General features: G+C 32.2%; 10 protein-coding genes and 1 long non-coding RNA gene across 19 annotated transcripts; 4 read left to right on the top strand and 7 right to left on the bottom strand.

The window, feature by feature from the left end:
* Positions 1 to 5,954: 5,954 nt before the first annotated feature.
* Positions 5,955 to 7,636, bottom strand: LOC140954375 (uncharacterized). Its single transcript, XR_012167567.1, has 2 exons — positions 7,142 to 7,636; positions 5,955 to 7,005 (listed from the first exon to the last, which is right to left on the bottom strand). It is a non-coding gene; the product is annotated as an uncharacterized lncRNA (long non-coding RNA).
* Positions 7,637 to 7,913: 277 nt separating this feature from the next.
* Positions 7,914 to 11,003, bottom strand: LOC118044548 (uncharacterized). The gene is made up of 4 exons (XM_035052889.2): positions 10,553 to 11,003; positions 10,078 to 10,158; positions 8,505 to 8,644; positions 7,914 to 8,411 (listed from the first exon to the last, which is right to left on the bottom strand). The coding sequence occupies exons 1-4, from the start codon at positions 10,868 to 10,870 to the stop codon at positions 8,162 to 8,164; spliced, it is 789 nt and encodes a 262-aa protein (XP_034908780.1). The 5' UTR covers positions 10,871 to 11,003; the 3' UTR covers positions 7,914 to 8,161.
* Positions 11,004 to 36,222: 25,219 nt separating this feature from the next.
* Positions 36,223 to 42,843, top strand: LOC118044549 (probable alpha,alpha-trehalose-phosphate synthase [UDP-forming] 9). 4 transcript variants are annotated; one of them, XM_035052894.2, is made up of 6 exons: positions 36,223 to 36,374; positions 37,009 to 37,073; positions 37,884 to 38,303; positions 39,348 to 41,451; positions 41,682 to 41,955; positions 42,045 to 42,843. In XM_035052894.2, the coding sequence occupies exons 4-6, from the start codon at positions 39,473 to 39,475 to the stop codon at positions 42,363 to 42,365; spliced, it is 2,574 nt and encodes an 857-aa protein (XP_034908785.1). In that variant the 5' UTR covers positions 36,223 to 36,374; positions 37,009 to 37,073; positions 37,884 to 38,303; positions 39,348 to 39,472; the 3' UTR covers positions 42,366 to 42,843. The 4 variants fall into 4 exon arrangements, with proteins under 4 accessions (XP_034908785.1, XP_034908783.1, XP_034908784.1 ...); XM_035052893.1 differs by lacking the exon at positions 36,223 to 36,374 and adding an exon at positions 36,381 to 36,773; XM_035052892.2 differs by lacking the exon at positions 37,884 to 38,303.
* Positions 42,844 to 43,375: 532 nt separating this feature from the next.
* LOC118044550 (protein NUCLEAR FUSION DEFECTIVE 2) lies at positions 43,376 to 44,659 on the top strand. Its single transcript, XM_035052896.2, has 3 exons — positions 43,376 to 43,581; positions 43,687 to 43,757; positions 44,023 to 44,659. Exons 1-3 carry the CDS (start codon positions 43,519 to 43,521, stop codon positions 44,426 to 44,428), a joined length of 540 nt encoding a protein of 179 aa, XP_034908787.1. The 5' UTR covers positions 43,376 to 43,518; the 3' UTR covers positions 44,429 to 44,659.
* A 3,671-nt stretch (positions 44,660 to 48,330) lies between these two features.
* LOC118044552 (uncharacterized) lies at positions 48,331 to 49,690 on the top strand. Its single transcript, XM_035052898.2, has one exon. It carries the CDS (start codon positions 48,410 to 48,412, stop codon positions 48,923 to 48,925), a length of 516 nt encoding a protein of 171 aa, XP_034908789.1. The 5' UTR covers positions 48,331 to 48,409; the 3' UTR covers positions 48,926 to 49,690.
* A 6,626-nt stretch (positions 49,691 to 56,316) lies between these two features.
* LOC118044551 (RING-H2 finger protein ATL46) lies at positions 56,317 to 58,142 on the bottom strand. The gene is made up of 2 exons (XM_073412887.1): positions 56,733 to 58,142; positions 56,317 to 56,547 (listed from the first exon to the last, which is right to left on the bottom strand). Exons 1-2 carry the CDS (start codon positions 57,807 to 57,809, stop codon positions 56,536 to 56,538), a joined length of 1,089 nt encoding a protein of 362 aa, XP_073268988.1. The 5' UTR covers positions 57,810 to 58,142; the 3' UTR covers positions 56,317 to 56,535.
* Positions 58,143 to 67,761: 9,619 nt separating this feature from the next.
* On the bottom strand, positions 67,762 to 69,094 carry LOC118044553 (RING-H2 finger protein ATL48). 2 transcript variants are annotated; one of them, XM_073412888.1, is made up of 3 exons: positions 69,008 to 69,094; positions 68,845 to 68,967; positions 67,762 to 68,038 (listed from the first exon to the last, which is right to left on the bottom strand). In XM_073412888.1, the coding sequence occupies exons 2-3, from the start codon at positions 68,927 to 68,929 to the stop codon at positions 67,863 to 67,865; spliced, it is 261 nt and encodes an 86-aa protein (XP_073268989.1). In that variant the 5' UTR covers positions 68,930 to 68,967; positions 69,008 to 69,094; the 3' UTR covers positions 67,762 to 67,862. The 2 variants fall into 2 exon arrangements, with proteins under 2 accessions (XP_073268989.1, XP_073268990.1); XM_073412889.1 differs by having other exon boundaries at positions 68,845 to 68,973; positions 69,008 to 69,022.
* Positions 69,095 to 73,928: 4,834 nt separating this feature from the next.
* Positions 73,929 to 78,596, bottom strand: LOC118044555 (protease Do-like 9). Of its 2 annotated transcripts, XM_035052901.2 has the most exons (10): positions 77,942 to 78,596; positions 77,141 to 77,340; positions 76,874 to 77,054; positions 76,545 to 76,736; positions 76,180 to 76,412; positions 74,850 to 74,951; positions 74,686 to 74,736; positions 74,448 to 74,552; positions 74,172 to 74,288; positions 73,929 to 73,982 (listed from the first exon to the last, which is right to left on the bottom strand). In XM_035052901.2, the coding sequence occupies exons 1-9, from the start codon at positions 78,456 to 78,458 to the stop codon at positions 74,190 to 74,192; spliced, it is 1,680 nt and encodes a 559-aa protein (XP_034908792.1). In that variant the 5' UTR covers positions 78,459 to 78,596; the 3' UTR covers positions 73,929 to 73,982; positions 74,172 to 74,189. The 2 variants fall into 2 exon arrangements, with proteins under 2 accessions (XP_034908792.1, XP_034908793.1); XM_035052902.2 differs by having other exon boundaries at positions 73,929 to 74,288.
* A 7,914-nt stretch (positions 78,597 to 86,510) lies between these two features.
* Positions 86,511 to 93,273, top strand: LOC118044556 (rac-like GTP-binding protein 3). The gene is made up of 8 exons (XM_035052903.2): positions 86,511 to 86,890; positions 87,267 to 87,354; positions 87,488 to 87,597; positions 87,697 to 87,760; positions 90,553 to 90,617; positions 90,708 to 90,773; positions 91,273 to 91,370; positions 92,901 to 93,273. Exons 1-8 carry the CDS (start codon positions 86,786 to 86,788, stop codon positions 92,938 to 92,940), a joined length of 636 nt encoding a protein of 211 aa, XP_034908794.1. The 5' UTR covers positions 86,511 to 86,785; the 3' UTR covers positions 92,941 to 93,273.
* Positions 93,274 to 93,892: 619 nt separating this feature from the next.
* On the bottom strand, positions 93,893 to 101,457 carry LOC118044557 (uncharacterized). 4 transcript variants are annotated; one of them, XR_012167503.1, is made up of 5 exons: positions 100,930 to 101,456; positions 99,684 to 100,055; positions 95,202 to 99,611; positions 94,899 to 94,962; positions 93,893 to 94,216 (listed from the first exon to the last, which is right to left on the bottom strand). XR_012167503.1 is itself a non-coding variant. In XM_035052905.2 (4 exons), exons 1-3 carry the CDS (start codon positions 101,092 to 101,094, stop codon positions 95,235 to 95,237), a joined length of 4,914 nt encoding a protein of 1,637 aa, XP_034908796.1. In that variant the 5' UTR covers positions 101,095 to 101,456; the 3' UTR covers positions 94,328 to 94,962; positions 95,202 to 95,234. The 4 variants fall into 4 exon arrangements, 2 of the variants coding, with proteins under 2 accessions (XP_034908796.1, XP_073259664.1); XR_004686805.2 differs by lacking the exon at positions 93,893 to 94,216 and adding an exon at positions 94,328 to 94,652; XM_035052905.2 differs by lacking the exon at positions 93,893 to 94,216 and having other exon boundaries at positions 94,328 to 94,962.
* Positions 101,458 to 117,900: 16,443 nt separating this feature from the next.
* On the bottom strand, positions 117,901 to 125,911 carry LOC118044558 (uncharacterized). The gene is made up of 4 exons (XM_035052906.2): positions 125,462 to 125,911; positions 123,085 to 123,456; positions 118,571 to 123,006; positions 117,901 to 118,366 (listed from the first exon to the last, which is right to left on the bottom strand). Exons 1-3 carry the CDS (start codon positions 125,579 to 125,581, stop codon positions 118,609 to 118,611), a joined length of 4,890 nt encoding a protein of 1,629 aa, XP_034908797.1. The 5' UTR covers positions 125,582 to 125,911; the 3' UTR covers positions 117,901 to 118,366; positions 118,571 to 118,608.
* Between the last annotated feature and the right edge of the window lie 11,071 nt (positions 125,912 to 136,982).

Here is a 136,982-nt window from a genome sequence, read left to right as displayed (position 1 = left end):
AAAATCAGGATAACACCATAAATTATAAATAAATAAATAAATAACTATAAAACTCAATTTCCAATTAACATAATGATGAATGATAAAAAAAAATCAATTAGAAAAAGCAGCAAATAAATTGACCCGAATCCACCCAAATTAACCTATTAAACCAATAACCTGGGTCATGAGATTATGATAAGTTTATAGAAAAATAATCAAAAAAAATTAATTGAATTGAACGAGGAAAAGCTTGTATGTTCCCCTTCTTATTTTACGCACAAGATTTTATCATCAAATAAAAAAATTAATTTAGAGAATTTATCATAAGTTAGAGAAAATATCGTAATTAAGACAATGATATTGCGAAGTTGTTTATTCACTAGTATACCTCATGGAAATGATTTGTTAGGTAAGCACATGATGTTAGGCATGAGCAACCAAGATTTTTTAGAGTAGTTACCTCATGCAAATTGTTAGCTAAACACATGCAGTTAGCTTTCAAAAAAATAAAAATTATTAGAGTCACCAATTCCATCAGATTCAGAGTCACACAATTCATCTTAAACTGGAAATAGGTAGATGTATCAGTAGATTTGTTATGAGTTTAGTACATGTTTCAATCGAATGAAACACTTTGAAGTTCATTTGTTTTTATATTTTAATTTAATATTATTTTAATGTATTTTTAAATAAAAAATATTTTAAAAAATAACTATTATTATATTTTTAAATACCTTTGCATATACGAGGATACAAAGATTTTCAAAATTCTAGGGTATGATACATGTGGGTATATTTTCTATTCTAATATTCATGTCACATAATCTAAAATATTTATTATTACAAAAAAAAGACACAAGTAATAAATACATGAAGAATTTATAATCAACAATAGGGAGCGCATCTATCAAATAAAAAAGTTTAATGTAAACATCAAATCATCTATATATTAGCTTAAATATTGACATCTAATATATAGATGATGATGATAGGCTATCAACTATTGTTATAACATGTACCATTAGGATTATCATGTTCACATCTCTAAATAATCTTTAAATTAGACGAGAATCCTTTACAAGATCTAATATATATACACACACACGTAAGCACACGTTCATCTCCGAACCCATAAAAAATAAAAAAAAATAAAAAAAATTAGAACAGAGAAGTGAAACGGAAATTGATACAAGGAAGAAAGATAAAGAGGGAAACATGTTATATTTAATTTACTTGGGGGTTGAAGCTCTAACCGTCATCTTAATATGCAAATCTTTATATATATATATATATATATATATAAACATAAACGATCAATCAATAATAAGATAGATAAAGCTAAAGAAGAGTTCTTGATCGAAAAAAGATAAAAACGATCAATCAATAGCATTAAAAGTCGTAATTGATCATGTGGGTTAAAAGTCATGATCAATAAAAATAAATAACTAACTATAAAAATAAGAGTGTATGGCTAACTAGAAAATCAAGTATTATATGGAAGAAGAATCCTTAATGGATTATATTGGAAACTATTAAAATTAGTTAGAGCTCATATAACTCCTGAGAAGGAGACGCATACAAATAAGGATTCAAATTATATTACCTTCACAATCTAAACTCTATATATGCTATAAATAATTTATATAGTATTAGGGTTAAAAGTTTATGTGAAAATCAAATTCTATAACAATATAAAAAAAGTATTCCATTTACTAGAAATGATGGTCAGTCCTATATATACAATTTTATTACAATGAGACCATTGTTAAAGTGTTAAGAAATAAATAATGAAATTCAAAAACATTTTAATGACAATTTTAGTCCTTGAGTTACTGTAATTTTAGGACATCAAACCCAATGGTTTCAAAAATAGAATCATTTCATTCAATTTTTTTATTAAAAATTAAAATGGGTCTCTATGTTAAAATTGGTTTCTATCATGTATTTTCTACTAAATTTGTCCTTCTTTTTTATCTTAACCTTCTTTTCTAGTTTATTACCAATTTATTTTTGATAAAAAAAAAAATTGATGTCAGTCCCTAAAAATAGTAAAAATAGTAGATGTTTCAATTTAGTAATTTGTAAAAGAATTTGGCATTGTTCCTTTAAGGAAGAAAAAAATACTTAAAATAATTTGATATTGATCCTAAAAGAAGAGACTTGTCTAGAAAAAAAAAGGGGGTAAATTAATGTTAAAAAAATTAGTTTATGAATTTATACCTAGAATGTTTTTTTTTTTAAATTAAATTCCTGTTTGCTTAAAATATTGGTAGAAAACAAAAACATTAACCTAACATCCACACCAATTTAAATGAAGTAAATCAACTCAATGGCCTATGAAAGTCCACATGGAGTATTTACAAGCCCACCATGAGTATTTATACCTAATCAAAACTAGAAAGCAACAAAATAAGTGATATTGAAATTGTTTTATCAGATTTTTTTTTTGGGATTGATTCCTTACTCTTATTTATTTAAGTTCAGGTAATTAATTTATATGATTGCGATACTTTAAGAGCTTGTTCTTCCTTAATTTAAGAAAAACACATTGTTTTATGTAAAGCGAAGCAACGTTGTTTTTGTCTTACAATTATAATTAGGTTTCTTAATTGTAATCGTGTCAAACTTCATCTATGTCCTTATATTTTAAAGCCTATTGTTATTTAGTCGTTGGCCTCTAGATTTTCTTAATCTATGTCAATTCAACCTTTTATTACTAAATTTCTTTCAATTTTGCCTTTAAATGAATTACAAGCATGCCCTATGTTTTCTTTATTGCTCTCACATTAGCCCTTGATTTCTCAATTCTTTATTTTTTCAGCTGATTTGACTCTCAATTTCAACATTCATTGATTTTTCAATTTGGATATTTATTTCAAACTCGTCTTTGAACTTTAATTTCTTTCAATATTAACCAATTTAAACCTTTTGCTTCTATTTCTTCTTTAATTCAAACTTCAATTAGTACCTAAAAAAACTCAAAACTCTATTTTATATGTGATACTCAATCATTGGTCCAATTTTCAACCCCAACTATATTTTTTTATTTTTTTATTTTTTGTATTTTTCATTTCTTATGAATTTCAATATTCTTTTTTTTGACACACAAAAATTGAATAAAAATGAAGAAAATAATGAAATGATTAACATTAACTAAAATTACTAAAAATATATAGTTTTATATTTTTTTTCTAATTTTTCAAAAAATTAAAAACAGTAGTAGGTCAAAAATTGATTAATGAAAGTTGCCTCCTATTTACAATGCTTGCAATACAAAGTCTTGTAAAAGGTTTTATATAGTAAGTTTCATAAAGAAACACAATGTTTGAAACAAAAGGGATCCAAAACCTTTAAGTTCAACAGAGATCTAATACCCTAAAAAATCATATAGCTAGAAGGAAAAGAATCTGGCACCTTTAAATTTCAAAAGATTGTCTCATTCTTTTGGGTGACCAATCCAATGTGAACAAAAAATAAAAATGATCTCACTATACCAAGTGACCTATTCAATGTAAAATATTAAAATTTGATCGTTTAGAGAAGTAACCAACCTCAAGGTATAGAAATGACTTGCCTAGCTACAAGACTTCCTAGTGTTTCCTGAGTATAGGGTCAAAATTGTCCTTGGTTTTATGGCTTAAGGATAACTTCTTTGTTTATTTGGATTCATTAAAGCCTTTTTGGATTCCATTGAGGATCTTTTTTGTAATTTTTTTGCAAAAACATTATGCAATGCTTTCAGTTAGATGATATGCATGCATCTTTACCTAGTTTGAAATATTGGTCACCTCTTTTCTTCACCATCTTTGTTGCTTGGTTTGCACTTAACTCTTTATCTCAATCAAGTTTTGCTTGTGTGATTAATATGTTTGACTACTTCTTGGTTATGCAACCTTGACCTTGTGCTATAGGTATTGCTCTCTTGGTGGGCCACATGAGCTTGTCATGCATCAATATCATCTTCGCCAAAGTTAAACTCGATCAATGAACTTTTTAAAAAAAAAAACTATTTTTCTTATCTTGAGAACGTACCATAAATTTGAAATGGTATTTTTTAAAATCTAATTGTTGAAAAGAAATCATCGAGATGTAATTTTGAAAGTATTTTCATGCAAATTAGATTTTTTTTATCGAGAACCCAAAACATATCATTCAATGATAAGATGCACTTTGATATATAGGGCAAATGCTTGTTAGGATTATGAGAAAGAAAGTTACTTCAAAATCTGGCATTGAATGGCTCAAATGAATTTTGCTTGGCAAACTTGGTACAAAAAGATCCCAAAGGTAATTTTGGCTTTCAAAAGGAAAACATCTTGCTTATGTCATATTAAGCCTATCTATTTATTGGTAAGGAATAGATGATTTAATGACATAGAATGACTTGTGGTGCACATTCAGGTCATCATTTTTCTTTTTATGAAGGCTGACACTTTTCAACATAAACAAGTTGTTTTTTATCGTAAAGGACTTCAAAGGCACATGATGTAAGCTATAACTACAAAAGAATGGATAGTCGCAAGGATTAAATGGTGAGCCAAGTAAAAGAATATAGAAAATATCTTCTTTAAAAAATCATTAAGTGTCTCAAATACACAATAGAATTTTTATTTAAAATTATAATATGTATATATATACACACACACACATAATAATTATTTTTATTTAAAACAATAAAAAATTCAGAGTTTTATTGCTAAAAAACTCCAACCTTGATTAGGGCTAAGCATTTTCGGTCTGGTTCGGTCCGTTTTTGGATCAAAATAAATAACCAAATCAAAATTATTTTTTTTCAAAATTTGAACCAAACTGAAAACCGGTTCAAACCAATCAATTTCAGTTCGGTTCGGGTTTTTTCCCTTCTAGACCTGTCGGTTTGGTTTGCTAGCTTTGAAATCTAGGAAATGATGCAGTTTCTGTACAAGCCAAAATAGAGGTTTGCTTTTAGCAACCCAATCCTTATCAAGAATTTGTATGAGCCAAAACAGGGGTTTGAATCCTTATCAAGAATCTATACATCAACCATGGCATAATCTTTTACATGTAGAGGACTACCTCTCTTTTTATCTGTAGCATGAAAGCTTCAATAGCAATTGAAAAAGCTTTCTATAAGTGAGTTATAGCTCGTTTGAGTTGAAAATTTAGTGTGTTCAAGTTCGATGAAGAAGAAGCAAAAGTCGAGAAAGAGTCTGCGAGGTTTATCAAGTAAGTGTTTGTGTATGTGTCTGTATGGGGGTTTGCAAGTTAAGATCTAGAGAAGGAGAGAATTGAGAGATGCAGAAAGCAAAGAGAGGGGAGAGATGCAGAGAGCAAAGCAAAGAGAGGGGAGAGACATAAAGAGCGGCGACTACTTTTGTGTTTAGGAATGCTACTTTAGGTTTAGGGTTAAAAAACATCCTATTTATACTCTCTTTTTTTAAAATGTTGGCCTAGTTGAACTGATTCGGTTTGGTTAGGTTCAATCAATTTCAAACTTTGAAAACCAAAACCACACCGAACCGAACCAGAATTTTTTATGATTTTTTAATCAATTGATTCGGTTTTTTTTCGGTTTGATTTTTTCAGTTATTTTTTTTTCTTGATTTATTGATTTTTTTGCTCACCCCTAATCTTGATGGACAAATAACTAGAACTTTATAAGAATATGAACCAAGTGAAAGAATGTAAAAAACATCTTCTTTAAAGAGTTATTAAGTGACTCAAATACATAACAAAATTTTATTTAAAATTATAATATATATACACACACAAAAATAATTATTTTATTTAGAAGAATAAAAAAATTAAAGTTTTACTCCTTCAAAACTCTATCCTTAATGGAAAAATGACTAAGAGCTTTTATTAAGATATGAGTCTTAACCTATTTATAAATATAAGCATATCATTACCATCAAGGTTGTTAAAATCGTGATTTTAACACGGCACGGAAAGCCTTACACAAACTCGGATCGTAAAAACGGATCGTAAAATCGTAAAAAAATCGGAATTTTAAAATACATTAAAAAAATTCATGTTTCAAATAAAAATTTATACATAGTTCAAGCACCTTAAAAAACATGCTTCAAATAAAAATTTATACATATTTAAGCCTTCAAAACTACAGCTAAAGAAGAAGCAATGAGCCATAAAATGAAGCATAAAGATTCCCCAAGGGCATTACAGGCCTCCAAATCTGCAGATGGATCTTATAGAGTTGGTAACAGAGGAAAGAAAAATGCTCCTCCTGTCGATCTCAAGGAGTCTCTTAAAGTTCTTGCTAAACTTCATGAAGCACCTTGGTATTATAATGAAACTAAAGAGCATCCAAGATCATCATATGAATCAAAAGATGGATCTTGGCATACAATTCCAAAAGATGCTGCTCGGTTTTCCTGTGATGGGTGGGGGATCAATCATTTGTCATTTGAATCTCGAGATACCATCAAGTCCACCCCAAAACTAAAAGAGCTTCCAAGACTTTCACTGGATGGTAGAGTAATTTCAGTGAGTGGATCCAACATTGATTCTAGATCAAATTACCTTTCAAAAGATCTAGAAAGCATCAACAACTCAAATGAAAAGATCTTTACTCTGCAGCAATCACTGAAAACTCAGAAACGGCCTCCCAGTGTGGTAGCCAAGCTAATGGGCTTGGAAGGATTGCCAGATTCTGCGTTCACCAGTCATAGTCAGCCAGGTTTGATCAAGAACTCATTGGTGGAGCATGATGATTCCTTCTCGAAATCATTGAAAACAAACGATCCAAACCGACCAATCCATATTCTGAAGTCTCATAGAAACTCGGTGAAAGATCCAATATCACCCCGGTGGAAGAATCCAGATTTGGTCATGAAACCCATTTCAAGGCTGCCAATTGAACCAGCACCATGGAAGCAGCTGGATGGAAGTCGATATTCTTTGAATCAACCTTTCAAGCCTGAAAAAGTTCCTGGGAAGACACCAAATTTGTTCCCTTCAGTTTATCTGTTCCAAGCAGCTCAAGACCTTCTACATGTGCTGGAGCCAATACGTAGAAAACAAACTCTAACATCATAATAATTATGATCAGGTCACTCAATTGCAATCAGCCTCATCACTCTATCATATGTATAACCACAAAGTAATTTCATTCAAAATTAACAGATAGGTCATCATCGAAACAGATTAGAGAAAAACATACTTGTAAGAAAACTAGGTATCCCAGAAACTGAAACCACATGACTCCTCTTAAATCCTTCCAGCCACAAGGGCACCCTGTTTCTTCCGGCTTTCACAGGTGACTCTGGATCAATGGTCGAGTCAGACATAACATTACATGCATCTGTACCATTAGCCCGGATAGGGATCTTCTCCGCCCTCCTAGAACTGCTACTTCCAATCTGCGACCGTGTAGAGAAGAGAAGAGAAGAGAAGAGAAGAGAGAAGACTGATTTCGGTGAAGAGAAGAGAAGAGAGCCTTCGATCTGTTAGAGCCAATAGGAGGGCGACACGTGGCAGAAACATTGAATTAAAATTTCCTGCGGGCAAACTCGTTCAATCGGTGGTGAAATCGCGATTTTATGCGATTTCATCCGATTTTAACGATTTTAACTATTTAAAACCCGATTTTGCTCATTTTCGAGTTTAATGAACGATTTAGCACGTAAAGTCTATATTAACTCGTAAAAACGTACGATTTTACGATTTGAATCGCGATTTTAACAACCATGATTACCATCAAGTCACTACTTACCAAAAATTAGACCAAGCTAAAAACTCTATCTCTACTTCTCTTCATTATTAAAAAAAAAAAAATTAGTTTTATAAATTTTGCACATAAAGGGTTCTAATTCAAGTTTTTTTTTTTTTTAATCAATTGATTCCGCTATATTTATTAAATGTGAAAAGAATGATAATTAAAGATCTAGAATTACATATTAAACTAAATTAATTTTTAAATAATGACAATCAAGTAACAACAAAAATCAAATTTTATAGATGTGACTATACAGTAAATGACGGTGTGAATATTTGGGCATTAAATCTTTTGGAATAATAATGCCTAACTATCAAGAGAACAGAGCAATGGTCAAGGTAACCAGACTCCATGATTCACATGCCAGGTGGATAAACTAAAATCCTTCATGCTCAGCATCGATCATTGCAACTAAACGTAAGTATATGAACTGGATTTTCTACCATCTTAGCAGTGATAATTCTATCAAACTGGAAGCTGATCCGAGCCATGGTCTTTTGGGTTCATGGACATAATACAAAACCAATGAGGGAGGAAAAAATAGGTGGCTAAAAACACAAGAACTCCGAGATCAGCCTCTTCACCGACTGCTGCCCGACGAGGATTCACCATGTATATCTGGCTTCCGCACCATGCACAATAAAGGCTCGCGATGATCAGGACAAGTTTCAATGACTTGTACGATTGTATTCTAGTTGACTTTGAAGGCTTCACTCTGCAAGTCAAAACATTTTGAGTAATACATGCATGTTAAGGGCAGAACAATTCTTTCATTAAAATCAACATGTAAGGCTCAACATATAAAGACCTGTTAAGATAAATAAAGCCACCAATTAAGCACGTGCACAAGAATCCAACTACAAAAACAGCGTCCGGATTGACAGGTGCTCGATTCTTCCACCAACCAGTGCTCAATATCCAAGTATACACTGATGAATGTCCATTTTCCTGTACATTTTGACAGCCAGATGTGGTCAACTCGTGGCACAAATGATTCTGAAAAAATAAATAAATGTGTGGCACTCAGAGGCATGATGAAGACGAGAGGAAAACAAAAGCAAATTTCAAGAACAGATTGTTATTACTAGGCCTTCCACGAATGGAATAAGCTACTAAAATACCATACACTATCTTTCTGCCATAAAGTTTTCCATATCATGAAACTGAAGTTCTCCTAAGAAAACATGTAAGAAAAAATCTCCAAGTAGAGACTTGAAAGTAAAGTCTAACCACAGCAGTCTTCAAAAATGAAGTCGTCTTTCTGTTCCCAGACTTAACTTCAAAGTTTTTTCTTTTCAGGAACTTTTTATTTAGTGTAAGCATCAACACTAAGTTTAAATGTTTCTGGAGTTGAAATTTGTATGGAGCCATTTTAATGCATGGTAGCCACGGTATGGGACAGATCAGCGAGTTCATACTGTAGATTCACTTCCATTTTATTATCCAGGTTAGATAAAGAAGAGAGAAAATCATGTTTAAGCCAGCAACAGAACTGCATCAAAGACTAGAATGATTACTGCTTTACAATAATGTCAACGAACCCAAATCATGCAGATGTAGGGTCTGTAGCCTACCCAAAGGTCGGGGCATTGCCATACACTAAAATCTTCAGGTCTAAGATGGAAACGCTATATTTATTTACAACATGCTTGGACAATCTAAAATGATACTCTTCCATCAACCTACAACAATGCAAGTAGTAGCAGTAGCATTTTGAAATGCTCTGGAAGTCATTTCCATCAGAAAATTGCTAATTTCACTAGGACACAAGCTACCTTCTGCTGCAAAGATGCACTTATATATCAATATAATATAGCATTCCAAATCATTTGTTTCAATTGTCTTCACATGCTAGCTTTAGAAGACACAGATCATGGCAATCATAAAATGATGTTGGCTACTTCTGTTTAAATAAGGTGCAACTCATTTTACTCGTTGAGATGGCATGTTGTGTAACAAATAAGTGGTATAATCATTTAATTATTTCTTCCCCCCAGAAGTAAATACTCTTAACTTTCTTCTCTAATCAAACCTCCACTCACTTTCCTATCTCCTATTGAAGAAAACATTTACTATAAGCATACCGAAATTGGATTTTATTTCACAAATTAAATCTCTAAGCTGTGCTGAAATGTTTACCACAACCCTTGCTATGTCAAGTTACAACATTAATATATTTCCAGGATTTCAATAAACATTAATATATTTGGCAGTATTTCACGCTATAAGGATCACACAAACTTTCCAATGCATTAAACATACTCGAATCCATTTATCAAAATCTCTAAAATCACCACACCATCACACATGAAGCACAGGGATAATAGAAAGGAAACAAGAATGCTAAGCAGAGAATCATAATATAAACCACTGGATGTTACCTCAAATAAGTGATCTAGGAAAAAGTGTGATAAACTTCCAGCGGACACCAACAAGAAGCATTGCCTCCTTGAAAGGGGCAACTGCAAAAATATAAAAATCAGCAACAGATTACAAATCCAACTGCCAGTAACTTGTTATAAAGCAACATCAATATTAGAAATAGATTGGTGAACCAGAAGCAGTGATTCTTAATGACTACAACAATTTTCCAGACTCAATGGAAACCAAACAACAAAAAGAAATAAGCTTCAAGATTTCATTTACTCCCCCCCCCCCCTAAACAACACCACATCCCTACAGGTTAACCCCATCACACCACATTTTAATTGGTCAATTCTGATCATTAATCAAGACTCTTAAACCAACCCCAATTAAAACAACCTTAAACCAAAACAACCCAAATGATCCAAATTCCTTAATTCAACTAAGGTAACCTTAACAAAAGCTCAAAAATACAACAGTCTATTGTCTTACCCCAGAAACTGAATCAAGAAGCTTCCTTTGAAGCAAAATTTTAGAGACCCAGGCGTACAAAACACACAAAGGAAGACCCAAAATCAAGATATAGTAAAAGGGGTCGTGGATATAGTCAGCTAGTGAAGAGCCTAAAAGCTGCAAGGAAGAACCCAGGATGGAGCCTAGCCACTCGGAGAAGGAGCCGATGTCTGGACCAAAAAAGGCGTTGATGGTGTAAAAGAGGGTGTGGTGAGGGCTGAACCGGCCGCTGGTCAACGTGGTAAGGGCCAGACCCGAAGCCATGGTGTACATCAAGTGCGGTCCGGGGCCTGGCATTGTTGACTACTGAGCGCTGAGTTCGTACGCTATTGCCTCTTGCTTGGTAGGACAGTTTGATGATCAGCATGGCTAGGTAGTGAGCTTTATTTCCTTCTCTTTTTTTTCCTTTTCTTTTTTTAGTTAGCAAGTTGTTAAAACTAACAACACATTAATGATGATTTTTGGATAATTAATGAAGATTTGAAGGTAACTGATAAATATTTTTACCAATGTAAGATGCTGGTTCCAAACTCCGGCGCCTGTTTTTTCCCAAATTAGTGCCCTTTCAAAACTTATTTATCTTGGTTAGTTACTTTTAAACTTAATTTCTTTTTAAACTAAGGTAGTTTTTGACACAAACTATGTATATTAAATTTAGAAGCTTAAGGATTTATTTTTTTCCCTAAAGTTTTGGGATATTTTAGAAAATAATGTAAAAAAATATTCAAGTGTAGCTAAGTTTTCTATAGCAAAAACAATCATGTGGGAATTAACCCAATATAATCTAGTTGACTTAATGGTCCAACAGCCACTAGAACAACTAATAAAAATGAAATCAAGATGAAATTTTTTTTTAATATTGAGACGGCAATATATTAAATCGACCTGAATCAATTTAGATTAACCTGTCAAATTAGCGACCTGTGTCATGAAATCATAATAACCTCGTATAAAACAAATTAAAGCAAATTATAAAACTCAATTCTCAATCAACACAATGGTTAATGATGAAATTGAAAAAAAAAATCAATAAAATAAAAACCTAAGTCAACCAGAAATAACTTGTCAAATACATGATTTGGGTGATAAGATCATGATAATACTATAAAAAGCATATCAAAATAAAGTATAAACCTTAATTTCAATCAACTCAATGTTAAAGAATGAAATTAAAAAAAAAAACATAAGAAATAACTCGATTCAACTTGAGTTAACATGTTAAACCCATAATCTAGATCAAGAGACCGAAATAACCTTATAGAAAGCAAATCGAAAACACAACTCCAGTCAACCCGAGTTATTCTGCCAAACTCGTGACTCGTATCATAAGACTGAATGTAGAGCAAATCAAAATAAGTTATAAAGCATAATTCTCAATCAATTCATTGTAGAAAAATGAAATTGGAAAAAAAAATCCAATCTAAAAAAAGGATACAATATAATAACCCGAGTCAGCCTAGTTTAACCCGCAAAACTTGTAATCCAGGTCATGAGACTTTAATAACTTAATAGAAAGTAAATTGAAATAAATCATAAAGCCTAGTTGAAACCCTAATTGTAACCAAATTAGCTCATAAAAAGAATCATTAAATTCATGCTAAGGCTAAAGGTATAATAATAATAATAATAATAATAATAATAAAATCAAGAAATATATTTTAAGGGTTCTCTTAAGTTAAAATTCTTTAATCTTATTGGGTTTAAAAACAAGGGAAAAGCAGCTACTTACTAATGGAAATGTTTTAAAGATGAGCTATATAAAGCTCTTATATCTTTGTAACTTTAAAGAATAATGATTTATATTATTTATAATTATTTACTTTTATTTACCCATGTCTTCTCTATTATTCTTACATAAATACTACATTTAGTATACACGAGATGGCATGCTCACACGATGTTGCAGGTTTATAAAATAAATGTACTTAATAGTGTTATAATTGTGAACCAGTACTAGATAAGTAATAGAAACTAAAGGTATGATTGAGCCAATATTTCATGACAAAAAAAAAAAAAAAAAGTTGTGTTGGTGATACAAAACTTAGAGACTAAACAAAATAATTTGTAGTAATTCACAGTGTTTTGTAAGGAAAGATACAATGTTTTTCCCATATTATTTAGCTTTTCTGTTAATGAAAAGAAAAAAAAATTATAAAGCTAAATTCTCTACCAACTTAATATTAAAAAAAAATCGACAAACATAATTTTGGAAGGAAAAAAATCTATGATGAAAAACATTGTAGCAATTGACAATGTTTTGTGAGGAAAACTAAACTGCTTTCCCCAATAAAATTGACAAAGACAATTTTAGAAAAAATCATAAAAAAAAAAAAAAAATCATTTAGAGAAATACTATAGCAATCCACAGTGTTTTGTGAGGAAAACTACAACGCTTTCCTCATATGATTTAGCTTTATTTTAATTATAATTCTCAACCAACTCAATATTCAAAAAAATAAAATTGACAAAGATAATTTTAAAAAAAAAAATCATGTGGGAAAAAACTACAGCAATTCACAGTGTTTTAAAGAAAAAAAAATTACAAAGTCAAATTCTCAATCAACTCAATATTAAAAAAATAAAATCAACAAAATAATTTTAGAAAAAAACAATATAACAAAAAAAAAACAAGGAAAAAAAACCATGTTGGCAACACTATAGCAATTATAGTGTTTTATGATGAAAACTACAGTACTTTTCCACATGATTTAGCCTTGTTTGTAATTACTTGTAATTTTAATTCTCAACCAACTCAATATTAAAAAAAATAAAATTGACAAAATCAATTTTGAAAAAATCATAAGGAAAAAAAACATGTGGAGAGACACTATAGCAATCCACAGTGTTTTGTGGGGAAAGCTACAACGCTTTCCCCACATGATTAAGCTTTATTAAAAAGTTAAATTCTAACCAGTTCAGTATTAAAAAAAATAATAAAATCAATAAAGATATTTTAAAAAAAAATATTACAAAAAAAAACACAAAAGAAATTGGAAAAAAACGATGTAAGGAAAAACTTTAGCAATCCATAGTGTTTTGTGAGGAAAGCTACAACGTTTTCCCCACATGATTTAGCATTACTTGTAATTGTAATTCTTAATCAGCTCAATATTTAACAAATAAAACTGATAAAGACAATTTTAGCAAAAAAAAAACATAAAAAAAAAAAAACATGTGAAGAAAAACATTGTAGCAATCCACAGTAATTTGTGAGGAAAGCATGCTTTCCCCACATATTGTAACTATAATTGTTAACCAGCTCAATATTAAAAAAATAAAATTGACAAAGATAATTTTGGAAAAAAACACAAAAACAAAAAAAAAAACCATGTGGAAAAACACTATAACAATCAGCAATGTTTTAAAAAAAAATTACAAAACTAAAATTCCCAATCAGCTCATTATTAAAAAATAAAATCGACAAATATAATTTTGAAAAATAAAAAAAAAATAGAAAAAACATGTAGGAAAACACCGTAACAATCCATAGTATTTTAAACAAAAACAAATTACAAAGCTAAATTGTTAACCAACCCAATATTAAAAAAGTAAAAATTGACAAAGATAATTTTGAGGAAAAAAAAAAGAAAAAAAGGGAAAGTACTGTAGGAAAAACAAAAAAAAAAAAATACTGAAGCGATCCACGTTAACATGTGAGGAAAGCTACAATATTTTTTCCATATGTTTTAGCTTTATGTATAATAAAATAAAAAAAATCATGTGGGAAAACACCATAGCAATCTACAATATTTTAAAGGAAAAAAATTACAAAACTAAAGTTTTTAACCAACTCAATATTAAAAAATAAAATTGATAAAGATAATTTTGGGGAAAAAAAAATATTGTAACAATCCACAATAACATATGAGGAAAACTACAGTATTTTCCCCACATATTTTAACTTTATGTATAATGGTTTTTTCCTTGAAACTATTGTTTTTAACTAGGAAAATTACAGTACTTTTCCCACATATTTTAACTTTATGTATAATGGTTTTTTCCTTGAAACTATTGTTTTTAACTATATAAGATAAATGATAACAAAGTCAAGTTTAATTAAAAAGAAAAAAATCTCACCAAACTTGTAAACCGAAATAATTTGAGTTACCGTAGCAAATAGATAAATCATTTTAACCCTGTAAAAAGACAAAATGCAAAGAAACAAATTACCAAAATTAATTTTCAATTACATCAATATTAAAAAAATAAACAAAAACAAAATTTAAAAAAAGTGAAAAAAAAATGCAATAACAAAAAAAAAAATACTATAAATTACTATTGTATTCACAGTATATTAGTTGTGAATGAAGAGTAAATTATCACATTCTTTAGCTTATTACCTAATAAGATTGTCCATTGCATTTTAGGAAATTCTGAAAATATTTATAGTCAAGATTGCCATTGTCTATTGAAATTTAAACACAAACAAAAATCAACATGTAAAATTTAAACAATACGTGGTCATTGACCTCACCATAACGTGACAAGGAATCAATTATGGTTACTAAGTTTACTTAAAAGTTGATCAAAAGCCAATTATGGTCATTAAGTTTGCTCGAAATTTGCAAAAAATCAATTATGCTAAGTTTTATACAACCACTAACACCCCCATGTTGTTTCCTTGTATCCCTCAAAGTCTTTATTATTAATGATATACTATATATAAGGATAATACTCGTTTTTATATTGGGTCATTTATTAATTAGATGGTAAACACTTTCTTTTAGTATTTTTTATACAACAAATAGACATTTTCAGTTTGGTGACCACTTAAAATAAAAATTATTTTTGTAACACCCGAATATCGCGACAACCGATTAAAAATTATTTATCATAGAAAAAAATAGATATCTGGCATCTTTTTTTTAAAAAAAAAAAAGTCTTGTATAAGAAATCATCACCTAGTATTATGGTCACTAGAAATCGTAACTAGTCAATAGAAATTCTACAATACATTACTAATTACGTGAAAAGAAAGATATTATATCTCATTAAACGTCTTATTTAATGTAAGCTGCATTGCTGGTTGTCTTAAATTGGTAAGAGTTTATCTTTATTTTATTTTTAAGATTATCCTATAATATTCATGACTCTGACGTCAATAAATATTTACTTATGAATATTTTTAACTTTGGTGTTGGTAAATGTTACGCAATCTATAAAGTACGTTATTTTTAATTTTAACACCAATAAATAAATTCATAAAATTTAAATTTAAATAAAAATAATTATTTTTTATTTTTTAAAAAACTGAAACTAGCCCATCATAAAAATTAGGCTTGATCAAGCCAGCCCGGGCTTGGTGATCACTAGGACAGCCCAGTAACCAAATAGTCACTTCACGCGTGCATACAGAAACCAGTGAATTATAGGTTGGCTAAACAGTAAGTAGTGAATTAAATTTGCATATGTACAGTACCCAAGTAATTATAATTGCAAAGGAGTGGGAAACGAAGAGCTTACCTCTGCAGGAAGGCGAAGTCGAAGACGGTGGCTTGCTTTGGATCCCTCTGTTCCTCCTCCTTCCTCTGCTTCTTCTTGTCTTTCACTTTCTTGGGTTGCCTGTTCTCTCTATGTCTGTGTGTATGTTCTTCTTCGTTCACGGTACCCCCCCCCCCCGTGTTGTTCCTCCTGTTCTGTTCTCTGGTTTCCTATGTCCCGTCTCTACTGAGAAGAGAAGGTTGCTACTACTATGGCTGGTGCATGCTCACGGTGCATAGTGGTGGTTTCTGGATGTTGACGGAGCTAGAGGAGGCGCGCAGTGCTAGTTCGCAGCGAGGAAGCTTGCTGCTGGGGAGCAGGAGCGTAGGTTGCTGGTTTGTGCGCTGTTCACAGCGGTTGCAGTCTTGCAGAGAGTGGCTGGTATAAGGAGAAGTTGTCGTTGTGGGGGACAGGGGGGGCTGTCACAGGTTGGTCAAGATGGTGGCAGTATTGGCCGAAGGAAAAAGAAAGGGGAGTGAGGGCTGCTGGTTTTGGCAGCGACCACGGTGGTCGGTGATAGTGAGGATGGAGGGGTCTGCTCTGGTTGAGGAAGATGGCCTTTCTTTTTGTGTTCTGCTCAGTATGGGTTACGGGGATGAGCTGAGGGAGGCCCGCCTTCTGGGGTTCCAAGCCAAGGAAAAATGGTGAAGATGAGGGGAAGAGAACAGTGAAAGTGTGCCCCTTTTTTTTCTTGCAGTGGAGAAAAGAAGTTGGAGGCGTGGTCAGTAGTTTTTTTCGTGGTAAAGAAGAGGTGGCTGGGGTCCGGATGATCATGGTGGTTCCAGACCGGAAGGAAGGGAAAGAGGGACGATAGGGAGACAAAGCTTCTTCTCTGTCCAGGTCCCTGGAGGCTGGGGAGCTGAAAAACTAAGGAACCCGGGGGGGAGGGGGAGCCGCCTAGTCTAGGGTTCGGTCCCCCTCCTTTGTGTTGTGTCCTACTGAATTTATTTTATTTTAATATTCATCACCCTCGTGTTTCTTGTAATGGCCTCCTCTTAAGGTTTCTTTTAATGGTCTTCTTCTTCTTCTTCTTCTTCTTCTTTTTTGCATAAATATGTATTTATAGTGTAAGAATTCTATTGCTGGTAAAAAATAAAGTCTCAATTAAATTTATTCTGCACTTTAAAGTTTGAATTTCATTAAAAATAAAATTTAAAAGTAAATAATTATCATAATATAAAGATAAAATAATAAAAATACATAATAATTTCTAGTTTTCATGAAAGCTGTTAAATCATATTCTTTATTAAAATAAATTTATGACTTTTTAATTTTACATTTTAAACTTCGTTAGATTAAATTAAAAACTAAACGGCAAAATTTAGATTACAACAATTTTAATCATTTTGAAAAATAACCTTCCATACCAAGTCTCTTTCTACAAATAACTTTTCCGAAACTTTCTTGTTTTTAGCTCATTCCACTCTTTTTCTCTTCTTTTTTTTGAGCTAGAAGATGATTTATTGCTTTCATCCTAACCTCATATAAGTCTTCTAAATATTCCAACATAAGTAATTGATAATATACGTTATTTATGTTACACTATTATGCTTTTCTCAATAACTGAACAACCTATATTATATTAGCAACATGGCATCGTGTCCATAGATAAGCGTAAAATGAGAGGTTCCCAAGGTCATCTTCCTTGAAGTTCTATATGTCTAAGATTTTGGATAAAGCTTTGTGAGGTTTTAGGATTTTTTTTTTCCTACTATTTTTTATATATTGAGGTTAACATGTTATTAGTAGTGTCATAACTTAATTTTTTAATTTTCAAAAAAATAAAAAATAATTTGAGAATTAGATCAAGACAACACAAATTAAAAGTGTGAGGATTAATAAGGGTTGAATTATAAATTTGGAAGTTAATTTGGCTAGAAATTGGAAGAATTTATAACTTTAGAAACTTAATTAAACTTTGAATTAGTGTAATTAATGAAGTCAAGGGTTTAATTGAAGAAATATCAAAGTGTTGTGTCAATTCAGGTCAAAATTGCATGAAATTAAAGTCCAATAATCGAAGTTAATAGGCAGTGATACTATAGGGAGGTTAATTGATTTTTTCAAGGGTAATTTTAAAAGAATTAAAAGTAGAGGAGTCAATTAAGGATTGAATTGATTAATTTGGAAACCAAGGACTGTTTTATGAATGGTGTTAAAATCCAAGAGTCCAATTACAATTGATCTAGGGCAAAAAAAAAAATTGCCAGAAATAAGGACCCGATTGCTAAATGGCAGAGCTTCAAGGGGGCAAATTCAAGATGGTCATTTCAATACAAAAAAATGGTGTTGCTTCTAAACCAACTGTTCATCATGTTCATCCTCATCGCAGAAGAGACCGGCTTAGCCAAAACTACACCAAATTTGATCCAAAACATGGATCACATTTATCTTCTAACCAAACCTGCTAGTGGCCTCAGTTTCTCTCACCCACACGTTACTCCTCTGATGTAAGGATGGTTCATCTCCAATAATCCTATAATGGCACAACTGTTGGTGCCTTGTTTTTCTCAAACACAAATGAACGAGCCATGTTTATCTTCATCCATAGGATCATTATCCTGGAAGAGGTAAGATGAGCCGCCAGGGCATTCTCTCGCCTTATAAAAGCTAGAGGAAGAAAAACACATAGAGCGAATGAAAATAGAGAGAGACCAGGACAAGCAAAAAAAACAAAAACTTAGAGAAGCCAGAGAGACTTGTGGCATGTATTCCTCTAGTAAAGGGAACTTCGGTTTTTCCCTCATAGTTGATTGCTAATCCAACCAAAAAAAAAACATAGAGAGGTAAAGGGGAGACTAAAAGGCAGAGAAAACCAAATAGTAAAAAAAATACACCAAAAGACAAAGGGACTGGAACAGAGACCGAAGAGAAAGAAGAAACACAAAATAAAGAAAGAAATGATAGAGGAGAGTCGTTTAGAAAGTTGCTCAGCCATCAGCCACCACTATCGCTCTTAAGCTTCGTCAGTGTGTTTGGTATTATGGTAGCTTTTGTGATTGTGGTTTGAAAAAAATTATTTTATAAAAAGCACTTTTGGTTAATGTTAGTTTAGTATTTATATATATTTGGTTAAAACTGTGGTTGAAATTGAAGTTAAACAAAACGTAGTTTAATGTGTTTTGTTAAAAATGTTTTTCAAATTGAGGTTATAAAATAACTAAAAAAAGATATATATATATATATATATATATATATATATATATATATATATATATATATTGATGGTTTTAATTTAAATATTATAGATTTAACTACTGCTATTATATCATGAAATAAATAATACTTTATATAAAATATTTTTTTATTGTTCCATTAAAATATCTGCAATTCCATCACGTACGAAATCCATCAGACAATGATTGTTGTTTCCATAGTTTCCTGAGTGTGCAACAATATCAGGTAAAATATCATTAGGAACAAAATTGGGATTACGATCAAATTCTGCAAATGCTATGTCATCATGTGGTCTCATTTTAATTTAATTATGTAGTGTCAATGAATAATGATAAACACTAGTTTTTCAAATAAAAAAAAAAGGATTTGTTTTATTTTACTGAGTCAAACCCAGTCCAATACATTTAGGTTTGGGCCGGACTCGGTCCAGCTATAAACAGTGGAGAAGTTCTCCACTATTCAAGTGGAGACGACAAAAGAAGGAGAAGCAGCTTCAACTTGCTTTCGATTACCCTGCGTTTTAAATGTAAATTGTATTGGGTCCATAAACAGTAAATTACAATTAGTAATTAACCAAACAGTTTATTTAGTATGTTTAGAAGAAACGCAAACGTTGCCTCAAATATAAACGGGTAGTTCATCTCCCACGACAACCGAACCAAGTAAGTCTCATGTCCCTTCCCTTGAATTTTAATTACCTTTTTAATGTGCATGCACGCGTGAATTAATTTAAGCATTCCCGCTGAAAATGGTTGTTGGGTCACTGGTCTGGGCTAGTGACTAGGCTGGGCTAATTGGATCAAGCTTAGCCTGTACAACTGGGCTAGATCCTGCTCCAAAAAAAACCATTAAGATCGGGTTGGGCTTGGGCCTCTGGCATAGCAAGCTTAATTTTCTTTGGGCTAAGGATGTTTATAGCAAAACACACTCTTATGTCCTTTCTCTTTGATTTCACTACCTTCTATTTCGATATCTAGTTAAACAGACCTCTTTATATATTAGAAAATTTCAAAAAAAAAATTATGGATCTTTTTGAATTTATTTGTGGGTCCTTGATGCTTTTTTTGTGTGACTTTACTAAGTATTTAGATTGCAGACTTATACTGTGAAATGTGAATCTAGTATGCAATATATATGTCTTTTTATTTTTTTCTAAAAAAAATATAAAAATATTTTTTTGCTTCCAATTCAAATTTTACTAATTTATTCATTGGCGCTAAAGTCAGAATGCCATATATTTTTTTGGTTAAGTAATATTTATCAACGTCGAAGTTGGAAATATTCGTAGTCGAATATTCACTGACGCCAGAATTAGAAATATAATAGGCAAACCATGAAAAGGATAATAAAACAAACTCTAAGCAATTTAAGACAAAACTAGCAATGCATCCTTTCTTAGGTAGAACGCCTAAGGGGTGAAAATATCTTTTATTTTACGTAACTAGTCTTGTACCATAGAATCTTTGTTAACCAATTAAGGTTTCTAGTGACCACAATATTAGATAGCGACTCCTTAAACTGGACATTTTCTCCTCTAAGAACAAGATGCTAGATATCTATTTTTTTTCCATTGAAATTTTTAAAGGTCATCGCAATATTGGGTGCGACAAGTAGTTCCCTACTTTGAACCTAAATTGGTCTATAAAGTTCTTTATTTTTTATCCTATAAAGGTAGTACCTTGATTAGTAGTAATAGATTCTAGAAACTCCAACCTATATATAGTTTTTTTTTTTAATAAACTTTATAGTTGTTTCTCAAGTAATAGTCTTGTAAGCTTTGACCTCTACCTATTTAGCTTTGACATCTACCTATTTAGTGAAGTAATTCATTTCCACCAATATAAAATAGATATTTTTTGTTTTAATAAAATTGACATATCTTTCTAATTATATCCATTTTCCAACCTCTACAAGGCCAAGGCTTGACAATGGCATGGAAATTGGTTGTTAATACATGTTATATTGGTCTATGTCTCTAGCAAGATGGATATTTTTTTTAGCATAAACCATGCAATCTCTTACGATCCCTAGCCATATAAATCATGGTTCATAGCCATCCATCTCATCTTAATGCTAGATTGGTAGGCACCATGTACCTTCTCATGGATTTCAATCATAACCAATAAAGCTTTTTTTTATTTCCCAAACATCTAAGTAGGGTTTTGTTTTTTTGTTTTTTATATAACGCATCAAAATGCAATATATAATTTTATTTTTTACATTTAAAGGATAGAGAAACCTTAATGAAATGATCATTTATATATATCTCATCACTTCAATCCTTCTTCAAGTCCAACAAGCTTTGTAAGGTGCCTGAATTCAACTATAAGGCTTGGTATGAGATTCAAAATGTTGGATCAATGAAGCATTTACATAATCCTTTAATTCTAAAATATTTATTCCTACGGATGAGTACAAATAGGGTTGTTAGCACCTTTATAAGTATTTCACCTTGATCACTAGTTGTTAACTTGTATCTTAAAATATTTTGAGCCAATCTATTGACTTTAGTATTATTTTCTCACTAAAAATAATAAAATTAAATTAATAAACTTATCAATAAGTGTTCAAGCATGACCACAATATTTAAAAAATATAGAGTGTTTATACTTTTATTTTTTTTAAATCTACTTAAAAACAAGTAAACAGACTTCAATCACTTCAACATGCTCCACACCAAAAGACAAGCATTAATTATAAGTTAATTAATCAAGGCCTTATATTTGGCCTAGTTATTACTACATGACAAATCAAGTAAAACTAACATTCATATATCATGACTAGGAGGTGGAAGGATAACAATACTTACTCTAACATCGTGTTAAGTCTTAAAACCATTAAATCATAACCTTTAAGGTGTAATAAAGACAGTGGTAATATATAGTTCTAGTAGGGGATCAATGTGTAGAAAAGGAAGTTCTACTAGAAAATTAAAAAAAAAATGGTCTTTCATTACCTTTTAGAACACATATTGGAGGGCGAACTTAAATAATGCTAACATTCATTTACCTGTTCAACCATGTAAAAAGATCATGAGAGCATTTACTTTACCTAGTTTATTTTTCAAATAATAAAGATACCCACATGATGCAAATACCAATGAAGTTTTATATAATAAGAATGGAGGGAAACACAAAGCTTTTCAATGGTAGTATAACTTATTTCTACATCAATAAGGTTATGCTTAAATAGTACATGGCATGTTCATGTTCTGACTCATTCTCTTATAACGACAAAACTTTGATAGAACATTATGCAATTGATAAATACAATTGTAATGGTTGATTCTTCTTAAGGGGTATAAAGACGAGCGTGAAGCCAAATATTTCTTAATATCACCTAATAGCTTTTGATACCTAGCAGTCCAAACAAACATTTTTTTACTCTCTATGTCTAAATAAAAAAGAAAATGGATGAATTTTTCTAACTATATTAGAGATATATATTTTTTAGGAAGTTAACCTTTCCATAAAAAAAAATAATAAAAAAAAAAACAACAACAACATTAAAGCTCTTTCTTATTGTTTGATGATAGAGCATCAATAATAACTTTTGAGCCTTGTTTTTATTGACCTCAATTCCCTATTGGTGAACTAAAAATCCTATTAAGTTTCCAAATCATATTTTAAAAGCATAATTGAGATGATTCATCTTTAACCTATGAAATCTTATCCACTCAAATGATACTAACAAATCTCTCAGATTGGATTCTTTGGTTCTAGATTTCATGACCATATCATTTAAGGATACCTCTAGAAACTTATTGACTATGTCATAGAATATAAAATACATCATTATTTGGTAAATGGCTTCTATATTTTTAAGATAGAAAGGTATTGCTACCCACTCAAATGTTCTTAATAACCTTGGAAAACCTAGAATTGGTTGTATGCACATCTTTTTTAGTAATAAATATTTGGTTATAACAAAAGTGGTCATCCATAAAACTTAATAAGTTTTTTTTAGCTACCAAATCTACAATCATGTCTACCACTAGCATTGGATATTTATCCTTAGAGGTGTATTCAAGTTTTGAAAATTAATATACATCTTGAGCTTTCCATTCTTTTTTATTATAAGGATGATATCAGACAACCATTTAACATACCTTGTGTTCCTTATGAATTTATCCACAAGCAAAAATTTGATCTCCTTTTTACTCGTATAATAACATATAGACTCATCATCTACATAGGATGCTTAAATGGCTAAAACTTTGATTTAATAGGCAAATGATACTCAACCAATTCTCTTACAAATAATAGGATTTCTATAGTCTCGTGCAAAGCAATCCTTAAATCTATATATTAATTGAATGATGTTTACCTTGTAAACTTGTTCTAGCAACATGCTTATAAATATAAGACATATGTATGCAGTTGATCTTAAGTTAATATCTTTAAGAGGATCATAGAATTTTGTTTCACCATCATCTATTTTTACTAATTTTAGTGATAATTCTTTTAAATTTATGGTGGAGAGCCCTATTCATTTTATTTTTTTTATCTAAATACAACCAAATGAATTTTGTTTCAATTATGTGAAAAATATAGTTTTGGTGATGGTAGTAAAAAAAAAAGTCAATTTTGTATAATCCATTAAACTTAATAAGAATATTTTTGGCCAATGTCTTTAAAAGTTATAGAATCTATCCTAGTTAATTAATGTAACAATTATGTATTATGGATTTGTTTTCATATTATAAAATTCATAGGTATTTTATAAGTGTCTTTTCTACTAAATTGTACTACTATTATCTTCATCATATAGTCAAGCATTTGCTATTAAAGACATTACTATAAAGGTTTGTTATCCTCCTCTACAATCTATATTTAACCATCTTGGTGCCAAAATATCAATTATTGGTGCGAAGAGGATATGATACACATATCATATCTAATCACATTTAAGTAGTGCATTTTAATCAATATTGTTCTGAGATAAATTCAACCTCTAGTAAAATGATTGGCTTTATTTAAAAGTATCAATTGGTTCCTTTTGAGTAAAACTCTAACTAAGTTGGTTGTCAAATATAGAATGGGAAAATTCCATATAGAGTTTTATAGTCTCTAATTAGTAAGAGACGGGGGAATGTAGCTTAGTTGATGGTCTTTGTAGAAACAATTGAAAAGACTATAAAGTCCTTATCGATAATGGTATTGATACATATAAAGGAGTAAATTGAACATAAACACCTTTTATAAAGATAATTGGTGGTAATAATGGGAATATAAAAGGTTTTAGTTCTCTATATTTTTGTTTATATTGATGTTGATTGGTGCATTGGAATAGATTTTATTCTCGAATATAAGATTTATGATAGTTCTACCCATGATATGATTCTTAGGTTTTCACTTATAAGATGACTAGCATCTCTAAAGTTTTTATTTAGTTCTATACTTATGTCCTAAAAGACGTGCTAATTTATTTGTTACAAATTAAATTTATTCTTTTCTTTCAAGGTTAGAAGGAAATACTTAGAACTTAGCCTGTAACGAGACGACAATTATTACATGATCAAACAGGACGTGGATTCTATAATAAACTAGAACCAAATTGGTTCTCATCAAAGCATGGATTAACAATTTATTAAAATTTCAATTAAATGTTCAGATCATGCATGAAATAATTATCTTAATCAAATAATCAGTTGATAATAGTCATTGAACTCTCTCTCTCTCTCTCTCTCTCTCTCTCTCTCTCTATATATATATATATATATATATATATATATATATATATATATATTCACATTAATTATACACCAAATAGACATGCCGGGAAGAAATTATCTATTAGTTCACATAGTAAAAAGTCATAACGTTTTATTACAAGAAACTGTGTAAGTTCACATCTAGCATATTGATATCTAAAACTAAGAACAAATATTAAATTTCTTTGAAAATAAGAACAATAAATAAATTAAAAACATGTAAAGATAAACATATAAATAAAATAGTAAAAATAAATAAATATAGGAATAGTAAGAAAACAATATACACAAGATTTGCTTTGGTCATGCAACTATTCCTATAAAAAAAACTCATTACCATATTTTATCAAAGATAATGATGTAAATGTGTTGGGATATCAAAAGAAAAGGATTTGTTTTGGTCAATTAACTTGGTATAATAACATGGGAATCAATAATATTTTTAATAATTTTAATTTTTTTCTAGCTTGTGTCATATTTATTTTATTTAAGATATGGCGATTACCTCTTTATTATTTGATAAGAATTATTTTATTTTATTTTTTTAGATTAATCTCTAAAGCGTCAAGTGAATATGCATGAATGTTCTCGAACTTCAAGCCCATACCACCCATTGGGCCTTGACCACAAGCTGGATATGCATGAATGTTCATGGACCGTGTCAGAGCACATCCGCTTTGGTTGGGCCTTGGAGCTATAGCCTGCTGTAAATGGATCTTTAGGCTACGGAAATTGCAGCCTTCCATGTATGGGAGCAATGATGAGAAGAAAAAATAAAAAAATAAAAAAATAAAAACTTTTAGAAATTCTGTGGGACCCATGGGTTTCTTCTTTTTCGCTTTTAAAGGATAAGGACCGGAGACCTACGCCTCTCCCCACACGCCTTCAAAATTCTTACGATAGCCCGCCATGAAACACGGTTGCCAGGGGAAGGTGGGTCCATACTTTTTTCGTGATGTAAATGCAAGAAGATGCGTTTTTTTTTTTTTTTTAAAAAAAAATAAAGTTTTACTAAAATGTATTATTAAAATTGATTTTCAAAAAATTGCACGGTCATAATCATTTTTGCTAGTCAACGTGGCCCATTTATGATTCTATTTAGTGATTTTATTGTACTATCATAATCGTATGGTGTGTTATATGTGCATGATTGTATTTATTATAGTTATACGTGTTTGAACATAAATATTAACAGATTTTGTACCTGTAGAAATATTTAACGTAAATTTTATATAATTTTTATAGCATTTTTTTTTTCCAACTTGGTATCGGTTGTTAAATCCTCTTATTGTTTAAAAACTTAATTTAAGAAATTTCTATCTTGAAAATAAAATCAAAAGGTAATAATTTTTTCAAAATTATATAATATTTTTTTATTTTCTTAATGCATATTGAATTTACACTTCTCAATTGTTTTTAAAAAAATATCATTGTACCATATGATTTTATAATTTTATTAAGAAGAAAAACTTAATTAAAAAATAAACTATTAGATTATACATAAGTGAATTATCATAGATTTTATTGAATTTACACTTCTCGATTGTTTTAAAAAAATATTATTGTACCATTTGATTTTATAATTTTATTAAGAAGAAAAAATTAATTAAAAAAATAAATTATTAGATTATACATAAATGAATTATCATAAATTTTTAAAAATCTCTGATTTATCAAGCATAAAAGTTGAGTTTCATAATTTTTTTTTGTTTTTATAGGTTACCAAAAAAATATTCAATATTTATTTATCTTAAATTAAAACTTATGATATGAGTTTTTTTATTGATTTAAGAAAAAGGATTTATTAAAAAATCTATGTCAAGAAATTATGATTCTTGAAAAACTTTTTTATATTTTTTCTAATTTGGAATCAATAATTTGAACTTTCTATTTTTATCTCATAATTCCAGGATGGATCCATTATATGTGTTTAATTTTTTAATAGATGTTAAAGTTTTATTGGTTAAAACTTAAATATATTTACATATAAGCAATTCATGTCTCATAATCATAATCATAACATCAATTGAATTCCATCTATTTTGAGAATCTCAAGCAAAGAAAGAGGGTACAAAATTACATTATATATACTACCAGAAAATCAGCGAAAAACCAACAGAATTATTAATCAAAATTGTTTCGTTAATAATTTTTACCAACAAAAATAATTATTTTCTAATTTTGTTGATATATATCGACGGACATATTTTCATCAACTAAATTTTATATTTAACCGAAAACTCAAATCTTTAAAATCCAAATTTTTTTGTTGGACAATTAAAATTCAAATTTTAAAGTATTTCTTTTTCTCTAATGAAATCCACATCAATTAAAGTATTATGGATTTTTTTTATGTGAATTGCATTTAGAAATTATTTCTCATGTTAACTGGGAAAAAAAATCAAAATACAAAAGAAATTACCCTCTGGGTATTTATCTATTATAAAACAATAAAAGCAGTTTCTTATTTGTAAGACTCACCCTGAAAGTTCCGAAATCTAACCCTCACTTAACATGGTGAATCCATTTGGATTTTTTAATGTTTTACAAATAAAAAAGAAATTACCATTTGGATAAAAATTATTATTAAATATAATTGGTTCAAATAAAAATAAAATTTATGGTACAATACTTTTATATATAGATATAAAATATATTTTTTGTATGAATAATTTGTTTAGAGTTAGATAGATATAAAAACACTTTGATGGATTTTTTAATAAAAGAAATTATAGAGGATTTTTGAAATTATTCCTAAATAATTTTTATCGGTAATCTTTTGGTGAGCTACAATGATATTTTTTTAGTTTTGACATAGTTTTTCCTTTCAATTTTAGATTTAAATGATATTGCCAACTTTTATTTACGTAGAGTAAGCTTTTCTCCTCTTCTATCCATGTAGACCACTATTAGTAAAGTTAGAGGATTCTTGGAAAATTTAATGAACTTACAATACTATCTAAATTTTGAATTCTCAATTATTCATAAGAATGGAGGATGCAAATTATTTATTTTTGTGTTTTAAAAGTATTTTTAAAAGAAAATTGAATTTTTTTTAATTTTTTATTTAATTCAAATTAATATTTTTTTTTAGTTTTTTTTATCATTTTAATGTGTTGATGTCAAAAATATTTTTTAAAAAAATAAAAAAAATATTATTTTAATATATTTTTAAATAAAAAAATATTTTTAAAAATAATCATAACTACATTCTCAAACACATCATTTAAAAAAAGAAATGTGTGGGCATCATGGGCCAATATGCTCAGTGATCTAAAACGTTTTCCTCGTGGTGCACAGGTAAGGTATTTGCCCATATCAGTCAATCCTCTCTCACTATTTGGCAAAGTAGTTTGATTTTTTTTATTTTCCACAAATTTGTCCACAAACAAAGTTGCTTTGCAAATTGCTTTTTTTTCTTTTTGACAAAAAGCTCGGACTTTTTTACACTTCAATAGAAATTATATCTCCTTTCTAAATGATTTTAAAAGCTGATTTTCTTACACCAATCAGACACTAGTTTCAACTTTCCAAGATTTTAACTAAAAAACAAGAAGAATGAAGTAAATATTTTTATCACCGAGCCAGCCTTTTGGATTTTTTGCAAAGTACAAATACAAAATAAATTTTCAAATAGTTATAAATGGGTAACTCTACAAATAAAGTTTGATTTTGTTATATACTTTAATTTTTTTTTTTTGTATGAATGAACTTATTGATTTATGATTTAAAATGAATTTTTTTTGAAATAAATGTGATATTGATTAGCTCACGAACACCAACAAAGATCTATTACATATTTTAAATGGGTCAATTATAAAGTTTAAAATGAAAGCATTGAAAGAAGCATTAAATAGACTAATCTTACAAGTTTCGGCTAAGAAAAAATTAGAGATCCATTAGAGCATCAAAAGTAGGCCTTAGTACATTTGATTCATGTGCAAGAGGAGCTCGATCCAACCTTATTTGGGCCATGAATTTTCGGCAATAAAACATCTATTTTTGCACTAGTTTCTACCAATCTTGTTTTTGTGTTGTGTTCCATGTACTTTGTGAATTCCAAACTAATTGTGGATTTTTTTATTATGTGTAAGAACATTAATTATTTCCTTTATATATTATGATATCTTATTTAATTAATTTACATGTCAAGTGAGGAGAATACACAACAAAAGGAAACAAAGAGTCCAAGCTTGAAAGGAAAACAATGTGGCGTCAAAGTTTCCTATATTTGCAAGGAGAATATTTCAACAACTTTAGTTGTTTTTTCTTGTTTTTCCTAGTGATGGAAGGACAATTAATTGGCACCAAAGAGGAACAATAAAGACAACAACTTTTTTCCTTCCAAAAACATGACAAATACAAGGTTACAATTAAAATCATTTTTTATCTTGGAAATTATAGGGGCGACAATTTCTTCATTGGTTTCTAGGATCATTGGGTGACAATTATAAGCTATAAATAAGTCTTATATCAAACTTGTATTGTTTTCTTTTGTTCCTCTCTTCTTGCAGCAGCGTAAAAAATCAACTTATAAGTTTTATTTTTATTATTTCATCTATAGCCCAAAGCTTGTGTGAGCTTAATTAATACTTTGTTTTCAGTTAAGATTCAAGACTTATTTGGATCAGTGTTTTGGTTATAATATAGGTTTTGAGTCAATTTTGTAAGGGGACCAATTATTTCTTCAATGGTAGATCCATTAAGGTTATTTTCTAAAAGTATTTAAACTCTTTATAAACCTAAAATTAGACGGTCATTGAATAATATCATTTTAAATTTTCAGCTTGTGTGTGAGAATGATTCTTGTATTCTTAGGTTTCTAAAATAACTAAACCAACTTATCAAAAATTAACTGACTTCATAATGTTGTTTGATTTAATTTTAATAGCATTGGTGCCTTGAAACAGGTTTTCATGATGTTAAACTTCTATAAGATCTCTTTCAGTTTTTCAGGATTATTTTAATCTTGATTATGAGTTACATAACTATGTGATCATATTGTCGTGCTATTATGTATGAATATATCTTAGAGGAGGCATTACATATAGGAAACAAGTGTAAAAGCTACATATATTTTTGCTTGTATCCGTAATAAAAGAAATCCTTTGAATGATTTTGTTTTTTAAAAAAGTTAATGTCAGCTTTGTTGATTTGTGTGTTTATATATATATATATATATATATATATATATATATATATATATAGTTTTGTTGATTTTATAATAAAACTGGGAATAATTAGTTTAACATTGATAAATAAGTGTTTATTTGTAATGCCACCAAATAGATATCAGTAATGTTTGTTTTTTGTATCTTAAAATAAATCTTTAAATTTAATTTATTTATTAAGATATATTTCTAACTTATAAAATTTTATAAAATATTTTATTAATATTAATTCACTTATAATAATATCCAACATACACTCTCAATCACCATCACTTTGCCATAAACATTGACACCACCATTATTGTCATTATCATCTATACTCTATCAAGAGTATCTTATCAGGTTAAAATATTTTTTATATCACTATTTATCAAGTATTATAAATTTATTTTGATATAAAATATATTATGAAAAACATTTTACATGTAAAACAAACATCCGTAAAAAGAAAGGCGATTGTCCTCTAATGTAGAAATTGGGAGTTCTTACATCATTTGGAGTACAACCAATCTACAAAAATCATTATTATTTAGTTCCATCTCGTTATAAGATAGTTTATAATCTCAAAATTTAAGAGAATTATTGTTGGTTATGCAAAATATATATATATATATATATATATATATATATATATATATATATATATATATAATTCAATCAAAGATGAAAACTTTATGTTTAGATCAAAAACAATTAATAAAATCTATATAAAAAAAAATAACTCGTTTCTCTGTGAGGAAAATAACTTTATTAGTTGTTGTATTGCCACTAACTTCTACATATTAAGTGCTAATTTGACATTGCAGCAACGACAACGACAAGAAACAAACATTAATTAAAGTGTTTGGTTAATGCTAACCATATTATTTTTACATTGATCTCACTCAAAAACTTAAGTCGAACCTCAGTTTATGAAAAACAACTTTTATCTGCTTCTCCATTTCTTTTTTTATGAAGAGAAAGTGAACTCTCTACTATTCACTTGAATAGTGGAGAATGTCTCCGCTATTTCGGCTGTTCAAAGTTAAATGCATTAAATCAGGTCCAACCTAGTAAAATAAAATAAAATTAAATTTATTTTTTTTATTTTTAATTATGTTTTATTTAAAAAATTAGTGTTTCATATTATTCAATTACACTACATAAATTAAAAGGAAATTGCTTGATGATGTAATATTTGTAGAATTTGATCGCAATCCCATTTTTATTCCTAATGATACTTTACATGATGTTGTTGCATACTTACGAAACCAATGAAACTGTCGTATTTGTCAGATGTATTTCATACGCGATAGAATTGTAGATAATTTAATGGAAATAATAAAAAATATTTTATATTAAATATTATTTATTTCATGATGCAATAATAGTAATTAAATCTACAATATTTAAATTAAAAAATCATTAATATTAACATATTTTTTAAAATTATTTTATAACCTTAATTTGAAAAAGCATTTTTAACTAAATACATTAAACTACTTTTTATTCAACCTCAATTTCAACCACACTTTTAACTAAATATATATAAATATCAAACTCACCTCAATAAAAAAATATTTTTTATAAAATAATTTTTTTAAAACTACAAACACTCAGGTAGCACAATATCATTTGCTGCGTTATTAAATCATTGTCAGATTCCTAAAATAATCTTTTTGCAGAATGTGTCAACTCATAAAGTTTAACTTGGGATTCACCAATATCTTATTGTTGCATCGTTTAAGAACAAACAATCATCACTTTTATGGTTTTTTTTTTCCTTTCAAAATTAACACCTTTTAATTTTCTTCTCGAGAAACTAGTAAAGAAAAAACAAATTTTGAGAATTTTTTTTTTTAAATATTTCCTAAAAACGTTCTAATACATGTGTTAAAAAAGAATAACACCCTGTTTTTCTAGATATTTTCAATATTAATATTAATTAATAATATTAAATACAAATGCTAATTCATCATATATTAATAATATTTTTAAGATTGTAATAGCGGTGATAGTTTATATTATTATTTTTCGTTTAAAAATACATTAAAATAATTTTTTTTTATTTTTTAAAAAAATTTTTATATTTAAAATCATATAATCTTTTTATTTTAAATAAACAAATTAAAATTAAAAAAAAAATGATTTCCATCGTGTTTTGATTATGAATATTTACCATGAAAATAATGAAAAAAAATTGATCAATAAAATTATACCAACAGGATGAACGATTGAGAGGCTTGAATGATAAACCATAGGACACAACAACCTTCACACTGTCTCCAGGTTTATTGTAATTTGACTAAATTCTTTAGTGGGAATTTGACTCCCCAACTTGCCTTCCTAGTCCTAATCAAGACGCTAAGTTATTCCTTAAAAAAATCAAGACTCTAAGTTATTTGTTATATATATATATATATATATATATATATATATATAGGTTTTACGTGGTTTGAGAGAACCAACCACTCTAAATCAAATGTCGTGACATTGGATGTGACTTGTACGAGTTTAATAAACTCAATTAATATAATAACGATAATAAATCAACTGAACTAAATTAAAAAATTGACAATTATTACCTGCACAGAATAAAATATTTATTAATATTTTAAAAATATCTTGTGAATATTTTTAAAATTTATCTTTAATCTTATATGCCACATGGCGAAGGATATGCTATTAAATGGCATGGAATGGATATTTAATTTTAATTGATGTATAAACTAAAATATCCCTTGTGATCTCTCTCCTAGAGGGTGCTATTCCACCCAGGGATGATTTAGCAGGAGACACAAGGGAGTGATGGAGGGTATTGTTGTAATTAAGCGAGAAAGGGTCCGTACGAGGTTGTGGGAATTATAAAAAGAGGATAAGATGAGGAAAATGGAAGGAGTCTGGTGAAAGTGCAGTCGAAAGGATCATTGTCCCCTACATTTTATCCGCATCGTGCTCCGCATTACCAGGAAGGACTTATTGTTCCTCAATATTACAACTCTGCCATCCTAATCCATTGTGCCATGATGTTGCCCATGCAAATCTAACCATGTAATTTCCTTTCCCAATACTATTTACTCTTTTTTTTTTTTTTTTAATGGCGAGTTCTTAGAATTTTGCCATCATTTTTTTTCTTTTGTTGTTGAAGAACTATAACATAAAGAATGTGTTATTGAGAAGACACATTAAGGTTCAATTTCATCTTCCCCTCATTAACTTTCTTACTTTTAAATTTTTAAAAAAATAATTTTATGTAAATATATAATTTGGACGTGAATAAATTAAAGATTGATTTCAAAGTATTTTTTATTTAAAAATATATAGAAATAATATATTTTTTATTTTTTAAAATTTATTTTTAACATTAACATATCAAAACGATCTAAAAACATTAAAAATCAATTTAAAACAATAAAAATATAAAAAATTTATTTATTTTTAAATATTTTTTTAAATATAAAATAATTAGGCTATAATTAGTTTTGAGAATATTATAAAAATAGCCAAACAAAATCCAGTGAGAGGACAGGTTGTGAGGTTGAATTGCTTTTTTTTTTTTTTTTTATTATTATTATTATTTTTTTTTTATAGGAAGGGAGGGGAGAGGGGTGATATGGTAAAAAACAGAAAGTGGGTGGAGACGCGGTAGTAATAAATGGGGAGGAGTCATGTCCAGAATGGATGCCAGGTGGAAAAATGGCGAGGTCGAGCAGCCGCGTGCGTTGTCGGAACGCTCGCATTCTCCCTGTAGCCTGTCCCTATCAATACCTGTTTGTCTAAAAGAAAGAGAAAAAAAAATCAAAATAAACGAGGGCGTCAAAAGTGCTGATCTGGTCTGTTCCATTTTTTCTACTCCAGCTGAGCTGTTAATCATTATACCACAGCTCATCTTGGTTCCTGACTAATAATAATAATAATAATATCTCCTTCTTCTGCTCGCTTTCGCCATCATTCTCATTATGAACCTTAACATTGCTCATCTCCCTCCAAAATGACTTGTGTTTTAAAAAATATTTTTTTAAAAATTATTTTTTTAATTTTAAATTATTTTTTTGATATTTTCAAATATTTTTATATACTGATGTTAAAAATAAATTAAAAAATAATATTTTAATATATTTTCAAACTAAAATACATGATGAAAAAGCAGGATTTTTGAAGAAAAAAATCTACTCATGGATTAGTGTGTTTTGTCAAATCTGATAAGTTGGCTTTGCTAAAATGAACACTCATTCAGCATCAGATTAATTATAGGTTTGAATTCCGTTATTGACTCTTTTGGAGGTTTAATAATTGTATGACAAGAACCATAAAAGATGCAATCTTTTGATGTTAGGTATGTGCTTAGTCTTTTTGTCAATTATAATCTCTAATTTTTCTATCTTATCTATACTGTGAGTAATCGGATTTTATGTTAGCTTTTCCTTTTGTTCTAAAGTTTAGATTTTTCTACATTGTAAATGTTTATTTTTGTTACTTGGTATTGTTTGATTTGTTTTATTATTTTAAAATGTATTTGTTTGAAAAATCAATTTTGAAAAAATAAATTGTGTCGGTGCTTACCAAATAAAAAATTCCCTCCCACTCGGTCCAATCTAATTAAGTTAGAGTTAGAATCAGGTTATAAAAGTGAATTTTCTACGTTGAAATTGACAGAGCAAAATCCGAAAATAATACCATAAATTACCATTTTCAATTAAAACAATCATCTTAATTACCTGAAAACCACCTCCTATACCTGTATTTGATAAGTTTTGAACCAAAATCAAATATTTCTTTTTTATGGTAAAGGTATTGAAGAAAAGCTCGCCAATATATAAAGGTTTTTTTCAGGTAAAAGGAAAAAAATATTGTCGTAATGATAACTCACTGACATTAGATCTTTCATTAACAAAAACTTTCCTCAAGTCAAATTGCTAGTTGAATTCTCTTACAATTGCTAGTGACTTGATTATTTTTATTTTGCATAAGCCGCAACACCTTTTTGGATAGAACATAGAAATTCACAAGAATCCAAATCATTAATCTTTGTTGTTCCAATGGCGATGGCATTTTCCCAATCTGCTAGTATTTTACAAATAACTAAAAGTTGAAGGAGATCACGGGGCCAAGTTTTGAGAAATATGTTTGTTTTTGAGGTAGTTTTTGTAATTGTGATTAAAAAAATATATTTTTAAAAAAATATATTTAGTTAGATTTAGATACGTATTTGATAAAAATTATAGTTGAGGTTCATATGCAGTAAAAAACATATAATAAAATATTTAGTAGTTGTGTGGTTGCGGTTGCAATTGTTTTTCAAAGTGCTTTTTTCTTGAAAATGCATTAAAATAATATAATTTTATTTTTAAAAAAATTATGTTTGATATCAGCATATAAAAAAATTTAAAAAACACTAAAAAATTATTAATTTGAAGAAAAAAAAATTATTAATATTTTTTAAAAGCGCTTTTGAAACACAAAAATAAACAGTATTTTATGAAACTTAGTTAAAAAAACATATAAAAACTACTTTTAAAAACTATAAAACTCAATTTTTTTTATGAATCCTATAATATAAAACACAGTTTTTATAATTACCTAACATCTTCCTATATTTTTTACACCATAAATACAAAAACAGGTGCAAAAGCACATCTGTTTATCCTCAGGCAGGCAAGTGTGTGTGTGTAGAGAGAGAGAGAGAGAGAGAGAGAGAGAGGAGAGGGAGAGGAGAGGGAGAGGGAGAGGGGGTCAACAGTATTATAGTGCAGAAATTTGGAGCTCCATAAAGAGACTACACTCACTGCTGATGGATAATGTTCTTTATTCAAATAATGAAGACGACCTTTTGGTATGGTACCTAAAGACTTAGGTCCTAGGCAACGTGGATTATATTATATACATCATAATACCATTTCACCCCTTCTTATTTTGCCACGTGCGAAGGGGAAACATATCCATAGAGTTAAGGATATTCATAATTCAACCCTATTTTTTTATATATATATATATAATAAACAAAGCATATATTAATAAGTGAAAATCATTGCTGTATTTGTGTTAAGGATCGAATGAGTTATATATATCATAGGCTTTTTTTTTAATTAAATTTTAATAAATATGATTCCCGTGAATCATGTAAAGAACTATCTCAAATTTTATACAAAAAAAGTGTTTCAATGAAATTGTCCATTGATTTATACAGAGGGTGGTAAAAAAGCATGAAAAACAAGGGCAAGGGAGCAAGGGAGAAGGCACAGAGGACTATAACGTAAGAGCAACCAGAGTTGCAATCAAGGTGTGAGATATAAGAACAGAGTCTCTTTCCAATCCAATCCAATCCATTATCCATGTTTCTTTTTTACTTTAATATTCTACGTTTCGATCCATCTCAGCTTCCTTTGTTGAATCGACAAACACCACACACCAAACCAAACCTTAGGAATATTTATATATAAAAAAGCTTCCATCTTTTCTTGTATTTGTTTTTCTTCTCCATTTCTATTCGTTTTGTTCAGAACTTTCTATTTTTTCCTTGCTTCGTCGGTTTCCTAGCCATAAGTAAAACTCTCCCCTCAAAATCTCACCAGTTTTGAACCTAACACCCGCTCCTCTTTCTCTATCACCTTCTTTTACATCTTTGTATTGTAAATGCCCTGTTAATATTCTTTCTCTCACAACATTTACTTCATTTCTTGTAAGTAAACACTTAACATTATCTGTTTGTTTCTGGGTTTCTTTTGTTTTTGATTCTTTAACTTTTGTTGCTTGCTTTCAAAGTGTGAAAGAAATGATGGGTTCTATTAGGTTTGGAGTTTTTCTTTTTGGGCTTTCTTTACCGTGTTGAATTGCTTCTTTGGGTTTTACTTTAGTGTGTATATTGTATTGTTTTGCAGCAACTAACTCTTTGATGCTATTGATTTTGGTGGCAGGGTAACTCTCGGTTCTTAGTGCTGGCAGGAAGCTCTTTTTGTTGAATCAGTTTCCTTGCTTTCAGGTAACCCCTTTTAGATTATGTTTTTAAATGGGAACTGTGAGATCCATAGGTTTTGATGTGGCATTTGAACTCCTTTTTCTAAAATTTAACAGTTACTCTTTCTCAAGAACCACGATCACCTCTCTCCTTTTCTGGGTCTTTTATAATAGGCTTTACTCTTATGTTAAAGATTTCATGACCTTGTTTTTTAAAGAAAGGCCAATGTTCTTATTGTTTCAAAATCTTTTCTATAAACTTTTTTTTTTTTGTCTCCGAGTGTTTCATGTTACAGTTTTTTCTAGATTGTCTCCACTCTTCTCTGCTTTGATGTAGCTATACGGTGTATAAGGGCATTTTGAGTTCTCAAGTTCATATGATAGGGCACAAGGCATGATTTCAAACGGTGTATGTAGGCCACTATTTATGATTGCTATTGTTATCGTACAGTCTCCTTTATTACCATTTTTCAGTATAATTAGTTTCCAATGAAAGAATGGTTAAATTTCAGGACAAGAGATATTTAAATGGTGTGTGCTTGTGTATTTGAAGTCAAGTTGGGGTCCTTGAAGGAAAAATCCTTTTTAGCTGCCGCTGATAATGTCCAGCTGTAGAATCTGGAAAATAAAGTAACATATATCAATTAAATGCAGCTAGAATTGTGTTTCTTCTGTCGTTTCTTATTTTCACTTATTTCAAAGTATTTCACCAAGAAGGTTTTTCCATGAATAGCCGAGCGAATTATTGGTGCTTGTATAAATTAATGAAATTGACAGATTATGGTCTTCAGTAGTCATATTTTGGTTGAAATAATCAGAATATCTAAAATTACAGAACACATTTGTTCCGCGAATCAAGTACGTCCACGTTGCCATTCTTCCTTCTGGTTTTATTTGTCGGCTTGTGCGAAGATTTCGATGCAAGAGGAGATAAGGATGGATTTATTTGGCTAGTCCAACTCATAAAAATGTAATCCCAGTCAGTGATTTTGATTTGGAGGACAGATTGTGTGGTTTAATTGTTTGGCTGGAACTGGGTTTTATAAGGCATGTATAAGAAGACTATATTGCATGGATACAACTCACCGTGATATCCTTTTCATTTCAAAACGTACTCTCCATTCTCACTTCAGCAGCTTCATAAATTTGTGTCCAACCATGAATTCTTATGAAACAATTTCCCTTGAGTTGCATAAGGAATAAGAAAGATCTAGGAAGAAGAATCCGTTGCCTGCATTTTTCCTAGTGAATCTAGGTATGTATATGAATCATTTGGTTGCGTTTATGATTTTTCTGTATGCATCGCTAGATAACTTGTTTATTTCCACTGATCCATAGATTAACATGATGAATGTTGGCTATACTTTAAATCTCTGTGATCGAGTTGGAATGTATGGCCTTACTCCCTTTTTGTGTGTGTAATAAACAAGTAGGTCACCGTTTTCTGGTGACTGACCCTCCGGTTGTTCTCCAATTTATTTCATAGATTTAACAGTTAACATCTTTGTTTTCATTTGCTGACTCATGAGCAGGAATAATAATTGTAATAAGACTAGATAGGCTTTAGCAATTGCAATTTCACTTTCTTTTTAGTATATGATAAAATTGGGCCAATAATAGACAAACATATAAAAAGAAGCAGTTTCTCTGTGACAACTCTATTCCCCTTTCAAGTTCAAACTGGACATATTTTCACTTTACTTTCTCTTTTTATGATGATACACATTTCTTTCTGTTTGTTCACTAGTTCATCTTAATAATGATCTTAGCTCTAATTGTCTATTTGATCATCTGATTATAAGCGTTTATTCTCCATTAAAATTTTCAAGGACCTTGGCCCACATAAAAGAATCAAAGGATATTTCTTGGGACACTGAATATGGTATCACAGTGATATGAACAAACAAGATCTTGAAAGTGTCCTACTAGTGATGAACGAACTTTCTGGAAATTACTATGCCTCCCTTCATTGTTTTCAAATTAACAGAGCCTACATAGTATGCATGGGGCTCTTAAGATGTTCAAAGGACCTAGATATGTCTTCTGACTTCAAGGCTCCAAGCCTTTACTTTTTCCTGATTTTTAACCTGTAATAGTTGTAAGATCCATTGCAAACGGTGAACCTGCATTGCTGGTGACTACACATTGTATTCATGGATATATAGGGCAGCAGAATTGAATGATTTACGTTCTACAGATTTATACTTTATTCCCTTTCTATATTTCTATTTGATTCAAAGATGAACATTGTTCATCACATCACATGGTAGTTAAACATGTTTTCTGCCTTTTCCTGCAGGTCTTTAGTTCTCTAATATTTGCATTACTCCTTCAAGATCTTTTTGGTAGGAAGGTGTTGATTGTGCATTATCTCCTTTCTTCTAACTCCATAGCCAGAAACAAGAATACTACAATCTGACAACAATGGTGTCAAGTTCTTGCATAAGTTTATTGGACTTGGCATCTGGGGACATGATGAATTTCAGTCAGGCTCCTAGAGCTCTTCCAAGAATAATGACTGTTCCGGGAATAATTTCTGACATAGATGGAGATGGAACTAATGATGGCAATTCTGATGCTCCATCAACTGTAAAAAAGATTATAGTGTCAAATTTTCTCCCTCTGAATGCTCAGAAGGATTTAAAATCTGGCAAATGGTCATTCAGTTTCGATGAGGACTCACTTCTGTTACAAATGAAAGATGGCTTCTCAGAAAATACCGAGGTTGTTTATGTGGGATCTCTAAGGGTTGATGTTGATACTAGTGAGCAAGAAGAAGTTTCTCAACAATTGCTGGAGGAATTTAACTGTGTACCCACATTTATTCCTTCTGAAATTTATAAAAACTTTTACCATGGTTTCTGTAAGCATCATCTGTGGCCCCTTTTCCATTACATGCTGCCTATGTGTCCAGATCATGGTAATCGCTTTGATAGATTGCTGTGGCAGTCGTATGTTTCTACTAATAAAATATTTGCAGATAAAGTCATGGAAGTGATTAATTCAGAAGAAGATTATGTTTGGGTCCATGATTATCACCTAATGGTTCTCCCTACTTTTTTGAGGAAACGTTTCAATCGAATTAAGCTTGGCTTCTTCCTGCATAGCCCATTCCCCTCGTCAGAAATTTACCGGACTCTGCCTGTGAGAGATGAAATTCTGAAAGCACTGCTGAATGCAGATTTGATTGGTTTTCATACATTTGATTATGCTCGCCATTTTCTATCCTGTTGCAGCCGGATGTTGGGCCTAAACTACGAATCCAAACGTGGTCATATTGGTCTGGAGTATTTTGGCCGCACAGTGTACATCAAAATTTTGCCTGTGGGGATTCATATGGGTCGAGTTGAATCTGCTTTAAATCACCCCTCTTCTTCCATCAAGGTCAAAGAAATCCAAAAACAGTTTAAGGGGAAAAGGCTTGTTGTTGGAGTCGATGATATGGACATATTCAAGGGCATTAGTCTGAAATTATTAGCTATGGAGCATCTTTTGCAGCAGAATTCAGGGTTGCGGGGAAAAATAGTCTTGGTTCAAATTGTTAATCCTGCTAGGAGCTCAGGGAAAGCTGTACAAGAAGCAAAAATGGAGGCACATACAATTACCAAAAGGATAAATGATACTTTTGGTTTTCCAGGCTATGAACCAGTGGTCCTGATTGATCGTCATGTCCCCTTTTGTGAGAAAACTGCCTACTTTGCATTGGCTGAATGCTGCATTGTAAATGCAGTGAGAGATGGAATGAACCTGATCCCATACAAGTACATTGTGTGCAGGCAGGGTACGCTGAAGATGGACGAAGCTTTAGGAGTTGCCTCTGGGTCGCGTCATACAAGTTCACTTGTTGTATCAGAGTTTACTGGTTGCTCACCATCATTAAGTGGAGCGATAAGAGTGAACCCATGGGACATTGAAGCTGTTGCCAACGCATTGAATGTGGCCATCAACATGCCTGATTTAGAGAAGCAGTTGCGGCATGAAAAGCACTATCGCTTTGTTAGCTCCCATGATGTAGCTTACTGGGCCCGCAGTTTTATGCAGGATTTGACGCGAGCATGTGAAGATCATTATAGTAAACGTTGCTGGGGCATTGGCTTTGGTCTGAATTTCAGAATATTGTCACTCTCTCCTAGCTTTAGGAAGCTTTCCAATGATTACATCATCTCTGCATACAAGAGAACTTCTAAAAGGGCAATATTCTTGGACTATGATGGAACAGTGGTGGCTCAAACTTCCATTCCTAAAACCCCCAGTCCTGAAGTCATCTCTGTTCTAAACAATCTTTGTTCTGATCCCAGGAACAATGTGTTTATAGTTAGTGGCAGAGGAAAAAAGTCTCTGAGTGATTGGTTTGCTCAATGTGAAAATCTGGGCATAGCAGCTGAACATGGATACTTCATGAGGTATGTTAATAGGTATTAATACTGAATTTCTAGCTTAATAATTTTGCTAGCAAGACATTGTTTGTCTATTAAATGGAACACATAAGGTTCAAACACAGCACTCATTTAAGTAAAATGAACTTCTCCGCTGATTAGGTCGTTGCAATTGTGAATGAAGCTAGTGGTTTTCAACTAATTTCATTGTGTAGTATAAGTTCTGTTTTTTAAGGGGTTGCTTTTTCTCGTTGTAGGTGGAGTGGGATGTCTGATTGGGAAACGAGATCCTTGGCTGCTGATTTTGATTGGAAAAACATTGCCGAACCTGTCATGAAATTGTATACAGAGGCCACTGATGGTTCCTATATAGAGACTAAGGAGAGCGCCTTGGTATGGCACCACCAAGATGCTGATCCAGATTTTGGATCTTGCCAGGCAAAGGAACTGTTGGATCATCTGGAAAATGTCCTTGCAAATGATCCGGTAGTTGTTAAGAGGGGCCAGAATATTATTGAAGTAAAACCACAGGTATGCAGGCTTTTTGTTTGTGGCTTGTTCCCATGTTCCTTTTTTTGTTTGTTTGAAATTGGTCTCACATTGAACTTAAAAATGCGCAGGGAGTAACTAAAGGGTTTGTTGCAGAGAAGGTTCTTTCCTCGATGATTGCTAATGGGAAACCCCCAGATTTTGTGTTGTGCATTGGGGATGACAGATCTGATGAAGACATGTTTGAAAGTATGTCAAACACAGCTTATGGTTCGTCACTCCCTTCAGCTCCAGAGATTTTTGCATGCACTGTTGGCCAAAAGCCAAGCAAAGCTAGATACTATCTAGATGATACTGTTGATGTATTAGCTTTGCTCCAATGCTTGGCTGATGCTTCAAATTCAAAGTCAAGTAGCACAGAAACACAAGTTTCTTTCGATAATGTTGTCTGAAAGGAACTGTGATTCTGCCCTTTCTTATATGCAATGAATGACCCAGGTTGAACAAGCACGACAGTGTCAATATGGATTGGTGCAGGAAAGATGCTTGTTCGGATGATCCTTTTCACTTTGATGTAGTAGGTTTCTCCTGAAGCTGGTTTCTGATGTAAACTTATTCGATGCATGCTCTTGCGGTGTTTGACGCTGGCGCTTTGCGTCACGCAAGATGGGACGATGAAGAATTTGTGGCCTCAATCAAACATTTATCTTTCTTTTTTGTTGTTGCTCTAAATTTCAGGGAAATGAGGGCTGGTGTATGTATCTTCTGGTTTAGAGGGGGAATAGATATTATTACCGTGTAGCTCACAGGTTCATATGTTTATCATCATAGGTAGTGTTTACCGATGAAAGAACTCAGTTTTTTGTATACATGCTTTTGCTTATACAAGAAAAGAATTGTTTAGGGCCCAATTCTTTTCTATCTTGTTTTGAGCAATGGAAGTTGATAGGAATTCTATTCTACCATCTTTCGGCATATCTGAATTTTTAAATTCAAATGAAATGAAATTGATATTATATAATACAATGCAATGCATGGCAAAAAAAAAAAAAAAAGTTGACTTAATTATAATCTTTACTCTTCACTTAAATCTTCATTATTCATCTCGAAATTAAGAATAAAATTGCAATTTGATGAGAGAATTCAAAGAAGTCAATTATATCCTTTTGTGTATGAATATAATAATGATTGTTTTTAAAAATATTTTTTATTTATAAATATATTAAAATAATATTTATTTTATTTTTTAAAATTATTTTTAATAGTAACATATTAAAATAATTTAAAAATATTAAAAATTAATTTAAAACAAATAAAAAAAAATCAATTTTTCTTTAATATTTTTAAACTACAAATACAAACTACGTAGAGGAATACCACCTATCCAATATTTTTGCGATCATGGACCCATCCCTTCTGACCAAAACATTCGAAAGCGCCCACTGACCATACATAACCTGACATCTGACATCTGACATCTCAGTTCAACCTTAAAGTCAAGCTACTTCGCATAGAAGGGAAAGTTCCCTGGAACTGAGAAGCATTAGAACGAAATCCTAAGACAAGCAACCTCAATCCTCAAAAGATCGAAAGAGGTGGTGAGAAATGGCTTCTTGTCGTTTCACTGTCTTTGCACTAGTCGTCTTGTCCACGTACTCCCTTGCACAGGTATATTCAGAAACCCTATTTTTAATAGCCCTAAAGTGTTTTGCCTGGTATGCTATTAAAGAGAATCAGAAGATTTCATTTACTCTGCGACTGTGATTTATGCAGTTTGGAGCATCAAGCAAACTCAAATCGTCGCCATTTGAGGCAGCACTTGACACGCTACAGAATCAAATCGAGTAACTTTTCCCCCTTTTCCTTCTCTATCATAAAATTGTATTTTTGTTGCCAAGAAAATCAAATGTAAAACTGGGTTCTTTAAATGAAGTATTATGTTATACATAAAAGATAAAGTTAGAAAAAAAAAAGGGCATAATTTGTGATAAATATTGATCCAGTAGCTATAATCGCTGTAAAGTTTCATTTTTATCCTTTTGATTCTATTTCTTTTATTTCCTGATGGACCAAAAAGAAGTGTCATTGTTGTGCTTCTTCAATTTGCAGCTATACTTTCAAGAACATTGGTTATCTTCGCCGAGCAATGACACACTCGTCATTCTCTCAGGAGAACAATAAGGCATTGAGCATTCTAGGATCAAATGTGATCGACACATCTGTCTCTATGTATTACCTTGGAAAGGACATTGAAATCTCCTCGAAAGACCTTAACCGCTGGATATCAGAAAACGCTAAAGTGGACACTTCGTGTGCTGTTGAAGGTATGAGACTGGGGTTGCATAGGGTAGTTAGAGTTTCTCCCAAGACTAATTCATCTGCTCCCACAGTGGTTTGCGGTGCTTTCAGGGCGATATTTGGGGCTATTGCTATCGATACCAGGAAGGTCGATGATGCTAGCTCTGTGTTTTGGAAGGTTCACTGTAGTGAGCTTGGAAGAGCAGTGGGTATGTGAGCGAGCATTCTGTTTTCCCTGATATTAGAACTTGTGTGCTAAGTTGTGGCATTTGTCCAGGTAGGGGATTCGCTTTAGTGCAAGAACTACTAGTGAGTTGCTTATGGTCTTCCATATATGTTTGACTATTAGTATAGTTATGTAACTAAGATTTGGGTGCCATGATTCTGAATTTGGTAATATATATGTACTCAGAATGCCCTGTAATTTAGTTTTGCATTCTTACTCGCGTGACGTTGTGTATGCTTCGGCAATCTTGTCTGGGCTATATGTTTATTTGACTAGAGCTAGGAAATGTCTGCAACATTGTGCCTTACGAGTGTGAAAGTATACTTTTTAACCAGCAGAGATGTTAATAGTCATGCCCGCTTGTCCTGTCATTCATTTACAATATAAAGCTGAGTGGAAGATGCATGGCTTTTATACACTCACTCTTAACACTGTCTCTTAACATGTCTTTTTTTGGATCCTGACATGCATTCAGAACCATTTTTAAATGTTTACCTAGTTGACGGGCTTCTTGCTAATCTAAGGACGTAATTCCAATTAGGGACTAGCTAGAGCTTTTCAGGGAAAAAACTTGGTTAACTGTTGTGATTTGAGTTACTTGTGTCTTTTACAAATTTGAATGCAGCACCAAGCTTCTGTCATAACGTGACAACTCAAACTGATTTTGGTACTAGTTATTTCCTTGACCTAACCATTTGAAGGATTCAGAAGAGGGGGAAAACAGTACTAGAAGGATACATATGGTTAAGGTTGTTATGAGCAATAATCAGGGATTTTTCTGCATTTTTGGTGGTGGTACTCTCTGTATCCATCACGACAGCACCCTGCATATAAGCACAAGGCAAGGTTTGTTCAACGTAACATACTACGTTGACTCGTCCAGAGTCTGGGTTTGAATTATGATACCATATACCTTCATTAGAGGCAATTCGCGGCCGACTTAGTTCTTTCCCAAATGGTTTTCTACATTTCCTTTTAAGACGCATTTTACATATAAACATAAACTTTGCATTGACTATAAATAAAAAGGTGAGGTAACGAGCACCTACATGAAAATTTAGTAGTATGTGCTCCCTCAACCATTGATCTAACCTTGGAATTCCATAATTTTAACAAAAACATCATTTTCATAATTTCATTAGAACATCAATTTCAATACAGTTTGTCCAATCTTTAATATTTCTATCATTATACATATCACACAACTTCCATAATTTTATTAGGACATAAAAATCTCATTATAATTTATTCAATCTTTTACATTTCTATCATTACACTAAATACACAACTTTCATAACATCCTTAGAGCATAAATTTCAACATAATGTATACAATTTATTGTATTTCCATCATTACATCCATATTATATTAAGTAAACTTCTAATTATCTACCTTACAACATTTGAAATCAATCACAAACATTATCCATATCATTAGAATACCAAAAACAACATGAATTGATCACATTTCTAATTTCCCCAAATTTTCAATTTATGATCAGCCACTAATTCCCTGAAATTGGTTTTCATTTTCTTCTATTTAGTCCCTAGACAAGTTGCATGCATTATATTTACTCACTAATTAACAAAATTTTACATTTCTCTTTTAATTCCACATAAACCTTGAAATTCAAAGATTTGAGGCTTTTTAATTCTAGATGTTGATTAACCAAATTGAACCTTTCCTACGTTATTTTCATAACCCAACACCAATAAAAATCAACCCAATCAACGTTCCAATATAAAATATAATAAACCCGAAAATTTGTAAATTGAGGATTTTGAAACCCAAAATAATCATCCAACTAAGAATTGAAATTAACTGGTTAGGAATCTCTTAACACATCCAAATCATCCAATTGACTGTGTTTCTTGCGAAGATTCCACCGTTTTTCCCTTCCTCTACAAGTTTTTGTACACTTTCCCTCTCTAATTCCCAAGCTTCCAAGTTCCAACCCCTCTCTGTAATTTGGTTTTTTATACTTGATAGAAATCATCTAATCATGCTCCCATGCCCATAAGTAGTTTTGGAGAAGAAAGGAGGAGAAAAATCAAAATTTCTAAGTCTTCATCCATTGCTATGGCTGGTGCGTTTAATAGAGGAAGGAGGAGGAATTTTTCCAAAAAATATGATAATATCACTCATTTTATATCATACATGATATTTTCTTCAAAACTCCAATCACTAATATTTTTTATTGTACAAATTCTTATTTACTTTTTACCCAAGATTTTAACTAATATACTGAGTTTTCTCTCTCCCTCATCATAAAAGTTTTCCTTCAATTTCTTTTTCAGTTGACAATCTCTCTGTTCAAAATGAGTTTACAATCGTAATCATGTCTATTAGTTGGGTCATCGATTTCAAAGATTAACTAGAGTTAGTATAATGTTTCGTCATCTTTTCATTTTACTCATTGATTTTTTTTTTTGTTGCAATTAAATACATTGAGACTTCATTGTTTCCCATTTGAACTAGAGCCAGACAATTGTTAAAATGACAGCTAACTTTACCTTTTTTAGAAAAAAGAATAAAAATGAGTAACTATTTGGCAAGCTGACTAGTTTGTATCTTTGAATCATGATTTTGAAACTAGAGCTGGAATCGCTAAAATTGAATGGAGTTTAAAAAAAATTGATAAGATAAAATTTAGGGTGACCCAATTAGTTGACTAGGCAAGATCCGGTTAAAAATTCGGTTGTAATGAGTTAATTTTTTTTTACTAAAATAATATTATTTTAATTAAAAAAAAATTAATTTAAATAATTTAATTATCAGTCAAAACCTAAAATCCAAACCTTAATTCAAGTTAAGTTTAAAAATTGAAGTGTGAACTGTTAGGTAGACCAAACTTCACTAGATTTTTATTTATTTATGGCATGCATGGAAAAATGGCTACACATGAATTTTGATATGTCCGCAGCAGAGCACGGACCGAACTATAAAAGGATGGAGAGACCAAAATTTCCACAAAAGTGCATTAGACAAAGTTCATAAAGTGGTATCATCCTGCTTTCCTGTCCGTTTGATGATACAGCTGGCTCCGCAATGATAAAATTAAATGGACTCTTGGTGATATTCAATCAATTTTTCTGGTCATGACACCTCATCTGGACCCCACTAAGAAGTCCACCCAACGTCTCTCGAAAAGTACCTGATTACCTCCTCTGTTCATTTCCCCACCCAGGGCCCACAATCACGCTCTAGCAATTAACGGCATAATTAATTATCAGATAATGCTCTTAAACCCACGCTTATCTCTCCATAAAAGCCAAAAATATAGGCTCAGACACCGCCAGCCCATCGATTACACTTCCACTAAAAAGGAAAGCAAAGGCAAGCCTACAATTTAGCCCTCCATTTATACAGCTGAATTGCAACCAGGTCCTCGGAGTTCAAGATTAATTACAAAAGAAAAGGAACCATTAATTAATTATACGTCCTTGCGACAAATAACAAACTTAAATTTTAGAGTCAAAACTCAAAAGACTCAAAACTAGTAAAAAACTTAAGTTTTGCCTTTCATAAAAACTTATTCTAATTTTGATCCCCTAGAAAATTATCCTAACTCTATTTTTTAGGAACTATCCAATTGAGTGAATATAAATTTATGGAATTTTTTTTTTGTTTTAAAGTTTTTTTAAAAAAAAAGTTAATTTTTTTTTATTTTAAATTAATATTTTTAAATTATTTTGATATTTTAATATCAAAAATTATTTTTAAAAAATAAAAAATATTATTTTAATATATTTTAAAATAAATAATACTTTTAAAAACTACCTATTCACTCTCTCAAGTACTAGACACTTGAAGGATTTTTATATTCGTGGTTTCTCCAAAACAAATAATTATAAAAAGTAATATTCAAATCTTCCTTCACTGGCAGCTGTCAGTTCCCGGTATCTTTCCGTTGCGTCTGTCTCGCATTTAAAGATCACTCTCTCGTGAAGAGAGAGAATTCGATCAATCGAAATGGCCTTTAGAGAGGCAGAACCGATCCCAGAAGAAACGACGTCGAATTCTCTCCTAACAAACACACGCTGCGGCTTCCTTTTTCCCTGCTTTTCTTCCCGACGATCCTCCAGCGTTGGATTATGCTTCTGGGAGCGAATCAAATCATCACCTTCAAACGGCGATGACCCTCATCCTAATCAATGGTGGGCCAAGGGGATGAGAGCGTTTAAGAAGATAAGAGAGTGGTCAGAAGTTGTTGCGGGTCCGAAGTGGAAAACCTTCATTCGGAGATTCAATAGGAATAAGAACAGCGGCAGCGGTAACGGAAGGCACCATGGGAAATTCCAGTACGATCCCTTTAGTTATTCGCTGAATTTTGATGAAGGACCAGGAGGACAGAATGGAAATTTCGATGACTTGGATGATTATAATGGTTTTCGCGATTTCTCCTCCCGTTACGCCTCCGTTTCTGCTTCTGGTCGGCCGGTAGCTGTAAATGCGACGAAGAGTAAAGATGTGGCGGTTATGGTTTAAGAGGAGAAGAGAAGAGAAGGGAAGCGAAGTGAAGCGCGCGCGCGCCGTGGATGCTAACATTCGCTGAGGAGGGTCACGGATGGAGTGGAGTGTGTGTTGACTCCGTGACATAGGCGCGGCCATGAAACGCGGCCGTTCAAATGGTATTTTATAAAAATTTATTTTTTTATTGAAAATTTATTTTATATTTTTTATATGCCAATGTTAAAAATATTTTTTAAAAAATAAAAAAAATATATATTATTTTAATATATTAAAAAAAAACAATTACATATTCTCAAACATCTAAAATAGCAGCGTGAACTCTCCTAGTTGTACCCACAATATTGTGGTGGAGGATTTTTCTCAAAAGATATAAAAAAAAAATTAAAAAAGTTTTATTTTTAATTTCAATACATAAAATCTATTTACCATCGTTGTTATCTTCAATCATAGAGTTCTGTGATGCAAAAGGGAGTAATGGATTCTTGTGAAGCCGTGTTGAGTTTTTTTTCCTAAACTTTTTGGTTAATTTATTGAAATAGGATATAGCAAGACGGTGATAAGACAAGGACATGCATGCGTGTTAGGGTTAAAGAGAGAGGGTTTGGTTGGCTTCTTTGCTTTATAAATGTATTTTTTATATATATAAAATGGGTTTCTTGTTCCGACAATATTCTGGTATTGCCTCTCTTGCTTGCTGTGTACGTAACAAAAAAATATTTATGTTGATGTTGTGTTATGCGGATGATGAATGGGTAATTAAAGATTTACTTTTTTACTTTATTTATACTTATTATCAATCGATAAGGAGTTAAATATTCATAGTTTTTTTTAAATAATATTATTTATCACTCAATAAATATAAATGTAAATTAGGTTGAGGCCCTTGAGGGTATTCTTCGGGATAGCATTCATCCACTCAGGATATAAATTGCCATCCGTTTGGGTGTTTTTGTTTCGTAGAAAAATATCTTCTTTAAAAGCAAGATTTACCCCATTCTTTGGTGTTGATAACAACAATAAAATCAAAGAGTAAGAGTTGGAGTGTTATAAATTTCAATATCATTAAAAATTTATCTAATTATTAATTTTAAAATCCTAAAAATTAGTTGAGGTGAATATAAATTGATCCATATATATATATAAAATAATAATAAAATTCGTTAATAAGCATTGAATGATATGATATTTTTGGAAAAGCTATTTTGGAATAAAGTATTTTAACCATCAAAAAATATTTTTTTTTTGTTTTTTTTTAGAATCTTACTAATTATAACATTACCATTTCTCAGCTTTAGCATCTTTAACGCCATTTCTTTATATATATATATATATATATATATATATATATATATATATATATATATATTTACTACGTTTATGGTTATCAATAAAATCTTCTTTTAACATATTTAAATAATGAAAAAGTAACTATTTCTCTTATAAAACATTTTTTTGGTGGAACAAATCCTGAAATTGCGTTTAATCATTTTTAACTACCCTAATTAGAATAATCAATCGGTTAAATCATTAAATGATGGGATATTACTTCTATGGAATAGAATTTGCAAATTTTAAAGTAAATAATGGTGAAGGTCTGCGAAAATGAACCAAGCACTTCCTCTTGGGTCAGATAAGAAAAATAATTGGATCCTTCGGAGATCATGATGAGAGGATAAGGAGGAAATGCTTTATTCCTTTGCTTTAAGACAAGTTGACTCACAACTCACAAATGGGCGTTATGGCCTATCATTAGGACGACAAAAAACATTCCAAATTAACAGTCTTCCTTATTATTATTATTAATATTATTTACGTGGGTGTCCGGGTCAGCTTGCGCGCACCACGACTAATCCCACGGCTCACTGAACATCCTGCAAATTTAGTGAGCATATAAGGCACCGCGGGGATGACAGGTGTATACGGTAAGGTTTGAATTCAGGATACAGAGAAAGACAACCGCTAGAGAAAGAAAACAAGTCTTTTTAACCGCTAGAGAAAAAAAACAAGTCTTTTTAACCGCTGGAACAAGACCTCAAGTGCGAGTCTTCCTTATTATTTCATCAGACATATCTTAGCTTGAAACTTGAAGGTAGATGATGCCATCGGAGATCGAACCACTGACCAAAAGGGGACTAAAAATCCATTGGCTCGATCGAGTACTTTGGTTGATAAGACAAAAGGCTGCAATAAGTTTCTTAATGTTTATCGAAATATCCTGCCTTTGGACGCTACAATTGAGGGCTTGCCCAAATGCCTAGCTGACCTATGCGAGTAGCCCAGCTCTGGTATCTCGGAAATATCAGAGCATCGAATGATATATTCAACATTCAAGTCGAGAAAATAGAGTAATTTTTTTTTCTAATAAATTCAGATAACCCATATGATTGATAATAACTATGGCTATCCCTCAAGGATTCCAAGAAATTCAGCTAACTTTTATGATTGGGAACAACTCTGCCTATCCCTATCCCTTAAAAATATCAATAAATCTAGCTAACTCTTATTTACTAATAATTTTGTGTAACATCACTAACTCTTAAATACATTCGGATCTTTTAATTATCATGGTCAAATTAAAAATTATATATTTTTTAATTAAGTTTCATTTTTATTTCATAGATCTTCACAAAGATTTAGTAGAGTTTTCCTTGTATTAAACATACCAAGTTATCGACATCACAATATATTCACATAATCAATCTCAAGTCACGGTTCAACCATCATGAATCTTTACCAAATAGTAACATAAATTACATTCTCTTCCATAATCCAAATATTTTCCACATTAAAAGTACTTCATCAAATTAAAGGACATAATTAAATTCTAAAGATTAAAATAAGCTAATTACATGTATTTAGCTTTTAACCTAATGAATACAAATAAATATCATATCAAATTCAAACTTAATATATAGAATTCAAAGATCATAAACAATCTTAAATCTAGTTTACTTTATGTTACAAGCACTAGTGACAACTTAATAATACAAAAGAGAATTTAACTAATCCATAATTACATCACTAGAACCTAACAAAAAGAAGTGCTAAGGCTAATCTAATGCTCTAAACTAGATTGAGATATACCTAAAAATTATTATAACATACAGTATAAGTGAGTTAAGGAACTAAATCATGTAATACATAATTAAAACTAATCTTTAATGTCATTGATTCAATTCTAGCCAAAGGTTAACTATTATTGGTTCAATAATTCTACTTATACCATGAAACTTCTTGAAGAAGTAGATTAATTCAGGTATCCTGGTCATCAATCTCGTTGATGCCACCAACACCCTTTAGGATAACTAGTTAATAAAAATACCCAGTTGTTTGGCAAACTAATGTTACTAGCACTACCCAGGGTATTAGTCAAATAAATTTCTCAATCGTTAGAAACTGATATCACTAATACCACTCAAGGTACTAGTCAAAGTCACCAGTTTTACAGTGTTCTTATCACTCTTGATACATGTACATAAATTCATTTATTAGTTTAGAGGACAATACTTGATTGGCTATGTAAGTTGTCCAACATGTGTTATCGTGAAAACATGTAGAATTTATGGGATTACGTGAAAAAAAATGAAAGAATCTATGGGATTGTGTGTGTGTATAGACACACACACACAATGAAAGAAAGAGTTGAGAAAATATGTATAAAAATATCCATAAAAACATGCAAAATAAAATAAAAAATAAACAAAAAGGGTTTAGGACTTTCCCGTAGCCAGGCTGCGGTTGAGGGTGTGCCCAAATGCCTAGTTACGCCCTTGGGATAGCCCAACTTTTCTGGCTTGTCCCAGGCGAGCAGGAGTTATGCTCGCCTGCGCTGAGCCTAGGCAAGCTGAGTTAAGCCTTTTAGCCCTTATCTTTTTCTTGGAACATCAACTATACTAAAAGATTTGGGGTTTGTTATAGAGCTTTATTGTTCAAACGAGAATAGTGAAACTTTTGCCCTTTTATTTTATAATTTTTTTTTTCTCTTAATTAAGTCATTATATGACCTAACTGGATAAAATTGGGATTGAAATTATAGAAGAAATATGAAATTAAAATATAGAGGACGGAAAAGAAAAACAAAAAAGAAAATACATGACTCCCTTGATATTCATAACAATTTTTTATTTTGGTCCAAATATTTATTTTTTAATCATTGAATTTGAGAAAGTAAAGAGAAACTCATTAAAATACAGTGATAAAAAAGAAATTTATTGGTTATCATAGCTGGGAACCAAAATGACCAAGTTTGGTGTTAAGGGGTTTCTTTTGACGAGAGGAGTTTGATGGTGGTAGTTTTTTCTTTTATCTTCATCTTGCTTGAAAAAGTAGAATGGTCTCGAGAGAGAATTATTTCAGTTTGATTTTCTATTTTTTTTTATAGTTTTTTTGGAAGTTTTTTCTTGCTTAAGAAATTGGTTTTAGATGGTTCTAATAGTGTTTATTAGGTGTTTTAAGTGAAAATAAATTAAAAATGTATTTTTTGATAAAAAAAAAAAGCCTCCTTAATTTTCCGATCATCGTATTTCGCATCATTTGCATAATAGATGACACATCATTTATTATCTTTTAAAAATAAAATATATGCCATTTGCCCCTTAACGGGAAAAAAAAAAAAACAAATATTCCCTAAGCACAGGTGCTTAGGCTAGTTGGCTCACGTGATCGGCCAGACACCTAACCTAGCCATTTTTTTGTCATTGTCCCTTGTTTTCCTTTTTTTTTTTTTTTTTTCTAATTTCCTCATCAAAAAATGCTAAAGCCAGAGCGTGATGGCTAAGTTTTTTTTTTTTATTATTTTCTTTTGCCTCCATTTTCATCAATATACATTTAATTGATTTTGAGTTGTTTTTATAATTTGTTTCGGTTTATTTTTTATAAGGTTATTTCATTTTCAAATAAGCACCCTATCATTTGGTTTGCACTTGATTTTACGAGTATATATTTTTATTATTATACAATTAAGTAAAAAATAGTTTTTTAAAAAAACTTATCAAACCTAATAAGTCCATGATCCAAGTCATGAGATTGACAGGTTAAGTTTGATCAATTTAATATGTTACTATCTCAACATTAAAAAAATATCATTTTGAAAATTTTAAAGTTAAATCATGTCTTTTACTTGATATTTAGGTTGTCTTTAAATATATTAAAGTCGATTAAGTTATATCAGGACAAATCTTACACGATTTAGTTTTAAACTCACACTAAACAAGGAGTTAGATCAAAAATTTCAAAATTGACTTAATAGACCAAGTTTAATAACAGCAATAAATAGTTTATTTGCAATCCTAAACTTTTTTTACCACTGAAATAAAGTTTTGATCCGAAATTTAGAGTGTAAAGTAGTGTATAACAAAAAGAACATGTTTGCACATCACCTCCACATCAACATGCTAGTAGCGGCTGCATCTAGACACCAAAATAATGATCGCCTGCTTTTTTGGTCTTTACAGCATGGGAGATCATATATTCCAGAGTTCAGGCCTACTTAGATGATGAAATCTTTCTTCACGAATATAATAAAAGGATTGACTTTGTAGTAAAGATAGAAAAAGGTCAAATAACATGACTTAGATGAAAAGGCTCTCCAAATCCATAGTCAGAATATCACTTTAGAACATATTTTAAAACAATAATTTTAGCATAGTTCACATCAATCACGAGTGTAAGCGCAAATGGAACAACACAAAAAACTCTCTTGCGACAATCTTTGAAGTTACAGTAAGCCATGTGATTTCTAGATAAAGAAAAATGATGGTACTAGCAGGGAGCCATCTGCCAAGGCCACAAATCTGGGCATTCTAGGGAGGTCATCATGTTCTATAGAAGACTGATTACCCCCAGCATGCAGTTTTATTGCATTGACCTGGCCATAATTTTTAGATCTGACTCGGGTTAAGGTCTGGATTTCGAGTTTTAACCGAGTCACCGGATCGTCTGGGGCAATTTAAAAAAAAAAAATTATTTTATAAAAGAAAAATAAAAGTCAACAGGTTGTGACCAGGTTACCGAATCAGTTGGGTTACACCAAGTTTTTTCTTTTCTTATTTTTTCTTCAATTCGGCTCAATTCTAACTTCAGGTCAATTGGATTCTAGGTTAACTTGCCGAGTCAAGCCGAGTTTTAAAACTATGAACATTACATAGTGTTATAAGCTTATCCCATAGCTTTTTTAAGAGGAGTTGAGAGGTGAGATGTCATATTTTCAATCAGCAGAACATTTTTAAATAGTTACTAAAATTTGTATTTCTCTTTGCTGTTCTATAAAATATAAAGCTTGCATACAAATCAACAACCAAAATAAAAATCAACTTATAGTACTTATTAATTGAAAATACTTGAAGAAATAGATTGAAGCAAGGATCAATATTTTTTGCATGCTCTCTGGTTTTAGCAGTGTAATTGTAATATTAAATAGTAAAGTTTGTATGTCACTCTCTGTACAGATTTTGACCAAAGGAATAAAAGAGATGGGTTTTAGATAGACTAAAACTTTCATTCCTTGGACTTCTTTTAGGTTTTTTAGTTTTTTTATTTAATGTTAGGTTTTTTTTTTGTTTTTTTTTAATATTTAATTTTTTTTTTAGTTTTTTATGAAATTATAATCATCTAGAATAATCATCTTGCCATTTTATTTTTGTTTGGTTTTGCAAATATTTGATTTTATTGTTTTTTTTTTCTTGACTTCCAAATAATCTTTGCAATTATCAAGTCAATTTGTTGAGGTCATTTGTTCTCAACAAGTTAACCCCCATATAAATATTTTTTGAACACTCAACTAGGAATGAGTAAAAAAATTAAAAAATCAATTAAATCGAGAAAATAAAAAAATAACCGAAAAAATCTAATCGTGAAAAAAAAACTAATTAAACCGATTAAAATTTTGAAAAAACCGACTGGTTCGATTTGGTTTCGGTTTTATAAGCCTAAAACTGAAAAAACCAAACCGAATCCAAATCGAAAAAAAACAGGGAAAAAACCAAGTCAAACCGAGCCAAAACCAAAACCAAGCCAAATCGGAAAAAACTTAGTTAAACCGGTTTGAACCGGTTTTTGTCTTTAAAAAGCCGAACCGAAATGAAACCATTCTGTTTTATTTCGGTTTTTTATTTGAATTTTTATTTTTAATTTAATTTTTTTTTTAATAAAAACCAAAATTGATTAAAAAATGATCAACCTTACACTCGACCCAGCTTATTAATTTTGAAAGCTGTGGTCCTTGTGAAATTTGCATCAGAGTGGGGGGAAATGCAATTTAGTTTTGTGGGGGTCCTGCTGCTTTCTCATGTCTTTTTTGAACAGTTGCATTCTCACGTCAAATCCAATTTTTCATGCTATTCACTCATTCCAAGGTTCTCAACTTTAGTCAAATAACGTGTTGGTCAGCTAATCCGGATTCTTCAGACTTGAAAATTCCTCATGTTATACAGGATTTAATCAGGTGATCAAACTTGTAGGCAATAAAATTACAGAAATGGGATACTATAACCCTAGCTTGTTTCTATTTTCTGTGAACCAAACCAATTCTGGGTTTCGAGTTTCGAGATATTTAGATCACTTAAGATTATGGATGAGTGATCACAGGCGACCACTCCACATCTCCCATGTAACATTTTCATCTCAACTCAGAAGCACTCCTGCAGTATTTTACATGACAATATTCAATGGGCATCCTCAGCTAATGTAATGAATCAATAGTACATAACATGGAGGCAGATACATACAAATTGATCAATCAAGAAAGGGCAAAATAGTTTAGTGAGTGAATAGTTTATATATCTCTTACAATTTCAGTACTGGTGTCCTTGATTGGTAAACTTACAGCAACAGAAGACGAAGATGACATATCCATATGAATGCTTGAAGAAGTAGGAAATCTGCTCTTCTTAGACCACAGCCAAATCTTGGAAACTGAGAAGCTATCACCTCTTGTCCTACCTCTGATTTTCTTGTCTTCCACATCCTCGTCAGGTGAAGGGCATCCATTATCTCTTCCTCCGTCGTTAAGATTACCTTGAGACAAGGCCACTTGCAAATTGGATTCACCTTCCACATACTGAACTGTCCCCATTGAGTAACATCTCCTAGCATCCAAATTACACCTGCTGGTCTCTCCATGTTGTTTCTCTCCAACACCTTCCCCGTCATTCAAGGTTCTGAACTTGCCAAGTCGCACTGAAAATACCCTCTTTTCACCATCACTTTTGTCCTCCACAATGGTAGCTGATTTTTGACAATTGACAGATCCACACTCTTCTTCACAAGAGAATCCATTTGATAGTTCCCTTGAGAGATCAAAATTGAACAGTGGGTTTTCCATTGGAAGGCTAGAGCCCAAAAGGGTCCCTCTACAAAGAGGGCAAGTTGAGTTTGAGAGAAGCCAGGTATCTATGCAGTTGATGTGAAAAGCATGACTACACAGAGGAAGCAACCTGAGCCTTTCCTGGTCTGAGAATTCACAGAGACAAACTGCACAATCAAATGGCTCCTTTAAACCCATGATGTCTTTGTAATAAAACACAGGTAGAGCATCAATGAAAGCTTGGTCTAGACCCGAATCATGCAAGCGAAAGAGCTGTTGAAGCTGTCTTTGTAGAGAATGAGACCCTGAGGTTTCTGGGTACCTATTGGAATGATAAATTGGGGAAAAAGATGCCCTCTTTAGGAGAAATCTAACAAGTAAATGAAGAAGACCAGAAACAAAGAAAACAACAGCAAAAATTACTATAACCAAAAGAAGCACTGGACTCAATTTGTTAAAAGAAGATGATGGCGGGGTTGATTCTTTCTCATAGTTGAGACTATTGTAAGGAGCTGAGATTGATGGGGGAGGTGGTAGAGGAGTTGGGTTTATTGTAAAACCATCCTTTTGTTTCACATCAAATAGAACTCTACACATTTTAGCAGAGGAGCGCGCTCAAGAACAACACTTTCTCATGAGTAATTCGAGTTCAGTCTGTTCCGACTTCTGACAGCCCTTTAGAACTGAGATTGGTTGCCCTCATATAGACATTCTTGCTTCAATTGAGATTGTAGAGGATAAAAAGGAGTGCACAAACAAGCTAAGAACATATTCTTGAGGAGGAATTGAGTGTGCTGTGAGGAAATTCTTTAGCTCTTAAATGAGGATTATGTGGTAAAAAAACCAGAAAACTGTCTTTTAAGTTTTTAACAGAGTGTGATCGCTGAGGGCTTTTGCTTTTGCTTAATGATAACTTAAAAGAAGGTAAGGTAGGGTTTTCCAAGAACCAGCCTTTTTACACACACACCACCAAAAGTGGGCGCAAGAAATTGTATTTGGTTGGTCCTTTGGTGATGACGGGGCCTTGTCTCGAATTTCTGATTATTATTTTTTTTCAAACCGCCAACCAAGCTTGTGTATCTAGCCAAACCGTCTTCACTATCGCCATAGCTGTCATCACCCACCACCTACACGTCATAAAAATAAGATAAAATATTTGCATTGTCTGTTTAATATTGAGTTTAATTATTAAATTAATAATTTTTCTGTTTTGATTTAATTTAGTATTTGTGTTGTGTTTGATAATTAGATTATTTTAGATTTTAAATGTTGTAATTATATATTGTTAATACAATTGATGTTATTTATGGAATCAATTAGACTTAAATTAGAGAAATTAGAGTTTAAATTGATTATTGGGTTAGTTGTCATATCTAATTATATTATTTGAATTGGTATAAATTTTATTTTAATTGATGCAATAAGATAGGCTTTTAATTAATTAATTTTATTAATAAAGTCATGGTCAAAATCGTAGCAACTAGAGTTTGCGTTGAATTTTTGTATAAATTATCGTAATTGTAGATTCTATTCAGTTGAGATCATTTGCTTTTTAATTAATATTCAGTTGTTGTGATTTAATTTTTAATTTTAAAAAATTTTCAATGGATAAGTTGTAAAAATTATCATAATTAAAATTTTGCAATTAATTATAGTTTTATTTATATTATTAATAGTTCGGGTAGGCACATTGATTATAATTGGATAGTCCACCATCTCCGACATATATCGATGGGGGGTGTACGAAGAAATTTTATTTTTAAAGATATGCATTCTGTAATTTTTGAAGAAAAATACATGGGCTGGTACTTGAATATAATATGTCAAATCATTACACCTAACCCAACGTAAGTTCCTCCACGCGAGGAGATGGAGTATAAGTCACATGCATGTCGGATTCAAAATATTATAAGTATTTGTTACTTTTTATAGGCTTTGACAAAATCTTTTTATTTTATTTATGTATTAATAATTTGATTTGCTTCATATTAGGTTAGAGAATTGTTACATGATAGTCGACATATTGCAACTAATCATCATGATCTCGAGATGATAATGATGGATTTACTTGTTATTATGCATCTTCTTGGTTTGAGACATATCATACAACACTTGACCTATTAGAAGAGATATTGAGCCTAGATGATATTGTCTTAGAGAATGAAACCACATAAACAGGTGAGAGTTGTTATATTGTTGAAGCTGGTTCATTCATTCATCGTTGCAGGAGACATAAATAGCTTCATATGTGTTATTATGTTGTATATAATTATGCTGTGTTATTTTTCCAGTTAAGAGTAATCTTTATTATTACTAGTTTTGTAAAATTAGTTTTGCTAATTGTCATGTTGATTTTAAAGTGGTTTTACATGTTTTGCATTTTCATACTTGGTTTATATAAATATAATTTAATATTGTCAAAAAATAGACAAACATGTGAGGAAGTTATTTAAAATTTCAAATCATTCATTAACAGCTAAAAAAAAGTATAAATAAAAACAATGTTTAAAAACCACACACATTAATTTGGAATTATAATTAATAAATAAAAATAATATTAAAATATTACACTTTGAATCATGGGTTTGAAGTTTGATAATTTAGGTCTTGTTTGACTTTTAGTTGTTGTGGTTTAAACTTAGTTTTGTATGAAAATTGAATTTGAAACACAACCGTTATTCTCATTAGTGGTTACTTAGCGATTCTAAATGACCGCTAATGATAATAGTGATTGTTTAATAAAACACTAATGATAATAATAATTGATATCATTAGCGGTTTTAAACAACCGCTATTATTATTAGTAGTTGTTAATAAAACCATATTTTTTAATAGTAGTTAATTCAAAACTATGTTATTTTCTAAACACTTTTCTTTTTTTTTGTTATATTCCAAAAAAATTTATGAAATTATGTTATTTTGATAAAAGAACCTAATTTCTCTTAGGCAGAATTTTTCACCCAAGGGATTTTTAATTTGTCTGTTATGACTGTTAGATGAGGGAAGAAGGGGGTGGTTACTAGGAGTGGTTGTCGAGGAGGGTGAGCTGTTGGCCCATCTTGATTATGATAATTTGCAAAAGACACTAATAGGGTTACTAGTTTCACATGGAGACTTTGTGATTGTGCACAGGCCCGCTGGTAACTGTTTGAAGCTCATTTGGGATATGGAGACTCTTCTTTAGATCTCCTATTGTCTACTTCATCGAAGTTTTGATGCATGTAGTGGAAGGCTAATAGAAAGACCAGTGTGCCGCAATCAGAAAAGTGTAATGATTGATCGGTCCACCGCCACTCACAGTCTGATTGTCCACAGTAGTCTGTGTGACTTCTGGATCTACAGAAATCATTACCCTTCAATGATGGTTTTTGGTATGATCGCCTGCTAATCATCGGGAAATTCCCATCAATCTTGGCAAGCCTGAAGGTTTTCCAACCATTTTTGAGTCTGAAAATCTCAGATATGTGGAGCAAAACCAAACACAGCCATATATATGAGCACATGTGATCATACAAAGCAATTTCTTCTGATGACTAAGGAAAAGAAAAATGAAAATGCAGACCAAACCTCATGGTAGGTCACATGAGCTCTCAGGACGCATGGCCTTTATAATGACGTTCTTGAAGTTTTATTTATGTATTTTAATCATGCCCACTCGACAAGGTGATAATGACTTGCCATATTTGTAGTGGTTTGACAATTTTATGTGATGTGATGATTGTTGCTGTCCAAGAAATTTTGGTTAATTCTTACCACTTTCTAGGTTCTTGAATCCCGAAATTAGGAGTGAATTTATACATTTTTAAAACATTAAAACATATTCCAAGAAGGAATTATTTTATATACCAGTATGTTTTAAACCAACTCTACGATTTGATGTAGGGTTAATGACCAAATTGTATAATATTTTATTACTAATGCGAACTCGAATTCCATGGCATAGTTTAATCATGGATCTGAAATAATGGATCCCTCTTCATCGGTTCATCCTCTTTGATTGTGTTTATCATAGCTGAAATTTGGTTTGTGCTTGGCCTCTCATTTGGAGACGGGTTTATGCACTTCAATGCTACCTGCAACAGGTTCACCATCCTCTCTTCACCAGCACCTTCTGAGTTGGCTTAAACCACTGAATGCACCCAACTTGCCAAATCAAAGCCATTGTTTTGGACTAGTTTCCCTGTCAAAAGCTCAAGAAGAACCACACCAAAGCCATAAACATCCAACTTGAAGGTGCAATATGCGACGTTTGTACCCAGAGCATCGGTTTTGAAGCTATCAGACTGAGAAAGGAATGATTGGTCTTGGCCTTGAACAACAATAAGACCATACTCACTAATGCAGGGCTCCATTTTATTGTTGAATAAAATGTTGGTGGATTTCAGGTTCCCGAGAGCAATCCCACCTTCTTGAAGCTGCTCGTGCATGTATGCTAAGGACTCTGAAATACTAGCTGCAACATTGAGTCTGCTTCCCCAGTCAAATACCTGACCATTCTGGGATCCTGAATCATCAACAACAGTTCAAAGTTGTTATATTTTCCTGTATTTAAGCTTATATTATTGTTTTATACTTATGAAATTGCTTGGGCGTGAGAGAAGGAAGCCAAAAATGAAAAAACAAATCAAGAATATTCAAATCTGTGGCATGGTCTGGTGTTTTGAGTGAAAGTTTAACTTGAATTCATTTATCAAACAGCCCAGGAAACCCCAATCAGACTGAAATTTACAATTTATCTCGGTTAAATGTTTTTCCTGTGGGGTTTTTCAGCAACTCGTCCTCGTATTTCCTCTGGTAACAAACTCTGTTATTTTTTTTCAGTATTCTTGTTCTTTGAAGGTTTTAACTTGTAACAAATTTTATTATTTATTTCTCCTATAAGCATTAGTTGGTATCAAGCTCATTCCTGATAATTTTGGTTGAAGGACATAGGATTTCTAATAGTTTTGGTTAAAGGACATAGAGGATGTTTGTGAAAGATTACTAATTTTTGGTTGTTAGTTACTGTGTAATGTTGAATAATCATAGTTGAAAGCAATTATGGAATAAGATGTTCTTATATAGAAGAGGATGAGAATGTTTATTCTCATGAAAAAAAAGTCTAGGAACTAGTTTGTTGTTTCAAACTTTATGAATTGTTGTTATTGAAAATATTGGTGATGGATCCATGATGGGATTATCCGTATAAAAATATTGTATTAAAGAGCCACGACATGGCAGCTTATACAAAAATGTTATGTTAGGGATTCATAATAAAATGATTCGTACAAAAATATTAGGGATCTACAAAATATGTTTACGAAGGATGGTTGTTGAGTGAAGTTTGAACTTCAGAAAAAATTCATTTTAAGCAAAGAAGACCCATGCATTAATGTTTATATAAAAAAGAAAATTTTCTATTTTCTATTTTATTTTTATTTATTTTTCTATTTACTATTATTAGGTTTTTCTTGCTTTTTTTAATGCTTTTTTTTTTCTATTCAATATTAATAGAGTTTTTAAAATTTCTTATACAGAGGACAAATGGAGATTTTGGTGAATAAAAATTTGAATATTTTAATTATTTATGTTTTTAGTGACAAACTTTTTTTATCTTTTTTCTTGTCTGCCGTCAAGTACTAACGTTGAAGATGTGGACTTTTCAACAGCCTTATTATTATATTACAGAAGTTTTAATTGAAGTCCTTTGCCATTACAAGAACCCAAAATGTTACTTATGCCGCTGTGCATTTGCCATAAAAAAAAAACAAAAAAAAAAATAAAAGCATTAGATTATGCAATCTGATGCAGGCCTTCCAATATATATATATATATATATATATATATATATATATATATATTAACAATATCTAAATGGTGTGGGGAACAGTGGTTCCCCCACACCTAAATCACTGTGGATTACAACAGTAATCCACAGTGCTTTTCCTTTTCTTTTCTTTTCTTTTTTTTTTTTTTTTGCATTTTGTCATTTTTTTTTTCAACTTTCCCTCTCTTTTTTTTTTCTTTTTTTTTCTCTTTTTTTTTTCGAAATTGCTTTCCTTTTTTTTTTCTTCCAACTTTCCTTTTTTTTTTCCATTTAATTTTTTTTTAAAATGTTTTCTTTATTGATTTTACTTTTTAAATATTGAACTGGTTAAAAATTCTGCTTTGTAATTTTTTTCCTTTAAAATATTGTGGATTGTTACGGTGTTTTTTCAATTAGTTTTTCTATTTTATTTTTCTATTTTTTCAAAATTATATTTGTTGAATTTTTTTATATTGAGCTGATTAATAATTTAGTTTTGTAATTTTTTTTCTTTAAAACATTGTTGATTGCTACAGTGTTTCTCTGCATGGTTTTCTTTGTTTTTGTTTTTGTTTTCTCCAAAATTATCTTTTTTTATTTTTTTTTTTAATATTGAGCTGGTTAAAATGGTGTGGGGAATCACTGTTCCCCCACACCTAAATCACTGTGGATTACAACAGTAATCCACAGTGCTTTTTTTTTTTTTTTTTTTTGCATTTTGCATTTTGCATTTTGTCATTTTTTTTTTTCAACTTTCCCTCTCTTTTTTTTTTCGTTTTTTTTTCTCTTTTTTTTTCGAAATTGCTTTCCTTTTTTTTTTCTTCCAACTTTCCTTTTTTTTTTTTTCCATTTAATTTTTTTTTAAAATGTTTTCTTTATTGATTTTACTTTTTAAATATTGAACTGGTTAAAAATTTTGCTTTGTAATTTTTTTCTTTTAAAATATAGTGGATTGTTACGGTGTTTTTTCAATTAGTTTTTCTATTTTATTTTTCTATTTTTTCAAAATTATATTTGTTAAATTTTTTTATATTGAGCTGATTAATAATTTAGTTTTGTAATTTTTTTTCTTTAAAACATTGTTGATTGCTACAGTGTTTCTCTGCATGGTTTTCTTTCTTTTTGTTTTTGTTTTCTCCAAAATTATTTTTTTTTATTTTTTTTTTAATATTGAGCTGGTTAAAATGGTGTGGGGGAATCACTGTTCCCCCACACCTAAATCACTGTGGATTACAACAGTAATCCACAGTGCTTTTTTATTTTTTTTTTTGCATTTTGCATTTTGTCATTTTTTTTTCCAACTTTCCCTCTCTTTTTTTTTTCGTTTTTTTTTCTCTTTTTTTTTTCGAAATTGCTTTCCTTTTTTTTTTTCTTCCAATTTTCCTTTTTTTTTCCATTTAATTTTTTTTTTAAAATGTTTTCTTTATTGATTTTACTTTTTAAATATTGAACTGGTTAAAAATTCTGCTTTGTAATTTTTTTCCTTTAAAATATAGTGGATTGTTACGGTGTTTTTTCAATTAGTTTTTCTATTTTATTTTTCTATTTTTTCAAAATTATATTTGTTAAATTTTTTTATATTGAGCTGATTAATAATTTAGTTTTGTAATTTTTTTTCTTTAAAACATTGTTGATTGCTACAGTGTTTCTCTGCATGGTTTTCTTTGTTTTTGTTTTTGTTTTCTCCAAAATTATCTTTTTTTTTATTTTTTTTTAAATATTGAGCTGGTTAAAAAATTACAGTTACAATATGTGAGGAAAGCACTATAACTTTCCTTGCAAATTACTGTGGATTGCTATAGTGTTTTTTCTTATGAGGTTTTTTTCTGTTTTGTTATGTTTTTTTTTTTCTAAAATTGTCTTTGTCAATTTTATTCTTTAAATATTAAGCTGTTTAATAATTGCAATTACAAATAAATACAAGTTTTTCCTCACAAAACACTATGGATTGATACAATTTTTCCTTACATGGTTTTTTTTTCCAGTTTCTTTTGTGTTTTTTCTTTTTTGTAATATTTTTTTTAAATTATCTTCGTCGATTTTATTTTTTTTAATATCGAGTTGGTTAGAATTTAACTTTGTAATAAAGCTTAATCATGTGGGGAAAACACTGTAGATTTCCTCACAAAACATTGTTGAAAATTACTATTAAAAGTCATTATAAATAATGTTAAATCATGTGGGGAAGCACTGTAGCTTTCATTACAAAATATCATGAATTGCTACAGTGTTTCCAACATGATTTTTTTTCCTTTTTTTGTGTTTTCTTTTAATATTTTTTTTTCTAAAATTATCTTTGTTGATTTAATATTTTTTTAATATTGAGCCGATTAAGAATTTAGCTTTATAATTTTTTTTCTTTAAAACACTGTGAATTATTGCAGTGTTTTTCCATATGATTTTTTTATTATTTTTTCCAAAATTATCTTTGTTTATTTTTAAAAAATATTAAGTTGGTTAAGAATTATAATTACAATAAAGTTAAATCATATAGGAAAAGCGTTATAGTTTTTCTTACAAAACAATAAGGATTGCTACAGTATTTATCTAAATGGTTTTTTATTTTATTTTATTGGGGAAAGCACTGTAGTTTTCCTCATAAAACATTATCAATTGCTACAATGTTTTTTCTTATAGGTTTTTTTCCTTCCAAAATTATCTTTGTTGGTTTTTTTTAATATTAAGTTGGTAGAAAATTTAGCTTTGTAATTTTATTTTCTTTTTATTAACAGAAAAGCTAAATCATGTGGCGAAAGCAATGTATCTTTCCTCCCAAAACATTATGGATTGCTACAAATCATTTTGTTCAGTCTCTAAGTTTTGATCACCAACACAACTTTTTTTCCCGTCATGAAATATTAGCTTCATCATATTTTTAGTTTCTATTACTTATCTAGCGTTGGTTCACAATTATAACACTATTAAATATATTTATTTTATAAGCCCGCGGCAGCGCGGGGCATGCATCTCGTATATATATAAAAGAAGAAGGAACCGAACCGGTTACCTGAGGCGAATTCTTCCAAATCCTTGGCTGAGAGTCTCTGTTTCAACCGTGTATCTCAACATCCGTTCCACAATTTGGTTAATTTTTTATGTTTTTTTCTTTTTCTAGTTAATGTTATATGCAGGAAATGCCTCTCCTAAAATAAACTTGAACTCAAAGTATCAAATGAAAAGAGTTGCGAAAAAATACAATAAAATGTGAATTTTGTGATGCAACTATTTCGAAAGATTATGTAACAAGCTTTCGAAATATAATAAGGGTTTTAAAGTAAAATGAGCAATCAAAATCTTTCTACTCCTATATGATTTTGATAAAACTATTACAGTTCAAATAAAATAATTAGGTTTCCCCATTTAGCTTTAGAGTAATATATCATTGTGTCACGCTACGCTGCAGATCGGTTTATATTTTATTTTAACATAAAAAATATTACGTAATTTATTTTCATTTGTTTTTTATAAGGTCATCTCAGTTTTATAACCATGGTCGCAAATTTGATAAGTTAATTTGGTTAAATCAGGCAATTTTTTTCCACGAGATTATCTGTCTCATAACCTGAGTTATGAGTTTGACGGATTAACTTGGGTTATTTTTTAAGTTATTTTATTAATTGATTTCTTTTTTTAATGATATCCTTCAATATTTGATTGATTGAGAATTGAATTTTGAATTTTTTTTAATGTTTTTTTATTAGATTATCTCGGTCTTATGATCTGAGTTGCAAATTTAAGAGATTATCTCGGGTCACCTTTTTAATTTATTTATTTTATTGGAAACTAGACTTCATAATTTATTTTAATTTGTTTTTTTATGAGGTTATCATAGTCTCATAACTCGAGACACGGATTTGATATGTTAACCCGGGTTAATCTAAATCAATTTAATATATTTTTATCTTATTAAAAAGAAGATGTCTACTTGAAATTTCTTTGGGTCAAATTATATTTTTATAGATCGTCAGATTATTTTTGAACTCATAAAATTAATTAGATTGCATCAAGATAATCCTCACACAATTTGAATTTTTTTCTACTAAAAAAATATTAGTAATATCTTAACTTTTTTTTACATTTAAGAAAATTTTCACCTGGCCCACACCGTTGCATGATGTTTTCTTCAGAACAGTATTTTGATATTGTATTTATGAGTGATTTTTAAAAATATAATTTACTTAAAAATACATTAAAATATTTTTTTTATTTTTTATATCACGTTCTAGAATCATTAAAAAAAACACTATAAAAATACATTAATTTAATATTTTTCTTAAAAAAACATAACAATAAAAGTTGCAACGCTCCCAATCAGAATAGTCTTTGAAGGAATGGCACCAAGTGCAACGGATGCCAATAAAATGATTGCAGCTGACGATATAGGCATCTCGGGTTTGGTATCATATAACTGAACAAGATAAATTCATTCAGAGACACAATCATGTGTGCCAGTACAACACTACGAGTTCTTCAAAATAGCCATACATTGGTAATTGTTGAAGAAAACAATTGAGCAACGAAAAAACCATTTCCAGACAAACAGTGAAGCAGGACGACATTCTCCATCAATTAGAGTATAACAGGTTGTAAACACACATTGATTATATTTGTAATGTTAAAAAGATTGTTTGTTCAAAGTAAATAAATATCATCCCTTCTTTCAGTTCTGAGACAAATTCTCACTCCATCCATGCTCTACTGATATCAGTTTTACATAATAATAGTAAAAGGAACTGGATCATATGGGAGGACTGCCACCAGCGATGAGAATATATAAATTGTGATTGATTTTATTAAATAAAATCAGAGCATAGAAAAAGAACAGCTTGTGTCACTAACGAGGAACGATACATGCTATAGAAGGTCTAACTTGGTTTTTTCCATGGGTTATCCCCATAGTAGAAAGCAGTGCCAACCATAAGGGCCACAGTAGCCCCTTGGACAACCACTCGAGCTCTCATTAACACCTGCCCCAACTGAGAATTGCCTCGTCTGAAACTCATTAATCCAGCCGTGAGAACTCCTGCCGTCATAAGTGCTCCTGCAATAGTTATAAACAGTCAACAAGGTGATGCTAAATACAGGACTGTCTAAAGATGAATCCCATTTCTTATCATGAGCTAATAATAGCACTACTAATTTGGAATTTCTGACTGCCAATATGCAAGTCAAAAGCTCAAATGTTTGAAGACAAGAAGCCAGCAGTAATATAACGTATAAACGACCGATTTAAACACAAAGTGAGATGCCCAGACCCTTAACAAATTAGGTATCTTCTGAAACATGGGATCTGCTCGAGATAACCGATCAGAAAAATGAAAGATTGTAGTTGTTCAAGGTAATCTAAAATGTATCCACCACCAATGTCCCTCTATTGAGAGTGGGAGGAGAGAATTCTTAAAGGGCATGGTTGTTTTGTGCTAGGATTTGGAATGGAAATGGATCCTCGTTCCATTTCTTTTGCAGTAAAGCTTGATTCGCTAAAAAATGGATTGCCATCACGAAAGAAACGAGCTACAACACCTTTCTTTTGTTAGAATGAGATACCACTCTACTTTATATGAGATAAATTGTTCTATTTATCTGGTGGTATTAAAACAGCTTTAGACGTAAAGTTTAATTTCAGAAGAAAAAAAAATTAAATTATATTCCGAATTAGAATTAGAATTAGAATTCCAATCCCATTTCCAAAACCAACCAAACAGCTATTTCTTTTCTTCAAACCTTAAGACCATGATCAATATAATCATATTCCTAACAAATTCTATGATTCCCAAAAATATTGTCTACGCATAAAATATGTATACATAAATAAAAGGCAATGGGGACGATCAAATTAGTATTTACCGACGGGAACGAGGGGGTTCCGAACGCGCTTCTTCTCCTCGAATAGCTGTTCAAAGTTGGGTTCCGCCGTACCCATCTTCTCCATTAATTTACTCTCTCTCTCTCTCTCTATATATATATATATATATATATAGACACACACACACACACACACACACACACACACACTACTCCACTTTGTTTTACGGCAGGAGAAAGAACAAGTGGATCACGCAGAAGCGCAAATCTGAAATTTAGATGCTGGACGACATTAATAAATTCAACATTGGCAGTCGGTGACTTGGGTCTTGGAATTGTAATCGGGCTTCATCCACGGCTCACAGGACATGGGCCTACTTACGACCCATATATGCACATAAATTCATAAATATTCATAAATATTAAATTTGGCTCAACTTGTTAATCCATGACTAGATTGATGTAGGATCTAATTCAGAATGGGTTTCTCAATAAATATAGGAGAGTTGACGTGGTAGTTATTAATATCTGTATAATAGTTATTATTGACACAAGTACATATAAGTTAAAATAGTTTATATTGTTTAAAATATTTAACAAAATCTAATTTTATATTTAGCTTTTATCTTTGTTATGAAGATCCATTTATGATTTAATAATTTATTTTTGAAAATAAAATCCACTACATATATATAATTACTCATAATAGATTCAGTTTTATTATTGACTATTTCCCTGCAATAAAAAATTTCTGGAAAAGACATTGCCTTTAAGTAGATTCAAGATTTATTTTCTACGAAGTGTGTTAAAAAAGCAAAACCAAATATTTTGGTCATTTTTGTCCCTTTATTATTTCTAAGCTTAACTTCATTGTTTTCTAAATATTTATGATTACTTGAGTTAGCTTCAATTTTTTTAAAAGTGAATAATTTTCTCATACTTCATTCTATAAAAATATACCCTTAAATAAAGTAACATTACTTGATTCCATAAAAGTATTAAGATGAATATCATCAATACTTTATTTGTGTATAAGAGATCGATATGCACTATTATTTTATACATTTACGCAATCCACAATCTTAGATCCTATCTTTAAATTTTTAAGATCAAGTATTGCTACCTTTGCAAGACACCCCTCACACATTAAGGTATTTGTTGAAAGGTCTTCTATCTTTATAGAATTCATATGATGTCTTTTTTAACTTTTTATGAGGTATTTTGTTAAGTATATAACTAGCAATTAGAAGTGTCTCCCCTTACAAGTTATAAAGTGCTATCGAACTTATCAACTTGATATTCATTATTTATTTTAATGTTCAGTTCTTACGTTCCACAATATCATTTTATTTTGGTGAATAAGGAGTAGTAATTTGACAAAAAATACCATTTTAGGAACATAATTCATCAAATGGTGATTCGTATTCTCAACCCCTATCACTTCTTATGACCTTTATCTTTTTGTTAATTTGATTATCAATTTCATTCTTATAATGTTTAAGCAATTCAACAGCTTCATCTTTACTCTTAATCAAATAGGTGTAACAATACCTTATGCAATCATTTATAAAAGTAATATAATATTTTTTTTTCCCACCTTTATATTACATAAACTTTAAATCACCAATATCTGAATGAATTAAATATAAAGGTTCACTATTTTTTCAATTGTTTAAAAAATAAGTTTTTGTAAATCTTGATTCTACACAAATCTCACATTTATAATTTTATTTAAAAAAAAAAAAACATACTTTGTAATAATCCATGGTTTATTAACATTTGTATATAATTATAATTCACATAACCTAACCTGCCACACCACACATCATAAAACTTAAGAAAATAAGGAGAAGAGACAATCTTCTTCTTCTTCTTCTTCTTCTTATTATTATTATTATTATTATTATTACTACTACTACTACAATGGTCATTACATTCATTTTAAAGATGTTATCACAAAGATACTCTTTTTTTTATATAAACATATTATTCTTATATAGTATAAATCTATCACTCTTAAACACCATCTTAAAACTATTTTTACTCAACAATGAGTTAAACACTTAAGTTTTTTCTAATGTCATCAAAATACAATACATTATTAAGGGTGAGAGGCTTTCTAGATGTCATGTTTAATTTGACCTTTCTAACACCTAGTATGTTAGAGGTTGATGAGTTCACCATATATAAGTTTTCTATATCCACTTTTTGTAAGTGGAAAACATCATTTTAGACAAAACTTACTAGATCATACTTATTCATCAAGCTAACTTTATGTATATGTAAACAATAACATATACGTGAATAATATTGTATACATGAACAAATCTAACCAGATAACTTTAATGTTATTTTTAAATTTATAAACTTGTCGACTATGAGCCTTTTTCATAATGACAACTTCAATCTTGAACTTTTAGTTAAAAGCTCATTTACACTTTTAATTGAACTATACACATCATATTGTGTATTGTTTAATCTATTCAAAATATAAATTTTTGTAACACATGAAATCACTATGATCCCATATATCCAAAGCTACCATAATAATGAAATTAAATTTATTATTTGACAACTTTAATATTTTACTTACAAGAAATTAACCAAGTTCAAGGTGGGCATATAAATCAATATTTTATGTCATCACCATTTAAAGTTCAATCCATTAAACTTTCTAGGGTTTTCAATATACACCACAAAAAGTGATGGTGAAATCCTCATACTGAAGTAATACTTACCAAATCATTATTGGTTAAGAAAACCAATTCTCGAGTTAAAAATATGATATAAATTATAAAAATAGTAGCCAATAAAAAAATGTTTATTTTTTATCTTGTATAATTTAAATACTTTTGTTTATCAAGTTGCTTTATTTCAAGTTTTATATTATTTTACTTGTTTGTTGTGGAGCTTATATATATATATATATAAACAAGTAAAATAATATAAAACTTGAAATAAAGCAACTTGATAAACAAAAGTATTTAAATTATACAAGATAAAAAAATAAACATTTTTGTTTATTCTAGTTCAAACTAAACATACATTACGTCAAAACATTACGTTTAAGCAAGAAACATGATCATACCAAAAAGTTTGCAAGTGACATGTATAAACTAAACAAAGATATAAACATTGTTTATAAAAGCTTAGTTCATAAAATATATATCATGCAAAAACTTAAAGAGATTCAAATAAATTGCATGAATTATAATTTTAGAAGATAAATTATAACTTTAAAATAAAGATATATAACAACTTTCTAAAATTAAATTAAAAAAAAAAAACATAAAGCTTTAAGCAAACTAAAAGGTTATAAATTAAAACATATAGTATTTAAATAAATCTATATTTGAGAATATAATAGATTAAAAATAAATAAATTATAACTTAAATTTTAAAGATGCTAAAATCTCTTTAACAATTAATCTATATAATTAATATTTTTTCCCCACATGATAAACTAAGTCTAATATATAGAATAAAGCCTTAAGATTATAAAGTCAAAGTTTATATATATATATATATATATATATATATATATATAGACTAATACACAAATATGTGTAATTCAAAAATAATTAGCATGAATTAAAGGTATGTTAAATAAAAAATGTCCAACAAAAACCCAGAGTTTATACATGTTTAAATTTATAAACTCAAGACAAACATATTTAAATCAACTATACTTAAATTAATACAGAAAGGGTACTTACTTGTTAAATCACTTTAAAGTAATGAATCTTAATTTTATTGTTATTAATGATGAACCATTTGTTTTAAAAGCTTTATTGCTCCTCACTTGTGTAATTAGGATATATACAATATTCCTCCCAAGATTTTCAACAATACCATTTTGGTTTAGATACATATTTAAACCAAGATTTTTTAATCAAAAAATATAAAACTTAAATATCTCTCAATAATATAAACCTAAACTATAGATTTAGGAGGAAAATAAAAACATAAAAATGAATGAAAACACTAAAAATAAGGTGAGAGATGGTATGGAAAAAATCTAAAAAATTTAAGTTTTAAACTCTTCCTTCACCTTTTTCTTACTGAAAAAACCAAAGGTACTTATTAATTTCTCATTAACCAATACCTTTTTTTTTATTATTTAAAACAAATTTCCAACAACAATCACTTAACCAAGTCAAATTGTTTTCTTAATATATTTATTGTTCTTCTTATGTTTTATCCAAATTGTATTTAAAATTATTTCCTCATTTAAATCATTTAATTTCCTCCTCTCTTACAATGATGCTTTTATTAATTCTAATTTCTTAGTAGTTTTTACAAGTTTAAAATTTTGAAATTAATCATCAAATCTATATATACCCAAGATAACTTGTCAAGATTTAGATTTATTTGACTTTAAAAAAAAAAAAAAAAAGAATTCACTTAATTGTATGTTTAAAATACTTGATATAATGTCATAAAAATGAAGGTTTTAAATAATCTTGTTAAAAATGATTTTCGACTTCACCACTAGATGGAGCTACAGTAAATTTTATACGGTACTCATACCATATCATCAACGTATCCTAAAAATCAAAAGTATTGAAACTGTTTTTCCAAACACTACTTTGTAGGATATCCAGTACGGTGTCTATTTTCTTACAAAACACAAAAAGTATAGTATATAGTTTTTCTTCTCTTTTCAAGTACAGGTCTATCAGATCACTTAGTTATTTGATCTTCATAACTTAATAATTTTGCTCAGGCGAAAAAAAGGGAATTGGCAGTATCCAACACGACAGAATGTGCTCCCCATCTCTTGGGTGGATACCGGCCATGCATTCTTGCATTTCTTTCCTGTTAAGATTGGAGGAGGAGGAGGAGGAGCACAAATATAGAAAAAGAGCAAAACTCAAATACTGAGTTATCATCCTGCACCTTATTGTGGAATTTTTATCTGGCACCTCGAACAGGAGAGCATCCAGTGGCTGCTTCTCACAATCACTTGATGGGTTAGTGACGCACTAACCAGAAAAATGAACATATTTCCCACGTGTATAGAGAGAGAGAGAGAGAGAGATCGGCTGTCCAAGAGATATCAGCATTAAAACTACTCATGTAAATAGATGACGCCTGTAAATTTTAAAGGCATACCCCTAACCCAATAAAACGAAGTCCTGGCGCCTGTAAATTTCCATTATTGTGTATCCAATTTCAACCTTGCAATGCAAGCACGAAAGCAATCAGGTAAAGGAAAGAACATTGCCATCAATAATACACGCGGCAAGCTTCCCTCATTGAAAAAATCTACTCCACCCTAGATTTTATAAATTAACAACCCACACCCCCATCTTTAATGAAGGTAATACAGGGGGTAGCAGGGCTCTGACAAGAGTATTGCAACGTACCTAGACAAATACTCAAATTCATGGCTTAAGATCATCAGAAATTGCAGAAGGTATGCCATGAGTGGTAAGAATATCTACAGTAGCTTCCTTGGCAGTCTTTGTCCGGAGAACAACTATCTGCACCAAAGTACAGGTATAGATATAGAAATCAGTACCAGACAGAACTAGTATAAATTGCCGAGATGCAAATGTTGGAACACACAGACCCAAAGACCCTCTGTGTGTGTGTGTGTGTGTGTGTGTGTGTGAGAGAGAGAGAGAGAGAGAGAGAGAGACCTGGTCATATTCCAGATCAAATTTCAGAAACTCATCATCAAAATTCTCAACCATGTTGGCCAAGCTCTTCAAATTCTTCACTGGCTTACCATTGAAAGCAACAACCTGCATAGATACAGAATAAATGACATCCAAAAAGAGATGCAGTTCACCTAAGGAAAAGGGCAAATAATAAACAGGTTATACCAACTCAACAACAGAAATAAAAAGCACTAGTTACAAGACTGTGATTCTTCACCTGGGTGTTAACAATGTCCTCATACCCAATATTAATGTCAGCTACAAGCACCTGCCAGAAATTTTCCAGGAGAAGAAAAGTATAGTGCAAGATCAGTAGAGTAGAATAGTGGCCATAGGAGCTGACATGTGTGCGTGCATGTGAACGTGTGTGTGAGAGAGAACCTGAGAAACCACAACTATCTGCTCATCCGGGGATTGTGGCATTGAATGCAAAAGTTTGTCCAGAAGCTTGACAGGAGCTTCAAATTCATATTCCTTGCCATACTGCACAATTATGCAAAAGAGCAGAGGCAATGTAAAATCAGTTGACCATGAAAGTACTATAATGCTAAGTATTGCATTCAACAGAGAGAGAGAGAGAAATCCATGAGAAAGTTGGCATGAAACTGAAGCTGCAATTGGCAAGGTGTGAAAAATTGGAATAAATAAATGAGGCTAATATACAATTAATTATTTGTCTTCGGTACCCATTAAATTAAGTTGAGAATATAGCAAAATCATAGAGATGGAGAACAATATTGGAATAGATAAACATGTAAATGCAAGCTACAAAAATAAAGGCTCCGCGGGTGAAATAAAATACTTTTGTTGAAAAACTAAACAGGAATCCTCATATTGCAACCCTTAGAACAAGAAAAAAGAACTATGGCTAGCAAAACATAGAAGTATTACTACAACAGAAACTAATTTTAATTACAATCCATATTTCTAATCCTAGTTTACAATGCGAAGTTACAAAAGGACAGTGATAACAGAAAACAAGCTCAGGAAAGTTTGATGGAACTCACTAGTGACCTAATTAGATGAATATCCATTTCAACCCAAGATAAGTTCTGGATTTGGACATTCAGTTACACATTAGCACATTTTCATTAGGTGAACAGGTTCAGTATGTAGGAAATCGGCTTCAATAACAGGGTAATGCCCAGAGTAGTAGTACAATTAGAATTTAGTCCTTGTATTTCTACAATCAACACACTTCCTCTAATGTTTTATGATGTGGTGAAAGTTCAATATCCTATCATCCCCAGATTCAAAAGCCAAGAAAAATCATGGTGTTGATTTATTAAACATAAGTTGATGTACCTACAGGCAAGACAGATAAATGACTCCATGATGATGCACCAATTACAAATTAGATTATGCAGTACTACATAAAACATAACCTCCTTAAGGCATTTGCACCAACAAATACATGCAAACTTGCACAAACATACAAGAAGAAAGTTTAATGGGCCTTGTCTCTAACACATAAAGCATACAAGTTGAAAAATATCACGCAGTAACACCATATTCAAGAAATGTAATAACTATCACACAGCCATAGCTTCATGCACAAAAAGAATTAATCACTCACTTCATAGAGTGTCAATTAAAATAGATGTATTTAAGACCCATCAAGTTTTACTAACTAACTAATACTAAGAGAAGGCAATGGCAGTATCATGAGAAAATATATACAAAAAAGGAAAGCAAAAAGTGAAATACGCACCTCAGAACGGAGATAAGGAACAGAAACTGTCGTGAATACAAATCCTGCAATGATATAATAGGATGGAGGTTTTCCCTTGACATGCGGAGGAATTAGCCTTCTGTGAGTTGAGAGTTTGATGTCAAATTCTAGAGTCTTAGAATTCCGAAGAACTTTGATCATAGCATTATCCCCAGTATACTTTTGGGAGATGAGATAGCTGAAACCAATGCGCTCACCATGCCGAAAGGGAACTGATATGTCAAGAACAAAAGGAGGCAAAAATTTCATGCCACAAAGAATGCCATGTGAATTAACTTTGGAAAATCAGAGTTCCTAACAAAGCTCCAGGTGCTTGTTTTAAGCAAAAAACATTATACACGAACCTGTTCCATCATTAGCAATATCTACCCCATCAAAGCTGAGAATGATGTCAGATGGCTGCAAGACTTCAGATTCTGGAGCAGTGGGGTCAATTCTTCTTATACGAACACCCTTCTGATCAGATTTCATACCCATTGCCACACGCATATCTGGATTTTCCATTTTCTGCCATTCAATCCCAAGAAACGGAAATCCTAGCATGTAAGGGATGATCATTAGACTTTAACCAAGGTCAATGAGCAATGTGATACTACAATAGACACATTGCAATTTAATTACACAGTATACACCTGTATACAAAAGCCAGTACCAAACATGTACAAATACTTACCTGTGTATGCTCCATTCTTCTCATAATCTTGGATGAAGTGCTTGATGACCGGAGTTGGTATAACATACCCTATATTCTCAGCATCTTCATGTTTAAGGGACTGAAACGCAATGCCCACACATTCACCTTTATCATTAAAGGCAGGACCACCAGAATTTCCTGAGTTTATAGCAGCATCTATCTGCAAATGAAACCATGAGAAAGGCATGTGAGGGAAATAGTTCGATAATTACAGATAGCAAAAAGCAAGGGCTTCAACAATATTACTTGCAAACCCAGAAGCTCTGTGGATCCATGGGCATAGGATAGGATCTCTATCCGAGATACGACACCACTTGTCACAGAAATTGTGTCCCCTCCAATTGGGTAACCAACGACAGTTACAGCATCTTGAAGTGAAGGCAATTCTCCAAACTCTACAGGTGACACACCTTCCCAGAACTCATCATCACTGACTGTTAGCAAGGCTGCAAATCACAAAAAGAAATTTTGCTTTCAACAAAATATCTCATCCTTTGCATCCATTGAGGTATATAGAGTTAATAAAGCTCACTCCTTTATAAGAGAACCACACATTTAAATCACATTCTGATTCATCTTAGGTGCAAGATCTACTTCTACAATTTTCTTTTCCAGTACAAGTATCTGTCATCTAGTTTTAATTCATCACACCCATTCCCTTGCCACAGGAAAGCTTTACCACACGTGGGACCATCTCTTATCCTAACATATAACTATCCATATCCCCAATGGACTCCATGAAACTTGTATGAATTTTTCTTGCAAGTCACATTTACTATTTCAAATCTAAATCAAAATTGACTAATTAATCCATTCCAAAAAAAAAAAAAAAGGGAACATACAAGTTATCCTACCCAATAAAAGCTGGTATTTTGCGTTCTATGCCAAGAAAGTAGGGTGCAGAAAATACCAAAAGCATCAAACAACAACATAAAGCTTAAAGTCGACAATAGTAAAAAGTGATTAAGCACGTATCTATCTCAACAATATGCCCTATAATTGATTGAGCTTAAAATCGAATACAACACGAAAAGCTTGAATCTTTACCAACATCACATTCAGTTCCAATAGCAAGAACAGTAGCCAAATACTTAGTATCAGAGCCACGCTTCTTAAGCTTAACCTGTGTATAATGCTCCACAGAATGCGCATTAGTCAAAACCCTCCTTCCACCAATAACAAAACCACTACTACTGGAACTATACTGCCTCTTCCTCTGCCACGGAAGCGATAAATTCGGCTCCGTGTGCACACAAAACACTTTCACCACCGCATCCATCGCCGGAACCACCCTGGTCACGCCCTCCACAGGCGGCGCAACCCCAATTTCTCCATTAATTAATGGCGGGGGTTTCTCGGGCTTCTCTGGTGAGTGCTTGGGTCGTTTCTTAGGACGGCCGCGGCGGTTTTCGTGTTTTTTGGCGCTGGTTGGGGTGGTAGAATTCACGATTTCGACATTGTTAACGGAGAAAACCTCATCGTTTATGGTGGAAGTTGTGGGGTCTAGGGTTGTCTGGGTTTTAGATTTGCGGCCTCGTTTCTTCCGTTTTCCGTCACTGGCCATTGAGGAGGGAAGGAGGTTTAGTGTTTTAGGGTTTGTTTTTTAAAGTTAGATTTTGAAGTACATGATTATGTAATCTATATTGTAAGGGTTTATGTTAAAAGCAATTAGGCCCACTGGGGAGGAAAAGAGAAGAAGGTACAGCAAAGAGGATTTATGAGATGGGTATTTTAAGATGTATAGTAGAGACTGTATTTTAAAGTACTTTTAATTTAAAAATATATTAAATTAATATTTTTTTTAATTTTTAAAATTTAATTTTGATATTAGTATTTTAAAATAATTTTAAAATATTAAAATAAAATAAATAAATAAAATTAAAATTTTAAACAAATAATGTTTTGGCTGCATTGGTAAACTCTTTTTATAGCTTTAGAGGCACCTATTTTTTTGCATAAAATAATTATTTAATTAGTTAAATATTTTTTTATATTAAAATTTATACATTATTTTTTAAAAAAACTGTAATTTTTTAAAGGAGCTAAAATAAGATGTTTTATTTATAGAGACTTTTTTTTTTATTTATTTTATTTGCAAAAATTAATCTCACAATAATTTTAACTAAATAAATATTTTTTTAAATCTACCTTTTAAAATGGTAACTTTAAGTATTTTTCTAAAATATTTATTTTAACCACAATTCCAAAAACTATCACAATATCAACCATGCATTTATTGGATTCACATAATGCACTTCTTTTTTAAATTCTTTTAGCATTTTTGTACTATAATCATTGAACTATTCTTTTTTTCAAATCTGTCCTTTCTTGTTGTGTTAGCTTGGAATTAGATTTTATGGAATATTTTTGATTTTTTTCTAAGAAATCATTGTAATGTAAAAAAAAAATATCTTTATATTGAATTGATACTTTGTTTTGTAAAGAGAAAACTCAATTTTTTTTGCTTGCATAAAAAAGAGACCAAATTTGACAAGGTGGCAACAATGGAGGGTTTTTTTTATTGTTGTTTAAAGTCGCTCTTTTTTAAAGAATGTTTACACTTTTAGTTTCGGTCCTTATAGTTTTTGAAAATTTAGTTTTGGTTCAAAATTTTATTTTATTTGTTTTTCAATCCCTAACTTTATATTAGAGAGGAAGTCGTTGGAAAAATACAAAGAAAAAATGAAACTTTTGGTTGGCCAATTTCCAACAACTAAAAAGATGACTTTGCTATCAATGAATTTGATGTTTTAAAGGAAGTTTGATAAAGGTGGATTTTCCTCCCATAAAGCAAAAAAAAATATTGATGTCATTAAAGTATTTTTTTATTTAAAGTATTTTGTATTTAAGAGAGATTAGATGTTTTGTGATTGCAAATTGGTTTTTCAAGCCTTATAAGGTGTTTGAAAATGGGTTATTTGGGTCTTAGAACTTAATCCTGGTTTTCTCGTCACCGAAGGTGACTAAAAAATATTGTAGAAGACAACAAGTCATATGCCACAACAAACAACCTATCATCTATTATAAGAAAAAAAGAAAAAAAAAAAAAAAAAGGAATGGACAGTGCTTAGCCTACTCCATCAAAAACTTTTTAAAAAAATCAGCACAGACATGTGCCCTGGGTTTCTAGGCCCAAGTGCGCCTAGGTTAAAAAAAAATATTTAAATCATATTTTTTTTAATTATTTTGTATTTTTAAAATATTCCAAAGATATTATTGTAATTTATTTTTAAACCTTTTCTTTTATATATGATATAAATAAACTGTATTTGCATAATGTATTTATAAAATAAAAATCATTTATCTTTAATAAGAAAAAATAACCTCTAACATAAAAAGACAAAACACATATAAGATTCCGTTTGTTTGCAGGAAAGTTGTTTCCTTTTAGAAAGTGAATTCTGGAGAAAGTGAATTCCGAGAAAGTATTTTCCGATATTTGGTAGTATTATGGAAAATGAACTGGAAAACATTTTCCAGTGTTTGGTTATGTTATGAAAAATAAACTGGAAAATAATTTATTAATGAATTAATTTTTTTTTCAAGTTTATCTAATATATATATCAAATATTTAATCACTTACAATAAAAAAAATAAAATCTAAAAAGTATAATGATGAATTTTTTTTATTATATCCTATATTCATACATAGCTTATTTTATAAAAAATAATTATATATGTCATATCATACTGTAGAGAAATAAGCTTGTGAAATATTTTTTACGTAAAATCTATTAATATATTTTTTTTCAATTTTTTACGCAAAGAAGTTGATTCCCAACATAAACAATGTCTTAAAGGAAATAATTATATAATGAATTATGTATCCCATAACAAACAATACAATAATTTATTAATGAATTCTATATAAAAATATTGAACGACTCTAGTTTTCTACCGAAATCATTTTATTTTTTTTTAACTATGTATAATCATCATCATCAACGCACTTAGCATTTCACTGTCTAATATTTCTATCCATATCAATTCTTGAACAATTACTGTGCAGCATCATTAGCCATTTCCTAATGCATTCTAATTAATTAATACCCAGCTTAACCACTATCAATTCGGTTCCATCATCATGCATTCAGTAATGCCTTCCAATTATTCATGCCCGGCTTATAACCACCATTGACTATTTCTATTTTCTACCCAAACCAATCTACTGTGTAGCATCATCAACATCAATGGGTATTCATCTTTACAGTCATGGTTTCTACCGAAATCAATTCCCCCTTTCATCATCAACGCATAAATCATTGTGCATCCTCATCAATGCACACACATCACGCCCACAAAGCACAGGAAATGCACAAAACACAGGAAACACATATCAACAACAGAGAAGGAAAATCACATCGGGTGGAGAAACAGAGCATGGGTTTCTTGTGTTTTTTTCACAGAAACCAAACAAATTGTTTTGTTTGGTTTTTATGAAAAAAACACAGCAAACCCGATTTGGTTTATGGGAAAAATGGGTTTGGGTTTGCTGTGTATAGGTTTCCAGTGTCTGGTTTATGGGAAAAATGCAAGGGTTTTGGTTTTCTATGTATGGGTTGCTTAGCGAAGAGATTGGGAAGGAAACGGGGCCGAAGGACGTTTTCGGCTTAAGAAAAGAATGGTGATTCTTTGCCGTGACAGTGGTGATTCTTTGCTGTGATAGCAACAATGGCGAAAGGAAATAATTTTGCCATGTTTGTGTATAGGTTTGTGTTCGGTTTCTGGGTTGAATTTTTGGGTTTGTTGTGGTTGATTTTTTCCAGGGGTTTGGGTTTGTTATGGTTGAATGGGTTGTCTTCCCATGGGTTTCGATTTACAAAGCATTAGAGCTTCTGGTTGCAGTGAACTTAACAGAGCATGAGAGCTTTTGGAAGATGAGAGATGCTTGCAATTGATCTGTGTAAATTATTTGTTGGGGGAGAAAGACAGTCTTTAGGAGATAGGAGACACTTTTTGTTAATAAAGAAAAGGAAAGTGTTTTTCTTAAAATGAAGAAAGGAAAACACTTTCCTGCCGTATAGCTTCATTTTTTTCATTGACTGGAATTGAGTTTTCTTTGACTGATTTTCCTTATGCTTGCCAAACATGGAAAAATGGGAAAAATGGTTTCTAGGAAAATGAATTCCTGGAAACAAACAAGGCCTAAAAGGAAATTAAGGTTAAATATTTTTATACTTATCTATCTTTTGCTTTTATTATAAAGATTAGCTTTTTTATTTTAGTATTTAATTTACATTAACAATTATTTCTTAGTTTATCGGTTCATATAGTTTTTTTTTAATTATTATTATGCATAAACAAATCTTTGTATTTCTCAATTAAAAAATATAATATAATATAATAAAATGCATTCGCAATATTAGCACACTATTCTACCATGTTTAAAATTAAGTTGAAATCCTACTTGCAGCATAGTGCAAGTTATCAAGCTAATTTTACACTAAGTTTAATAGTTTTTTTTTTTTTTTTTGTATCACTCTTGAGTATGCTAATTTTTAGCTTTTTATCAATTTAGTACATGAACTCTATTTTCTTATCAAATAGGTATATAAATCTTTTTGACCATGCCTTATGAATGCCAAAAATGACCAATCACCTTCTTTACTGATGGATGAAATAGAGGTGCATCCAAGGTGGCAACGTGTGTAATTGGATTTTTTTTCTCCCTCTCATTTTCTCCCTCTTCCCCTCAGAAAACATGCTAACCCATGCAAAATTAAAGGTTTTCCTCTATTTGCTTCTTATTTCAATCGAGCCCTCATTCTTTTTATTGTTCTTTATTTGTTTTTAATTATTTTTTTAATTTCATCATTTATGATACAAATCAAGTTAGGTTTGAATTTGATTTTAAAATATCTATTAACCAGTTTTGTGAGATCAGTTATCTCTCTAAAACCATACATTGAAACGAGCTAAAATTTTATAAGGGAATACCAGACACGTGTAACTATAATTTGATAATTTTCAGGTTAAATGGATTTTAAAAACATATAATTTCATAGGGTTAATGTTACTAGACAAATCTTATCAAATCTACCAAACTACACATTTGATCTTAAACATATTTGGAGCTACAGTTAGAATATCTCTACGATTCAAGTTATGCTGGAAATTAGAAATCTTAAGCTTGCCAACTATATACGGTAGGTCGAATAATTCATCCACATGAGAGAGAAAAAAAGTATTTAAAGTTAGGATTGAAAAATGACCAAGAATGTGCGAAATTTAGAGATTCGGGCTTTATAAAAGAATTTGGCATGAAGAAGTTGTTTTTATTATCCTATTTTGTTTATTTAATTGATGGTGAATAATTATTTTTAATTTGGATTTGTTCTGACTCACTAGATATTTTTTAGGGGTTTATTTTATTTTTGGATTTTATGTTAGTTGATTGTTAGTGTAGACTCATTAGATTTCAACTCAAAAAGGGTCCATTAGGGTTAGTTAGAACACATTATATTATGTTTTTTAAATGCAAATTTCAACAACAAGTTGCAAATTAAACATGAGTTTTTTTTTTTTAATTTGTTTGTGGCAAAACAACTTTTTTTTTTTTTTTTTGCATGGTTAAAGATTATACACTGACTTATTGAATATTAACTAGCTTTGTAGTGTCATTCTCATACTTAAGGCTTTTAGATATAAGGTTATCTCTAGGTTCAAATTTTTTTTCAATACCTTTGATTCTTAGAAACAGTTACCTCTTGATCAATGTTATATCAAACCTAATTTTCAATTTTATAGGTTGTTATCTACTTTGTTAGAAGTTCCTTGGCCATGTGATCAAAAGATTTTGCATCACTTTAGTATTTTGTCATATTTCATATTTATATCAAATTTATGAATAAGTATAAAATCCTAACCACCAAAATATAATAAAGAACCTAAATATACATAATTCTTCAATGTGTTTTTTTGCATTAAAAAACTCTTAGATATAAATAAAAAAATTTATATATGCATCTAATTAATATAACCCAATAACCATTTGTGTAAAGCAATGAAAACAATTCATCAACAATAATAATAAAAAAAATTGAGAAATCTAAGCGAAAAATAACGATCAAGATATCTAACATCACAATATGGGCAATTGACCTGATTATATTTAATGAATTCCTCTATCAAAATAAATTTTTAATAGAAAAACACATAAAATTTATTGAACAATAATTAAAAAAAAAAAAACAATGAAAGGCTTCACAAATGAAAAATCTTATAAAAAAATCAATATTATAAAAAAACAAATTTAATCTATATAAAATTAAGAAAAAATCACAAACGAAACATACATACATCTCTAAAAATTAAACATACCCAATATCATTTAAAAATAATCACAATCTAATTAAAACATAAACCCAACATTTATTTGAAAAATATACATAAATAATGCATTATTTCTTAAAAAACTAAAAATAAAAAAAGAACCAAAAAAGACGCTGGTAGGCCTGACCCAATAAAAGAACGGCCCGCGCGCGAGCCTTTATTTTTAAAAAACATTTAATGGGGCAGACGACGTGTCGTTGCCTTAATTATTTTTAAAAAATGATGTGTCACTTGTGAAACCCAGAATCCGACCACAGTGGTGTTTGACATAAAAATTCAATTTTCAATCCATTTTGACTCAAAACACCTAGAAAACACTATAGAAACCTTATTAAACCAATCCATGGCCACCAAAAAGTCAATATATTGCCCCAAAATCCAAAATTCACCTAAAATAAAATTTCTTTCCGAGTTTAGACCTATTGTTTTAGGTGTTTTTAAAGTAAAGAAACACCTAAACATAACCCGCCCTCATCATATAGAATATTTTGACATAAAAATCAACTATTTTGGTTGTTAGAATCTTTCTCAACAATTACTTTCTCTCTATGAGCTAGAATCTAGCAACTCCTCTCTCCTTTTAACAACCACAGTGTATTGTGAGAGAGAGCACAGTAATTCCAGCATAATAAAAAACCGATGTCTTTTAGTTATAGTTAATGTTAAATTTGATCTTTATTATTTTAACTGTTATTATTTTTTGCCCTGGTTCCATTTTTGAAATTGTTTTTTTTTTAATTTTATCTTTCAATATTTAATTTGTTTAGAATTTGGCTTTCTTAATTTTTCCAGTGCGGTGATCTCGATCTCATAAGCCAAATCATATATATGAAATTTTAACCCATATTGTTATTGGTCTTTTTTTTTTCACCAATTCTATTTCTCAATTTCATCATTAAACATTAGATTTATTGAATATTAAACTTTTTTATTTTTTTTTCTTGGTTTACTTTCTATAACGATAACCTGGTCTCACGGTCTAGGTCATACATTTTTCATACTAGCTTGGATTGACTTGTGGATTTTACATCATTTTATTTATTTATTTCTTTTTATGTCAAATTTATTTTTCATTTTTTTAATTGTTTTTATTTTTTTATAAAACTGATTTTCAGCCTTTAATATTTAATTGTTAAGAATTGAACTTTATTATTTCTTAAAATAATTACTCTTATCTCATAACCCAAAACCCGAGTTATGAATATAAAATGTTTTCTTGTTTTGATAATTTGTACACTTTTTTTTTCCTCCAGATTTCAAATTTAGTTTATTAAATATTATGTTAGCCTGGGTTTGATAATAATTTTTAAAAAAACCCCCCCGCTGTGCTTCACTTGTCAAGAGGTCCAATAGATCTTTTTAGAGGTCATGCCTGTAGATAATCCTAGGCTCCCTTGGAAGCTGAGCATCTTGGTTTGGGCTTGAGGTGAGAGGGTCTTTATTTATTGAGGGAGACGATGGTTTCTGTTTTGAGCCATCTAATGGGATTCCAGGCTTATCTTCCATCATTTCCAGCTTCAAAAAGGCAGTGCAGGTCCTGGCTCGTCAAGAATGATATATACTCATGGGCATGTGTTTTGAGGTCTGCAAGTGATGCCTTCTGGCAACAATGTGGCCAAATCTAATGCAAATGCAACACCTTTGAGACAAAAAAGAAATAGCAAAAGGGAAAGATCATTCTTAGAAGCCAAGCATATGCAGCAGGCTGTGATTTGCTTTTCGAAACAGTGCTTAAATCTCCCCTTATGAGCAATCATATCTTTCTGCACTTTGCGGGATATGTTACTTGATCTTTACTTATTCCTGTGCCCTATTGGATTCTGCAGTATTTTTCTATTTGTCTTTGCTTTTACTGCCTTTTGGTATCAACTTTCTAGCTACTAATTGAATTGCCATGTCGCCTCTCCTCTTTCTCTTCCCTTTTCGTTGCATCTCTCTCTCTCTCTCTCTCTCTCTCTCTCTCTTCTCTTGTTTCTCCTTCCTAATGTGCTTATCTCTCTAGTTTCATTCAACTACAAGCACCATAATTTTTGCAGGTAAAATCCGCAATAAACCATGGTGGTTTGTCTTCACTCGAAATTATTTCTCTCCTGTAATCATATGATGGATCAGCCAATGGGGCAAGGATTGATCATGTCACTGATGTGTTGGACATATTATATTCTTACTGCGATATATATGTCCCATTTGTCAAAGAAAAAGAAAAGAGTAATATTAAAATATAGAAAAATAAAATCCTAGAAAAGAAGAAGAAAAAGAAAGTATTAAAATAGAAGCAAGAATAAAATAAAGTAAACACCCTAAAGAAAAGAAAAGGAAAAGGCAAAGAGAAAGGATTTTAACAGTGATGGCAAGTGAATGAGTGAGAATCATGTGATCCACCTCCACTACCTCTTAACTTTGAATCAAAAGAAGCCATGACAACAATGCTCATAAATTATTCCACCTACAGCAAACCACCCTCTTCTACTCTTTCGTCCTTTTCTGTCTTTCCTTTTCACTTTCACTACTATCGACTTCAACTGCTAATATTTCTTCTCTCTTTGTTTGTATACATCAATGGCTTCTAGCGCTTCAAGGTTTATCAAGTGTGTTACTGTGGGAGATGGGGCCGTGGGCAAGACCTGTATGCTTATTTGTTACACAAGTAACAAGTTCCCTACTGTATGTTAAATGATCCATCTAACTACATCACCTCTGCTTCTTAATTTGTGGGTTTTTTGGGTGGTTTAATGTGTTTTTCCATCTGGGTTTTGCTGCTTTTATCTATTTTTGTTTCTTACCTCAATCTTTAATTTTGTCTCAGTATCTCACAAATCCTTTAGCTTACGGGTTTTGCTACTTGGATAAAGTTTTTTTTTTTTTTTTTTGTAGTTTCTATTTTCAGATAATGATCTTGTGCTTGGCTTTATTTTTACTTTTTTAGGCATTATTTATTTTATCACCATTCGAAAGTTTCTTGCTTTCTGCTGTTGTTTTTAATCCTTCATGCAAATGAACAAAAAATAAATAAATGTTATTTTTGTTTTGGGTTGGCTAGGATTATATACCAACGGTGTTTGATAACTTCAGTGCAAATGTGGTAGTTGAAGGAACCACTGTAAACTTAGGCCTCTGGGACACAGCTGGTATGATTATTTGGACCACTGCATATTTTCTTTTTAATCTTTATTTACATATTCGAGCCTTCTTTTTTCCAAGAAAACATGTTTGCATGACTGGGAATCTTTTATGATTCATTTGTTTCATCGACTTCCATAGGGCAAGAGGATTACAATAGATTAAGGCCCTTGAGCTACAGAGGGGCAGATGTCTTCGTCTTAGCTTTCTCACTAGTTAGTCGAGCCAGCTACGAAAATGTACTTAAAAAGGTGCAGCTTTTTTCCAATTTGTTATCTTCTTACCTTTCTGATTCTTTTTTCTGTTATATTTCTTGCTTATAAGTTTCAAATATGAGATTGTTTGTCCAGTGGATTCCAGAGCTTCAGCATTATGCCCCCGGCATTCCAATAGTACTGGTTGGTGCCAAATTGGGTAAGTCTACTAGCAACCATCATTATTTTTCCTGCCTGATTCAATGCTGTTTATGAATATTTTTTTTTCTTATATGGCTATGTGATCCTGTCGTTGCTGTTTTGTCTAGGTTATACTGGTTAGTATTTGCTTCACTGTTGTTGTTCCATATTGTTTAATAGGAGAATGATATATCTTCTTATCCAGAACTTGGTGAACTTACTGAAGGCAATTCTGACATGTAAATATTATATAATTTTGTCAGGCTCATTTGCATCCGCTTGATGATATAAGTACAGGGGTGAGACCAGGGTAGGCTAAAATAAGGACATGTTCATATTTCAAAACTTATATCTATCCCAAAGTCAAAATTTCTTGGAATTGATGCCATTGGTACGTTTTCATTGATCAAGAAGTTTAAAGTAAATAATGACTTTCCTTGTTACTTTTTAGTTTTAATTGATGTAGTTTATGCACTCTAGAGAAAATTAATGTGGCTTTGCTGCGGCCTATGATTTCTAAAACTTTTTCACCATTCAAACTTGAGCTTCAATGGATGAATCATGTAACAGTCACAAATTTTGAGCAGACTTTCTATACACGTATATATATCAACAACACCCTTCCAATGGAAGATAATGCACTATTTTTCAGATTTTGATTTTCAAATTCTTGAGTATTAGCAAGTAGGAGATAAAGTTTTAGGAAATAAATTATATGTAGATCAATGGTGTGTAGCTTAAAGATGCTTGTTCAAAGCTAGAGGTCTCAAGTTTTTTATTGGTAATCTTTAAAAAGAATTAAGAAAGAAAGAAGCAAAGGAAGGAAGAGGAAAAGGAGAATTTAAGGAAACTACTGAAATCAATGGTCTAGGCATATAAAGGTTATTTTTGCTATTAATATTTGGATTCTGTACGAGGACATCCTTGAAAAACCTGAATCCCAACTGATATTTCTGCCATGTTCAACCATTTGCCTTCTTAAAATCAGTCCTTGTTCTTCAGCTTTGATAATTCTTCCCAAGAAACTAAGTGATTTTTTCCTTCCCTCAGTTGCTCCCCAAATGAATGCCTGTGTTTTTTCAATTCTTCACAAACTGACACTGACACACACATTGTTTGCTTTGAGTATGATGGAATAGCCGAAAGAAATGATGTTTATAATTACAGGTGGACAGAACAATACTGAGATGGTTCTTTCTAATATTGTATATTAATGGAGTAGCAACCAAATAAATTGATTTTCAAGCTGGCGATGAAGCTAATGGTGTTAATGGAAAAATTACTAGCTACCTGGCAAAAACTTTTACCAATTGAATGTTGGTAAAAGAATGTGGAGTTGATTGTTGCATGCAACTGCATGAAAGGTGGTGTTTGAAAAGGTCAGGTCAGTTTGAGGAAATATTGTCTAGTTATGGTTCAACATATACCGTATTGAGGGGTACACTTTAAGAGGAATGTTCAAAGCACTGGCCTGGTTATGAAAAGTGAAGAGGTTTTGTTTTGTCAACCTGGTAAGTAGCATTAGATGTTTGATTGAGATGGATTTTGAGGACTGAGTATTTGTTGTGTAATCATAAAATTGTTAAGCCAGTTCTCAAGGTTCGAATACTTTAGCAAATTAAAAAACTTAGGAAATCAATCCATTATTTGTTAATTATTGCTCTATCAACTTCCCTGCATGCAGATAGGCTGCAATGTGCGTTCTCTAGTCTATTCATTCTTTATGCTATTCCATAACATTTTATCATCTGAGAGGGACTTGTTCAACCATCTTATTAGATTGCAGAAGGCACGAGTGTTGGTAAATCCTTTTTTTTTTTTTTGGAATCTTATCTGGAAAAAAATGAATAAGAAAAAGAAAGAAATGCCAATCACTCTTGCAAATAAGGACGTCTTTCTTTTTTTGGCGGGCCAAACTAATGGTGGTCATTGCATTTCTGGAAAAAAAAAAAAGAACAAGAAAAGGAAAAAAAATATTGATCATTCATGCCAATAAGGACATTTTCTTGTGCCAAATTAATGGTGATCATTGTTTTTCTGGAAAAAAGGTATGTGAAAAGAAAAAAAAAAAAATCAATCATTCTTTCAAATAAGGATTATGTTTATGCCTTGAGGGTGCTTAAAAAATGAGTTTGGTTGTTGCCAATTTAAAGTTTCCTTCGGGATAAATGAAGGATTTATAGATTATTTCTGTCATTTTATTCTGTACAAAATTGAGAAATGTTCTCTCCTTTTGACATTTCATGTGATAGACCTAGCTGGAATTGAATTTTGTGGGACAAGATTACTGCTCATATCAAGTCAAGGGAATGGCAATTACTTCTTGTTCTTATTGCTTTCCTTCCCTCTCCTTGTTCTTACTGTTTTCTCACTGACTTTCATGTGAAAGATTGTCGCATGAATAGCGTGATCTATTTATTTTTACGAAAAGTTGCTTATGATTCCATACTATGTGGCTTCTATTTACAACTCAATTGTATAATTATATCATGGTCCTTTGCACCAACTATTTTATTAATTTCACTTATGAAAAACATAATTCTTTCATACTGTCATGAAGCCTATCAGTCCAAGTTTCTTGACCAAATGAGAACTCCTGCCTCCTTGATGTCAAGTGAAATAGCATTGCCTCTCATGTCATTGAAAGTACTAGATTATGAGCAAACTGATTGACATGAGCTGAGCCATTCATACTGCTTGTCCCAATCCATGATGTTTCTTGGATTGACATTTAACCTTTATATTGTGGTGGTTAGCTATGTGAATCACTGTAGATGTGAATCTAATGCATCATTTAAAATGGACATGTAGATCTTCGTGAGGATAAGCATTATTTGGCTGATCACCCTGGATTGGTGCCTGTGACCACTGCACAGGTGCAATTTCTATTCAATGGTTGTTTATAAAAAATTTTCTTGGTTGTCAATGCGATCAGTGTTTTTAATGTTATGGGTTATTATGATCAGGGAGAGGAACTCCGAAAACAGATTGGTGCAGCATATTACGTCGAGTGTAGTTCAAAAACTCAACAGGTATGCCATGATTTGGCAATATGTTGAACTTTATGAGAAGTACCGTGTATACTATCCATGATAACTGACTTGGCCTGCTAATAGGTGAATTGCTCATATAAAGTTAAGTCTCCAAGAGGAAAGGATATCGAAAAAACTACCAACATTTTTACATCTGCAAGTGTATGCAGTATCTGTGGTGTCATTCTCCTGATTTAATGTTATTGTGCGTTTCTGGTTTACCTCTCGTCACAAATGCTTGGAAAAATTGATATTCTAGTTATGAAAATTTTGTACAGGGGCACTGTGCTATTTGTCATGCATCCTGACCATGTGACAGTCCCAAAATAACAAATTGCAGGCTGACATGTGCTTATAGTTTTGATATCATGTTATTATTACCATACATGAATCTTGCCCTTCTACTATTGTGCCAATGATGATCTTTTCTAACTTTTCCTTCCATGCATTAGATTACTTTATTATCATGTTGTAAATGACATTTTTCATGTTATTGCAGAATGTCAAAGCAGTTTTTGATGCTGCAATAAAGGTAGTTATCAAACCAGCACAGAAACAAAAGGAGAGGAAGAAAAAGCCACGCCGAGGATGCCTGTTGTCAGTACCATCATTTCTCATACTTTTAATGAGTTTATAATTTTTTGATATAGATATGCAAAGTTTTCTGTTCTCGTATTCTCTCAACACATGGATCTTGTGTATCTTGATGTCAGTTCTTTTGTGTTTTATAAATGTCTTCATTGGCATTTCTGAAGTTGCTTTTTTTTTTTTCTCAATCCCTTTTGCTTGAGCCGCGGCCACCACTTGAGTAATCATGTCAAACCAAATGGGAACTTCTAATAATTTTTAGACTAGTAGTTTATAGGCTCCTGCGGTCGTTTCTAACAAATGTAATTAGTATTCCTTTCACTTGTAAAAGATTAAGCGGTTGGCATCTCAGTTGTATTGGGAAAGTCTTACTTTAAAATTGTGGAAAAGGAGGGCAGGGACATGATTTTGGTGGATGCATGGGAATGTCCTAGGCCCGTGTCCCTTCAGTTGCTAAAAGCGACCATCTAGATTACACATCCATGAGAAGATACCGTTGGAAGAATGAGTTCAAACTGTAAAGTCCCGTGGATATTCACTGGTGATTGTCAATATGTGGGTTCAAATAAGTATATATTGGAATGAAAAATGAGATCGAGAGTTGGAGAGAAGTCTTGTGGAGATAAGAGTTTGAAGAATAGTTTTAAAATAATGGAGTCTCATAGATATAATTTTAAGTTCATTATGCAACCTAAGGTTCAAATGGGTGTATTGAGATTTTCATGGAGGAGACATTGAGAAAGAAGTCTCATGGATATTTACTGGTTCGTTGTGCAATATAAGGGTTCTAATAGGTGTATCGAGATCGAGAACGCTGAGGGCTGTATGGGAAGAGATATTTTTCATTAATTTTGATGGAATGCATGGATATTCATTTCTTAATTGAATCATACTGCTTATGAAATTTCTAGTTAACTTACCCTTGATGCCTCTGTGTTAGAAACATCAATTGGTTTCTGAGAGCATGAGCTATAAGATATTGACACCAGTTATATAGGCATTCAGCCCTCACCAATATGATACAAGACAACAGTTACTAACTGTTTCTGTGAGCAGTGCTCTTTTGTCATGTGTATACTGGCTGTCATAGAGGGAGCATTAAGAATGAGCAGATCTGGTTATCTTGCATATATTAGAGATGACCTGATGTCCTGCTTACTGCTAGCTGTATGTTTTTGTGATTGAGTTTGCCATTGTCACAATAGCCAGCTGTTTCTCCTCAGAATGCATGCTCGTCGCAAGGGAATTGCTAGAATGATTTCTGTCTCAGTGTCATTAACAAGTCCTTGTGTCTATGATGATATTTGATACGCAACGTGCAGAGATAGCTCTCGTATCACCCCTTCATGGTTGTGTATTTTATGCCCGCGGAATGTTATGTTGTTTCTTCCCTTTGCATTGATAAAACTCGCTTCCCATTTTTGCCAATCTGTTTGTCTCCTGTCTGCTTCCACTCTAATCTTCTATATTTTGCTTGCGTGTGCTAATCAGAATCTGAGCTGCTCCCTTTTCTTTTGCATGATTTCATGTGAAATTCAGAAATGTCTTCTGCGGGAGGAGGCTTGTGTGTCTCAAATGAAGTACCCCTCGTCTCCAAAAGGTGACTACTCTTTTGGCGTAACTGCGGTGCTACATTGCTAAGATATTGGGTCCTGCGAGCTTGGATTTGAATGCACTATATTTTGATTGCGGCATGGCTCCCTGCTAAATGTCACTCTCTAATTTTGTCCTAATTTCAGTGGAAAAGATATTTTCATCCAGAAACTCCTTGCATGCATATATATATTGTAACTCATTGTAAAAGGTGGAGTTCAGCTAGGTTTGTTGCAAGTTTTTATTCTTCATGGCATCTTTCCTGACCTTTTGGCATGACACTAGCGAGAAATGATGATTTGTTTCTTGCTTCTACTAAGCTGATTGTCGGTTACTTTTTCGCCGCCCCTTTAAGTTTTACAAACCTGATGGCTATGAAAACAAAGAAAACACTCTTTCCGGGCCTCGTTGTTGCTTCTTCTTCGATCCCTATATTCAAAGATAAGGTTGAAATTTGATTGATACGGAGGGTGATGTTGTTGTACACAGGAAAGAGAAAAGAAAGCCTCCCACCCACGGCAGACGTTATGGAAGCAACAGCCCAATACTAGTGGTTGCTATGTCATCGCTTCTTGAGCATCTGCGCCATTCTGATGGCCATCAAAGCCATTCTGGTTTCCTATATTATTCAAATTCAGCGGCTGTGAAGGGCATCTACAACGTTACCTGCTGGCCGTTTTAGACCCCACCCCAAATAAATTAAAAAATAAATATTATTATAGCATACATCCAGTTTATTTTTGCATTTTAAAAATACTATAAAAAGTATTTAATTTTTTTTTAATTTTTCTCTTTACTTTAAATTAATATATTTTTAAATAAAAAAACACTTTAAAATAAATCTTCAAACAGGCTCTTAGAGCTGTGAAAAAGCCAGCCTAACCCGTCACCATCAAATTAAGCACCCATACAAAACAACAGTCGTTAGCAAGAGAGACTTGGCAAACGTGATTTCTTAAAGTCAAGGCCCGTATAATGAATGTTTCTTCCTCGAGATGACAAGCCCCTAACCTAAGATTTTCGAGACTAATAATGGTGGTTCAACAATTTTCATTCGAATCTCAAACCTAAAATGGAACCTCAGCAAAAATACAAATAGTTAATACAATGAACCACCCTTGCGAGCTTTCAACCAAATTCTATACAATAAACATAAGGGGCACCGAGAAAAATTGAACTGCAACAATAGCCATCTGCGGCAAGGATCTCTCATCCTCCGACGCCAATTCCACCACCAAACACAGTGATGGCGCGGAGGCCACCTTTAAAAGACGATAGCAGGCGTTATGTCGTTGGTCAAATATAGGACAGAAATGGTAAAATATCACATACAACACAGATTAGCTTAGAGTTAAGACACCCTTGCGAGAAGATAGAGGAAAAGTTGGGTAGAACTGGGTGTCTACACCAGGTTAATAAATAGCATAAATTAAAAGGAATACAGCATCCAACCATAGCAACAAAACCATATGCCAGAGCAAGAAAAGCTTGAGCACCAAACTTCACTGACCACTCTGATTATATGTACGTGATTAAAAGTGAGAATGAAAAGATAAATGAAGAAAAATTGCTTAAAAACAAAGCACATACAGAAGGGCTTCTGCTTAAAGCAGTTTGCTAATCCAATCACCATTCATTCTCAGAATGATTGGAAAAGAAAGGGTGATTTTGCCTCCAGCAGTATAAATTGTCGATGCACTGCACAACAGTATGGACACCAATTTCAAATGTCTGGGCAACACAGTCACAGAATGCACGCTTTCCATTGGTTAAAATATCTACAAAGGGTAAAGTAAACTGCAGCTACCCAGTACAAATTCAAGGAAATGACAGCTCAAACCACCCCGGACAGATTCCATTTAAGGTACAATCTGTCCTTTTAACATACAATGGGTACACTGACAGGGTGGGGGTTGGAGGCTGAAGATCAAATAACTCACTTACCACCCATCCTTGAGAACACATGTTAGATGATCTTTTGGAGTTAGCCAACATCAATCCAGGAGAACTGTAATTGAAAACGCAAAGAAAGCAGAAACACAATTACTTGACCTGTGCGCAAGAACTTAATTGCAACCCATGCCCAAAAGAATGCAAGTTAGAGAAGGTTTCCCCCAACCTCTTATAAAATAAATAAATAAATAAATAAATAATGGCAAAACATGCAACCTTACAGATAATTCATACAATGGAGGCCAAGGTGAAACACAGAGTAGAACATATATTTACAAAACATGACAAACTTACTGGTGGATCACTGGATTGTGTCATTATTCATCCCTACTTCCATGAGGATTGCTTATAACCTTCCCATTCACCCTCTGGCTCCTTCCTCTTCAGAACACCTCCGCCGAGCACTTGATACATCCTCGATTGCTCCTCTGCAAGGGCCGGTGAACTGGCAACTGACAGTTGCCTTGCTGCAAGAGCTGAAGTCTCATCTCTACCTTCAATGTCTGGGCCTAGAGGCCCTGCATTGAGGTCGAGACCCTGCCTTACCCATTTCCTACTGCTCTCTGCAGCACCATTATTGTTAATGTCTGGGAGGTTAACAGCATAAGAAGGCCTTGGATAATGAGATGAGACTGCACCTACCGGTGCTGCTAATACTTGAGAGGGTACAGTGGGAAAACAAAGCCTCCCACCAGATGATGAATCCACATACGATGCTGAACCACCTGAAAAAGTTGCAGAGGACAGAGGGAAGCTGTTCCCAAAAGGAAAGACAGGATACTGAAATGGAGTAGATGGAAACGGCACTGCTGGAGAAGATGACAACACTGCTCCCCTGTAGATATCAGAATTAAATGGGTTGTTGCCAGTAGAGGGAGCCAACATCCTCCGAGGCCCACCAGTTGCAACTATAGGGAAAGGCTGCTCTCTTCTATCATGCAAGATAGATTGGATCGTGGCAGCAGGATATGGATTCCCTTGAGGAAACCAGGAGGGCAAGCTTCCCGTTTCGGTACTGTTGATCCTAAGGCTAGAAATAGATGGTTGGGATGGCACAATGTTTCGGGCATGTTGGCTATGTGGTGATGGTTCGGCACTCACCTCATCAGCAAGAGGGCCATCATTTAAATCAAAGTCCCTGCGACTGCTGACCTCTCCATTTAGAAGACCACCTGATGACAATTTGGCAGGAAGTAGTGGGGCATCCAGCCTCCTACCAGTGCTTGTCAGGTGATTAACCATATCACTAGCCTCATCTACTCTATTCAAATCAAGATCAAATCCCCCAAAGCTCCGACCAGATAATGAACCCATCAGTGTATCACGTGCACAATCATTATTTTTTGCAAAGTTGGAGACAGAAACAGTATCCTGAGCAGAAATTCGAAAAGCCAAATCCTCAAGGATTCTTTCATCAGGTACATTCAAGTCAATATCCAACAAGGGCCGACCAGGCTTGGAAACCATTTCATCAGGGAGTGAGATGTTAGCAGTACCTAATGAAATCTCCAAAGCTTTTCTAGGTTCAGCTGGACGAAATGCACTAGTGGCTGCTGATCCCTTCCAACCAAGCTCCCCTCTACTCTTAAGTAAATCCTCTGGTGGAACAAAGGGCCCTTTTGCAGCAGCAGCTACTGTAATGGAAGCGGGAAGCCCACTAGACACAGAAGAAACTGGCAATGGAAAAGGGCTAATTAGTTGAATAGCAGCAGAACATGCAGGTTCTCTCAAGTTATTTGGTTCCTCATATTTCCCATCATCAGCAACAAAGCCTTCATTTAGATCAAATTCAACTTTTGTTTCTAGATCCGATCCCCCTGTAGCAGATAAAGAAGAAGCATCAGCAGCGGCAGATGTACATTCCTCAGTTTCATCAGCTCCTGAGCCAGCCAACTTTGACCCTGTTGACCTCACTACTTGTTCTGATGCCTGAACAAGTGTGGGTTCTGCCTTGTGAGCAGCTGGTCTGGCACTACATTGCTTATTGCCCTGATTGCCTCCCAGGCTCTCCACCTTGCACTCACTTTCATGATCAGTTTCAGCTGGGGCTGTATTACTTTCATGTTCGATTTTCTTTTTCTCGGTAGAATGACTTCTGCCATCTGTTTCACCAGCCTTCACATCATGCATGTTTTCAGAAATCATATCCTTACCAGAACTAGAAGGTTGGGGCATTTCATCATTGGTTCCTTTTGAAAAATCAGACTGCATCATAGCAGGTGGTTTTGGATCTGCCTGTATAGAAACATTCAGCTCTTTATTCATGTTTTTATTGTTCTCGCCATCAACCTCTACATGATGGTTTGATGATGATCCTTCGATTGCTTCAGTTTGCACTCCTGTATAATTCACCTCAGTTAAGACAGAACCATGGAACTTATTTTTGTCATCAGATATGCCATCCCCCTCTTTCTCCCATGGTTCTTTGCCCCCACAATATGATGTTTTCACAGCCATGCTAGCAGAGGACACGGGAGCTGCTAATGTTTCATCAGATTTCACATTGCTTTCCATGCATGGTTCAGCAGCATCCACATTGGAAGAATTGGAAGGTCCATTGAGCTCCCCTGCATGTTTTTCTTGTGAAAACAGAACGGTTTTAGCCTCCGTGTTCTTGGATGGAGGAGTGCCTACAACAGTAACCCGCTTCTCATCGTCATCATCAACACCATCAGCAGACTTACCCTGGCTTTGAGCAGGATCGTCACATGGAGATGATTTTCCTCTCAAACCACTTGGCACCCAAGAATGCTCAATGGGCATGTTTATACAAGGAGAGTTTGTTGGCGAAACCACATCAGACTTGGACATCTCCCCAGCAGCCACACTAGCAAGTAGATTCATACCACCATCATCACCAACTGTCATGGATGCATTTCCTTCAGAATACTTCGCACAACTTTCAATCAAGGCATTCATGGAGCTGAAAGAAGCATCATATGACTTCTCTGATTTAAGTTCAAACACAGTCAAAGAGGGTGTAGTTTTTGAGACTTCACCTAACTTCCTTGCATCATCACCCATCCGACCATGCTCTTTATCGGGAACATTGGCAGGCGACCCATCTCTCTCATCTGACCCAGTCAGCACCTCCTTGAAATCATTGCTTTGCCATGACTCAGTCTTCATATTTGGTGTGATATTAGCTCGATAAGGATCATTTTTTTCCTTCAAATTGTGATCAAACTGCTCATGCCTCTCTGAAACCACAGGAGAAGAAGCTCTGCTACTCATGACTAAAGCATCTTCAAAAGTTCCTCCACTGGAACTTTGTGCGGGACTGCGACCTCTATTCGGAATTTTAACAATAAATTTATGATTATTCCCCTCAGCCATTGGAGCATCAACTACCTTCTCACATGCCAAACTAGACTGTTGCAATTTCTCTGAACCTGGATTTTTGTGCAAGGGAGAACTTCTACTTGACCCACTATCTCTTTGGGCCCCAGATAAAGCTGGGCCTGAAAAGCCATTAACTGGTTTACGATGCCGCAAAGAGCCACCAATGATCTTATTTGCTGCCATTGAAACAGCAGTGGAGCTCCTTGCATCCTCCTTTCCTGACAATCCCACAGTTTTGGCATGTTCGCTAGAACAAGATTGACTGTTGTTGTGGGACTGGCTAGAACTGCTGCTTTTCTCGTCCCTAGCTGCTGATACAGGTAGATCCATCGCACCACTGACACCAGTATTTCTGGGCTGTCCATCTTTCAAATTATTACCAGCTGCATTAGGTGACGCTGCTGGTTTTATGGGCCCTGGAGATGATCCAGACTTGGTCACAGTCTCCCCTTGGACAAGCTTGACTGGACCACTTTTGGAAGCAGAGAGTTGCACAACTGAGCTCTTCATTGCAACCTCAGAGGATACACCAGGTCTGTTCCCACCATGTGAAACTTCAGGAAGGCGTGATCTGGCAGTCCAGGAGACACCTTGGTTAGAGCCAGACTTTGCATTTGCATCCATTTCAGCCTCAACACGTTTCTTCCATGTGTCAACCAAGCTCCTTGCTTTCTTTTGTATTTCCAAGTTCTTATGCGTCCGCAAATGATTCACAGATTTGCCAATATTACACATTTGCAGAGCATGAAGATTTATAGGGAGTTTATCCAAAGCACGAAGCAAAACTAGTAGAAATTCCTCGACAGATTTATCACTATCCTTGTGGCTATTACCATCACCAATCTTCCCTTTATGGACCTCCTGCAGCCATTCATCAAATACAGGCAAGCCCCTTAGCTGCACAAACCGATTTAGACAATCAAACTTATCTGTGGCAGCTATCGCACCAGCCAGTAATGACCGGCCAACCAAATCTACTTTTCTCTCGTTCCTCTCTGGCAGCATGAGATTCACTAATTTCTCAACCCCTTCAGAATCCACAAGTCCACCCTTTTCTGTAAATTTAGAAATCTCAGATTTCCAAATGCTTTCTGGTCTATGAACAGAATCCCCATCATCCATTTTCATAAAACGTTCTCGTTTAATGGGCTCAGACCCCTGATCTCCACGATCCCTTTTCTTTCCCTTAGATTGCAAAGGGAAGGAGGGGGCATTATTCTGTACGTTATCAGAACCAGGTTTCAGCTGTGGTGTTGAAGTTGGACCATTCATTGTCTTAGGAGAACATCCACCAGGCTGAATTGTTGCATGCATTTCTAAGCGTGTCTTAGATAATAGCTGATCCACTACTTCTTGCCGTTCCTGTGTAAGAAAGAGTTAACCAAACAGAATTGACAATTCAAAGCAAATTCAAGAACTGCAGTTACAACTCACATTAATATAATCCTGATCAGTTAGCCACCATAAACACTTGTTTGTAGTGTCATAAACTCGCCGGCAAACAAATGAGCAAATCCCTGATGGAAGTTCAACACCTTTTGGAAGGAAGGCAACTTTACACGGATGGAGTAGTGATGCAGCAGGAATTTCATCCTTGTGAAATGAAAAGAATACTTCGTTTGGCGCAGCTTCCAAAAGGATGCATTTGCCAAGCTTTATGTCAGCAGGCCGATAAAGCCAATTCACACCTAACTTTAACTTGTTCTCTTTACCAGTAGTCAGTCTTTGAATTATTCCTATGAAAGGAGGGGAATCCTGGGGCGGTTTGAACAGAGCACAGTCTCCAACACTGATCTTGCGTCCATCCTGTTAAAGGGGGAATAAGTGACAGGACACTTTAGGTAACTTACTAAAAGTCAATCTTCATACCAATAACTTCAGTAAATGTTCTGCTAACATTGAAAAAAATTTAGCATGCATTTTGACAGAATAAATAATTGCTGAATGGAATATCATTAATTGGCCACTCATATCATAATAAGGATATCATTATGAACTTCTTGGATTAAAGATCACCGCTTGCTAGTCCTTTTTTCTCATTCCATTCATTGAGTACTTGATTAAGCATTAATATATCAAAAATGTAAACAGAGCCATCAATCTGAAAAGGAAGCAACATACAGAAACAGAATCATTAAAGCATGTGATGATCAGGAGAGATAAATCATTCGAATTTACACCTTGCACAGCGAAAAAGTAACAAAGCTGATTGTTCGGTCAACAATCACAAGAAAACAAGTGAAATTCAAATTCCATAACCTCATGCAACCTTAAACTACAGCAGAAAGCTAAATGACAAATTTCTATACACAAACCAAACCCAAACTTGCTACTGAAAAAATTCATAAAAACGGGAAAAAAACATAAAACAAAAACTGCCCCGAGAACCCAATTTAAGCACCAATATCATGTGGCAACACAAAATCAGTCTCCAAAAGCCAACTTCGCGAATCCAATACCAACTGAGCTGTAATATCTCCACGTTAACCGAAATCAAAGAAAATCTGGGTCAATTCCTACAATTCCTATGTCAGACAAATAATATCTTCCTCTTTTGTCAACGAAGGTAGTGATTTCCCCAATTATTCATCATTGGAAGCCGTATAACATAGACTCCATGATCGAGACAAAAACCCAAAAAATAACAGGAAAAAAAAAAAGCCCAAGAGAGAAGGAGTACCTTGTAAAAAGAATCGGCTGGAGATGACAAAGAAGAAGGAGAAGGAGAAGAAACAAAATCCGGAGCAGCTACAACTGAATTGTTGTTAACACGTATGGGAGCAGTCAACATGTGCCGAATACGATCCTTTTTCCTCTCCTCCTCAACTTCCCGCCCATGCAGCATAGCCTTGCATTTTCCCCTTCGAGTACCATCAACCCTTAATCCTAACTCACACTTCCCCTCAATTAATTCACCAATTCAAAAACCCTAGATCCAACCAAGGCCAAAAAAAAAAGGAAAAGAAAAAAGAAAAGAAAAACCCTAGCTTCTGTAGACCGTTTATCAGTGCAATTCAAACCTAATTTGACCAAAATCAATCGATCCGAAGCGATATGCGATCCGTTAAATAAGAGATTCTTCTTTGATTTAGAGTGAGAAGAAGAGAAATCGAGAATCTAGAGTGAGAAAATCATGGACAAAGAAAAGAAAAGCGAGCAGGCGAGCGAGAAATCGTAGAGAGAGAGAGAGACGGCAAAAAAGGAAAGGTGTACGTGGTAGATAGACTGAACCATGGACCGAGTCTAGTCCCTGTCAAAAGTATTGATGGGCCTGAACCCATTTTTAGCCTCGCATCTTTTTGGGTCAGACATACAACTATTTTTATATAATCTAGAGACTATTTGGTGGAATATATTTTTTTTAAAAAAAAGATTTTATATTTAAATATTAATAGCATTTTTAAAAAATATTTTTATAAAAAAAATTACATCATATATCAAACACGTGCTAATTCATTATTTACTAGTTTCTATGTTTATGTAAATATGGAGAATATTAATGAGATCTTTAAAATGTAAAAATAAATTTAAAATCTTGAATTGTTGAATAAAATAAGAGTTTGAAACGATTGTGTTCAAGATGATTGAATAATGATTTTTTGTTTGATGTCGATAACTTTGTTCAAGATGATTGAATAATGATTTTTTGTTTGATGTCGATAACTTGGTACTGAAATATAAAGGAAAACTCTGCTAAAATTATTGTAGAAAAAAAAAATTACACCCTAATCTTGAATTGAATTATAATATCCTTATTTGTAAGTTAAGTATAAAGAATGAAAATTGTTGCAGTGATAAGTTCTAGTTTGGGTTCAAGAGTTGAATTGAGATTCAATAAGTATTAAATTGTTCTAGGATGTTGTGCACAAGGCAAGGTGTGATGACATATCTCTCTTTGGCATAGAAACAGGGTCAAGATCTTGGTTTAGAGAGAGAGAGAGTTCCTTAGAGGATGCAGCCTCTTATATACATGCAACACTTTATCCAAGAGAAATGCCTCCTCTGTCAACAGTGGTGTCAGCGGTAACCCCTATACCATATACTGATTTGGCATTTATAGCCTAGATTGTGAGGACAATGATGGAGGCGATGCCTTATGAGCCAATACTGGCACCCCTAGTACCACTAACAACGTATGTACCACCAATTTCTCTGGATCGGTGTACAATGTGGTTGCACTAGTTCGGGTAGTAAAGAGCATGCGAAAGTTGGGGTGCAAGTCATTTGTAGAAGAACTAGATGTTGAGATTGCAGGTAGATGGCTACAATACAATATAATACATTATGGACCATATTTGGGTGGTGAAGGATTTGAGAGTGAATTATGCCACTCATTTACTATTAGACAAAGCACAATCTTGGTGGGATACATTGCGATTTAGGAGGCATGTGAGGTCTTGAACATAGGCTGAGTTTAGGGTGCAGTTTGAAAACCAGTTTTACCCATCATATCATCAAAAGTTGAAGGGGCAAGAGTTTTTTGCCTTAACACAAAGTGATATGTCACTACTTAACTATAAGAGGAGATTCCATGACCTCTCAATGTTTACCTCACATTATATTCCTATAGAGCAATAATTAATTGAGAAACTACGTGATGGTTGCGACAAGAGTTAAAACAAGTATTGCTCCCCTTAAAGTTTGGGACAACTAGGGAACTAGTGGAAGCAGTTGAGGCCTTGAAGGCTTGTATGAAAAAGGGCTAACAGGTCCAGGTGAGTTTGAGCAAGCGAAAAGATGTTAAGTAAATATCCAGCTAACCTTCTTTTTTCTAAAAAGAGCAAATGTTAATTTAGTCAACTAAAAAAAAAAGGATCGGCATTTAGGTCCACTCAAAGTTCAGGAATGAGACTTACCAAAGGGTAGTCATACTCGTAGGATGGTCTTATTGGGGGGACTCTAGAGCTAAAGACATACCCCCACTGTGATCGGTGTGGGAAGAGACATCCCATGGATTGTTCTGCCATACCTAGACGAGTTATATTTATCGGGAGAGCACAAATGGCAGAACTACCCTTATCTAGGTCAAAGTTATTATTATTGTGGAGGACAAGGTCATTTTAGAAGAAAATGCCCTAGGAGGATCGAGTTTGCACAGAGCTAGGAACAGTAGATTAGGAGCCAATAACAATCTGTCACTATTGATAGACTAGTGAGACAGACACAATCAGGGTTAATGGTACAAAAATCATCCTAGAGTGTCAAGTGACAAGACTCAGGGTAAGGTATTCTATATAATACAAAAGGATGTTAGGGCTACTCCGGATGTTATGACATGTACCCTACATTTAGATTCTTCGTAATTTTTTGCTCTACTTAATCTTGATGCTACACATTCTTTTTATGGCAAAGAGATTTGAAAGTAAATTAAATGTAAAATGATTAAGGTAACACTAGGGTTTGTTATTAGTATGCCTCTAAGGAAAGTAGTAAGTGTTGAATATATGTATAAAGAGGTTAATGTTATTGTGGGGGGCTTAGTTATGGAGGTAGATTTACTACCCTTAAAACTCTATGACTTAGATTTAATTTTAGCAATAGATCGGTTGGGTAGGTATAAAGCCTAAATATATTGCTTTGCGAAAACAATGACCCTCAAGAAGTATAAGGGTAAGATAATGGTTTTTAAAGAGGATAGAAATTTAAACCAAATAGTATTATTTTGGTTATGACGGATAGAAAGATGATGAAAAGGGGATGTAAAACTTATATTACTTATGTCTTAAAGACAAAAGGGGGGAAAACCTCAATTATTAGACCTCCTGATAGTGAAAGAATTTTTGGATGTATTTTTTAAAGAATTGAGTGGAGGTTTTCATTGACCTATTACCTGGAACCTTTCATATAGCTTAGTCACCTTATAGGATGGTGCTCGTTGAATTAGTTGAGTTAAAGATTCAACTGCAAGAATTATTGAACAAAGGGTTCACACGTTAAAGTAACTCATATTGAGGAGCTCTAGTGTTATTTGTGGAAAAAAAATGACGGGACTTTTAGACTTTATATGGATTATAGGCAACTAAACAAAGTAACAATGAAAAATAAATATCCGTTTCAACGGATAAAAGATTTATTTAACCAGTTAGGAGTAAGGGTTTTCTCAAAGATAGACATTAGGTCCGGATACTATCAATTATCAATCAAGGAACAAGATATGCAAAAAATTGCATTCAGAACCCGTTATTGACATTATGAGTTCTTAGTAATGCCTTTTAAATTGACAAATGCTCCCGTGGTATTTATGGACTTGATGAAACAGGTGTTTTGATCTTATTTGGATAAATTTGTTGTAGTATTTATAAATGATATTTTGGTTTATTCAAGATCATACCTAGAGCACAAACAACATTTAAGATAATTATTATACATCTTGAGGGAGCATCGATTGTATGCCAAGCTGAATAAATGTGAGTTTTAGCTAAATGAAATGATTTTTTAGTCTATGTCATATCTACTAAAGAGGTATTGGTGGATCCCAATAAGGTAGAGGCAGTGTTAAAGTGGGAGAGACTCACACATGTGATTGAAATTCATAGCTTTCTTGGGTTAACGTGATACTACAAAAGATTCATTAAAAGATTCTCTACTATAGTTGTTTCGATGACCCGACTAACTTGAATTGAGACAAAATAGAAATGGACTAAAGACTATGAAAAGAGCTTCCAAAAGTTAAAAAATAGGCTTACCACCACTATGGTGTTAACATTACCTTGAAGGACATAAGGGCTTGTAGTTTACGGTAATGCTTCAAGGAAATGTTTGGGTTGTGTATTAAGGCAACACGGTAAAATGATTGCTTATGCCTCAAGATAGTTGAAGCCTCATGAGGTTAACTACTCAAAACATGATTTAGAATTGGCTATAGTGATATTTGCATTACGGGTTTGGAATCACTGTTTGTATGGGTCCTGTGTTCAGATTTTCATAGACTATAAAAGTTTGAGACATTTAATGTCCCAAAAAGAATTAAATATTCTACAAAAAAATGGGTGGAGCTCATTAAGGACTTTGATTATGAAATTAAGTATCACCTGGGAAAGGCAAATATTGTAGTTGATGCCCTTAGTCGCAAGTACAAAACAATATCAAATGACTAAAAGTTTGGGATAAGAAAGAGCTACTTGAATTGAGAAAGATTAACACCAAGATAGAAGTTAGGCATGAAGATTCCTTAATTGCTCAATTAAGAGTGCAATCTATATTCCAAAATAAAGTATTAAAAGCTCTACAAGAGGATGTTAAGGCAGCTAAAATAAAAAATACGGTGGAATTGGGAGCCGAGACTCATTTTCAAATACTAAATGATGGAATGATCATCATAGAAAGGCGAATATATTTTCCAACAGACAAGATATTTAAGAATACAGTGTTAAAAGAGGCACACGAGTCTAGATTTATAGAACATCTGAGAAGTACTAAAATGTATAAGGACTTAAGAGATTACTACTGATGGCCAAGTATAAAGAAGGAAATGGCAGAGTATGTGTCCAAGTGTTGTGTTTGTCAAGTAATAAAAATAAAGCATCAGAAGTCGGCAGGGCTTTTATAACCATTTTTAATACCAAATTGGAAGTGAGAGGATATCATAATAAACTTTGTCTTTAGTCTTCCAAAAGGAAAAAAGAAGAATGATGCCTTATAGGTTATTGTAGATCAATTAACAAAATCCATTATCTTCTTACTTATGAAAATGATAGACCTAGTTGACAAGTTAGCTAGGTTATATGTAAACGAAGTGATGAGATTGCATAGAGAGCCAAAGTCGATTGTCTCATATTAAGATCCTATATTTGCTTCCTATTTATAGCCAAATATACAACGTGCTCTAGGAACAAAGCTAAATCTAAGCACTGATTTTCACCCCCAAACTATTGGAGAATTTGAAAGAATAATCCAAACCTTAAAAGATCTATTAAGAGCATGTATACTAGAGTTTGGAGGTAATTAGGAGGATCACTTGCCACTATTTGAATTTACTTATAATAACAACTATCAATGTACAATCAAGATGATTCCTTATATGGCCGTATATGATAAAAAAAAAAAAAAAAATGTTGAGCCCCTGTGTGCTAGGAAGAGGATGGAGATAGGAAATTAATTGGGTTTGAATTGGTGCAACTTACCTTAGAAAAGATGAGAATCATAAAAGATAGAATGACAGCAGTATAAGATAGGTAGAAAAGTTATGCATATCAAATGAAACGACCTCTTGAATTCAAAGTAGGGGACAAAGTGCATTTAAAGGTTGTTCCATGGAAACATATATTGTGATTTGAGATAAAAGGAAAGTTAACTCCAAGATATATTAGACCCTATGAAATTAATAATAGAGTTAGACCCATAACATACAGTTGATTTTTCCCTCCCATTTGGCCAAGATTCATGATGTTTCATATTTCATTACTATAAAAAAAAAAATGAGATAGATTCTTCTCGAGTATTACCACCAGTTCCATTAGAAATCGAGGAAGATTAAACGATGAAGTTAAAGCTAAAAAGGATATTAGATCAAAGTGAAAAAGTCCTCAGAAACAAGAAGATCTTTATGATGAAAGTATTGTGGAAGAACTCAGCAATCAAGGAACAGACTTGGGAAAAAGAGACAGAAATGAAAAGAAAATATCCTAAATTATTTGCAGATTTAGGTAAGAAATTTAAATTTTGAGGATGAAATTTTCTTTAAGAAAAGGAGAATATAAGAACCCCGGTTAAATTTGTTTTTACGTGATCTAGTAATAAAAAAGAGAGGAGGAATTTATGTAGAAACTTTACCCCGGGAATAAGAAAGGTTAAGAAAATTAATATAGAAACTTTTAATGGATTAAAAGAATTAAAAAATAAATAAATGATATAAGGATGTTAATCATTTATAAGAGGGGTAAACTAGGTATAAAAACGAAATAAAAGAAAAATTCATTCTTCCTCTCCATTGGTGGTCGGCTACTGTTAGGGGGAGAGGAGGAGAGAATTTCAAAATTTCTTCATTTTTTTTCTCTTGAAATTGATTGAGTTTCATCATAAATCAAGGGGGAAAGCTTAACAAGTTTATTAATCAAGTTGCCAACATCACTAGACAAGAATTGGAAGGAGAAATTTGAGGTTCTGGAGAGAGAATCAATTGGTTAACATTTAAAGTTCACTTTCGAACTTGGTAAGCAGTTTTAAACCCAATGATGTGAGATTTATGGAATAAACTCTAGTTTTATACGTGAAATTAAATTTTTCTAGTTAGGGTTCTTGAAGAGTAATTTGGGGAAAATGTTATATTCTTATAAACTATTGCAATTCGAGTGAATTGTGTTACAAATAATGCCTTCTAGAAGATAATTGAAGAAAATATCATGGGTATTGAAGGGGATTAGTGCCAACCATAAAAACAAAAAAAAAAAAAAGAGTTTGAGGAAAATTGATTTATTGCTTGCGAAGGTGTTATGAATATTTTTTAAATGAATTATTGAATTGAATTAATTGATATGTTGATTTATTTTACCGGTAAGGATTATCAAAATGAGTTATTGAATTGAATTAATTGATGTGTTGATTTATTTTACTGGTAAGTAATATTGGAGTAATAAATTATAAGTGTATGATTTAATAATAATATAATGTATATGTTGGTACAAGTGAGGCCACATACACTCTTCAACTGCAGGGAATCATTAGTTAAGTGCAAAATCGAGGATAGTTGTAGGCACCCTACATTGGTTTGATTGTTTTATTATTAGAATTCAAAACCATTTATTATTAATCTTTTGAATTGTGAATTTTGCAATTTGATATCAATTGTGAGGTAGTTGTCCTGGTTTACGAACTAACATTCGGTTTTGGGTAGTGTGAGCTAGATGTGATGGTGTGGGGACTAGCGCCCGATTTTGTGCAAAGTGAGTTAGTTGTCCTGGTGTAGGGATTAGCGCCTGGTTTGGGGCAATATGAGCCAATTGTCCTAGTGTAGGAACTAGCACCCTGTTTTTAAGCAATGTCAATTGGTAGTCCTAGTTAAGGATCAATGTTGTTTTGGGCTATGTAATTTATTACTCTAGTTAAGGGTTCGGTCCCAGTTGTGGGATAAATGCCTGGTTCAAGGCGATAGACTAAATATGAAAATTAGAAATATAATTTTTAGTGTAAGGTGTCACCTTGAATTAAATAAAATTATGTTTTGTTATAAAAAATAGGGGGACCAAAAAATTACATGAGATTATATTTTATTATGTTTTGTATTAAACAAATTTTTAGGTTCATCTCAACAACAAGAAGGATGTTAGTTAACTTTAGGACATCTTTCGTTTATGACATATTTCTTGTTGGTATGTGTAAAATTTTAGGAAATTACCTTTGGTTGTAATTAAAAACTTATAAACTAAGGTATTGTGATTTAACTTAGAAACGCTTATATAGTCTATTATATGGTCTAGCCTGTTTTATTCTTTTAAATTGTAATATGCATATTTAATTAACTCATTGAATCTGTATGTATATGTGTACACACACACACAAGCACTTAATTAATTGTTTATGTGAATATGGAGAATATTGATGAGATCTTTGAAATGTGAAAATAAATTTGAAATCTTGAATTATTGAATAGAATAAGAGTTTAAAATGATTGTTTCCACGATGATTGGGCAATGATTTTGTGTTGGATGTCAATAACTTGGTACTAAAATATAAAGGGAAACTCTACCAAAATTTTGGTAGAAAATATAAAAAAATTCACCCTAATCTTAAATTGAATTGTGATATCTTTATTTTTAAGTTTAAGTATAAATATTGGAGGTTTCTATATTTATGATTAAACCCAAACCTCTTTTTTACCATTTCCATTACTTTAGTCTTCCAGACGATCTCTTAATGCTTCTATTCACCGAGTTTGGATAAGCAAACTCAATTGTTGCCACCTCTCAGCGTCTTGGCTTCTCATGAGGCAGATCTGTCATTCAACATTGTGCACGTCACGACATGCATGATGTTAAAACTAGTAGAAATGAACATGATGTTATTGTTAATTCAATGGTGGTAAACGATATGTAGATGACTTGGGTTCTGAATTTAATAAACATTTAGAGGAGGAAGATGGTATAAAGAGAAAAATTAAGGTTAAGATGTATTAGGGTGATGGTTGTGAGGATTCTAATGATTTTAAATTAGATATTTTGGGCTGATGAAGGTGTAATGCTACAAAATACAAGATTCTTTCTAAGGTGACACAACATGTGTTAGATATTTTGGTATCCATAGTTGTTTTTGAAGTAGCCTTTAGCATTAACGTTTGTATATTAGATACATTTCGAAACTTTTTATCTCCATCAATAATATAAACGCTTGTTTGTTGTCAAAATTGTTTTTGTGTTTAACACTAATTCCAATCGACATTAGAGCCTTCAAGGATTATATTAGAAATTCTGATATTATTGAGTCAGGTAATTTATCTTATGAATTTAAAATTACTTATTTTATATCATCGTTTTTTTACATGTGTTTAATCTAACATGTTTAATATATGATTTTGTAGAATTTGGTGAAAGTTTAAAAGTCTCTACTAATTGTAAATAGTATTAGTGATCTTGGTTAGATGTTAGAATATAATTGTTTTGGGTAATTGTCTTAATTTAACTTGTTAATTTCCTTTTAATTTTGTATTGTTAATTCTCTTACTTGTTGAACTTTAATAAGTTGCTAATTCATTAGTGTTTCTTTCTAGCATTAATCTTGTAGAATCTTTTGGCTTTTGTTGTTATTGTTTTTTATTTTATTTTTTATGTTGGATGTTTTTGTTTATTTTTCTCTAATCTAGATTTATTCGTATTATATTTGCTAACTTTTGCTAATGTATCCACTTATTTCTAATGTGAACACCTCTTTTAATTTATGGTATTTTTTAATGTGTTTCTAATGTGTTGTTTTGGTATGGTTTTATGGAACCAAAAATTTATTTTTGTATACACATTTTGAGAAAAAATAGACTCATAGTAAATTAAGTTTGATAAGTATATTGCATAGTAAATTAAGTTTGATCACGTATATTGCATAGTGCAACGATTTTGTTAGGTAAGGATATAAAAAGCAAATGTCTAAATAGGTTCCTGATAAATTTAATTTTCAATTTAGTAATGGAGTTGAGTTGCCTTTGTTAAAAAGCCTAATAAAAAAAAGTTTGCTTAAGTTTACAAGAACCTAAATTCAAAAAGAAATTGTTAAATCTCAATTTAATATAGACTCATTTAAAAACAAATAAAATCCTCATTTAAAAGGTATTAGGTTTTCCAGTTTTTAATGCCAAAAAACCAACCTTGATTGAACCAAACTTGTTTGGTTTCATCTGGTTTTTAGTTTGATCTGACTTGTATTCTCAAAAATAGCATATCTCGATTTAATTTGATTTTAATGTATATGTATATATAATTGGTTACAATTAGTTTAAAGAAACTAAAATAAATCATGTTCATATACATCTCATAACAAAAATGATAATATTATAAAGATAAAAACCCATGCATATAAATAGGTGTGAAGGCTAAATGGGCATGACACCTACCTCCACGAGTAAAAAACCTTCTTCAATATTTTTTTTGTATTATTAATATAGGTGTCCAAGTCAGCTTACACGTACCTTCACTAATTCCATGGGCCTTGAAATTAATGACTATGTAAGACTGCAATGACCCTAAAATTTGTAGGACTCGAATTGGTGATCTCTAAACAACAAACACAATACTTGATTAATTGAGTTACACCCCTCCGAGTTTTCTATACTTGTCTCTATTGGTAGTGGATGTATTGAACTCCATTTCCCCCCCTAAAGTTAATGATCTGTCCATTTTTTAATAAACATAAATTATCCCAACATTTTTAATTTCAATGGGATTTTTCCTTGAAAGAATTGAGATATTTATGTTAATTTAAAAGTGGAAGAAATTAATATTATGTACACTTTTAAATTAACAAAAAATAGCTTCCACCATTAATGTAACATCCACTTAAATTTAGTCATATGAATTAATTTATAGAATAAATTTTAATTGTTTAGTCAAAGAAAAAGTTTCCATGATTTTTTTTTTATTATAAAAAGGTTCAAGAGTTTATTAATATCATTCCATAATCCAACTTATATAAGAGACTTCATAGTCATATTAGAGATTAAAAGGTAAAAATTATAATAAATGAGAAGTGAGGCTAACAATTTATGGAGTGGAAATAACATCACTCGTAAAAACAAAAATAAAGGACATGATATTTATTCACTATACATTTGATATTTCTTAATATATGGCCACTTTTCTTGTTATGTGCATCATGAACGTTTTTAATTAATATATCAAATGAAGTGATTTTCATATGTTTTGGAAGAGAAAAGGCAATTAAATTGAGATTTACAAAATTTAAAATTTCAAAACTAACCAAAACAACTTGGTTTAAAAATTAATTTGTTTGTGGGGAGGCAAACACAATCCAAAATAATATAGAAAAGTAATATGCTTCACTAAAGCTTTTGCTCTCCTTTAGGTTAAAAAGCACTAATTGGTTTCAACCCAACTGGGTTTGATTTTTTTTCTTTTAGCTAAAATCATGAATAAGTAACTACTAAAAGATATAGAGGTGGTCTTTTTATAATAACACCGAACCAATTCACTTTTTTTTTTTTCATTTTCAATCTTTCTTTTTTCATTCATGCCCTTCTTAACCTAATTGCAAGAAATTAGACTTGAAATTATGGTAAAAACACAAAATTTAAAGATAAAGGACTAACATGTAAAACACAAGAAAAAAATATAGGGCTAACCACACTCTGGCGACAATTCTTATTTTGGTTCAAAAATTCATTCTCTTTTTTTTTTTTCAGTCATGAAGCTAGAGTGAGAAATTCATCGTTCTTAGTATCAATGAATTCTGTATGACAATGAGTTTGATAGTGATTGCTTTTTTCTTTAAATATCATTGAAAAAGGAGATATTTCAAGAATTTAAAGAATTTTTTCATTTGTTTGATTTTTATTTGTTTTGGTGATTTTGAGGTATTTTAAAGTTATTAGATGATTTGAGAAGGGTTTTATGGTCTGTAAAATTTGTTTTTATATGAAAATAATTATTCAATCTAATGGAATTTGAGTTTTTATGAGTTAACCTGAGTTGCTTTGTTTCTTTTAAGTTTTTTTCTTAACCTACCAAGTTGACAAGATCATAATCAGAACAACTCTCGCACGATTTAATTTAAAACATAGGTTAAACAAAAAATTAGGTAAAAAAATTTTAAATTTGATATTTTGTACTAGATTTAATAACAATGTTAAAATATTACATGTGGACTAGATATCATTCTTCTATGTTGAAAAATTTTTTTGGTCAAAGCCTCAGCATAATATAAGAAATAACCTAGTATTAAAAAAAAAAAGAGTTTTTACTATAACCTTTCTTACAAAGCACTATTTATTAGAATAATGCTTTTTTTTTTTTTTTTGATTTTTTTTCATTAATTTTTTTTAGTTTCATCATTAAATATTAGATTTGTTTTTTTATTGGGTTATCTCACTCTCATGATATGAATCAAGAGTTTTGATGGGTTAAATCAATTTACTTAAGTTTTTTTTTAATTATTTATTTTTTTAATTTTATCATTTAATATTTGGTTGATTAACAAAAAAAAAAAACTAAAGGATGAGATGTTTTTACCTCCTCACATGACATTATTCACTAGAATAATGTTTTTTTCCTTGTTTTTTTTTTAATTTTATTTTTATCCTTCAATATTACGTTTATTGATTGAATTTTATAATTTATTTAATTTACCATTTATAAGACTATTTTAGACTTATGATCCAAACTGCAGGTTTAATATGTTAACTTTATTGACTCAAGGTTTTTCCTCTTTTCCTAGTTGGATTTTTTTTTAATTTAATCCTTCAACATTGAGTTGAATGAGAACTAGGATTCATGATTTGCTTCGATATGTTTTCTATAAGGTTATCCATATCTCATGACATGAGTCTCAGGTTTGGCGGGTTAACCATAGGTTAGTCGAGATGTTTTTTGTATTTTGTTTTTTTCATTTTATCTTTCAACACTGAGTTGATTGAGAATTAAGCTTTAAAATTTATTTTGATTTGACTTCTAATGAATTATCATGGCATCATGATTCGAAGCGTGGGTTTGACAGACTTACCCGAGTTAAATTGGGTTTTTTTTTAATTATTTTATTTTCAGTTTCATCATTCAACATCAAATTTAATGGAAATTGAGTTTCTTAATATATTTTGATTTAATTTCTATGAAGTTATCATGATCTCATGACTTGGTATGCGAATTGACAAGTTAAATTGGATTGACCCGAATCGATCCAATATATTATCGTCTCCGTGTTTGTTAAAAATAATTCATCTTAAATATTTATTTGACTCAAACTATGTTTTTACTAATTATTCAAGTTATCTTTGAACATGTCAAGATAATTGAGTCACACTAAATCAACTCCCCTATGGTTTAAATTTTTCGATATGAATGAACAAGAGTGGGTTGGGTTTTATTTATTTTTAGAGATCTTGATCCCACATCAAACCGCCGGAATCCATTGAGAATATTTATAAGCCGGACTGACAATACCTTGTCACTTAAAAAAACCGACAATTTTTGTTCTAGGAAACATCCTTGCTTGCAAAATGAGTTCTCAATGCAGGAGGATGGGAGGGGGCAAATAATCCCCCCATAGGTTTTGATGTTGGGCCAGGCTGGTTCTGGGCCAGCACCGATGGTTTTTTTTTCCTTCTCTGAGCCATGTTGGTTCTGGCCCAGCCTTGATCTTTTTTGTGGGCCAGACATATTTATTGCCCAAACTAAGAAAGAGAGAATTGCTGGGCCGATCACCCTTTTGGGGCTGAGTCTGCTCCAGTTAGTTGGGTCGGCCCAGCCCATCTAATATTATATATGATATATTATAATGTTTTTTATATTATATATATATACACACACACAAAAAAAAAGAATGAAAAAATTCTGAAAAAATCCTTAAAAAATTGTTGATTTTCTACATATTTTTATCAAAATTGCTTAATACTAGTTTGTATTTGTATATCGTAAAGATACAAATCCAGTATTAAAATACCCGGTTTTCATCAAGACATCAAAAAAAATTTAAAATAAAAAAATATTTTGTTTTCATGCATACAGCCTAGTCTCTCCAAAATAAAAGAAAAAAAAATCATCACATCATATTTTCATACAACAAAGGAAATTTCAAAAAATATATGTATTAGCATGCACTTTGGCTTTAAGAACAAGTTTGTCAGAGCCATGAGAATTAGGCCAATATTTCAAAAATTCTAAAAAAAAATCTTTTTTGTCTTCTTTTAGTATCTAGGATTATGAATTTATACGTAAAACGTATTCCTAATATTAAAAATATAGTTTTTATATAGACGTTAGAACGGTTAAGTTTTTACCTGATAAGATAAGGACCTCCTTACTGAGGAGGACTTTTCTTAAACCATAGATATACCAACAACTAGAAATACAATAACACCTTAATTTTTTATCACACAATCAAACAATGCAGCTTACCTTAGTTAAGGCGTATTTAGGGTGCTAATACCTTTTCTTTACGCAATTAGTCCCTATACATGATCTCTGAGACCAGTTAGGGTTTCTAGTGATCAAAATACTAGGTGACAACTTCTATTTCATTTTCCACCGATAAACGACAAGAATTTCTTGTCTCCCCATTTTTTCCAAATAAATAGATACATATTTAGATTGAAGTGGAACCATTTCGCCGCGACGCCGTACAAGTACGACAGGTTAAATCAATTGACTTGAGTTTTTTTTTAATTATATATTTTTTTAATTTTGTCCTTTAATATTAAGTTGATTAGCAAAAAAAAACTAAAGGATAAGATGTTTGTACCTCCTCACATGACATTATTCACTTAGAATAATGTTTTTTTTTAATTTTAATTTCATCTTTTAATATTATGTTTATTGATTGAATTTTATAATTTATTTAATTTACCTTTTATAAGACTATTTTAGACTCATGATCCAAACTACAGGTTTAATATGTTAACTTTATTGACTCAAGGTTTTTCCTCTTTTCCTAGTTAGACTTTTTTTTAATTTAATCCTTCAACATTGAGTTGAATGGGAACTAGGCTTCATAATTTGTTTCGATATGCTTTCTATAAGGTTATCCATATCTCATGACATGAGTCTCAGGTTTGGCAGGTTAACCATAGGTTAGTCGAGATGTTTTTTGTATCTTTTTTTTTTCATTTTATCTTTCAACACTGAGTTGATTGAGAATTAAGCTTCAAAATTTGTTTCAATTTTACTTCTAATGGATTTTCATGGCGTCATTATTCGAAGCGTGGGTTTGACAGGCTTATTCGAGTTAAATTGGGTTTTTTTTAATTATTTTATTTTTAATTTCATCATTCAACATCAAGTTTAATGGAAATTAAGCTTCTTAATTTATTTTGATTTAATTTCTATAAAGTTATCATGATCTCATCACTTGGTATGTGAATTGATAAGTTAACTTGAATTGATCCAAATCGATCTAATACATTATCGTCTCGGTATTTATTAAAAATAATTCATCTTAAATATTTATTTGACTCAAACTATATTTTTACTAGTCATTCAAATTATTTTAAAACCTGTGAATGCAATTAAGTCACATTAAATCAACTCTTCTGCTGTTTAAATTTCTCCACGTGAATCAACATGAATGGGTTGGGTTTTATTCATTTTTAGAGATCTTGATCCCACATCAAACCGCCGGTATCCATTGAGAATATTTATAAGCCGGACTGACAAGACTTGTCACTTGAAAAAACCGACCATTTCTGTTCTGGGAAACATCCTTGCCTGCGGATAATGAGGTAGACTCAGAGGAGTAGGATCTTTTCACACACACTATTTCTCCTTTTCTGCTTCTGCCAACGCAAAAGCCTACGTGTCAAGACTGCCAATCGGGCGAGCGACATCCAGGCCCCCTCTCCTCCCCTTGTCAGTAACATTTTAAATGCTCGCAGATGGAGTTTAAAAGTGAAAAAGACAAGGATGAACAGAGAGACAGGGACGTCCCATGTCAGTTTTTTACACCTCGGTGTCTCTTTGGACCACCATTAAAAAGGGGCATAAGAAGATGGTGAAGAATCAATAGACTCTATTATTCGCTTGTACGAGATAGGTATGTATTCACAATGACGTGCTAAACACGACGCTGAAACTTTTATCCACCCGCGGGAGAATAAGCTGTTCGAGTTTTAACTCAAAAATACCACTGCAACAATTAGTTTCTTTTCAGCCATTAAAGTACCAAAGCGCAATGGCCTCTACCTTTCGTAGCCTCGGATTATCTCTTCTTTTTTCTTTTTCTTTTTTTCAAGAGGTTGAAAGAGTTGTTCAAGAGTACATAACAGGGCAAGATAAATGAAGACAAGGACTCCACTAAGGATTGAACGCATGCTAAATATGGCAGGACTCCATGTTGGAAATGCACTCTAGAATTGTGATGCATGCAAAGGATGTTTCCCAGAGCAGGGGGGGAGGGGGAAGCAGCTCATGTTCCAAATGCTTAACTCAAGTCACCAGTCATACTATAGTTAACAACTAGGTTACATATTTTCTTTCAGCCTATATGCCAATCACAAGAAGAGCACGATATTGGATCTTCTAATGGGAATGAGGTTTTCAAGTACTAAAAAATAAGGAAAAAGAATAATGAAAAAGGAATTCCGATATGACCAGGAACAACCTGCAAACGCAAAACCAAGAATAAACCATATTCTCCTCAACATGACAACGAATACAGCATAAATGTGACATAAAGAAACAGTACAAGCCAATAGGAACTGAAACGTGCTGGGAATCTAACAAAATTGACAGGAAATCTACCAAAATGAGATGCCTCAAATTGGTCAAAGATTAAAGGCCATACTGGATCTCTTGGGATCTTGAGAATGATTCCGACAGGCAGTGAGGACTACAATATCGACCAAACAAACAACACCAAGCCAATTCCCTTCACTCAAATCAAAAACGACTTCAAGACCACCATAAACAAAAACCTGCAATCCTTGGCATATTTCTCAGTGAAATATGAGATAAAAGATTATGAAACACCAATAACCATAATATAGAAACATGGTTCGCCATTCTAAGTCTTTAAAAACTTGAAGTACGATGCAAACATCTACCTCGGTCATCATGTGAATAGTGCCACATGATGTGCAGCACAAATCTCAAGACCCAAAAACCGAGAAGGAAAAATATCATGATAATTTCCATAACAGATCCACAAGCTAAACACCATATGAAAGCATACAAAATCAATATCCAAATGCCATTCATTACCGTACAGAATATTGACAAATTTGAAATGAATGAATAGCAATTATCAAAAGGAGCCAATTCTCATAATCAAAACACAATGTACATGGCATAAGGAAATGCTGATATTGAAAGATGATAGATATTACAAGTGGTAAGCATAGGACCCCAAGTGGGGAAGTGTCAGAAATACAAACCTAGATAATAATATACCCTTGCGCAAAAATCTCCATCAGGTTATTAAAATGAAATAAATTGACAATGGAATACAACATTCAATCAGAGCAACTAAAACCATGTACCAAAACTTGAGAAAAGCTTGAGTACCAAAATTTACTAACCATTCTGCTTCTTTATATACGAGTGAGAGAAATTAAGACAAGATAACAGCAAAACACATAGAAAAGGCCTCTGATTGAAGCAGTTCATTAATCCAACCTCCATTCATTCTCAGAATGGTTGGAAAAGGTTGATTTTGTGTCCAACAGTATAAATTGTTGATGCACCAAACAACAGTAGGGGCACCATTTTTTGATTGTATGGGCAACAAGACAGTCACAAAGTGTCTGCTTTCCATCAGTTAAAATATCTACATGGGGAAAAGTGAACTGCAGCCACCCAGTACAAATTCAAGAAATGACTGCTTGAAGACCCCGGATGGATTCCTAAGTTGCAATTGGTACAGCGAAAGGGTGGGGGTCGGAGACTGAACATCAAATAAATCACTTACCACCCATTCTTGAGAGCACAAGTTGGATGATGTCTCTTGGAATTAGCTAGCACCCCCATCCAAAAGATCTGAAATCAAAAAAAAAATTAGAATGCACTTAAAAGACCTCTGCTTAAGCAAAGCATTTAGTATATCTCTTGCTGTTAAGAATGTAATTGTAGTTTTTCCCAGAGAAAAAAAGGTAAACAGCAAAAGGACATGTAGACTCGTAAGCCTCAAGGTGGACAAAATGAGAGAAGCTTACAAATATTGAAAACATGATAGAAACTTACAGGTGGATCAGGATTATTCATCATTACTGCCATGAGGATTACTTATAACCTTCCCAACCACCCTCCGGCTCTTTTCTCTTCAAGAGACTTCCAGTAGCCAAATGATACATCCTTGATTGCTCCTCTGTAAGGGCTGTAAGGGCCTGTGAACTGGCAACAGAAAGTTGCCTTGATACAAGAGAGGATGTCTCATCTCTCCCTTCTGCATCTGGGCCTAGAGGCCCTGCATTGAGGTCTAGACCCTGCCTTCCCCATTTCCTACTGCTCTCAGCTCCACCATTACTGTTACCATCTGGGAAGTTAACGACATAGGAAGGTCTTGGATAATGCGAAGGGATTGCAGTTGTAGGTCCTAATACTTGAGAGGGTGTTGCAGGAAAGCAAAGCCTCCCTCCAGAAGATGAATCCATGTATGCTGTTGAACCACCTGAAAATGTGGCCGGAGATAAAGGAAAATTTGTTCCAAAAGGAAAGACAGGATACTGAAAAGGCATAGATGGAAGCGACATTGCTGGGGAAGATGACAACACTGGCCCTCTATAAATATCAGAACTAAACGAGCTGCTGCCAGTAGGCGGAGCCAACATCCTCTGAGGCCCACCAGGTGCAACTATTGAAAAGGGCTGCTCTCCTCTATCCGGTAAGATTGACTGAATTGTGACAGCAGGATAAGGATTCCCTTGAGGAAACCAAGAGGGGAAGTTTCCCATTTCTGTACTGTTTATCCTGTTTATCCGCATACCAGAAACAGATGGTTGGGATGGCACACTGCTCCTGATGAGCTGGCTAAATGGTGATGGTTCAGCACTCATCTCTTCAGCAAGAGGCCCATCATTTAAATCAAAGTCTCTGCAAGCATTCACATCTCCATTAAGAACACCAGATGATGGTTTGACATGATGAAGTTGAGCTTCCAGCCTACAGTCCATGCTTGTTAAGTGATTACCCATATCATTAGGCTCATCCACTCTATTCAAATCAAGGTCAAGTCCCCCAGAGCTACGAACTGATGCTGAAGCCATCGGTGCATCCTGCACTCGATCATGATTATTCACAAGATCAGCTACAGAAACAGCTCCCTGAGAAGAACTTCGAGAAGCCAAATCCTCAAGAATTCTTTCATCAGCCACATTTAAGTCAATATCCAAAGGCGGGCGACTAGGCTTGGAAGTAGTTGCATCAGTGAGAAAAATACTAGCTGTACCTAATGAAATCTCCAAAGCTTTTCTAGGTTCAGCTGGCCGAAATGCACTTGTGGCTGCTGATCCCTTCCAACCAAGCTCCCCTCTATTCTTTAGTAAATCCTCTGGTGGAACAAATGACCCTTTTGCGGCAGAAGCCACAGTAATTGAAGCAGGAAGACCATTGGACACAGAAGAAACTGGCAAAGGCAAGGGGTTAATTAGTTGAACAGGAGCAGAGCATCCAGGTGCTCTCAAGTTATTCAGCTCCTCATATTTCCCATCATCAGCATCGAAGCCTTCATTCAGATCAAATACGACTTTTGTTTCCCGATCCAACCCCCCAGTAGCAGATAAAGAAGAAGCATCAGCAGATGTACATTCCTCTGTTTCATCACCTTCAGTGCCAGTCAACTTGGATCCCCTTGATCTCGCTTCTTGTTCTGGTTTTTGACCGATTGTGGGTGAGGACTCTTGAAGCGCTGAACCATCACCGTGTTTCTCATTAACCTGCTTATCTTCTTGTCTGTCATCCACGCACTCACCTTTGTTATTGGTAACATCGGAACCTGTATTACTTTCATGTTCACTATTTCTTTTTTCAGTAGTTTCACCAGCTCTTTCAGCCTTGACCTCATCCATGTTTTCAGAGACCATATCCTTGCTGGATCCATAAGGCTGGTGCACTTCCCCATCAGATCTTTTTGTCAACTCCAGATGCATTTTGGTAGATGGTTTCTCCTCATCGTTTTCATTCATATTTTTATTGTTCTCACCATTAAGCTTGATGGACGGATATGATGAAGATCTGTTATTGACTTCAGTCCCAACTTCCATTCTGGTAATATTGACCTTATCTTCTGTTGTGATAGAGCTGTGCAACTTTTCTTTAGCTGCAGATACACCATCTGCATTCGACCTGCCAACCCCCTTATCATCCTGTGGTTCTCTCCCTCCTTCATATGATGTTTTCTCTACAGTGCTTGGAGAGGGCACAGCAACTGAAACGGATACTAACACTTCCTCTGATTTCAAATTGCTTTCTGGACATTCAGAAGTTTGCTGCACATCCATATTAGAAGAATTGAATTGTCCATTGAGCTGCCCTTTGAGTTTTTCTTGTGAGATCAAAATGGTTTTACCATCGAAGTTCTTAGCTAGTGAAGTACCAAGAACAATCACCCGCTTCTCATGTTCCTCATTAACAACATCAACAAACTGCCCTCTGTCTTGAGCAGGGTCCTCACCTGGTGATGACTTTGGTCTTGCATCACTGCCAGCACAAGAGTTCTCAACAACAGGGGTATTTCTCTGTGGAGAATCAGAAGGCGAAACCGTATCAGACTTGGACATCTCCCCAGCAGCTACACTAGCAAGCAGGTTCATGCCAATATCATCCCCAACAGACATCGATGCATTAGCTTCAGAGTATTTTGCACAGCTTTCAATCAAAGCATTCATGGAGCTTAAAGATGCATCATGCAATTTCACCATTTTTTCTTCATTTGCAGATGATGAGGAAGTAGCTTTTGAGGCTTCAGCTAATTTTCTAGAATCATCACCAGTCCGACAGTGCTCTTCATCAGGAACAGTAGTAGGGGACCCATCTCCCTCATCAGAACCAGTCAACACCTCTTTGAAATCATTGCTTTGCCATGATTCAGTATTAACATCAGAAGTAATATTAGCTCGACAAGCATCATTCTTCTCCTTGAGGTTACGATCAAAATGGTCATGCTTCTCTGAAAGCACGGGAGAAGAAGCTCTGCTATTCATTACAGAAAGGTCTTCCAGTGACCCTCCACTGGCACTCTGTGCAGGACTACGACCTCTGTTGGGGATCTTAACAATAAATTTATGACCATTCCCCTCAGCAACAGGAACATCCAGTGCCTTCTCACATGTCAAACTGGACTGTGACAATTTTTCTGAACCTAAATTTTTGTGCAAAGTAGAATTCCTGCTTGACCCAGTTTCCTTTTGGACACTAGACATAGCTTGTCCTGGAAAGCCATTGCCTGATTTACGATGCCGCAGAGAACCACCAACCACCTTATTCACCATCATTGAACCTGCAGTTGAGCTCCTTGCATCCTCCTTTCCAGAAACCCCCCCGTTTTTGGCATGGTCACTAGAACAGGATTGACTATTGTTGTGGGACTGGCTAGAACTGCTGCTTTTCTCGTCCCTTGCTACCACTACAGATGGATCGGAGGCACCACTGGCACCAGTGTTTCGGAGATGTGCTTCTTTTGAATTATTACCCGCTGATCCAGGTGGTGTTGTCGATCTTATAGGTCCTGGGGATGTTGATGCAGACCTGGCAACAGTTTCCCCCTGTACAACCTTGACTGAACCAGTTTTCGAAGCAGAGAGTTGCACAACTGTGCTCTTCATTGCAACCTCAGAGGCTACACCAAATTGCCTGTTCCCACCATGTGAAATTTCAGGAAGACGTGATCTGGCAGTCCAGGAGACACCTTGGTTAGAGCCAGACTTTGCATTAGCATCCATTTCAGCCTCAACACGTTTCTTCCATGTGTCAACCAAGCTCCTTGCTTTCTTCTGTATTTCCAAGTTCTTATGGGTGCGCAGATTATTCACGGATTTGCCAATATTACACATTTGCAGAGCATGGAGATTTACAGGGAGCTTATCAAGTGCCCGAAGCAAAACTAACAGAAATTCCTCAGCAGATTTATCACCATCCTTGGGGCTACTGCCATCACCATTCTTCCCTTTATGGACCTCCTGCAGCCATTCATCAAACACGGGCAAGCCCCTAAGCTGCACAAACCGGTTTAGGCAATCAAACTTATCTGTGGCTGCTACCACACCAGCAAGAATTGACCGGCCAACCAAGTCTATTTTTTTCTCATTTCTCTCCGGCATCATTAGACGCACCAATTTCTCAACACCTTCAGAATCCACTAGTCCCCCTCTGTCTGTAAATTTAGAAATCTCAGATTTCCACATGCTTTCTGGTCTACTGTGACCAGAATCACCATCATCCATTTTTGTAAAACGCTCTCGTTTCACGGGCTCAGAGCCCTGATCTGCTCTCTCTCTTTTCTTTCCTTTACCTTGAGAAGGAAAGGATGAAACACTATTCTGCACACTATCTGAACCAGGTTTTAACTGGGATGTCGATGTTGGGCCATTCACTGGCTTTGGAGAGCGTCCACCAGGCTGCACTGTTACATGCATTTCTAAACGTGTTTTATTCAATAGGTAATCTACTTCTTCTTGACGTTCCTGAGAAGAAAAAAAAATTAACAATCAAACAGCATTAACAATTCAAAGAAAAGTTCAAGAAGTGCATCTATAACTCACATTAATATAATCCTGATCAGTTAGCCACCATAAACACTTGTTTGTAATGTCATAAACTCGCCGGCACACAAATGAGCAAATTCCTGATGGAAGTTCAACACCTTTGGGAAGGAAGGCAACTTTACACGGATGGAGTAGTGATGCAGCAGGAATTTCATCCTTATGAAAGGAATAGAATATTTCGTTTGGCGCAGCTTCCAATAGGATGGCTTTGCCAAGTTTTACTTCAGAACGTCGATAGAGCCAATTCACGCCTAACTTTAACTTGTTCTCTTTACTGGTAGTCAGCCAACGAATTATTCCAATGAACGGTGGAGAGTCCTGGGGTGGTTTGAACAAAGCACAGTCTCCAACACTGATCTTGCGTCCATCCTGATACAAGGACATACAAAGAGGGAGTTTTGTGAACAATTAGACAGTCTATATTGTAAAAAAAAAGGTTTATCAAAATTGCATCAACATTTCAATAAGAATAAAAAAAACATCCCACAAATACAGAGATGCCAAACAAGTTTTGAAAACAGACCTTCTGCAAAACAATAGAAAAGAATATCATGACTTTGGTTATGCTTAGCATGCCTATCTTATTATTATACCATCATGATCATCAATATTTAGAATTTTGTGGATTCAAGCCTAAATTAACAAAACATTCTCTCTCTCATTTTCAATAATTAAGCACAAGAAAAAGAATCAATAAGGCTAACTAAATCATCGTTCAGAGAAAATTCTTATAAAAAAGCCTAAAAGAAATTATCAAGGTTGATAAACATTTAATTGAACACTACTTTCAGCTTGCATAGATTTATGAATGGATGGATGAATAAAAATGAAAAAATAAATAACATTTCAAATGAAGAAAAACTGAAATTTTTGTTCCAAGTAATGGTGAGCAGTTAAAATGAGCAAAAGTGTTTGTCTATCAACTTCAAGTAAAGATATATGGAAATTATTGCATAACATCACAATTTTGGGAAAAACTAATTATTTGTCCAGACATATTCCAAACAACCTTACACATCTCTAGCCCAACCAGATGTCATATACTATGATATTTGCTTCCAAGAAAGATGCTTCTACAAGAGCCACACAACCCCTTCCTAAACTATTTAGTTAATAAACTGGCCCCAAGGAAGCAATAGCATGATAGCATCCTGTGATTAAAAACTTAACTATTAATAGACACACAAGTAAAGACCCCATATCAAGAACTCCAAGCCAAATCTTTCATGATCAAACTTTTCTTTCAAGTACACACATAAACTTAATACCAAACCAAACCTTTAGCTAACCCATATTAAAAATTGCATAACACCTGCATACACTATGAACTCATGTGACCAACTACATATCCATATTTAATTAAGCTATCATACTTGAATTGAGGTAAAACTCGTTTCAGACGTTGGTACATGTTTTCACAGTACACAAGAGCAGTGAGACAGAAATTAGAGCACAAAATGGGGGCATGATCTCCTCTAATGAACATATTGGGGTATGCTTAAGCAATTTAATCAGTGAAAACATGAAATGTAAAAAATATTTGACCCTTCAACCCCCAAAAAATCTACAAATGTCTGTTTATACATTGATGTATCTTGGTCATATCATGAACTCGTTAATGAAATGTAACACCAATTGATTGGATCACGTCAGCTGACCCACCACCTGTCCAGTCTAAGCTCCATGCTTATAGGAGCTATTCACTCTTTACACTAAGTACCAATAACATTTTGAAGATGAAGCTAAATAGCTCAACAAATGCCAGCACATGCATCACCTTTTTCACTATAAACCAAATAAAAACCAGACCCTTTTTATAATTCATAAATCCAGGTAAAAAATTTGCCACCAACCCAATTTTGCCTTGAGTTGAAGAGAAGTCCTAAAAACACATAACAGAAAAATCCTTCACTTTTGACAGACCAATTTGGTCCCATACTTTCCAAAAACCCAACAATAACTCATCACCTCCCAAAATACCACACAATCAGTGCCTAAGAATTGTAGCATCAGCACCAACAAACCCAATAAAAACCAGATGCATATCTCGCCAGAGTAGTGTCATAAAAATCTCAATTCCAACACCAATAAAAAAACATCATCGAAGGAATCGAAATCAAGCCCCTCTCTCAAAAGCTCCTACATCAAACACACAACTTTCCTAATCCAGACGCTTATCCTAAATATCTATCAATTCAATCCAGATAACACATAATTACAGCAAAAATTGATAAAACACCCATCTCAATAACATAAATAAACAACAAATCAATAAACCCTCTTATCCTGACCCACTAAACAAATCAAAACCCAAAATATTTACAAAAGAAAATAAAAGACCCCGAAAATTAAAACATAAAAAAGAAACAATTACCTTGAAAAAAGAATCAGAAACAACATCGTCACCAGCTACAACCGAATTACCACGCGAGGGACCTGTCCACATGTGCCGATGATCCCTTTTCCTCTCCTCACCTTCCCTTCCATGCAGCATAGCCTTGCATTTTCCCCTTCGAGTACCATCAATCCACCACTCTCCTTTCAAGAACACCCCAAAACTCAGACTTTTTTCTTCACTCAATCAACCGATTCTGTATAGATCCGATAAGCCAAACCCTAGCTTCTTCGATTCACCATTTGCCAATCGAAACCCTAATTATTTTCCACGATCGAAAATAACAGCGATTTCTTCTATTAATCGATCCAATTATATCTCCGGATCCGTTAAATGAAGAGAGAAACTCAAGATTCAGTTTCGATGTAGAGAGAGAGAAAATCGAGGATGTAGAGAGAGAAAATCGAGGAGAAAAATACCCAAAAATAAAAATAAAGAGAGAAAGACGGCCAAAGGACTAGGTACTTGGCAGAGCAGGGACGGGCAGATTGGGCAGGGGTACGGGCAGATTAATAATGTGATAATGTTACCTAGCCGTGAGAGAACTGCGGCCCAGCGGTCTTATTATTATTAATAATAATAATTAAAATAAAATAAAAACTGACTGTTATTGTTGACTGAATTTAAAGGATGTGATGGGGTTTGTTTGTTTGTAACTTTATTTTTCTTCTTATTGTTTTTAATTTTTTTATTACTAAATCTGCTTGTACGGGCAGGCTAATTACTAATTTAATTAATATTTAATTTGTGGGGTTTAGGTGGGGCATGATAGGGTTACACGAGGGTTATGCAGGCGGTACAGACAATTGAATGAAGGGTAAAAGTGGAAGTTTGAATGGTAGGGAGGGGCGAGTCACATGTGGGCGTACGATGGAGCAGTTAAGGTTGTCTTGAGTTGTTCCAACACAAAATGGTAAGGAGGAAAGGGATGATGTAAATGTTCTGTTTCTGTCAAGAAAATGATTTTTCAGGTTTCCTTGCTTGCTTTTGTAGTAAAGCCTGAACCGTTTTCCTTCCTCTTTTTCTTTTGTCAGTGAGTACAAGTCCAGACTGTTGGATTTTATAGTTTTTTGGAGTGCATTGGACTGTTCCCAATCTTTTTCTCCTTTTATTTTACTGGGTAATTTAAAAAAAATATATACCTTGGAACCATTATTAAGTCAATATAACATATTTTGAATTATAATAAGGAAACATTTTCCTAATCATCACCATAGTTTAGTTATTTTTATTATTTTGCCCTTATTATTTTGAAAACCACTGTTTGCGTATCATAATTTACTAATAACATTTTATATCCTTACTCATACATGACAAAAAAAAAAAAAGAGGAGAAAACAAAGATTATTGAGTTATTTACAACATTGCCATTGTTTTTTAAATTTCCGACTAAAGCTCTTACAGTGTTAAAATTACAAAGTTCTATACAATTAAGAATTACCTTCTATTATTTCTCATGTTCAGGTTACAAAATCATCATAATTATAAGATTGCATTTTTATTTTGGGTTTTTATCAAATATGTGATAAATATATTTAAGAGTCAACTTATATCATGGAGCACCATTATCCAGTTGACCACCACTATCCACCATTTTCTTAAATCAAGTTAATAATAGCACAACAAAAACAAAGAAGATTAAGAGTACAAAAGAAAAAAGAGTGATAAACAAGATAATTGTGCTTCGTTTTCTTTTCTTGGACTTAGAGAGTGTTTGTTTGTAAGGTGCGCCGCGCAGCACAAACAAACACACCTTTTAATTGTTTATCAAAAGAATTTGAAGTGCACTAGTACTTGAAGGATTATTGTTGTTCATCGAAGATGCTAATGAAGTGTTCGAAGAAATTTACCAAATGATATTGTCATTCACTATATAACTTGGTAACCTGCTTATTTTCTTCTAGTACTTTTGTTTCAAATAGAACAAACACAATTATTTCTTTTTTGGCTGACAAATCATAACAAGTTTTTCACCTACAAAGAAAATAGGATTAATCGCTACTAATAACCCTTTAATTTTATTCTTAACAAACCCTCACTTATTGATTTTATAACCCACATCAACATTTATCTCTTAAAAACATATACCATACAAATAATACCATTTACAAAACCATGAATAATATTAATAGTTAAGCCATGCAAGTCACAATTCTAGTGGAATACCGATGAGTGTAACTTCTTCTTGTTCAGAAGGCAAATGGCATGCAAATTGAGGAGACATGGTGATAATATCATATAAAATATGATTTGTCTCACTAACTTGAAATAAAGATCCATCTCCAACTACACTCCATTCTTGTGTGTCTCTCTCCTCACCTTCCAACACCAAACAACTCCCACTTTTACTTTATCTTTTCCATTTGAAACATCCCACTTTCCCATAATTCTTTTTCAATTAAAGCTGTCATTTTTTCACCGATCTTTTTCAACCAAATCAGCCTCAAATCACCATTCCTTTCACTTTTTTTTGTAATATAATTAACTTTAACTAGATCTAAACATGTATTCCATTCTAATCTCAAGAAACAATACTTGAAAAAAAAACAACAAAATTTGGTGTTGGTAGTCGATCATTAAGTGCAAAATGATAATGGGTAGGACTGGTGTTTCAGTTTTTTATAGATTTGTAGTGGAGACAATTATTTTTCAACACCATATGATGGATTGATGTTTGTAAGTATATGCCTTAGGTTTTTAAACTTAGGTGTGTATTCTAACATACTTGTAGATAGAGAAAGGAAGGGTAATATTAGATTAGGTTCTGGTTTGGGTTAAAAAAATTTATTTGTCAAGAGAAGAGAGAAATCATGTATAGAAAGAGAAATTATGTCAAAAGAGAGATATTCTAGTTTTATGATGTGTATATATATATATGAGAGTAGTTTAGTCATTTCATCTAATTACAATTTTATGTCGATCCAAGATGTAAATTGTAATTTTTAAAAGATTTAAGGCAAAGTAAAAAAAATGATTATACTATAAAATGGTCAGAGTAGTTTTTTTTTCTTATAATTTCATACAATTACAAAAAATACTAAAGCATAATCCACTTTTACCATGGGTTTTGTGTAATAACCCAGTTTTTTCAACGCTAAAATTGATGGTGATTTTTTTATGTCCTTACATCCTTGACGCTTTTCACAATAACATCTCGACGTTAACAATAGGTTCCATTTATTATCATATTACAAACATATTTATAAGATTGTGTTCCTGTTTTACCCTTATTATCATCACGAGTTTATACAAAAGTGTTGAATGACAATACACAACTAGTACATTTAATGTTTTTCATAAAAACATTTTGGGAATTAATAGATGGATTTCATTCATTAGTTTTGCACAACACATATATAATAGTGAGAATCATCATCTTCATAAACTTGGTAGTTGTTATTGTACGTAAACTCTACAAAAGGTGGGTGGTCTTCCTAATTTCTCCTAAACTCCAATATACATGCTTTTAACAAATCTTTTGGAGTATAGATTGTTCTTTTAGATTGTCTATCAATTTGAGGGTGGAAAATAGTGCTCCAATTCAATCTTGTTCCTAGAGCATGTTGAATACTTGACCATAAACGATAAGTGAACCAAAAGTCTTAATCCAAAACAATCGACATTAGTATCCCATGTAATTTCATTATCTCATCCATATACAACTTTGTTAATTTATCAACTAAATCTATCATCTTTATAAGTAAGAAAAGCACAAACTTAATCAAGCGATCCACAATGACCTAAATGACATCATTGCCTCCTTTCACTTTCGGTAAGCCCGATACAAAGTTCATAGTGATATCTTTCAACTTCCATTCAGGTATCAAAAGTGGTTGTAAGGGCCTTACCGACTTCTAATGCTCCACTTTCACTTGCTAACACACACAACATTTGACCACATATTCAACCATTTTTTTTCTTCATGTTTGGCCACCAATAAAATTCTTTTAAGTCTCTGTGAATCTTAGTACTTTTTGAAAGTTTAGCAAACCTAGATTCATGAACCTCTTTCAATGCTTCATCTTTAAAGGCCTTATCATCAGGCAAATACATCTGTCTACCCATTACTACCATTTTATCCTCCAAGATATAGAAAGAAGTCACAAACACTAATTACATCTCACGTCTCATTTTATCTACCTTAATATCCTTTTTTTAAGCTTATAACACTTTATCTTGAAATATAGATCATACCTTCAATTGAGCTAATAAGAATCCTTCAGGTCCCACCTTTAATTAAGCATATATCTTTTTCAACTCTATCAGCTCCCTCTTATCCCAGTCCACAAATTCATCTAACATTGTCTTGTTTTAAAACTAAAAGCATCATCAACAACAACATTTGCTTTTCTTATGTAATAATATATTATACAATCATAATATTTAAAAACTCCACTTATCTTTTATATCACGTATTTAGTTCTTTCTTTAACATCAAATATTTCAAACTCTTATGGTCTGTGAAAATCCACACCTAAGACTTGTGCAAATAATATCTTCATACCCATAAGACAAACACTACGACATTCAACTTTGAATCATAGATCGGGTAATTAACCTCATAAGGCTTCATCTGTCTTGATACATAAGCAATTACATTCTCATATTGCATCAAAACACAACGAAGTCCCTTTTTAAATACATCATTAAACTACAAACCTTTTAGATCCTGAAGGAAGTGTCAACACTAAGGGAGTGGTATGTCTTCTTTTTATCTCCTAAAAATTCTCTTCACACTCCCTCGACCTCTATCATTTCACCTCCTTCTAGGTTGATCAAGTCAAAAGAGTAACTACCATAGAAAACCCCTTAATAAACCTCATATAATACCTTGTTAATCTAAGGAAACTATGAATTTTTTTCATATTTGTAAGTCGTTCCCACTTTAACATTAATTCTACTTTTCTTATATCAACAAATATCTCCTTTCTCGATATGACATGCCTTAAAAAGACCATATTTGTTAGCCAATTTTCACACTTATTTAATTTGGCATACAATTGATGGTCCTTCAACATTATAATATACACCTTAAATGTTGATCAATCTTTAAATATGAACTGGAATAAATTAGGATGTCATTAATAAACATCACTACAAATTTATCCAAGTAAAGTTGGAAAACGCGATTCATCAAATCTATATGCACTACTAAAGCATTTATCAACCTAAATGGCATCACCAGGAACTCATAATGTTTCTTGATGAAGTCTTTGAAATATCTTAGTCCCTAATTCTTAATTAATAGTACCTGATCTTAAGTCTATCTTTAAAAACATCATGACTCATTTTAATCTATTAAAAAGATCGTCTATCCATGGAAATAGATATCTATTTTTCATTGTCACCTTATTTAATTATCTATAATCAATGCAGAGTCTAATGGTGTTATCATTCTTTCTCACAAATAATATTCAATAACTCTACTAGTGTCATCATATAAGGTGACTAGACTACATGAGATATGCCAAATAGTTTATCAATAGAGACTTGCACCTTTCTCTTTGAAGGCAATCCTGGTAACTTGACATGACCAAAAGCTTGATGTCTTCTCCCAAATGCAGGAGTGTCGAAGTAATAAATAACCCGGCAAGACCGAGGTCGAACCACAAGGAGGTTAACTATATAAATTATAAATAACAACAACACAACAACAACAATAATAGTAATAATCAGTAGTAGTAGTAGTAGTAGTAATAACAATAGTAGTAGTAGTAGTAGTAGTAGTAGTAGTAATGATATTAATAATAGTAATAGTAATAATAAAGAGAGCTTTGAGATGTAAGATTGATGTAAGGATTAAACAATAATAAAAACAAATGTCAAGGTTAGAGGATCCACTAATGGTACTTCAAATAAGTATATTATAAACTCTTATTACTCAACTGGAAATTACACACAAAAGAGGTTCCAATTAGATTATAATTGTTAACATGATTACATTAATTATCTTGTTCAAGTAATGTCAATACTTGTAAATATTATCAAGTATTCATGATAATAACTTACGTTAACAACAAATCAAGTTCCTTTCATAGCACAGGTGTAGGTTATACCATACGATTGGGCTATGAAAGTGTCAAGCATTTGTTGTACCAAAGGTTGTTCAACACAAATCTAGATTAACCATTTAACAAGCAAGGTATTAAAAGTGGGCAAGATAATAAATATAAAACATGTTAGTATCAAGCATGAAAGTCCATATTGAGTTTATATTATACTTATTCTTACACCATTAGTGTAACCTTTTCACCTTGACATAATATATTTAGCTAAACATAATGAAAGAAAGAAACATAAATAAACAAGATAAGAACATAATTATATAAATAAAGGAAAGGAAATGAAAAGCATAAACAAGAGATTAAAATAACATCAAATAAAACTTAAACATTACAAAATACAAAGAAAAAGAGTAAGAGCATGATCTTGATCTGAACACCAAGATGCCTAAATGCATGGCAAATGCCTCCTTTTATAGGCCAAATTTTGGAACTATTGATGTGATGAATAATTGTTGAGTGGGTAGCCACATCTTGACTTGGTGAAAATCCTTATCTTCTTGTCTGAATAAAACGCCATTGCTAACATCAGAACTAGAACTATATGTACTTATAAAAGTTCTAGGAAATTCTCTTAGCTTTCCAGGAAAAAAAATTGAGGTCATTTGGACTTCTAAAACTCAAGATATGGGTTGAACACTGAATAGTGTCTGGGCTGCAGGACAGATTTGGACTTCTCCATTGTTGCTATAATTTGGACTTGAAAACGGCCTTCTTAGATCTTGGTGTCCACATTAAATTTTTAGGCCTATGACTTACCAAATCTGTGTAAAAATTTGAGATCATTTGAATATCTAGAACTCGAGATACGACCCAATTACTGAACAGTGTTCCAGTTTGGACTTCATCAACATCTCTTTTCTAAGCTTCACCCTTCTTTATCTTCAAAATTTCAGTAGTTAATTCATCAATCAATCCTTTGATTTATGTGATAGGCCTGCATTTAAGATGAACATTTACCATATATTAAGGCATCTTATAGTATCAGACTTGTTATTATAAAACATGCTTTAGTTAAGGAGTTATTGATACTTTAAGTGCAAAATGATGATATAAAACCTTGATAAACATGCACTTTTAAGTACTAATCATAACTCCTTTAGAAATACATCTGAAAACTCTTTTATTATAGGAAGATTAGACAATTCAACATTATCCTTCTTCGAATATATTATATAAGCAAGGTATGTGGCACACCTTTTTCTCATCATCTTCTAGGTCATGTAGAACACTCTCATTTGTGTCTTGTCTCCATGAGCTCTCGGACATCCCTTATTATCTTTGACCTTTAATTGTGCCAGTCTGATAGCTCTATCCATTATGATAAAATGCTATTGACTTTATGTTTGTTGTCCATATCTGTATGTATAATTAGTAGCCCTTCTAGGGGACTCCATCTTAAGATATCTTTTCTCTCCACAATAACGACGTCTTCGATTTAGGTACAAACAATCTTTCTAGTTATTCTCTTTTATTTACAAACATGGCATTGACGTAATAATGTTGAGCAATACCCGGGATGTCTCTACTTACATTAGGCATACTGAGGATAAGTGATGGTTTTTTGTTTTGTAATCCCTCCAGCTAAAATGTCCTCGAGTTGAACCTCTACAAATACCTTAGAAAGACCTAGCTTTCACTATTCCTAATTAATTTCCTTTTTTTTTTCTTAAATTGACTGGATTATCTTGGTTTTTTTTTTAAAAAAAAGAGTTATTCTACTAGAAAAGTCAACATGCTTTCTCTTTCTAATTTTATATTGACCTTGTTGGCCTTTAGTAATACATGCCACTAAGATTTGAGATGATTGTATTAACTCACTCGTGGTCTTAAATTATAATGTAATCAACCCCTATTTCAAGTCCTACATAAACCCATAAGTTGTTCAATAAGAATATGGTTTGAGGAAAACATTAAGAGATCATGAAATATCTTTTTATACTCAATCATTATCATATCATCTCATCTCATAGCCTTATAGTGATAGCTAAAGTAATACTTATTCTCAAACTCCATCTTAAAGTTGTCTTAAGATAACTCTTTAGTAGCTCTCTTGAGTTATACAGTTTCCTAACAAATTTATGTCTTGTCTGAAAGTTGTTGGGTGGCACAATCCACTTATAGCTCCTCTTGCACCCTTATTTGAATCATAGTACTCTCTCATGTCCCGATTCACCTTTCTACAATCTCTATGTCTTGTTCCTCAAATAAAGGCTCATAACTCATCTCTTTTATATTATTCACCAGATGAATTAAAATAAATACATTATTTATAAGTGTTAGGGCTATTGAGGCTATTAGAGATGTTAGAGCTGCTACACTAGAGATACCAACAACCACTACCTTTACTATCTGCTCTCAAAAAGCAAAATCAACATGAGGTGTGAAGGTTCCCACAGGTGCTATAATTGGGTGTTTCAATCCTTGTCCCTTTCTATTTAATGTAACTGGCTATGAAATCCTAACTTGCAAAGAGGCTAGATTATCTTTGATTCATACTAACCCACCTTGTCCTGACTATGTCGATACTGTCAACATATACGATGTGGTATCAGCTAAGGGGTCTTCCTCTTACCTATATACTATATCAATATTCTAATTCCTTCTCCATGCTGAAGATTGGTCGATCGTGGCTCCTTATCAGGTACATACCATCCTAAAATAGTTTAACATAAGTCATTATTAATTTCAAGTCTACTAAACCAAAGCTAGGGCCCTGATACCAATTGTAACGATCCCAACTTTTAAAACATAATTTAACTCATTCAGAGTCATGGATAAGTGTAAAACCAAGGAAAACTTTATGTGTGTGTCTAACACATCTAAAAAAATTATTGTTATTTAGTATTAAAAGTTTTAAGCAAAATAAATGATGGAAGAGCAAAACACCTACCAATTTAAACAAATCAATTCATTTCTTTTAAAAATCTCATAGGCTGAACCTTCTATAAAGGAAAAATAGATTTTTCTTTCACTATTTCTTGCAATTTGACTTTTATCTATACTTCACTTATTTTAATTAAAACAATTGGATATAATTTCTATATCAATTAAATCAACCATTTCAATCCCTTTTTTAAATGGTAATGGGCAAATTATGCTTTTAAAGAGGAAGCATGAATTTTCCTTAAATTTTTATAATTGATACATTACCCACTTATTTTCCATGTAAGTGAACACAATTCTAAACAAATTTCATGAAAAGTTCATCAAACAAGTTCAAACCTCTTACCCATATCCTAGAACAAAACTTTCCAATAACAAAGAGGTATTTCTTTTTGTTAGATTTTGGAATTAGTTCATTACTCATTCATTAAATCTTTCATTTAACACAATTTATCATGAATCATGTGTCAATTGATCAAATAAATTCAAATCCACCCTTATCTAGTATAGCTGAATTCCAACCTACCCAAGAACACTCTTTTTTAATTTTCTTCAAATTTCCATATAAGTCATTATTTATTCATAACTAAGAACATCATTTAAACATAAAAACAATAATTCATATACATATCATATAAAATTCAAAACTTCTATAATGAAACTGAATGACTCACTTCTCAATTCATAACAAAATATTAATCAATCAAAGTAAAAGTATTTCTTACCTCTAAATAACACTAAAACAAGGGTGATTTAATAAGGATGCTTTTTTTTTCTTACTCACCTTCACTACTTCTTTCAAGCTCCAAAATCTTAGTTTTAAAGGTTTTTAATCCTTCCTAAAAGCTTAAAACCCCTCCCTAAACCCTTAAAAGTTTCTCCAGATACTTCATTCTTTCTCTTTTAATTGTTTTAGTGCAAGAAGAATAAAAAAGAATCAAAGAGTTGTTTGCCTTCCTTCTCTATGTTTTGGCAGTTCTTGGCTTCCATGAAAGCTAAGAAAGCTATTTATAAGTTCCATATAATTTATATTTATAACATTGCCTTTGTAATTTAATTCAAGAAATCTTCCATTTACCAGGTAACCCATTTTTTAAAACTTACTTTATCTTAAAGTTCTTATCTATAAAACTTCATTTCTAATTATTTGATATATATATTATTTTTATATTTTTTGTCTCATTTTATCATTGGATTAAATTTTCAATACTTTACTTACTAAGGGTTTACAAGTCATGTTCTTGGTAAAAATAAATATAGTAAATCACCTTTCCTATTCTTTCTTTAGATCTTACTGCTAAGAAGAATGCTTACTTTTTAAAATATCTCATAAATATACGTAGGAACAAAGGAAGGGGTCAAATTTATTTCACAGGAGCAAGAGTAAGGTATAAAATGTTATAACAACGGGTATAGCAAGCAAAATCATACAAAAAAAAAATGGAGGGTAAGAAATAACCATAATAAATGCGCCAGAGGGGCATCAAGTGATTGATAATGTACTGTAGGACCATAACTTATTGTTTTAAAAGGTAAATCCATCAAACTCGATCAACTATTAACAAGTAATCCTAATATGGGTGGATTTGATCAAGGAGACCCAGAAATAATTCTTCAAGACCTATTATGTACCCAATGCCATTTGTTTTTATTTGCATCTATTATTTTAGCATAAATCTTTTTAGTTCTTAAAAGGAAATAGTTTGGGAAAGTTATTGTTTGTTTGGGTTTGATTTGTCTATAGCCTATTTAAGTTTAAAGATGATTGATGATAATGATTGTACAAGGAAAAAAATAGTTTTATTAGAGAGAGAATGGAAAAGAATGACAAATGAACGAAAATAACTCTATTTACAAATGTGGCATTATAAAGTATAAACAAAAGGCTTATTTTCATCCAAGTACATATCTATATCAAAGGAATTGAAGGACTTTTTACGCGGGTTATGTAAAGTCTAATGTGGCGGCAACAATAACGAGGAGTGTTCTTCAAATACATAATTTATCATAAACATGAATGAAAAACTAAATTTATGAATATATTAAATAAAGCAACTATTTAAAGGCTAGCCAAAAAACCGTTAAATTATACTTAAAAAAAAGGAAAATGAAACTTTATTTTTTAAAATCCAAACCTTAAAAATGCCTTCAACATATAATTTTATCCTTAAACAAGTTTTTATATTAGTTTTATCCCTCCAGATTTAAAGATTATCAATTAAGTTTTTCTTTCCATATTTAATTATGAATTTCATCTAAATTATATATTTTTTTTAAGAAATGACATTGTTAAATAAGGAACTTTTTTATTTGTTAGGGAATTCTAACATAAGAATCCAATTGAAAAATCAAAACTATTTAGATATAAAATTAATACAAAAAAATTATTGAGTAAAAAAAATGATATTAGTTCTAGTAGTTCGAGAGTATATTTGAAGTTTGCCTCTAAATCAAATGATTGTCTAATCCATAACTATATATAGAATTACCAACTCTTTAATATCATATTAATGTGCAATAATAATGTTACATAGTATTCCCATGCTAATATG

This window comes from Populus alba, chromosome 12, assembly GCF_005239225.2.
Source record: "Populus alba chromosome 12, ASM523922v2, whole genome shotgun sequence".
Lineage (NCBI taxonomy): Eukaryota > Viridiplantae > Streptophyta > Magnoliopsida > Malpighiales > Salicaceae > Populus > Populus alba.
This window is presented reverse-complemented; position numbering and strand designations above follow the sequence as displayed.

Excerpts from the sequence above, each read along its gene's own strand:
- LOC118044548 (XM_035052889.2), bottom strand. The coding sequence starts at position 10,870 with ATGCCAGGCCCCGGACCGCACTTGATGTACACCATGGCTTCGGGTCTG. Across the intron at positions 8,645-10,077 it reads TCCTAGATCACTTATTTGAG|GAAAATGGACATTCATCAGT; the intron begins GTAACATCCAGT and ends CAAAATGTACAG. Across the intron at positions 8,412-8,504 it reads GGCTTTATTTATCTTAACAG|AGTGAAGCCTTCAAAGTCAA; the intron begins GTCTTTATATGT and ends TTTGACTTGCAG.
- LOC118044549 (XM_035052892.2), top strand. The coding sequence starts at position 39,473 with ATGGTGTCAAGTTCTTGCATAAGTTTATTGGACTTGGCATCTGGGGAC. Across the intron at positions 41,452-41,681 it reads GAACATGGATACTTCATGAG|GTGGAGTGGGATGTCTGATT; the intron begins GTATGTTAATAG and ends TTCTCGTTGTAG. Across the intron at positions 41,956-42,044 it reads TTATTGAAGTAAAACCACAG|GGAGTAACTAAAGGGTTTGT; the intron begins GTATGCAGGCTT and ends AAAAATGCGCAG.
- LOC118044550 (XM_035052896.2), top strand. The coding sequence starts at position 43,519 with ATGGCTTCTTGTCGTTTCACTGTCTTTGCACTAGTCGTCTTGTCCACG. Across the intron at positions 43,582-43,686 it reads CCACGTACTCCCTTGCACAG|TTTGGAGCATCAAGCAAACT; the intron begins GTATATTCAGAA and ends TGATTTATGCAG. Across the intron at positions 43,758-44,022 it reads ACGCTACAGAATCAAATCGA|CTATACTTTCAAGAACATTG; the intron begins GTAACTTTTCCC and ends TTCAATTTGCAG.
- LOC118044552 (XM_035052898.2), top strand. The coding sequence starts at position 48,410 with ATGGCCTTTAGAGAGGCAGAACCGATCCCAGAAGAAACGACGTCGAAT.
- LOC118044551 (XM_073412887.1), bottom strand. The coding sequence starts at position 57,809 with ATGTGTAGAGTTCTATTTGATGTGAAACAAAAGGATGGTTTTACAATA.
- LOC118044553 (XM_073412888.1), bottom strand. The coding sequence starts at position 68,929 with ATGGAGAAGATGGGTACGGCGGAACCCAACTTTGAACAGCTATTCGAG. Across the intron at positions 68,039-68,844 it reads GAACCCCCTCGTTCCCGTCG|GAGCACTTATGACGGCAGGA; the intron begins GTAAATACTAAT and ends TAACTATTGCAG.
- LOC118044555 (XM_035052902.2), bottom strand. The coding sequence starts at position 78,458 with ATGGCCAGTGACGGAAAACGGAAGAAACGAGGCCGCAAATCTAAAACC. Across the intron at positions 74,952-76,179 it reads TTCCTTATCTCCGTTCTGAG|TATGGCAAGGAATATGAATT; the intron begins GTGCGTATTTCA and ends ATAATTGTGCAG. Across the intron at positions 74,553-74,685 it reads AGGACATTGTTAACACCCAG|GTTGTTGCTTTCAATGGTAA; the intron begins GTGAAGAATCAC and ends GTATCTATGCAG.
- LOC118044556 (XM_035052903.2), top strand. The coding sequence starts at position 86,786 with ATGGCTTCTAGCGCTTCAAGGTTTATCAAGTGTGTTACTGTGGGAGAT. Across the intron at positions 86,891-87,266 it reads CAAGTAACAAGTTCCCTACT|GATTATATACCAACGGTGTT; the intron begins GTATGTTAAATG and ends TGGGTTGGCTAG. Across the intron at positions 90,774-91,272 it reads GTAGTTCAAAAACTCAACAG|AATGTCAAAGCAGTTTTTGA; the intron begins GTATGCCATGAT and ends ATGTTATTGCAG.
- LOC118044557 (XM_035052905.2), bottom strand. The coding sequence starts at position 101,094 with ATGCTGCATGGGCGGGAAGTTGAGGAGGAGAGGAAAAAGGATCGTATT. Across the intron at positions 100,056-100,929 it reads CAGCCGATTCTTTTTACAAG|GATGGACGCAAGATCAGTGT; the intron begins GTACTCCTTCTC and ends CCCCTTTAACAG. Across the intron at positions 99,612-99,683 it reads CTGATCAGGATTATATTAAT|GAACGGCAAGAAGTAGTGGA; the intron begins GTGAGTTGTAAC and ends TTTCTTACACAG.
- LOC118044558 (XM_035052906.2), bottom strand. The coding sequence starts at position 125,581 with ATGCTGCATGGAAGGGAAGGTGAGGAGAGGAAAAGGGATCATCGGCAC. Across the intron at positions 123,457-125,461 it reads TTTCTGATTCTTTTTTCAAG|GATGGACGCAAGATCAGTGT; the intron begins GTAATTGTTTCT and ends TCCTTGTATCAG. Across the intron at positions 123,007-123,084 it reads CTGATCAGGATTATATTAAT|GAACGTCAAGAAGAAGTAGA; the intron begins GTGAGTTATAGA and ends TTTTCTTCTCAG.